This window comes from Oxyura jamaicensis, chromosome 2, assembly GCF_011077185.1.
Source record: "Oxyura jamaicensis isolate SHBP4307 breed ruddy duck chromosome 2, BPBGC_Ojam_1.0, whole genome shotgun sequence".
Lineage (NCBI taxonomy): Eukaryota > Metazoa > Chordata > Aves > Anseriformes > Anatidae > Oxyura > Oxyura jamaicensis.
In genome coordinates, this window is record NC_048894.1 from 135,422,293 (window position 1) to 135,565,946 (window position 143,654).

At 44.9% G+C, this 143,654-nt stretch overlaps 2 protein-coding genes and 1 long non-coding RNA gene across 4 annotated transcripts in view; all 3 read left to right on the forward strand.

Annotated features, from left to right (window-relative positions):
- The first annotated feature begins 19,042 nt into the window (after window positions 1–19,042).
- Window positions 19,043–19,579, forward strand: LOC118161073. Its single transcript, XR_004747836.1, has 2 exons — window positions 19,043–19,211; window positions 19,352–19,579. It is a non-coding gene; the product is annotated as an uncharacterized LOC118161073 (long non-coding RNA).
- A 21,480-nt stretch (window positions 19,580–41,059) lies between these two features.
- On the forward strand, window positions 41,060–99,097 carry SDC2 (syndecan 2). The gene is made up of 5 exons (XM_035317515.1): window positions 41,060–41,244; window positions 86,464–86,575; window positions 93,580–93,713; window positions 95,469–95,604; window positions 96,825–99,097. Exons 1-5 carry the CDS (start codon window positions 41,185–41,187, stop codon window positions 96,986–96,988), a joined length of 606 nt encoding a protein of 201 aa, XP_035173406.1. The 5' UTR covers window positions 41,060–41,184; the 3' UTR covers window positions 96,989–99,097.
- Window positions 99,098–110,466: 11,369 nt separating this feature from the next.
- CPQ (carboxypeptidase Q) overlaps window positions 110,467–143,654 on the forward strand; it is a 168,757-nt gene continuing 135,569 nt past the window's right edge. Inside the window, exons 1-3 of one of the 2 annotated variants that reach the window (XM_035318298.1) lie at window positions 110,467–110,515; window positions 110,553–110,565; window positions 134,489–134,945. In XM_035318298.1, the coding sequence (XP_035174189.1) occupies window positions 134,519–134,945 (427 nt within the window). In that variant the 5' untranslated portion in view covers window positions 110,467–110,515; window positions 110,553–110,565; window positions 134,489–134,518. The other variant, XM_035318299.1, reaches the window with a different exon arrangement.

Genomic DNA, 143,654 nt, shown 5'->3' on the forward strand with positions numbered 1-143,654 from the left:
GCCCAGCGTGTGGGGTTTCCTCTTCTCCTCTGAACCCTTGTGCAACTTCCAATAGCTGGGTGAAATGCAAATGGAAAAAGTTTTCCAAACTGCTGAGAGCAAAAGGAAGACATCTTTCAGTGAGAGGAGGAGCAGGACAGCGGTGCACACAGCCAGTGACAGAAAACGTGTTTCAAGTCTTTTTCCAGTCTCCTGGAAACAGGGAGCTGTCAGGGCTCAGGGCCGTTTTTCAAAGGTGTAGCATATTTTTTTCAGCTGCCCTCTCTGTGCCACCTTGTCTTTGCTCCGGATGTAAGGGCCTGGCATGCCAACTTCCCTAATTACCTGGAGGGATGCACCCAACCTCACTCCGCTGATGGCTGTCATCGTGACCAGCATGTCCCAGGTCCAATCCTACAATTTTGGGTAGCCTATAACAGGGATATATCAGACACATCTCTGCTCAGTTACTCAGCCAGCTTTGCCACTGCCTAACAGAGCTAACTGAAACAGCTCTGCCTGGCTCTGAAAGTCACTCCATGAAGAATTTTTCAGGGGTTTAAAATTTTAATTTATAAGAGCTCTTTACCCTCTCACCCCATTTTGTATATTTATTTTTTTCTGAATTCCCTTTTTTTCTGGAATTATCATCTCTATTCTGTGGCAATTATGAAATGACCTGAATAATTTCATCCAGACAAACTCTTATAAAAAATTCTGCTTGAGCTTTGGATATAATGGAGAAACTCTCCCCATTAATATTTTATGCTGCAATGTCAGAAAATGCATATATACATATATACATACATATGTGTGTATATAAGTGAGCATTTGCAAATCATTTCCCTCACTCTGTGAGCTGAGAAAATAATGAAGGAAAGTGATTAGATAATATTATGCTGTTGGCCACAGAGCTGTTTCAAGGTTATTATCCAGCCTGTTGCCCTCAGCACAAAAAAGCTGACTGCACATTCTGCCTGTTCCAAAACTCATCGTGCTAGACACAGGACTAAACCGCAGGCGCAGAACCGAGCAGCACGGGAGAAATGGAAAAGCTATTCCTGAAGCTGGCAGTCAACAACAGGATCTTGAAAAATGATTTGCTTGGATTTCACAGTACTTCTTCTTCCTCTGCTCCAGACAGGGCTCTGCTAGGAGATGGTTTTGGTCCTCTGTGGTTGAACCAGCTGTTGAAATCCCAGCCAGCTCCTGAATGAGCTAAAAACTCATTAGAAACTGCCTTCAGCAAGCTCTGCTTTCCCAAGCATCGCTGCCTCCTCACCTAGGCAATTTGCTGCTGCCATCAAATCAACAGGTAGCTTATTCCTGCTCGGGCTATGAGCAGCTGCCTCTGTCTCCTGGCCCCTCTTGGTCATGTAGCAGTACAGACATGCCTCCAAATGTCATTGTCCCTTAGCATGGGGATCTTCGAGTGGCTGAGAGGAGAGAGTCGAGGGACTTTGGGGGTTCTGCATCAGCACTTCAAGGCTTCAGCAGGTCAGCTATTTTCAAAAGCATGACAGAAGTGAGGGGCTAAGCTGGAAAGCCAGAGGAGAAGTCTAATCTGAGAGTGCCTCTCTGGGGGTAATTTTATTGAGCCAGAGAATCTCTCCTGGTATTGGTGTGGCTCTATTGGAAAACCTTGCTGGTATACCAGCCTAGTAATGTGAACATGACCCAAATCAGCTACATCAGGGAAAAGCTGCTGATGTTTCTTAGTTTGCCCACTGGATTTCTGCCAGCACAACACTGGGATCTAGGACTGGGGCTTTTTGCAGACCTGACCTACATCTGTGGCTGGCTGACATCTTTGACCAAGAGATCAAGGGGACGGGAGACAGAGGCACTGCTCCAGGCTTGGATTTGCTGATGGGCAGCAAATTGCTTGGGAGAGGAGGCAGCAGTGCTCAGGAAAACAGCTTCATAGAATCACAGAATCACAGAATGGTTTGGATTGGAAGGGACCTTAAAGCCCACCCAGTCCCACCCCCTGCCATGGGCAGGGACACCTCCCACCAGACCAGGTTGCCCAAAGCCCCATCCAGCCTGGCCTTGAGCACCTCCAGGGATGGGGCATGCACAGCTTCTCTGGGCAGCCTGTGCCAGCGCCTCACCACCCCCACAGTAATGAATTTCTTCCTAATATCTAATCTAAACCTGTCATCTTTTAGTTTAAAGCCACTGCTTTTCAGAAGACCCCCTTTCTACCCACTCCAGTGCTGTGGTGTGGCTACACACCAGTGAGCACTGGCACCAGCGAGGCAGCCCTGGCTTCAAAGGCAGAGTCAGAACTCATGCTCTTCCCTCCCTTTAGCAGTTTCTGGCAATCCTACCCTCATCTCTTCACCTCTACTCAGGTGGAGGACATTTCAAGACAGCATGTCCCCAGTCTTCTGTGCTGTTGCTTGCAGAACTGCTCTGGATTTAAAAGGAGCAATGTTTTCCTGGCTTGCTTCTACCTGGCTCAGCTGCCTGGGGGTGTCCCCAGTGCTGGATTGTGGCACTGGAGGGGATGCAGGTGGTCACGCAGAGCCAAGCTGAAGCTCGCCCTGCCATTTGGCTCAGCTGTGGAAACAGGCGAGGAGCCGGGGCCCGGCATGGTTTCAGCAGGTTCAGCACAAGCCCAGCTTGGGCTGACACAGTCCTGGCCCTGGCACTGCACCCGGGGTGAGGCCACCCGAGATGCTTGGGGTCTTCATGTTGCAGTTCTCCGTCGATCCTTCTCACATGCATGTGCTGCAGACCCTCCTCTGATGATTCGATAACAGGAATTGCCCATTTACTTTCATTTCAATTGTGTGTGACTCGATCAAAAGATGCACGCTCACTCTGCTTCAATTACACATTTTGGTTTAATGTAGTCCAGATGGCTATTTCATCTCAGCTTTTATATTTATTCGTGGCCTTTCTATTTATCTTCCCTAAAACAAATGCTCACTCGTAGGCGTATATTAATTCAGGGACAAGAACTGCCTCGATCAATATGTTGAGGTTAAGTTTCTACACCACAGTATGTCCTATGTACATAATTTCTATTTTTATTACCCCACTGCAAGCCTCAGATATATGAGCAATTCCTTTAAAGAGTTTACTTTGGCTTTTTCTTAAATTTAAACAAATTACATCTATCCCGATCATTAGCTTTACAATATGCAGATATTCTTTCATTGACCTTTCGGTTAAACCCCTCTGCAAACTTTGGCTGAATACTAGCAAACTTGCAAAAATACCAAGTAGCCAAAATGTTTGCCAGCATTATATTGCACTGCCTCTGACCATGGTGTGGGCGTCCAGCAGAAGATAAGATTTGTTGTCGAATTTATGTGTGACCAGTGTGAGAGCAAAAAAGAGGGGAAAAGCTTGGGAGACCAACAAGAGAAAATAACGAGACTTTTCTATTTATGTCTATGTTGTCTCTCAAGCTGAAGCTGATGGTTGGGTGCTGCGGGTTGGCTTTGGTGCTGCTGGTGGGGACCTGAAGGCAGCACCCGGCACGGAGGCGGCAAGAGCACAAGGAGCATGGGATGTGGCTGGAGATAGGGCTCGAGCCACAGGACAGCTGGTTGAATCAGGGGAGGGAGCTGAGAAGGAGCTGTTTAACCTTTCTGGCATTCGATTTGGGCTTTTGGTTCTTGTTTGGATAATGGGATTGCAATTCCTTTTGGTACACTTATTCTAAGAACATCTGAATCTCGGCCGCAGCCAGGCAACAGACTTTCATTTCGTGTAATCTGATTTTAGCTTCAGTGATTAGCCGCTCTGTTGTCAACAGCAAAATCTAATTGTCATTGTAGTTTCTCTTCTGGAGCCAATACGTGCTAACGTCTTGCAAACTGGGTTTTGTCTCACGCCTTCTCTTCTCGTGTAATGGCTCCCAAGACATTAGCAAACAGAAATCTTCAGGGCAGAAATAATTTCAGGCTGAGGCGTGAGGAAGCTGGTAGCAATCAGTAGCCAGTTTTTCTGTTGTATAAAATAGGCACAGTGAACTACCTTTTAATACTTGGGGCATTAATGATGGCCTGAAAACCTGATATCTATATGCCTTTTTTTTTAACATACCTACTATAAATGTACCTTTCATGACTAACATTGGACCAGGTGTCCCAGAACCAAATGGTCAGTATTTTAGACCTGTACTTTCATGAGTGAGAGTGACAGCTCCAAAAATCAGTCTGAAGCTGGGACTAGACAGGTTGTTCCATTCCTGACAAAGTTTCATTGTAAATTATTTTTTGTTGGTAAAATGATTTCCTATAGAGATTTTTTTGTTGTTTTACAAAGGGACGGGGGAACAATTTTCAACAGACTTTTCCCTCCCCTGCCATCCTATTAAATCGAAAAACCTGTTAGTTATCTTAAATACAAAACCTCATCCTGGGAGGAGAAGGAGATGTCATAGACAGCATGAGGCAAGTTTCCCTGGGACATCGCTGCTAATGCCATACGTGTGTGTGACAACACCAACAAAGTGCCATGTGGCAGCCTTTGGACTCTCTACCCATGGAGCTCCTGTCAGAATACCCTGCACACTTCCAGCCTAGAAGTAAGTTAAAAGTCACCCCCAGTTCATGCTTCAAATAAAAAAAAAAAAAAAGAAAAAAAAAAAAAAAAAAGAAAAAAAAAAAAAAAAAAAAAAAAAAAAAAAAAAAAAAACAACACACGTGAGAAAACATGAGCTTTCCAGTGAAATGACCTCTGACTAACTGGAAAAGCAGGAACAGTACACAGTCACACTCAACGCAGTGGCATAAAAGTTTGCCTGCACGAATTAAAGTCCATCTGTTTGTCAATATTTCTCCAGTTGTGCCCTCGGGATTTCTAGGGCACCTGTGTTTGTTTGTCCCAAGCCCCGAGCCATACCAGCCACCACGGATCAGCACACGCCGCTCTGTGCTGCCGGTGTAGGAGGGGGGTGACACCCGCTGGGCTGGCCACCATTCCCACCAGCCTGGTGAAGTTTCTAGATGGCTAAACCACTCTTTTCCCACTCAAAATGTACCTGAATCGGGCAACATCTTTGTTCATAACAGCAGGTGTAAGCATGTAACAGCATGGAGCTGGCCTCAGGCACTTCAATTTGACCTAAATTGGAGCCCTCACAGCCAGTAGACCTGGGCGGGCTTGGCCCATCCAACATTTTCACAGAATCACAGAATCATCTAGGTTGGAAGAGACCTCCAGGATCACCAAGTCCAACCTCTGACCTAACACTAACAAGTCCTCCACTAAACCATATCCCTAAGCTCTACATCTAAACGTCTTTCAAAGACCTCCAGGGATGGTGACTCAACCACTTCCCTGGGCAGCCTATTCCAGTGCCTCACAACCCTTTACGAAGTTCTTCCTAATATCCAACCTAAACCTCCCCTGGTGCAACTTTAACCCATTCCCCCTTGTCTTGTCACCAGGCATGTGGGAGAATAGACCAACCCCCACCTCGCTACAGCCTCCTTTAAGGTACTTGTAGAGTCCCCACATCCAACATTTTTTCACCCCAGTGGGTTGAAAATTTCCATGCAATGGTGGGCTTCCATGGTATGGCCCATCGCTGTAGCTTGGCTGTAGGAAAGGATGCTTGCTCCAGCACAAGGTGGCAGCTGGTTCAGGTGGTGGCATGCATGGAGATGAGGCACGAGCAGGAGCTAAAAGGGGCATGGGATTTCAAGGGTCTGTGAGGCAGCTTTTCCAAAGAAAGGATGGAAGATTGCTTCACTCCAAAATCCACACTGGCAGAGTCTCAGCTATAACTGTACGCTATAACTTGGCTTCAGAGCCATGGTATACACCCCAGGAAGAACAAATGCTTTCAGTTGCTGTGGCTATAAGAAGAACTGTTAATTTGTCGATTTTCTGGGTAAACAATAAATACACATGTTACAATAAAATCTGACCACAAATTTGCTGGTCAGAATTTCTGTTCCTTAAATATAACAACTCTGTGAGCATGTTTTCCAGATCCCTTCCCAGGCTTACCCACTGCAAACCACCCAGTACTTTGGAGGGCGTAGGCTCGCTCGGAGCCAGCCAGGCAGGAGGACAGCACAGAGGTTTTGGTTACTCTCATTAGTCCCTGCATTAACAGTTGAAACCTGCAATAGCTTGGATTATATCTACATGATACATCCTGCACACGCACCTGTAGCGATTTCATAGAAGTTTAATAACAATTCATGTTGCTGGAAGGGGAGACGGGTTTCTTATTTCTTGCTTCTTGCGCATGTTATCCTGGATTCACTTTCCTTTATTGCTGTGATTTTCCTTCCTCTGTTTGACCTCAGCCCCATAGGCCATCTTTAGCCAGATCACTGACAACTGATTTAATCGATGTTATGGGGATGAACTCTGAGAGGCTCTCGTGGAACAACGTGAGCTGCCTGGTGTTGGCAACCAGTCATAACATGCCCCACTTCATTTTCCTTTTCTATTAATTCTTGTAGTGCTGAGTGATGATGCTCCTCCTTGTAAGTGGATTGTTTTCGGACAGAAACAGGATGCTGCACAGTTCTGAGAGTGGTTTTGCTATTGCTTTTAATAAATGTCACTGCAGCACTAGATGGGAATTTAACTCGTGGTGTGCGGGGCTGGGAAGCAAGAAGCCATCGGTCCTACACCCGGCTCGGCTGGACAGGCTGTCACCCGGTCCTTTTGGGTACCTCTGTGCAATAAGGCAGTGCGAGCACAGTGCTACCAGGGCAGGTCATCTGGAGCTGCAGGGTGCTGGGCAATGGACCCCATTTGGGGCCAGTTTGTGGCTGGGGCAGGCTTGGCTCCTTTGGCAACGTGCTTTCTGGGGAGAGCAATGTGCGGGGGGTGGCTGGTGCAGAGTTAGCGGTGTCACCAGCTCTTCTGGCATGAGATCAGTATCTAGGAAGCATTAATTTTAGCAAGAGAAAGTGACCTCGTGAAAGGGCAAGTACATGGAGAGCTCTGAGTAAGAGACACATGACTACCAAGGAGCACAATTGCTTCCGAACCATGAAATAATGGAAGTGGCTTGTATATTTTCTTTCTCTGGTGTTGCTTATAGACAGCAGTTATACAGCAGCACTTGAGTTTCCTCTCTGGAAATACGCTGTAGACCACAGGAAATTGCTAAGTCTAAATAAACGGACTTATTAACTAAATAGAAAATCTACCAAGACAAGCCTCCTTGTGATCACATTTCCCATTACGTTCCAGTAACTCTTTGAAACTCATGCAGAAATCCTGAAAATCCAAGTAGCTGGGACCATATGGATCGTCCCTGACCAGCACAGCTGCGTGAGGAAGGACACGGGGGCGGATCCTGCAGGGGGACAGAAGCATTGACTCACACAGTACCACTAGCAGATATCTCCCACAGCTTTCACAGCATGGGATCTTAGGTGGTTCTCCACATTTCAAATCACAACTCTCCCACTTTTCAACATTTTCTCAGTCCCTTTACCTTGTTACCGGGGTTGGCTCCACACTGTGGAGCTAATTGCTCCCCATGCATTGGGATGTGGCACTTTCAACGTGACAGAAATTGCTGCAGCCAAGCATGCCAGCTTCTCAGAACCCACTGAAATTGCTTGACTCACCTTGGAAACACTGTAGGTAATGGCAGGATTGTATTAACTTAATACTGCCATGAGGGGAAAACGAATCCCATAGAGACAGGCACAAGAGGCTGGTAATAGCAACTGCTGCCCACAAGACATATTAGAAAAAATCTCATGCTGAAAAACCGTTGTTTTATAGCTGTTTGATTCATTGGCTTCTTCCTTGGCAATGTAAAAGAAGTTGAGAAAAATACACTAGGAATAGAACAGAAGCTGGCACTACTCAAGTTCAGGAATAAGAAGAAATCTTTTGCTGACATGGTGCAAGCAAGGACTGACTAAACGCCATCGCAAAAGGCTAATATCTGAGAACTGTAGAGCATTTCTGTAACTCTGCACAACGCTCCAGGAATCAGCTGTTCAATGCTGCCAGAGGTCCTCTGGGAACACAGCTGGGTCTGTACCAATGGATAACACGGAACCTGGGACACGCGGGTAGCTGACAAGTGGTCCAACAACTCACTGAGGTCTTTGCTAAATGGACCGAGTTCCAGCCCAAGACTCTTCAGTCCCTTTTGTCCAAACTGTCCTGGGGCAGCTGCCCCAGAGGAGGTGCCCCTGGAGCACCAAGGTGCTTGCTGGTGGTGGTTGCCCAGACCTTGCTCTGGCAGCCTGGAGGAGATGTGGGCCAGGGTGAGCATGTACACACACCGAGGGCCAGGAACAGACATCCTCTTGGCTTGGACACTCTCAATGTGTCCTGCTGCTCCTGCCCTTCCCAGACTTAGTTTATCTTTTCCAACTTCTGGTAGCCAGAATCAAAGGCAAACCTTGAGGTTATATCTTACCAGTACCTTGAAAAATAGGATCAACAATTCCCATTTCCACTGGAAATATTTCAGTACTTACTTCGTTGCTTGTCACGTTGTGTTGGTGATTTATGGCCTGCCAATAACTGAGACACCTGCAATTTTTCCTTCTGTTCTTAATTTAACTCCTGTTTTATTGTAGGAATCATCATTTTTGATCCTTAAGTGCCTGAATTCCCATTTGCCATTCCATTTCTATAATCCCCATTTGTTACCTGTGCCTTCAAATTCACCTCATTCTCCCCATCCAATATCCCAGCCCAACCTGACAATGCTCTGAGGTCTATGCCACAGGCATGCTGTTTTAAACTACAACACGATTACTCAAGATAAAAAATAAAATAAAAATAATAATAAAAAAAGTTAAATTGCTCCTCAGTCTCACCCTTCTACAAGAATTATCCTCTAATCTCATAATTCCCTATTCACGCTTTTCACCTATTTCTTTTTCTTGGCCTTTACCATTAGATCCCCTCTTCCCCATTTCAACAAATAATTTCCCCTGTGTTCTCCCATCAGTTGGTTCACTGGAGTCCAGATAGATGAGATCTGTGATCCATAAAATTTCCATCATCCACACGATCAGCTCCTTATTAAAGAAAAATCTCTACACCTACCATTTTAAGCCATTTTCCAGTTACCCCCATGCTTGTGATTACCTTTCCCTGCAAAATGCATTTTAAATCACAGAGTCTTCCAGAACCAGACTTTATGGAGGGGAGAGAAATAGTTTGGGAATTGCCTAGATCATTTTCCTCTCTGGTGCTTCATTAAATGTAGGGTTTTCATTCTCTTCATTCTTAACCCAACCAGTGCTATTCCTGACCTGAGAGACTTGCTACAACTCATCACAATCAAATCTTCACTTTCACAGAGTAGGTCTTGGAGGAAAGATTGAGCAGACAGAGCTCTCCATGCATTGCTTTCCCCCCTGATGTGGCAGGATTTGGTGACAGTACAGGTGGCCAAATGCTGCAGAAGGTGGATTGACTGGGATCAGGTCTTGGAGGGGATGTGTACACCCCTCAGGGAGAAGACAAGGAGCAAATGCCTCAGCGACTGGAAAAGGCCATGGCTCTGTCAGGTGGCTGAGCTGTCAGGAGCTGCCCAACAAGGGCAAGCCTGGCTCTGCCAGGAGGAAGAGAGTTCAGGCCTTAAAGACAGCACTGGCAGGTCGCTCATCGTCCACGGAAAGGAGCTCTGATGGACAGCTACCTCCCTGCCCAAATAAGAAGCAACACTAACGAGTGTGGTCTTGCCAGACAGCTGCTGACCACGGCCTGAAGCACAGCTCTGCGATGAACCCGACAGGACTTGGCTGGTGTTTGTGTGCAGCCCTGCAAACTCCTCCAGTATCTCCAGAAACTTTTTAAGGAGCCGGTTCTTGACACTGATTTCAAAGGGGTTTTGAAGCACTCAGCAATTTTGTATTACAGCCACGTTGGGCTTGAAGGAAGAAGTGTCCACGAGGGTTGTTCAAATGCTATTTTTACTTCTGCAAACAAAGGAACCCTTGATACCAAATGAGTGAGTATGTTTCTCAAGTATGCTGGCCTCTCTAAATATGGAGATATTAGTAAGCATTTATTTTCGTTGTCCGAAAAAGGAGGAATTACTGTTTCCTTTTTTTTTTTTTTTTTTTTTTTTTTTAATTTTAATGGAGAGGAGGAAAAAAGCCCCTTGGACAAGGACAATTTTTTATTTTCCCAAGAAAGATAATTCTTCTCTCTGTGTGCAATATTGGCCTTGCTTCTGCAACGAAAATATTCTTTCAGGATATTTTGATTATGTCCCTTGGGGGGATATCATCATCAGCTGTTGTCCAGATGTTTTAGTCTTTCTTAATCATACTTTCTCACTGGTTGTGAGATCTGATTCAAAACCAAAGCATGTCATCCCATCCGGCACAGCTCTTCTGAGTCCCCAGGAAGTGTTTATTTTTGCAGCTTACATACATGAATTTAATTGAAAGATAAAGTGAAATAAATCTATCTAGGGTGTAGTTATGCATACAATACTCTGCTGGCAGTCTAGAGCTACCAGCATTGCCACTAGGAGATAAATGTTCAGGAGGTTTTATCATCTGTTTTCTCCATCAGGTTGAACTTTACAGCTCTACTGTGGGGAAAGCTGGGTGCCTTTTTCTGTAGTCTTTGTGTTCAAAGAGTGGAGCAAGCACACATGCTACTAACCTTCCGTCCTCTCCCAGCCTCCAGCTATTTTCAGCCAGAAACCTCCTGAGCCAGCTGTGATTCCTGTGTCCCTAGCAATTCTTCAAGGCCCTCCCCCTCATTACCATGTTCAGGCTCCCTTGAGCCCTTCCAACGTGTTCCTCAGCTGGGTGTCCCACAGATGCATCCTCCGTTGCCTGAAGGACCACCTCCTTTTTCTGGTCTGCAGCATGGCTCCCGCTATCTCCACTTTGTGCCAGAAGACTCTTACAACCTCCCCAAAATGTGTCTCCTTACCATGGAGGGGAGCCGCTCCTTGCTCCTCTGATCCGGGGGAGACAGCCATGCCTCCTCTGCCGTCGCCCTTGCTTGCTTCATGGGATGCCCTCTGGTCACCCCACACCGATGCTCTCCTTGGCCATGAGGGGACAAGGGCTGCACCTGGCTGCAGTACTTGGGCAAGCGATGGAGATCTACAATGATATTTTCCATTTTGTTTCTACTTCCCTAAATTATTTTATATTTACTTTTTGAACGCTAATGAAAACTGAAAGTTTCAGAGAACTAGCTGTCATAACCACAAAGCAACCAGTTCCTCAGCAGGATGAGCCATATTTTTTTGTTAAGTTAGGATTTTTCTTCCCTTATTCATTGCTTTATGTTTACCTGCAATGCTCTCATGTTGCTGCTTACGTCCTAGTCGAGGCCATTTACAGGTATATGTCCTAGCACAAATTACAAAGTAAATTGGTGTGTTCCTCCACTGCAAACCACAGATCCCAGAGTGGCTGAGGCCGGCAGGGCCCTCTGGAGCCACCTGGTGCCACCCGTGCCCAAGCAGGGACACCCAGAGCAGGGTGCCCAGCACCACGTCCAGGCGGCTTCGGAAGGGCTCCAAGGAGGAGACCCCACAGCCTCTGGGCAGCCTGTGCCAGGGCTCCGTCACCCGCACAGCACAGAAGGGCTCCTGGTGCTCAGGGGGAGCCTCCTGGGGGCCAGGTTGTGCCCAGGGCCTCCTGTCCTGGCACTGGGCACCACTGGAAAGTCATGAAGTCATGTTTTGTTTCCTCTCTTATGCCCACATCTGTTTTCCCTAAGACCTGGTGAGGAGTTACATCAGAAGCCTTTACTCGAGGAGCCCTGGCAAGGCAAGGCAGTCTGATTCTCTGCATCTGTTGAGAGATTCTTCCACCAGCTCCATGATGCAGAAATCTGCCTCACTCCAGGCACCTGACTTTGGTTTTTAGACTGAAATTCTCCATCCAAAAGACCGTTTTCCCCATTGACTCATACTCCAAGTCATCATTTATTCCTGCATGTAATAGAGGTCAACTGCTCCTTAATCAAAACAGTACTTTCTTCATCCATTTCATAGCATATAATAATAGCTCCTTGTGTACTCATGCTCTTAAAACTACATTTCCCATGCATGTCTCAGTGGGTTTGTGCAGCACCTTGTTTGGTGGGGTCCTGGCTGTTGGTGAGCCTCTGGGATCTCGTTGGAAGCCCGAAGTGCAGATGACAGCCCTCCTGGGCAAGTCAGACCACACCCGGTGCGCACACTGCCAGCCTGGGATGTTACTTGCTGCATAACAAGAGGTATTTCCTAACCAGCAAAACAAAACGTATTTTTGAAAAAAACATAAGCTCTATATCTAAACATGTATGTGGTTTTGGGGAGGTTGTTTTTCCATTAATTGTGGTGACAGCTGAAATTATTTCTTTTCATTGTTGTTACATGAATCCTACAAGAATCTTTGTTCTAGGGCATGCTGAGTTCATTTTTTTTTTTTATTGTTTCATTCATAAAGGCACAAATCCTACAAACACCTGAACACAGCAGAGCTTTATGGGCAGACCAAGAAAAAAAAAAAAAAAGGTCCTATATGTGGATGTTGAAAATAAATATTTTTTAAATGGATGCCAAATGTTAGGCTAGCAACCTTGAGAGTTTGGGCACTCCTCCTAGAAATGCGGATGAAGGGAAAAGTCTCTAAGAAGTTCTTACATATTTTACTCTGGATTTTCCTAGTTCTCAGCACCCTTGGGATTTGCAGTTTTGGGAAGAAGGATGTGGTGTGGCCCTGTGGCTTTGCAAAGCCTGAAACTGCATGAGGTGTCCTTTGGCGAGACTGAAGACAAAACCTATTGCCTCCTTCCACTCCCCCAAATTTTCTGCTGGGCAGAAAATCACAAGCTGGGCTGGGGCCACAATGCTGCAAGCATCCCAGGATGAGCTGAGAAAACTGGCTGGGAAACTTGGTCCTGCTGAGGTGTTCTCAGTGTATGTGTCCACTAGTTTCTTTTCTTTTCCTCCTTCTTTTCCATTGCTACATCTAGACACATGCGAATGCCTTCACAAAGCTCGTCACTAGTCTGTTTTGAGCACACACATCTTCAAGGTTTTACCCTTCCCAAACTTCCCTTTGTTTCTTTCTTTTGAAATACAGGTTGCCAGCCAGCTAGGACACTGGGTCTTACTTATGTGTTACCTCAGCATTTTCATAGAATCATCTAGTTTGGAAAAGACCTTCAAGAACCTCAATCAAATCATCAGCCTCACCTACCATGTCCCTCAGTGCCACATCCACACGTGCCTTAAATACCTCCAGAGATGGGGACACCACCACTTCCCAAGGCAGCCCGTTCCAACGTTTGACACACCATGAAGAAATTCTTCCTAATGCCCAACCTAAACCTCCCCTGGCATAATGCGAGACCATTTCCTCACGTTCGTTTGCTACTGTACAAGACCTGGGTCTGACCCCATCCATTCTCACCTTCCCCAGGACAGAGCCAGAAAGGAGAAAAGAGCCCCAACATCGATATTCTCAAGAAAACAAGGCAGGATAATTATTTTCCTGGTAGGATTTGCCATGTCTGCCATTTACTTTTGATGTCAGTCTATTGCTGCTGTGGGAGGAGAAGCCCACAGATGCGGATGGTAGAAGGGGATGATACGGGAGCCTTACTTGGCTGCTTTTACACTGATCCATCTCCAGTGGCTGCAGGGTCCTGAGGGGCTGGAGATGGAAGTTTTCCTGACCTTGGTGTGCCAAAGGTCATTTGGGCACCTTCTAACCTACTGCAGTGTTACACAAGTCTCGGTTAGAGGAAGAAAGAACCATAAACCACAGGATGAAAACATACACATTGGAAAGCAATAATTGCCCATTTTTTGGCTTTTGCAAAGGAAGTGGATGCAGGTGAGTTAAGGTTGGAATGCAGTTTCTAATTTGTTGACATTTGGTACTCAAGGGCTTAAGAGATACAGCAAAACCTTACCTGCAGTTTAATGCAATTGCCATCCAATAGGAAGTTCAGACTGCTTATTTCTGTGCTATCTCTTTCTGATTTATAGCTCCCATGTAAACTCTACACAGACTTCACAGAACAGGGCTGTGACAGGTTCAAGGATTAAGGTCTTCACTGTACATTTCCATTAAAAAAAAACCCTCATATTTGCCAGAGGCAGCCTGCAGTTTGTTTTCATAAAGAGGAAGTGCAGTGAACTTCTTCACAGAGACTTCACTTACAATCTTCCTCATTTCATGTCCCCTTAATCTTAAAATAGAATTCTAGGCTGAAAGTCGATGGTTCCACTTTGTACAGGGAAAGTATAGCAGAGCAGGGTGAGATGAAACGTAGGAACTAGTCCAGGATGACGCAATGAAGAAAACTTCTTCAGCTGCAACTGCTGAACCAGCCAGGATGTGCAAATCACCTCTCTCCTTCAAGCTGAAATGAAAATGCAACTGAAAATATAATTTCTGGGAGGGATGAGTGATACTCACAGGATCAGCTGTAAAAAAGGGAAGTCGTTTAAATGTATGAAGTTTGCATTAGCAGCTGTTGGAGGGCAGATGAACAGAAATTATTTGCTGATCATGCCAAACATTTTTAGAGGTTCTCCTCATTTATTCTAGTAACATATGTGTGCGCTGATTCTTTCACTACGAAGAGCTATTTAGCCCGCAGAGAACCACATTTCACCGTGCTTGCATTGTAAAACCGCTATAGGAAGAGTTTAGTGAACAGTTAATGACTTCCGTAAAAGAATAATACAGTTAACAGTTGAGAGGATGTACAGCTAAATATGGCCCTTATAAAACTTAGCAGATTGCATTAAAAAACAGACGTGCAGGAAGTGTCTAGTTCCTATTAGAACTGATTGTACACAGTTGCATGGGAAGAAATAAATTTAGTGTACAGAATTTTACATCACATCCTTTGAAAGCAGTGAAATTCTCTGGGGTCCACGGATCTGTGCATCTGGTCCACATGCACATACATACACACACAAACAATTAACTGGCGTGCAGTTACGTTAAAGGAAAATACACAGAGCCTGCACACGCTGAAGCAAACATCAGTGTTCGTACTGACTGCAACAGTCCTGGCTTGGGTTGCACCCAAATCTGTGAGCTAGAGTCTCCTCTTCTTGATACCACTCTTGCCTGGGGGAACTCCATGTGTGTACAAACGAGGGAGAAGTACACTCCTGTGCTTTGTGTGTTAAAAAAAGTAATTCTGATCTCTTCTTTGATCTAATTTCTATTTTAGAAATAGGACCAGATCTAATTCTAAAATTTTCATCGTCAGATGGATCATTTATTACGAACAGCAGGTATGCATTATGCCTTACTCTAACTGATTTTATGGGATTCTGCATGTTTATTTTGAGGGTATTTTCCGGAAAAAGATCTGAAGCTGGAATAATCTAGCATTAAAAGGTGGCTGTTCACAGGAGCTTGAAAAACCTTTCTCAACTGTATTTGAAATGATTTTTTTATTCATTTGCAAGGACATCAAAGAATCAATTTGCCTCTAGCCACAGTCCTGACGCCGGCAGGCACAGCCAAGGAAATGACCCAGAGAGCATCAAGACAAATCTGTGATGAAATCCCAAGTAAAATTGCCTACTAGAAGCCTAAAGAACTAGACTCAGAGAATGTCCCTGGACTCAAACCCAAGGGTTTAGTTCCCAGAAGGCACACTTCCCATCACTATTTGGTGAAATTTCAAGCCTCTGCTATGAGGATGCCCCAGCTGGGTTCATGAGGAGGAGGAAGGCTTCAGGCTGCCTGCACGCAGTGTGGGCTCTCACCTCTGAGTAGTTGCTTGGGCTGCTCTGTAGTCCCCAGCAGGGACAAGAATCTTGCAGGCTTTCCTTCCTGAAAAAGAAAAAAAAATCAGAAAAAAAAGAGGAATTTTAAAACCAAGCATCCTTGAAAGCTGTTAGTCTGTAGCACCCCAGAAGGATCCCCCATCCTTTGGTGCCCAGTCCATCACAAGGAGAAAGGCTAAAATCCCAGACTGACAGAACAAAGCAGCAGCTGTAGTGCCACGGAGAAGACTTTGGCAGGTGGATAACGAGGTACCTCCTGTAGTGACATATTTTCGTATTCTAAGAAGCAAATGAAACCAGCGTGGCTGACCCATCTGCACTCACAGTACCACGAAGCAAGGCGGAAGCGAAGAGCATCACTATTGTAAAGAAGAGGGTTTAGCAAATGAAGAGGACTTTTTCATTATGGGGTCTGGGTTTTATGTTGTATTTTTATTGCTACAGATGGCATTGTGTGGAATATAGCAGCTATCCTGCTGTGTTGGAAGAATTATGTTCAGTTTAAGTGCCTGAATTTCCACTCTACAGGTTTTGTAGGAAATAAATAAACAGCTTCATGCAAGAAATGAGCAGAAGGCTGTCTGCGGTACACGGCCTTTACAAAGCATTTATTTGTCATCTGATACTTAACGGAGTACCTTGCATCAAGAATATTGAGACAAAAAGTGAAATTAAATGACTGACACCGTCCGGTACGTGTTGCCAGGGCAGAATTATTCTTTGCTCTGACCAAGGGGCCTGTTCCAGCCATGCCTTGGCAGCTCCGAGGTCGATTAGCCAGCATGCAGGGTTGTTTCCAGTGGCACCTGCCAGCTTCAAATCAAGACAGCGCAGCAAAACCTCCAGCCACAATCAGGGCATGAGCAGCATTTCATTCAAATTAGGTAACTTCTGAACTATAGGAGAACTTTATATTAAGAAAATTCAAAGCAGCAGCCGGAGGTCATTGAGCAACATGCTTAATGCATCGTTATTATTTACTGTCTGCTAGAAGTTAAATATCATTGATAAATATTATTTACTATGGATTTCAAGAGCTCATGAGAGCCAGAGGAAAATCGACAAGAGCAGAAACAAGTTCTCTCATGTTCTCCGTAACAGTAATCCTACCAAGCCTAATCACCTTTCCTGCTTAGTACTATGAAAGCAATAGAAATGTTCAACAATGGGAATAAGTGCCATTTTGTAGTGTTGCTTAGATAATTCCTCTGCTGAATTTACCTGGCAAGAATGGGAGAGTGCCATGTGAAAAGGACGACCCCACTCCATCAGCTAACCCATGTTGCTTCTTGGGACATCAGTAGACTGGAAAAAGAAATTACTTTCACCCACTAACAGCAGCATCAAGCTTTTAATGATCAAGTTTGTCATCACAAACAGCACTGACAGTCACCTTCCTGAGAGCCCGCACAAAAGGAGCGGAGTCCCCAGCATCTCGTGACACCATTTTCCAGCTCTGCTGAAGTGCTTGGGCTAACAGCCACTCTACCTGTGGCTCTGGCATAGGTCGCCCTGAGCTGGAGTGATACGTTTGTGTATTTACACATATAAATATAAGCAGAGGTGTTGCTTAGAAACGACTTACAGCAACAGAACCAGCAGAGATCTGCTTCTGTTGAGTCCTAACTACCGAGTTGGGGTAACACTAAGTGCTGCACAGCAGGGCTGTCACCACGCAGTCCTCACCTAACCAAAACACCACCAGCAGAGCAGTTAGCACACAAGTCCAAGCACACACAAAAATCTTGCAATTCACCCTGTTTGCCCAAGACGTCAACAAGGGCTCAGGAGTTTCTTGTCTCTGCCTTTATTTCTGCTGAGTCTCGGGTTCCTGGTCCATCAGAAGGGAGCAGAGGCACAAATCCTTGGCAGTGCTGCTGCCATCTGCAGTCACAGCTTGGTCCTGGGAGGGTTGCCTGGTGTCGTTGAGGAGTTCATTAGCTCAGTTCTGTGGCATCATGTCACATCAGGCTCTCAACCACAGTGGTACCAGTGGCCACAATTGTCTCTGAAGTCATCTTAAGAAGAGTGGTCATCGCAGCAGAGATTCTTCCCCCTCTTGGGGTGTGGAGAAGTTAATGCACTCACCCAAGCTGACATCCTCGTACAAGAAATTGTCATCCTGAGCAAGATCTCACAAGTGTTTTCTTCAGCTTCCAAGCAGGAGATTGTCTTTCAGCCAATGGTTCGTTGACCCTCTGTTGCACCATCTTCTGTTGCTTCAAGCCAGCAGCCCTCCGAACAGGAACACTACAGCCACTCCCCATGTCACACATTTCACAGAGCCCTTGATACGTGAAGAACCTGTTGTGTCCCTTGTGTCCTGCAGCTCCGTGTAGAACAATGTGGCTTTTCCCAGGACGTACCACTTGGTGCCATTTCTATGTGGGATCCAGCTTCAGAGTCCCCATATTTTTCTGCCTGATGCTTCTTCTCTAACAGAGCCTGTGGGGTTTTCTGCTCTGGCTGCAGGACTAGGGCAAGGCTGACCTCTGTAAGTTTCAGTCTTAAATCATTGAATTATTTCCTTTGTTTGTCACAGGTTAGACCTGGGGCTTCCTACTCCCTATTACAAATGTCTTCAAGACACAAATCCCCTAAGTAAAGACAACGAGGATCAGAAAAAAACAGGGGAGGTAGGTTTTTATCTTTATAGCAAGGACTGAAGAAAGAAATCAAAATTGTCAGAGCTGAAGAGGCATTTCCTTGCAGCCATTTTTATATCCTAGAGATGTGACGTGTTGAGACCATGTAGGTGCACAGCCACACTATTACAGTACCACCACCAAACAGCCACCAGCCCACAGCCTTCTCTGGGGGACAAAGGTGGATCAGGGGGAGGGTCAGACCTCCAGGAGATCCCTGTGTTGCCAGCAGAAGGCAACTCACATCATTTCTTAAGAAATGGGCTGCCTACCTGCATGACCCTTAGGCAAGGTTTTGGATGACCCAAGTGATGCACTCCTAGCTGTGTATCTGCAAGATATACAAGAGACTTTTTGTCTCAATATTCTTGATGCAATGTACTCCATGCAAGTACCCGGGGCACACAAGGTCATTAGGGAGCTGCTAATGACATGCATGGACAAGAAGGGCTTCCCACCAGAAATAAAAGCTGCAGCAGCGCAGGTTGGTGGTGTATCGGTCACCAAGGTGCTCCATCTGTACCTCTGACACTCATCGCCCAAACCGTGTCCCCATGGAGCACATCAGACACAGCCCTGGCTAATTGCTGGTGGCATCCAGGCTTACCAAGGGTCAGCCCTCGCCCTGCCTTTCTCAAAACGGGCTTAATAATGATTAACTTCAGGCTGGATGAGGAGAAAACAAACATTGACTGATAACCTTGCTTTCCCAGCACACACAGCTCTGATTATTTTTTTAATAATGTTGGCTCCTCTTGCCTTTCTGTTTGCCTGGGAAGCACCAATCCAATGCATTGCCCCCTTTCTGCAGCTTTATACCGAGGGAGCGGTGGAAAATCTGGGGTGATGAATCAGTGATGCAAAGCGAAGCCGTGACCTGCCAGCATCGCTAGGTATGCAGCCACCCTGATGGAGCCACGGCTCCTTTTCTTCCTCTTACCTTATGAATTAATTTGCCATCATGTCAGTTCAATTGTAACTAAACCGGCTTCTTTTCTTCCTTTTTTTTTTTTTTTTATGATGCACTCTGCAGTGCTCCGCATAGCCTGAAGGTTTCGAATGGCATGTAAATGGATATTGCCCTGCGAGCTGCATTCTGCCGTACAATCGCCACCGTCTCTTAAGTCTTAAAAGCCAGAGCATGATGTGAATTATAGGCTTTTCTTCTCCACGTGGGGCTCACAGCTTATAGTCCTAAATTACATTTTGTCAGCCTGTTAACAAAGCAAGATAGAAGATCATTAAAAATAAGCTGCAGTTATGTAAGTGTTCATGAGTGTCTAAATATTAATGTCAGGACTCTGCATAATGGAAGTGCTCTAAATAATCCTTTTTAGCCTTTGTAGTTTAATCTTTATTCATATTTTATCCATTAGTTACCTTTAAATAGCATGGTTCTTTTGATAACTAAGAGGCTGTGAATAACACTCACTGAGATTACAACATCCTTGTCTTTCACTGCCGCAGTCGAAAATGACTGTATTCCTGGGGCTGTTTTGTCTTTGGCATTTTAATTGCAAATGATCCGCGCAACCTGCAGCAGATTAAACAAAAAAGTGCAAACATCCCTTTGCCCATCTCTTGCCTCCCTCCGCTGTCTGCAGGAGTACTCGAAACCTCAGCCCACTCCCATTACCGGTGCTTAACTCATGCCACTCTAATTCCCAGTGTTATTTACTGGTTTCCAAAACTTACCAATAAAATGCTGCCTCGATGATGTCAAGGTGATAAGATAAAATGATAAAAGGCAGGAATTAAAAGCTTTCATGCTGTTCCTAACTAGCTGCCACCATCCACAACCCATCTATTGTGTTAGTGAATTGCAGGGCTTGGCTGGAGGCCACAGCGGTGCGCTCTGCATATGCTGTAATATCCAGCTGCGGGAGACGAGAGGTTCATTTATTTTATTTGCTCTCGGTATGGTGCACTCCCTGCCCTACCAGGGCTTTCATCTAGAAAACACAGGAGCAGTAGCTGAATGCAAGGGGTGTAATATTTATGCGTTAAACGAAAAGAGACCCTCAGGTAGTCATTTGTCACGTCGTGGCAGCAGGCTGTACCTCGCACACCGGCAGCTGAAACATCTGCCGGGGCCCAGAAGGTCCATCTCCTCTGGTCCTCCCTCCTGGTCATCACATCCATTTACATCTCACAGCTACTCCTCCAGGACCGGTGGCACCTGCAGGCTTCTCCCTGCTGCACGGGCAAAGCACGTGGCCACCACAGAGGGTTCCCCCTCCACCAGTGTGGACTACTCGAGGTTTTGAGATGAGAATAAATTCCATGAATATCCAAGCCTTCCATTTCTCAGCAAACGCAGTAACAAGCTCACTGCTTCACTATTTTGTAAATGCGTGCCTGTATCAGCTGGCTGTAAAGTTTTGAAATCTGTCTCCAAAACACTCAGTAATTTGTTTGTTAGTTTAGATTGCGCTAACTTATATTAAAACAGCCAAGCAAGAGGGGCTGGAAAACTGTGAGAGGGCTTCCAGCAGGACCCTGATCCAGTTTAACTCAGCCCATCATCACTATTAAGGTCATGGCCATTCTCGTGTCCCCCAGTGCCATGGGAATGCCATGCAGCAAGACGGGGAATTGCCCTCGTGAAGGGATTCCTCACCATCAGATTTATGGGCACAGATATATCCTAGGTTGAGACACAGTCCTGGGATCCTGTTGTGAAAGCTTTGCCATGACGGTCAGGTTTCTAAGGAAGCTGGGATCACGTTATGTGCTGTTGAGAAAGTTCTCCGTGCCGGTGCCAGATGATTCACGGGGTCACACTGGAGCACGTTGCAGAAATAGCTGCTGCTAACAGAGAGCATCCCAAACTGTGGCCTACAAAGCAAACCCTACAGCGTGAATCACGTGGGAGTGATATTTCTCCCCTTACTTCCAGCTGCTAAATTGCTTAAAATGTTGCTAAAAATATGACTATTGCTTAATATTACCCTTATACGTAGTCTTTCTGCAACAGAGTCTTGCAAGTTGTATGGGGAAATCCTCCCACTCATGTGACAAAAATATTTGATAACTCTTCAGCATCTAAATTTTCCAGGGGAGGCATCCGTTCTCCCTATTTTTAAGCACATTCTTCCTAAATTGGTTGAATGAATGTGGTTATTATATCATCAAAGAAGTGAAAAGGAGCCCCCAAAAGTGGCACTGCCAGCCCTCGGTGGGGAGAGCTGGAGCAGCGAGGGGGCCAGGGGACACGGTGCCTGGCTGCCCTGAACCGAGGCGGCTGGCATCAATACCCGCCGGGTTTGGAAATACCCACGGGGATGGATGCTTTTATTTTCTTTCAGGGCTTCTGTTGATGGTAATAACTTGAAATGAGAACATAAATTTTCACTCCTATTACCCATGCTCTCTAGAGCACCGCAACATCCCGAATTATCGCAGAAATAAGTAATTAGGTACCATCAGAGTGTCTAAATGTTATTTGATTTTGAACAGTGACTTTAAGGAAATCAATGACAAAAGAAAATTCAGCTCCCTGGCTTGCTATGAGTAGGATTTTTGGCTGCTAACAGAGCAATAAATCAAGTGAGCATACAGAGGTTTTGTACCATAACAGGTGACTCTAAACATTTCTTTAAGCTTTGTGGAGGGGTTGCAAAATGATATATTTTCACAATAAAAACACAGAAGCTGTTAGTGCGTGCAGAATTTGCACGAGGTTAGTCTTTTTGTGTTTGTGCATCCACGCACACCCCCACACAAACGTGCACATGTATGCACACACACAGAAGGTTGGTTAAATGGTAAAAGGAGTCTACATTTTTGATATTTTTTAATACCCTGTGTTCAGTTTGCGACAAAGTGTGGAACGATATTACTGACGTTTTGACAGTATTTGGACAACTGTTGATGCCTGCAAAAACCCAGTGGAAGTCTGATGACCTGTAGAGCAAATGTGTCTTCACAGCAGAAATGCATTGTTTTCTGCGTGCCATTCTCTCCTCTCCTCTTTAAAATACCTCAGCCCTCTAATCCGGGATCAGAAATGACACCGTGTCACTTAAATTGCCAGTCGCACAAAACAAGTAATGAACAGTGAGTAGCTGAAACAAACAACAAAAAAAAAGTTGGTGCAGAGCCCGTAATCTGAAAATCATCTTTACAAGCAATCCCATGACTGCTTAGGAACAGCAAATACATTTTAAGAAATTGGTGCAGGCTCACAAATTGATCTCCTAACCACAAACCCGGACAAAGTATTCGTAGCCCCAAGCAACAGCTCTCACATTGTTATGGCAGAAGAATGGGGTTGTGGTGCCTAGGAGGTGCTTCTAGGGGAGCCTGCTGTGATCTCTCTGTGCTGCCTGATATTTTAGATAGTGCCAGGTGCTTGTGGTCCTCTCCTGTGATGCCCTGATACTGCTCTGGCCCCGCGAGAGCCCCTACCTCTGGGGGAGCAGATGGCCATCAATCCTGTGTTTCAACACAGCTGAAAACACGGGAGGATGATGCTTTCCCTGTGCTTTTGGATGTTTCCAGCCCTGAGCCAGAAGTTTTGCTGGCAAATGCTGGCAAAAGGTGCCTGAGACCTCTGCAGGAGGCACAAGGAAGGACTGAGGGATGCGGAGAGGTTCAGTGGCACATCCATGCGAGCCAGAGTTATCGCCCAACTAAAGGCTGTGGGGCTGTAATAAGAAAACCTCCCCCTTCCTCTCCTCTTATCCACAACCTGCAAAAAGCAGACATGAAGAAGCATGAAGTAGTTATGTTTTCCGTCAGCGCTGTACGCCAGAAATGGGCTTTAGTTCTTTGTTGGCTTCCAGTTTGTGTTAACAGCATAGAGTGAAAGCGATTGCTGAGCAAAGGCAGAACTGGAGAGTGCTGCAGAGATTGTGAAAAATGAATGGCATCTCTGACCTGCTGCATGGCGTGAACGTGGGCTGCACGGCACCTCGGGGATCTTGCAAAGCACAATCACTGACCAGGCATCACATATTTTCCACCTGAAAAAAATAAAAATAAAAAAGAGCTATTTTCTCTATTTTCTATTTGAAATCCTTGGAAGCTCTGCTAGAATAAACTCTCTAATCCTGTTTGAACAAGTGTGATTTTATATTCTCAGTGTTTGCTTTGAGTTGCGTTACAAACCCCCATAGCTGCTTGCTTGGAAAAATGCTTGTGGCTCAAATACGTTGAATAGATAAAAACAAACACTGCTTGCTTTTCTGATTGAATTAAAAGCATTTTATTTAATGTGTTTACAAAATCTTCTACATGTAATGGGAATTCACTGTAAAATCCGAACAGCAATTTTAGGACTTTTTGAATTTGTTGCCCAGTAATTGCAATAATTTGATTATGTTAGAAAGACAGATTAAAAATTCAGGAAATTGGGTCTCTCTTCAGTAAAATGAAAATAGGCTGTAGGAGAGAGATACTTGGGCAGCAAATGCTACACGACTTGCTTCTGCAAACAGCCAGATGTTCCCATGCAGCGTATGGAAGGGGGTGGAAAGTTTTGATTTAGGATGGCAGCACGCTGTGCGTAGCCACCCAACCATCCTCGGGCAAGGGGACAAAACTCACCAAACCCCTTTAGGAAAGCACAGGGCAGCAAGGTCCCGTCCTTTCCTGGCTCGGTACGTGGAGGCTGCTCACAAGAATGACTCAGTGAGTGTGCTTACAGTTTGTCACTTCGGGTTTCATCAGTCCGTGCGTGTGCCTGGCAATACATAGCTGTCCTGGAGAAAGGTTCTCCTTGAAGGTTTGGTGTGCCTGAACGCCCTGTGCCTGGATTGCACCTTCTGTACCTGCCCTGCCTGAATTCAGGAGCCTACTGAAATTCAGCTGCCCTCTTGCAGGACTCAGGGTCTAGTGTTGGTACTAGAGAGAGCAAGAGAAGTCTGCCTGAGCAGGAACACCGCCGAAATCCAGACATCACTAAAAAAAAGGCCATTCTTCCCCATGGGCTGCCCGGGTCTCCTCTGAATCCTCCTTGCTGGCTCCTGTTTCCATGGGAGGCTGAACCTTTCCCCTCCCCAGGTGTACAGACCTTGGGAACCTCTGCAGGAAAACCTCCCAGTTCTGTCAGATCGGAGCAGCATCACCCTTGCCTTCCCCACAGCCGCTACGGCCTGAGGAGGCACTTCTGGCTCCCACTGACGCTCGCCCACTCTCGCTAATCTCAGTTTCTACCTGTTTATCCCTCACTTTCAGGAAATTTATTGTGAAGCTAATGCAGATGGAAACCTCCACCCACGAGGTCATAACTCTGATGGAAATCCTCTAAACCATTTATACCTCCATGGGATGTTTTTTTATTTTTTATTTTTTTAGCACTCGTGTTGTCAGCAGCACATTTGGGATTAATCTCAGATTTCCATTAAAAAGGCACACTCCCTATCTAACATGTTGTCACTCTTCAGTACGTCTTCCTGATACTTTTCAAAGAGCAGGTCTGGAGTAGAAATGTAAGTTTTGAACTATAGGAGGTAGAATATCCCTTCAGAGTTTCACCGGGGACCTGTATTGTTGCTGAGTTATTTTTCTGAATTGCTTTTTGGTGCTGTTGTGGTCATAAACCCCAACAAACTGTGGTGGGAGGTAGGAAGGCAGTGAGAGCACCCCAGAAGAGCATGCTGGCAGAGGACATGAGCCTCTTTGGTTGCTTTTTGTATTGTGGTGCAGCATGGTCCAAAAATGCCCGTGTGCCACACCATCATTTACAATTACAGAGGCAGTAAAATGGATCTTACTGTAGGGGTTTGTGAAGGCGAGCGTAGTTCAGGTTGCCATCACAGAGAGCTGGGGGTGCAAGGGCTGCTCTCGGATGTGGAGGAAAGCATCCCCATGTGGTGCTCACGGAATCACAGATCCCAGGGTGGCTGAGGCCAGCCAGTCCCTCTGGAGCCACCCGGTGCCACCCGTGCCCAAGCAGGGACACCCAGAGCAGGGTGCCCAGCACCACGTCCAGGCGGCTTCGGAAGGGCTCCAAGGAGGAGACCCCACAGCCTCTGGGCAGCCTGTGCCAGGGCTCCATCACCCGCACAGCACAGAAGGGCTCTTGTAGTTCATCCATCCCCTCTCCTGCCATTGACCCCAGATGATTAGCAGGCGGAAATTCAGGTTTGGGGGTCTCTTTAGACCCATACTAGCCTGCAGCAGAGATGGACTCCCCACAGGGGCTTGCCTGGCCCAGTGTGATCATTGCATGACAAGCCAGGTCCTCAGGCACACAGCGATGCCCACAGAGCTTCTTATTGATGTGATGCTGGAACACCGGGACAGCAAATTGAATTTAGTCTCTTAATAACTTTTATTTAGATTTCCTTTAGTAATGGATAAAAATTAAGGCCTAAAAGTCTTGGAGACCACAATCCTTTTAGACATTCAAGCTCTCAAGAAGTGAGAGGTGAATCTCCAGATATCAAGGGAAATAAATGCATGACTCGGGACTGTGCCCCAGCCATAAGAAATGCTGGAAGCTGTTTCCCTCTGAAGAAGGTGAGCAGGTGCCTCAGAGGTGTCCTCTCTCCTGGCTTTTGGGTACTCCTGGTCTTAAGAAAAGGTATCATAAAGACAGGGACTTAACTGGTGAAAATGAAATTGTCTTTCTAAATGTCTGTAACAAGCTCCCTCTCTTTTCTGACAATTTTTGAGAGACGCAAGGAATATTTTGCAAAATCCACACCATGACTATCAGGGCTTGAAGAAATGGTGCTCTAAGCTGCTGAAAAAGGATCAAAGCCTTCAGCAATGGATTTATCAAAATGCTTGAATGAACCCTTCTGAATGTGAAGTGGACTGGTATCCTTGATAATAGGGATTCTTACCTTGTTAAATAATAATATAGGATTTTTGAAGCAAATAAACTCCTGGGGCCTGCTATTGTCACTGTACTTTTCATCTCAGTAAATTCAGAGGACTATAACTGTTGAAGATTTATTTTATTGTGAATTTCTGAAGGAAAATCCATGTTAGAAAACAAGGGCTGGAGCTGTGGCAGATGGTGCTATTCTGGAGAAGAAATTAGTGTTTAATAAAGATTGTAATAGTGTGAACCAGATGTTCATCTCACATTTTATCTTTGAAAAGATTTGGGAGAGTGCCAGATAGATGCATATGTGCATCACAGACCTTGAAAAAATACACAACTGGATCCCCTGGGGCTCATTAAGGGAGGAGTCACATTTTGCAGCCATCAAACTCAACTGAAAAAAAAGCAAGATCTGTTTAAGCTGTGACTAAGTATCTCCTAGGAACTCTCCTTCACTGCTCACACGGCAGATCAGCACTTCAGCAGAATAAGGGTGGCAGTAATCATTTTTTTCCAATGAAAACAGCGAGTCTGGTTTGATCACGTCACATAGATATCTTTTGGAAAATAGGACTCAGCTCTGGAAGGCAAGCTTGTAATGAAATGTTGCTCTCCTCGGGCTCTGTCTAGCCTCACACGTGGTGCAGCTTCTCAGCCCAGAGTGAACCTTGCACACTCTCACGGGGTGACATTTTTGGCTTGGCTGCCTGCACAACTGTGCCTGCACTTCTGCTCAGGCACTGGGTCCTCCCTCCCTTCCTCTGTCCCCCAGGGCTGGCCCTGTGAGGGGCCTCCCTTCACTGCATGACTGTAAAAATTGATTATGTTTACCTCGTTCCCCCTCTGAACTTACAGTAAACAGGTCCTTGACCCAAATGATACCTCAAAGGTGCACGAGGCCTGATTATTTTCACCTAGCAAAGATGCATCCTGCTGTAGTAGAAGAGCCCTGGATGGATAACTGCATGGGCCCAAGCCAAAGGAAGCTGCCATTGGTACCTATAGGCTTAGGAAGCGATCCCTTTATTTTTAGGGGGAGGCTCATTCCCAAAACAGCATGTGCAGTAGTTACCAATGCTGGCAGCCATGATACTGCAATGAAAGCAGGCACCTTTCACAGGATGCAAAATCTATTATCAGCTCCTCTTCTTAAGGTAGAAGCCAAAAGTCCTCCATAAATCTGTAGATCCTCCGAGTCCTGCTGCCCTCCTTTAGCATCCAAACAAGCTCATGAAGCAAGGATACATGAGGCACAGCAGAGGAACACATCGGAAATTATCTTACCATAAGCCCACGGTGGATGCACTTGCCAGGATCTCTTTTTGTGCACAGTGTTTGTACTTCTGAGTGTTGCGGGGGGATTCGACATCACAGCCACTTCTGCTGTCAGAGCTCAAGGTGGACTCTCAGAACTTGTTTTGTACATGGGCAATATGTTTTTCATAAATTCAAAAACTGCATTTATTAATGGGATTATAATTAAGAGGACTAGCTATAATGTGCACACTTGCTTGAGAAATGATTCACATCAATTTCTTTGTTACTAGCCAGTTATAAATCAATAAAATATGTCCATACAGAGGATCTGACTGGTATAAAATGCAAGGCTGATTCACAGACTGCTTGTATTTACATTCCAGTTCAAGGTCTCCTCAGTGGGGTGAGGCATTGTCCTGTAAACAGCACTCTTATCTTCTGCAGTGTATTTTCTTGCGGCTCAGATGCAAAATTCAGCTACTGCCATTCAGTTGTGGAGTAAATGCTTTAGCTTAAATCTCTCCCACCAGAGTTCATGCTGAGCTGCTTTACCTTGCAATTAGAGCAGGTGAGGAGATCACAGAGATGATTACAGATGCTTATGGGAACTCAGTCGATGCAAGGTTAGTTACTTGACTCAGTTTTCCAATGAAGCCCTAGAACTAAAATAAAGGTTATTCTCAGTGACAGCATTTTTTGTGCATGTAAAAGTGCGGGAGAACTCATTAAGGACTTTATTCTCTGAAATTCTTAGCAGTCACACCAAAACCCTGTGCTGCTGAAAGTGTCCTTCCAGAGATGGAAGTTAATGAATTTAAAATGATGTTCATTACAGAAAAGAAGAGGAAAAAATTGTAAGTGTCATCATATCACATTAGTGAAGAATTTGGAAAGGAAATAAGGAGTCATCTTTTTAAATGTGAAGACATTTGCATGGTTTTCCAGCTTTTCTGTGCTACTACAGAAGCATTGCAGCTTGTACTGTCAAGCCAATCCTACTTCTGTGAAGAATTTCTTAAGAATATTAATGAGTAAAACCAGCTCAGATCTGTGAAGTGAGGACCACGCCAGGGAGAGCACACCAGCAGGCACAGCCCTCCAGCACAGCTGGGGAACATGGGCTCATTGCTGACCAAGGTGCATCCAGCACTGCACCTGGAAATCAGCGATGTCACCTGCCTGAACCATCTGCATCTGTTCCTGGAGCACCTAAACAGAGGACCTAGTGAGACAGAAAAAAAATTTCCATTGTGTCTAAAGAGCTGTTCTAACACTTCAGGCAATGTATAACCAGATAACTTTAATTTTAACTTTTTAATTGTTCATAATTTTCTTGGCCACAGAAGACTTCTTTGCCTTTGTCCCAGGTTCTGTCCTGAAGGACTCCAAAACTGTCCAGCGTCCACTGCACACCAGTGCTCTGGCCAGATCCTGCAAGCACGCATGCACGGGCAGTGACTCACAGAGCAGTCCCAGTGGCACACACGTGGGAATACTCAAGGGAGTTCTGTTGCTCATATGGGGTTATCATTAAGAAATGGGGCCTTGATAGTAATGTTTATGACTGTGCCTACTGCCCCACATAAAGAAAGGGGGAAGGAAGAAAGCACCCACTGCCTTCATCAAGGTGCAGGAGATGATTCCCACTCCAGTGCATGTTGCTCTTTTTCCTCCCTTTTGCTCGCACCCTTCTCCCTCCCTCCTGTCCTCCCATTTCCTTCCGCCACTACAAAGCCCTTCAAAGATCAAAGTCATCATTGACCATGAGTTTGCACAATGTTTCTGTTTTGACACTGGCTGGGAGCCAGCTGGCATGTGTTAAAAACTATCATCAGAATCTGTTTAATTACTGTTCCCAATGCAGTATTTTAACAAAACACTGGAACAGACACAGTTCCAGCAAGCTTGTGCCCAGTGATGGGACACTGCAGAAGTGCAGCCATGACTTTGATGTTGGCTGTTTTAATTCCTTTTTATTTCATTCTGTTAATCCACTTTTTGGCCTGCTTGAAAAGATGCTTTCGTAAATACAGTAAAAACAGATCTCTGAGATTTTCCCCAATGTGGTATGAATTTTTTAATATAAGAGATCCCATAGAGATTTGGATTGAAAGTGTACTGTTCACACAAGGATGCTCCTCCTGCTAGGTATCCCATACCTACCACCTGCTGCTGGATAAGAACGCTCTTCCAGCTAGCCTCAGAGCTGAGGGCTATCACAGTGACCGGCTGCCCCAGGCTGGGTTTGCAATTAATCCATTTGTTAACATCCAGGGGAGGTTTAGGTTAGAAATGAGGAGACATTTCTTCTCAGAAAGAGCAGTCAGGCACTGGGATGGGTTGCCCAGGGAAGTGGTGGAGACACCGTCCCTGGGGGTGTTCAAGGAAAGGCTGGATGTGGTGCTTGGGGACATGGTTCAGTGGGTGACATTGGTGGTAGGGGGATGGTTGGACCAGGTGATCTTGGAGGTCTTCCAACCTTAATGATTCTATGATTCTAAAAATCCATTGCTGCTGATTCTAAGCCTTTCCTTTGACATACGTTGTGTGTTCTGGTCTTGCCCAGATCCACTGGGTGGTTCCTCTGGCTCACGCTTTCCCTGATCTGCATATTCCTGCTGCCTGTGGGGATCACACGCGGCCTAGACCCAGGTAGCCAGCAGTACCCTGCACTGCAGGCCCCATGCCATGCTGGGCATATCATCTGCACTGCTGCCCAGAATTATACCACATGGTTGACAGCCACAAGTCTCCAACCAGCTGTATTCAAACTGTGGGAAGGCAAAGACTCCATGGGACAGAGAAGTCTGAGGTATCTGGCAGCAGAAGAGCACCCAGCCTGTGATGCTACAGCACCATCCAATGACACATGACCACGGCAGTCTCTGGCCATTGCACAAGTTGTCTCTGTTTTGAGGAGTGAGACTGTGTTATCACAACTGCTCTGACCATGGTTAGGTATCTGTTAACCTTCTTGGCACCCAGGGACCCGAGCTGCAGGTGCCCAGGGTGGATGGGGATGACAAGGCAAGTCCTGCAGCCCAGGCCATGCTGTCCTGGCAGACGCGTCCTCCAGTGAGCCAGGGAACCACTCCTGCCATTCTGCAGAGGACGGCCTCTTTGGCAGCTGGAGGGACTGTGAATAATCCATTTGAGCTCCTGCCACCAGTGCTAAAGTGTGATCAGTACGCAATGAACCAACGACACAGCCTGCACCTTCTCCTGCTTCCAAGACAAACCCAGCCACTCTAATGGTGACAGACAAATGCCGGGATGCAGGGGACCTCTGGAAGAACATTCCCCTTCACACAGATCCTGGAACAGAAAGGCGGTCCCACAGTCCGAGCACAGGACAGCGTTGCACACAGGTCATGTATTCTCCTGGTGAAGTGGGGGACATACACTCCCACCTTACCTCAGCTCATGTGACAAACATCTTCTTGCCCTACTTCCATGTCACATCATGCAGCCTGATGTGGCCCTCAGTCCCAAGAGCCCTGACTCTGATCGTCCTGCCAAAAGTGAAATACAGACAAGACAATTATCCATCCTGCTCATCTCTCCTAAATCCCAGGGAGAAGGAGTTCTTTAAGACCTCCAGGATTCTGGACTGGGAAACTCAGCAACCAGGGTGCCCCAGCAGGACCCAGGACGTGCGGTGGCTGGGGGACACAGCACTGAGTTCTGCGACGAGGCTGTGTTTTCACTCCTCACTGATAACTCCTCTACCGCTCTTTCTTGCATATTAATGAGCTTCATCTCCCCCATGGTGGATTTAATGCAGGGTGAACTTCTAGGGCCGTTTGTTCAAGAAGACATCAGAAACTTCAGATACGTGGTCACCCTATCTCAGCAACTGGGGTCTGCAAAGCCAGCCAGGGTTTATCCTGAGGATGAGGTAAAATCTTACCATTGGAGAGGTGAAATGAGAATTTTATCATTGATTTGGGACTTCCCCCAGTTTTTCAGTGAGATTTCCAGCACTTCAACTGCATGTTGAGATAAAAAGACCGCACATGATGCTGTTGCAGTGGTGTTTAGCTGTGCTGCTTCCAAGCTTGGTTTGACCTAAGACAAGAGCTGGGAGTGGAGGGGAGGAATGGGAGACAGGCTGGGCAGGAAGCAGAGTCCAGTGAACTTTTACAAACCTTAAACAACTGCTGTTGGCCTGGATTCAGTGTGTAAGATGGACCAAGGTTCAGGGTGATTTATTTCATCTGGAATTGTTTCACATCTCTGTATGTAATGTGTGGGGTTGGCTCCCTCTCCTAAAGAAAGCAGGCCTTCCGACGTAGGCTTTCAAAGTGATCAGCCATTTATCTGTAGTGCAGCATTTGCCTTCTCTGCATTCACAAATTTGGAACTAATACCCTGTACGACATAGCATTTAATGAGTTTGTCTCCCGAGTCCTGCAAAGCATTTAAAATCCTTTTGATGGCATTTTCTCTTCAGTAATTAATGTCTTATCAGTGAGTTTTGCAGAGAACAATGGCCTGATTCTCCTCCGATGCCATTTTACATCTCCGTAGCCTCACTGACTGCAAATGAGTTACTCCTGCTTTGCATAGTGTGAGGGGAGAATTAAGACCTTAAGCCTACCACTATTTAATCGCATGCTTTGAACTCATTTTCTCTCATTCAGAATTTGTCCTTTGCTTGCAGCACCACATAATTCCCATTTTACTATCATTAGGAAGCTGGTCATTACCGAGAACGTGTATACTATCCTTTGATTTCAGAAAACCCAAATGAGGAGCACTCCAGCCTCCCGTGGAAGCCAGCCAGGAGAAGCCCCACACCTCGTGGTCTCATGGTGGTAGGTGGTGGCTCTTCTCCTTCCTTGGGTGCCAGAGTGCCCTCAGGGACTGCTCTACAAGCACTGAAGGACATTGATCGTTATTTCATTTCATCCCTAATAAGCAATCTCTTATAGACACTTGATGATTTTGCAATTACAGTCGCATAAAAAATAAAAGCCCAAAACATGAAAATGAAGCTTTTTCTCTAGCATGAAAAGTCCAGCTGCATTTTCTCTTAAAAATGGTCAGGCTCTCCTTGTACTGCAGACTAATTTGTTTTGATGCTCACAGGATGTATATCCTGAGATTGGAACAATTATGCTGAAACACGCATGACCTGGACTCATCTCTATTTTATTTTTTTGGCTCCGGATCCAGTTCCATCATGAGAAGGTAAAAACAACAGCAGCAGACAGAGAAATAGAAATGCAAAGAAAAACAAATAGCTACAATAAGGCTTGACATAGACAGATGCCCACTTGTGGCTGGAATATATTTTGGTTTGGTTTGGTTTTATATATGTATTTGTATCTGAACTGCAATTTAGGTAGCAAGTACTGCATTAAGATGCTTTCATCAATTACATACAACTCTTTGCTAACTTCAGCATGCTCAGTGTGTTATATGGGCAAGTCCTGCAATACCTGTTTACTCACCTCAGCTAGGAGGTGGTAAGTGGTGCCAATTAATGTCAGTGACTATTTCATATGTGCAAGCATTACTCATGTAGGTAGGGATTTCCAGAGACAGACGGCAGAAGTCAGTTATCCAAAGAGCGACATGTTGTGCGCTGTAAGAGTAACAGTAAGAAAACCTTTGCTACAAGAGCCTTTAAGCTACAAAGCAAAGTGCTCAGAGTTGAGAAACATCCAACATTAAGGTTGTCCTTGCAGCTAGTGCCTTCTGATACCATCTTTAATTATAGTCTTCTTTGTCATTGTCTCTGTAGCTTTCAACTTCTGCAACAAAACGCTGCACGGATCTCACTGGCAGCATCACCTCTCGCAACGCAGCCTATTATTTATGCTGATCGGGCCACGCAGAGTGCTGGGGCAGACAGACATCTTCCCTTAGCTATTTGCTGACAGCAGAGGAACGTGGAGCCTTACAAGCGGAGGTGTAGTTTCGAGATCTGGAAGAGAGCACAGCTGCCCCATGACTGGCAGTTTCTGCCAGTGGGCAGAAACCAGATGGACATTCTCCATCTTCTCCTGAGTGCTGGACCACTCTGTTTTCCTTCCTTGCTGCCTCTGCGGGCAACTCCCATCATAGATCTGCTCCTCTACCTGGTGTCCCCCTCTTCCCATGCCAACACCTTCCTCTGTCCTCGCTCTTCTCCTGCTCCCACCACGCTGCTCCTGCTCCTCCTCACTCTCCAGCTCTTACAGCCACAGCCCCTCTATTCCTCTTCTCATCCCCCTTGCTGCTCAGGCACACACAGCAGACCTTGTCTCTCAAGGGCTGGGAGGAAATCTACAGCAAGCCCTTTTGTTTGGAGACCAACCGCAGAGACATTTCTGCGGCTCTCAGCTGGAACGTGCTCGGCAGAGATGGGATTTTTAGATGTCAGAATTCAACAAGTCTCTACCGAGCATGTACAAACTGCAAAGGCAGTAATGCTTACACGTGGTCCAGACTGGGGTGTCATTTGCCAAATGCGCTGAAAAGCAAATTTCTGTTGTTTGGTTGACTCCTGCCAAATGTTTGCTCTTTGCTTCCATGCATGGAGGTAAAGCATCTCCTCAAAGAAATGTTTGAAAGAATTTGGCTTACCATAGACAAAATAACATACTTTCCCCTAACCTTGCTCTTGAATGCAGATGCACTATTGTAGATAAAACTTTCAAAACAAAAATAAAACAAAACAGAAGAAGTCAGCCGGAGGCTGATACCCAGCATAGGAAATTTCAGCTCGATGCATTAAACTTTGGCAAATGTATAAGCAACTGACAACAAGATATAATAATGAAAAAGTGTTGGGCAATCTCTGCACCTATAATTCATAACTCCTACACATTTTAAGATAATGGAAATTACTCATGTTCATCAGGAATTGAATAGATGCCTCTGTTATTACTTGTATTATTCAGTTAGCAGCAGCAGCCAAATGTATGTCTAACTGACTTTCATTAACTTCAGCGGTATACCTGGCAGAATTAAAATCTACTCCAATTCAACCCTTCCGTATTTTTCCCCTGATGTACCCCATGCAAACCTTAACCATGATACGATCTTTTGGGATAATAAACTAAATCAACAATGCTTTTCATTTGCAGGGATTGTCGTGCAGGAGACGCTTCCAAGTATGCAAATTTCTCAAGGAAATATTGAGCCATGGCTCTAAATGAAACTTCCAGAGATAAAGAATTATCTCTTCCATTTTAAAGGTAGGTTTTGTTGTAATAAAAAGGAAAGCATAATAGCCTTGGCGAGAATGGCAGCATGGTAAATTTTACCCTTTTCAGGAGGCCAGCACAGGCTGACACTGAAGTCCTCACGGCAGTGAATATCTAGAGCCAAAGCTGGGAAAAAAACATTTCTTGTCAAAGTCTCCTAATTTTTGGTGACCCTAGCTGTCAGTAACGTGTCATTTGCTTGGCTCTTCTTCTTTGGTAGGCATCTCTCCCCTAAATCAGCAAGGCAATTCAGGCACGTATTTTACATTTAAAGGCTTCAGTGAGTTTCTGAATAGCAGGGACTTAGACCTCCTCTAGGAGTGTTGCCAAATCTGGGGTTTAATGCCAGGTTTTAAGGTCATCTTTGAATCTGGATGAGTGGCTGGTTCAGGTGTCCCCCTACATGGGTATCACAACTTCTGGAATGTCAATCTTCTGGAAAACCTGCTAACATCATTCCCACCATGCAGGAGATCAGCTCAGCATCTCACATGCCTCACTTGAAGCCTTTACCTGTCCAACGTTGCTCTTCCTGCAGCAATGCCTCAAAGCCTGTGTTCATTTGTACCCACTACAACTTGTTCCAAAGCAACAAACACAAAATGGCTTCATCTTCTTGCTGCTGTTGGCCTGCTTTTACCCCGCCCATCATCTCCTGCAAGACTGCTGCTTGTATTCTGCCAGCCTTTATCTTTGGTTTTTATTTTCTTTCCTTATGTAGGAGTTGAACTCACACTTTTCACCCTCCTTCTCACCCTCTATCCTTACCGATCTTCTTTTCCATGGAAAATTAACCCAAAATGTTTGGTCTGTTACAAATTTCAGTTGTTGCATGGCTCAGATGCAGGCCAAGCTCAGACCTTCCGCTGTGTTTGTACAAAGCACAGCTCTCAGTCCTGTTGTGCAGCCCCAGTGCTCCCACAGCAGACACAACAAGTGCCGGTTGCTTCACGGTGTCCTTAGCTCCTACCATGCTGCTGTTCCAGCTACTGGGGAGGGCATGGTTCTTGTAGACATATTTTGTATTTCATATCTAACCAAAATAAGACTAAGAAAAAATAAATAATCAGCATCTGTCTGTGATTCAGAAGCTGCACGGCAGAAGAGGTCTTTGAATCAAAGGGAAACAAGGATGTCCCTGGGCATTTTGAGGATGCTTGGAAGAGGTACCCATGCAACAAGAGCCTGTTGAAGAAAGTTGCCTGATCATACAATTTCAATGCTAAGAACCGACACAGAAAAGGACAGTTCAGTGGCATGTTACCTAAATTACTGCCACCTCTCCTATGGTTCAAAAGGCTGCTCTTTAAATGGTCCCATGAGCAACAGTCCTGCCCTACCACATCCCTAAATTCAGGTTATAATACAGAAATTAGCATGACTACACTAGCAAATATTTGGTGAGATATTTTTATAGAAGAGTTGGGTAGTTTTATTGTTGATAAATTATAAATACAAAATTTGGTAGTTTGGGGACGTAGTAATAAACCTCACACTGAGCTGTTGTGATGGTTTCGCTCGGGTGGGTGACCGAGCTCCACCACAACCGCTCTCTCACTCCCCCTCCTCAAAGAGGAACAGGGAGAAAATACGATGAAAGGGGCTCAAGGGTTGAGATAAGGACGAGGAGATCACGCAGTAATTATTGTGATGGGCAAAACAGACTCAGCATAGGGAGATAGTAAGATTTATTGCCTGTTACGAACAAGCTAGAGAAGTGAGAAACAAAGGAAAGAAACCAAAAGCACCTTCCCCCCCATCCACCCTCTTCCACCTCCTCCCCCCGAGCGGCGCAGGGGAACGGGGGAATGGGGGCTATGGTCAGTCTATAGAAATTCTTCTCTGCCGCTCCTTCTTGGTCACTCTCGTCCCCTGTGCTGTGGGGTCCCACCCACGGGATGCAGTCCTTGCTGAACTGATGCAGCGTGGGCTTCCCACAGGCAGCAGCTCTTCAAGAACTGCTCCAGATATGGGTCCGTACCACGGGGTCCGTCCCTCGGGAGCAAACTGCTCCAACCTGGGTCCCCCACGGGCAGCAGCTCCTGCCAGGTCACCTGCTCCTGCGTGGGCTCCTCTCCACGGGCTGCAGGTCCGGCCTGGAATCTGCTCCGGCAGGGGTCTTCCACAGGCCGCAGTCTCTGTCGGTGCAGGTCCACCTGCTCCACCGTGGTCTGCTCCACCGTGGTCTCCTCCACGGGCTGCAGTGTGGAACCCTGCTCCACCGTGGTACTCCATGGGCTGCAGGGGGACATCCTGCTTCACCATGGTCCTCACCACAGGCCGCAGGGGACTTCTGCTCCGGCGCCTGGAGCACCTCTCCCCCTCCTTCTTCACTGACCTTGGTGCCTGCAAGGCTGTTCCTCACTCCTCTCACTCTCCCAGCTGCTGTGTGGTGCAGTGTGTTTTTTTTTCCCTGTCTTAAATCTGCTCTCACAGAGGCACAAACAACATCACTTATTGGCTCAGTTCTGGTCGGCAGTGGGGCCCTTACCAAACATGGGGCAGCTTCTAGATCCTTCTCACAGAAGCCACCCCTATGGCCCCCTGCTACCAAAACCTTGTCACATAAACCCACTACACCTGTCCTACTGATATATTTGAAAACCTTTACTTCAGATTGTTGCTGACATGGGTTCAAACAGATTCAACATCAGCCGCTTTGTTTTATATATCTCATATATTCCTTTCCATGGGTTCTTCTCTTCTATGAATAAGCTATTTGGGAAAATTTGTCACCTCTCCTGACCTTTGAACATGATGCCAAAGTTACCCCATCATGGGGTCATCATACATCATTCATACAACAAAGGCCAGCTACAGCCAACGCCACCTCACCTCCCATTCACCTACAGCATGACATTTCGGATCTGCTGTGCTTGCTGATGCTTTGGGCCAAGTGTTCTCTGTCATCCCTTGTGTTTTTGGCCAAATCTTAATGGAGAAACTGAGTTATTAGAGCTCTCCTCCACCTGTGGCTCTCTCACCTTGCCCCTACTTGTGGTGCAAGTCACCTGCAGGACATGGCCATGCAGAAATGGAGGCCTGGGAATTGTTTGGGAACTTGTTAACGCACTTCTTTCCTGTGACTTGGCAGCCATAGGCTGAGGTCCTTTTCCCAAAATTTCCAGACTTGCTTTTTGCACAGCTCCTACCTCTTTCTGATCACGACTCTTCCCTAAAATGCCAGTAGCCTCATGGCACATCCCACTAAAATGGCCCTGCAAAGCCCTATCTGTGCTCTGCAGCACTCCTGGGTTAAGAAACGTGGCTCTGTGCTTTGAGCAGCCAGTGCATGTGAGCTGGAGCCAGGAACAGAGACTACAAACCCAGGAGATGAATTTCCCCCTAGGAAAGACCCTGAGCTGAATGTTCAAGTTTGGTGGACTTCTGGGTTATAGCTGCAGCTTTTCTGTGGTTGATAACCACACTGCGTGTGCTGCACTCAAGGTCCTTCCAGCAGATAACTCGTTTTGTAAAAAACTGCAGTGAAGTTTGTCCCTTTCTGCATGGGCCATCTTCATCTCTCTCCAGCCTGGTTTTCATCAGTGTCAGGGCTGTGATGGGGGAGCTGGTGCCTGTTGGAAAGCCAGGAGGACTCAGCGTGGCATGAAGAAAATGTGGTGATGTCTGCCCAACAGTCTGGACCAGAAATGCCCCAAGCCTGCAGCTTTCTCTTGGCAGCTCCATCACGTTGCCTGTCTCTGATTACCCTCTCATTGTAGTCCTTATTACGTAATTACTTTGGGTTAAAACCACTTTGTTTCAGCTTCATGCTGGGCCTCCCACTTGCTTCTGTCCCTGCGAAACCGGGTGACAAGCAGAGCAGGTGCCAGTGCCCCTGTTGTTCTCCATGGGGCCATGCATGGAAATGCTCCCTGCTGGAGGGGCAGGGGTGTGGGGAGGCAACAAGTGGTTCCCCAACCAACCTGTAGTTATTTCTGTGACCTACAGGGATTGTTTCTTTTGTTTTTTTTCCTCCTCATGTTCATTGCTATCTGTCCAAGTCATCTATCCGGCTCCTGGTCTTTGTTCCTGCTCCTTCTAGCTTTAGTGCGCGGACTTAACATCGTGCTTGGCATCAGAGGGGTTGCCCCTGCATTTAAGGCTGTGTGCAGGTGTGTGCCGGTGTTGCAGGTCTTGGCCCCAACTCTTTCATAGGCACAGCCCGTAGGGACACCTGTGGGCTGTGTGGAGCCCACTGGCCGCTGTTGCCTTTGCTCAAGGAGTGCCTTCCCTTAGCTGGTTGCAGATTACATTCTGGTCCTTGAGATATTCTGCTTAGTACTTAAATCCCTGATTATCATAGAGTGTAACATGAAGGAAAAGGTGAGCTTGGTTTATTTACTGAAGACATGTGCCTGTAAGGCTTGAATGCTAAAAAAACAAACAAACAAACAAAAAAACTTCTGTAGTAAATCACCTAGCCCTTAGTGTTTGACAAGCCTTAGGATGCTTCCTGTACTCAGCTTTTCTGTCTTCCCATTTGCTCTTTTATGTTGCTTGTTTTTAACGCTGAGTTCTGTTTTCAGGCTATGAAGGATCCTGCCAGCATAAGCGATGCTATTTCTGGTCTCTGCTTTGACTTTGGCCAAGCTGCAGCTTCTTCATGCCTGCCAGCCCTGCATGTAGGGATGCCTGTAGGACCCCAGATCCTGCACATTTGGCCCCGCCGGATCCTTCCTCCCCTTGCTTCACTGAACTTTGCTCCCTCCCATCCAACCGTACTGAAATTGTTGCTTAGTTCGTTCGGTTGCGATCCAGCCACCTGTCAAGGAAGAGGATACACAGAACCGGGCCCTAAATATTTGCAACGGACTTTGGAGGGGAAGGAATCTCTTAAACAACCCGCTCGTGTGCGGCACCCACCAGCAGCAGACCATTGGAAAGCTGGCAAGATTTCCGTGGTGAAGACAGCCTGAAAATCAATGACACGGCGTGTCTGGGAGGGGGACCAAGGACCAGCACGTGCGGGAGCTGTTGAGAGGTACCACGAACCTGGGACGGGGTCACAGGCAGCACAGCCTCCTACCCTCTGGGGACAAGTGTCCTGCCGCCCCCCAGCACAGAGGTGCACCTTCCTCTGGGAGAGGCTGGGAAGGTGGCAGCCTGCTTGTGCTAAATGAACTGTGTTTTACTGCATTACCCGCCATTCCTGTGGTGACAGGAAGGCAACCAGGGCAGGGCCTGAAGGCAGCTGGGATCTCACCACCACCTGAAGGCAGAAGCATGCAAGGCAAAGGGCAAGCAAGGTGAAGGACGTGGAGCACTGGCACTGGGGAGCCTCACCCTGCTGCTCCAGCTTCTCACCCCGCTTCTTCTGAGGGGCTCTCCTGGCTGCCTCTGGGGCAAGGGCCTGGAATAGGGAAGGGCTTGGCTAGGCCAGCAGTGACCATTATGGGCAAGGGGACCACCAAGCCAGGCTACAAGGCCCAGCCTGAGCTTTCTGAATGTAAGCAGGAATGATATACGTCGCTTTCACGTGTGTCTGATAAATACATGGACTTGTTCAGTGGTGGGACCACACTGGCAAAGGCGCCTGGCTCAGGCCGAGGCTCCTCAGCTCTGCAATACTACCATTTTCCCCAGCTGAGAAACAGCACAGACTCGTCAAAGCGAGACTTCTTGTTTTGGCTTCTTGGTGCTGTCAATTCCTGAAATATTCGGTTTGAAGGCACGGCTCCCGGATCCTCGTGACTGGGGGCGAATCGCAGCCCTCTGTCGCTCACCACCCTCTCACTCCTAAAAGTTTCCGAACCTCATTGCTGAGGGAAAAAAGCCTGAAAAATCGGGGCAGAAAGCCAAGAGGGGACCCCAACACCGTGATTTTTAACCCCCGTGTTATTATTCCGCCCCCCCCCCGACACCTGACGCTGCCTCCCAGGCTGACAGGGGAGGGCGGCAAGGGGCAGCGCGGCCGGATCCGGCGCTGCGAACACGCGGCAGCGGGCAAGCTTCCCTCGGAGAGAGAAACAAAAATAATAAAATAAAATAAAATAATAAAATTAAAGCGGAGGGAGGCTTTCCAGGTCCCCGCTTTCATACGGGGCCAGCCCCCGCTCGCTCGGCCCGCGGCGCTGCTCATGTTTTCCACTTGGGGGGGAGGAGGACGAGGGAGGGGAGGCCGGGGCGGGGGTGGAGGTTTGGGAACGGCGGACGGAGGGAGGGAAGGAGGGTGAAGGGGGGAGGAAAGTTGCTTGAATTTGCGAGAGCCGGTGGCGGCGCCGCCTCCTTCCACTGGCTGGGGGAGCTGCCAATCTGTGTTGTAATCCTGCAGGAATTTCTGCGGGGTTTAACTGGGAGCCGCGCCGCCGCCGCCGAGCACTCGGGGCGGAGGGCGGGCGGGAAGGAGGGAGGGAGGCAGCCGGAGGAGCAGCAGCAGCAGCAGCAGCACCCTCAGCACCCTCAGCACCCTCAGCAGCGCCTTCAGCAGCCTCAACAGCACCCTCAGCAGCACCCTCAGCCCCGGCTTTGGGCAGCTTTGTGCCGCCGGGCGGATCGGAGGGGGGGGCAGGGGGGGGGAGGGGTTTTGGGGCCCCCGCCCCCCCCCCCCCGCCCCCCCCCCAACCCCTGCCCGGGCGCTGCCGAGCGGCCGCGGCCCCGCTTTTATCCTTTGTGCCCGGCCCCGCGGGAATAATGCGGGGCGTGTGGCTAGCGCTAGCCCTCAGCTTCGTGGCCTGCGCCTCCGGGCAGCCGGTGAGTGAGCGGCGGGACGTGGGGGACCCGGCGGGACGGGACGGGACGGGGTGGGACGGGCTGTGCCGCGTGGGGCAGGGGTCTCGCTTTGGGGGGCGCCTGGTGCCGGCTGCTCCCCACCCCCCCCCACCCCCTGAAACCTTCCCATCCCCAGCAGGAGAAGCGGGGAGCACCCTGCTGCCTCCCAGCCAGCCTCACCCCCAAGTTTGCTATCCACTCCCCTCCCCTGCACCGATCGGCTGCTCAAAAAGGCCACCAAAAAATGAAATTCTTACAAAATCACGAATTTATTCAGCCGTCGCTGCATAAAGGACCCCCAAACCCCGTGTCCCAGAGGCTGCGGCTGCCCCTTCCCGCAGATGCTGAGGAGGATTCCAGCATCCACAAGTGGCTCCGCTGGCCGGGGAGCTCTGCTTCATGCAATTAATTCCCTTCTCGGGATTCCCACTTGCCAAAAAGCCGCTCTCCATAGAAGCGATCCCAGCCGTCAGCAGCACGGAGCCGGAGAGGGCTCGGGAAAGGTTTTCGGTCTTCTCCATCGCTGCTTTGAGGCTGTCTGGAGGGAAGGGGGCATGCGAATGACACGGTTGCAGCGTTGGGGCAGATATTGGGAAATAATAACCTGAGGTCTCAGTATGAAATGAAAATACCACGACGATTTAATCCAATTAAAAGGAGCTGGTCCGCTGAACTAAATAATGTCACCGGCACCGATGCACTTCTGAAGTTGTCTGGCTGTTGGATAAATTAGCCCGGTCGCAGCCTTTGTGAAATCTGGCTCGTTATTAGTGATTTCTTAGGACACGATTGCAAAACCCTTTTCCTAAGGACTAATTAAAAATGAGTTGTGTACAGCACCGACTCCTGCTTCCACTAAGCGTAACAGTGCTGCCCCTTGCTAATGAGGTACAATGTATTTTAATTTTATAGAAACGCCGTTCTCACGAAGTTCTCTGATGGCGTAGTAACTATTAAACTGCCGCAGCAATTAGTAAAGTATTATGTTTTATGATTTTTTTTTGCCTTAGGATGAACAGGCTCCCGCAGCAGGAGGCGGGCTGTCGGGGCGAGGGGGAGCGGGGCGAGGGGGAGCCTGGCCCTGGTGCAGAGCCCTCGCTGCTGCCAGAAAGTTGTGGAGAGACTGGAAAAGTAAAGGGAGGCTAGGTTTGGTTTGGTTTTGTTCCCCCCCCAACACACTTGTTTTTTTCTTTCGCTGTGTCTGGCAGTGGTTACGTGGTCCCTTAAGGTTGGATTTTGTAGACCGGTCTCTGGGAAAACGCGGCTGCCAAATGTGTCGTCTGTGCAGAATGCTGTCCTGGTCGGAACAGGAGTTTTATACGGATGCTTAAAAAAACCTGCTAGCTCCTGGAGGACTGTCAAGTGGTTTAGCTCCAAACTTCTCCCCCTTTGTTTGATTCTGCTGTTGTTGTCGTTATTTTGGCAGGGCGATAAGCTAAAAATTTCTCCTTCCTGATGAGGTAAATGATGCAAGAGATTTTTTTTAGCAGGGGAGGGGAGGACAGCAGGAGAGTCTCTTTTCTGAAGCCACGAATTCCTTGTGTTTGCTTCATGTAACCAACAAGCCCTGCTGTTTACTGGGGTGGGCCACATCGATGTCAGACTTGTGTGAGAAACGTACCGGAGATGCATCCTGCTGCTGAAGCGGGAGCAGCGTGCCCGTGCACCCTGGTGCGGGCTCTCACGCTGCAGATGCGCTCCGGTGCGCGATGCAGGCATTTGGGGATGGGGTGAGGGCACGGGTGAGCCCGTCCTGTCTGTGCCAGGCTGTGCCCTGTGGCGAGCGTCACCCACGGCGAAGCTGGTGGATGGCAGCTGGGGCTTGCAGGGTGGTTTGCTGGGCAAGGGGAACGTCAGGTTAGAGCAGAGTCTGGTACTGCCAGCAGGCGTGGAGGTGCTGCGGGGATTCACCCAGGCTTGGCTTGAATGGAAAAGGAAAAAAGTGCTTGTAAAAGTGCGATGTAAAACTGCTGGATAGAGAAGGCAAACTCTGTAAGTGAGAGGGCCGGTGTGCCTTTTAAGAGCTTGGGTTCAGCCCTGATGATAGCAGGAGTCAGTGCTTGCTGATTTTAATAGCAACAGAGAGCAGCGCCAAGTATCTCGCTGTCCTTGTCAGTTCCCATTCTGCAGAAGCTGATAAACCTTTCCGCTTCTTCCTGCTCCACATCAGTGGGACTAATGGTTTTCCAGAGCCTGCGTGGTGCTCTAATCCCCTCGGCGAGCCAAAGCTTTGCCGGCTGGCAGGCTGTTGCACGTACCACACCGTACGGGTGCTGCTCTTGCAACCAGGAGGAGAACTGCGGCTCTCCTCTTCCTCGGTGGTGTTTCTGGAGTCGGGGGGCTTTGCTTCACGCCAGCTCCCCCAGCACCGCACGTGTGGGTTGGTTTGCATGCATTGAGTGAAATGCAAACACTGCGGCATCGACATCGACTATGCGGTCTTTCTGTTCCTTCTGCAAGTGCCTGAGCACAGCTTTGTTGACATAAATGCAGTTACTGAAGGAGGATACCGGGGTAATATTTGGTATGTTTTTCAGAAATGTTTATGTTTCAGAAGCATGATGCTATAATTTGCCTGTGTTTGTTTCTAATGGTTACTTTGCTTTTGAAATTTGGAGAATTGATACTGTGTCAGGGAGGAGGCATGTTTGTTTTGTTTTTGAGACATGCAGCTAAACTTTGGAGGTAGCAGTTAGAGAGCTGCCGAGGAGATAGGTGCTGCTTCAGGTTTACGTGCTGCGAGTGCCTCTCCCAAGCGTGTTAAATCTTCATCGCCAACTGAGTTCCGAAGAAAGACAGGAAACTTTTTAGTCCCAATTCATTTCATTTCCACCCTTCCCCAGCTCACATGGGCTGCTTCTCACCGCAGAATTAGCGAAGACCTGCCCAGTGCTCTGTGGCATGGCAGCAGCCGGAGCCAGCCAGCGCTGTCCGACCGGCTGCTCCCCTCGCCCTGGCTGAGCATCGCGCCATCACCTGTGGGAAATCTGGGAGAGCTCCGGCTTTCGCCTCCAGCCGCGGGTTTTGCCCTTCTGGTGCTGCAGCAAAGTCGCTGCTGGAAGCCTTCCTTACCTGAATGTTCTCAGGAGCCACTTTTCTGGGAATAGGTTTCCCTCCCAGGCTAGCTTATCTTTTAAAAATTAAAGAATAGATGGTTCCTGACCCGAGATCAAACACGGAGGCAGTTTCTCTTTTTAATATCTTAGCCCCGAGGTCTGCACTGGAACTGACTTTAATATTCAGGCTTGCAGTGCAGAGATGTTTTCTTTGCATTTTTTTCTAGATCCCTATCGGGGAAGAAGATGAGAGCCTCGTCTTCAAGGGCGAGTCAGGACAAATATCTCCGAGTTTGAAGTCGGGTGCCGGGGTTGTGGTTCTTGGGCAGGTGAAGCCTCTGTGGTAGGTGTGCAGCAATTGCTGCAGCTAATGGGATAGAGATGGTGGACTCTGGCGAGTGAGCCACGAGCCCTGGGTTTATTTGAAGTTTTGATGGACCTGAGTTTCTGTGGTTGTAATCTTAAGTGCAATCTCAGGATGACCAGATGGAGGCCTGATTTCTTGGCTACTGGAGGTCAAGGCCTGATTTCTCGGCTAGCAGAGGTACAAGTTATGAAAAGCCCCACCTCAAACACACAGTCATGATCTACTGACTCTAGAGAGGATGGCGGAGAGCTATCTGCTGTCCTCACTGGGGGACATGGCCACGTTCAGGCAGGGAGTCCCAGGCTTGGGGAAGAGCTCATCCCCACGTGCAGCAGCCGAGCTCCTGGAGGAACAGCCAGTTACTTGTAGAGCTCTCTGTTTGCCTTGCTCTTCATGGCTGATTGTCTTTATAAAACGCCAAGCAGAAGCATATGGGTGGCATTTATTAATTGCATTATCTCCCCAAATTGACTTTTGCCATCGACAGTTTAAACATTTTCCTTATGGCCAAGAATTACAGGCTTTAGTGAGGCTCAGCGACTGAACAAAGGACTCTTGTCTACTTACGGAAAAGTACTCCTTTGTCATCTGAATAGATCTGACCGACCAGGATTTTTAACAGAAATGTTGTGTTTGAGAATGGAAAGCTTATTCTAGGCCCCATGTAAGACCCTGCTTGAATGTAAGTCATAAAGATGCCCTCTGTGTTGCTGCATTTGAGAGAGAATGCACAAGTAATGAGCAAGCAATTTGGTCCGCATTCAAGTTGCTTTACTTTCTGCCTTGCAGCAAGCATGAGAAAATTACTTTAGGCTCTTCTGCGAACAGATTCTTGTTTGGTTATCTTCAGTTCATGCTTACAAGGCGATAATAAACTGCTATCTGTAATCTTTTCAGGACTAGTAATTTATTCATAGGTTACATGGCACTATTTGCTGATTTGGGAACAAGATTTCTCTTCCTTACGTTGAAATATAATTTGCAATCTCTTGAGTAAAGACTGCATTAGTGTTTGACCCTGTGATAATGACAGTTCTCCGTATGTATGTTGTTTTCTTGATTAGCTCAGCCCTGAGGGATGCTTTCAAAAGCATACTAGATATTTAGGCAGAAATACAAAATACATGTAATCCTCCGGTGTATTGGAAAACTGATTGCGGTAGGAGAAAAAAAGTGTTTAACAACCGTTTGCAACAAGTATTTTTGCGTGGAACAAATGATTTTTGTCAATGCCTCAAGGAGGGGGTTCATCTAGAGTGAAATAATGACTAATAGGGTGTTGAGGAATCTGCAGGACTTGGCCTTGTCTCTAGACAGGCTATTAGCGTGTCACACAAGCCGTGCTCAACTAAAGCCTGAGCTGGACGCTCCATCTGAAATCACTACTTTTAGTTTAAATGTAAACAACTTCCTCAGAAATCTCTCTTCTAAGCTAAATTGTTGTGTTCCAAAGGTGAATTGATTTGGGGAAACTTCAAATAAAAACCTGTTTGGCTGTGTTTGAGTTGTGAGTGTGAAGATAAATACCTATTTTGTACTCTTATTAAAGGTGGGGAGACAAAGGGACTCGCAGAAGGTCAAACAGCCTGTGGTATATGCAGGAACCGAATCAAAATGTTCAGAAAGTTCCACTGTGATTAACAACCAGCATTTATTGTCTGGATTTAAATATTATGTTGTCAGATGTGTTGCTTCTGCTTGATTAACCATAATATAGCATAATTTTCTCTAGAGGTGCTTCCACATTGATGGAGGTCACTTGTCACCTTTCAAAGCAGCGTGAAGTGGCCCATCCCTATTTTCTGAACAGTATTTCACAAGTGTGAATGTAAGTGGTCTTGGAGCTGTGGGAAACACAGCTGAAGCAGTACAGCAGGGGAGGTGAAGTACTTCTTGGGGAGTGGTTGGGTGCGTGACCGCTGTGGCCTCCAGACTAAGAGTGTTTTGAAAGAAAAATTGTAATCTACTTGCTGCCACATGAACCGACAACCTAATTAGGTCTTTCATCTTTCCTGTCTTCGCCGGGATCCTCTCTGGTGTGCTCGTTGCCTGCCATTAGATAGCTCTGCAGAAGTAAGCTTTCCTCTTTCCTTGGGCTGAGCTGCATTAATCCCAGCTGTGCCCCAGTGGGTTTTGGTGACCCTGAGGTACCCGAGGGAACACCTGGCTGGACACAACAGCTGGAGGATACAGCTGCAACCAGCTAAACCCCATGCACTTGGTCTCTTCTGGCTTTAAGAGCTGAGTCTTGTTTGCTTTTCATACTGGGGTCTGCAGGGAAAGGCTGATACTGGTTTGATGCATCTTACAGGAGAGGACAGCTGTCCAGAAGACAGATTCTTTCTTTGCTGGGTTAATTATCCTTGCTCACTCTGAATGTGGAGATCCCAGAATCAGTGTGTCACTTAAACTGATTACCGGGTGAAAGCCTGCACAAAGCCTTTCCTTTCAAATCACTTTCAAGTATTGTGCAGTTCCTCATTCACATATACAGTCACGGAGGTGTGACATTGATGGTGTTCTTATTATTTAAAATGAAAACCTGCAAGGGAAGCAAAGCAGAAGGGTGAAGCTAGTTCAAAGTAATGGAAATGTGCCATCACTGGGACATGCAAAAATCAGGCTTTCATTGAATTTAAATTTATCACGTTGCATAAATAAAAATAGGTATGGCTTAGCCCTATAAATAGCAATAGTTCCTGCAGCAAGGATGTGCATAAAGTAATATTGCTGAGAAACAGGATTCTGAGCTGTCTGGGTTGCAGAGCATCCCATCCCCATCCTGGCTGTGGGGCTGTGTCTCCTTCCAGCCAGGAGCTCACGGGTGCTCGGTACTTGCACAAGCCACTGGTGGCAGTGCAAGCTTGGCTAATGTGAGAGTTTGTGCAGCAAGGAGATGGAGTGTCCATGAACAGAGGGTGTGAAATCGGTTATGTTAGCAACTGGCTTGTGTAAGTCTCATTGTGAGAAGGTGAGAACTTCTCAAGCACTGCTGGGGCAGCAGACAGTGTTAGAAGATTAATACTTTAGGATTATTAGTGACTTAAGCATCTGTAGCACGTGGAACTCGCTCTTTCTCCATGGCAGAACAATAAAGATAGAAGTGGAGATAGAAATGAAAAGTTACCAAGGTGCCATACATATCTCCTAAATTCTTGTCTTGTGGTATGAAATGAAGCTTCCTGGAGTGTGTTTGAAATTAAGCGTAGAGGCTGTACTGCACAGAGCATTTAGCACCGACTTCTCTGTAGGTGTTGCAATTCTACCTTGGAAGTTCTCTGAAACTTTGTGTGTGTGTATTTTATGTAGATCTTTATGCTATGTAGGTCTCAATTCTACATATATCTTTACTTTGTGTACTTTTGTGTGTGTGTGCCTTCTTTTATGAAAGGCTGTGTGCCTTTCAAGCGTCAGGAAAAGAAATACCCCGCAGAACACAAGAACTGACAGTTAAATAAACAGAACAAGATCATGCTCAGAGTTTTCTCAGTAGTTCTCCTGGCCTAGAATCAGGGTGGGAAAGAACAGCTTCGCTGACCTTATTTGCCAGGAAAAAAGCCTTAAACACAAGGTGGTCTTTACGTATATTTTTCCTCTTGTTTCTTTACTTGTAATTTAATGCGACAGTTTTGCAACAGTTTTCCTCCCTAAATAGGATTTGATCCTCCATGGCACTAACAGGTGCTTTTGATTTTATTCTCCAGCAAAGCCTTCCCTCTGTCCTCAGACCCTTGGTAAGGGGACAGGAATGTGTTTGTCACTGTGAAAAATGAGCGAGCTGGAAAAAAATCTTTCTAAATAGGAAAAAAAAAAAAAAAAGTGGGAAAAGTAGCAAGGGAGTGAATGCATAAATCCGTACCTGACCTGTCCTGGCTGGGAGATGGCACCAGCACTGTTGTGGCACCAGTGGTCTCCCGGCTCGGCTGAAATCATATATCCATGTTGCAGCTTGAGTTGACTGAATTTGTCAGACCTTCTTCATCTTTTCCTCGCTTTTGACCAAACCACTCTGCTGGATACGTCTGTCTGCTGCGTGAAAACATGGCTGCTTCCAGAAGTTTCCAGATACCTTGGCAGTGAGCGGGAGGTGGCCGAGGAAGGCCTGTGGCAAGCCAGGAGGTTGTTTCTGCTCTTCTGGCAGCAGCTGGGGTCCTTCTGACGGAGCATCCCTTGGGATGTGAAGGGGAGGGATATTAAAAAGATAAATTGATACCATTTAACAGCCTTATATCTAGCCTGTTGAATAACGTTTGGAAACCCCACTGCGGCTTGATGGCCTGAGTGTGCAGGCCTTCAGGGTGGGGAAGGTGGGTCCCATGGGCACCGGTCACAGCCGACGTGTTTCCTCAAGGTGCCCAGGTGCAGTAGTCACTGGAGATCATAGAATCATTAGGGTTGGAAAAGACCTTCAAGATCACCTGGTCCAACCATCTCCCTACCACCAATGTCACCCACTAAAACACGTCCCCAAGCGCCAGGCCCAACCTTTCCTTGAACCACCCCAAAAAGGAGGCAGGATGTTAGGGTCAGCGATGACTGCATCTGCACGTGCTGCATATCAGAAATGCTTTTCTTGCTGGTGGCGTTTAGACCAAGCAGCCACGAGTAGTCAAAGAGCAGGGCCATGCTTGGGCGCTACAAGGGAAGCTCTCTGTGGGGCCTGGTGGGCCTCCAGTCCCTGTCCCAAGCAGTGTTTCTGCTGGGGTGGGGAGGCAGGGGTATGCCCTTGACACTGCTCTGAGCCTCACTGGATGGGGAGAAATTCAGAGCTGCTGAAAACACCAGAGCGTTGGGTACTCGTAATAGTATTGCTGTGCTGGAAATGTCATTTCTTGTCTGCTTTGTTCCTGTAGGGCATTAGAAAGGGGAAATGACCTTTCTTTCTTTTTGTTCCTGTTCTTACTGTGATTCAAAACCTTGAAAAGCGTATTCTACCCTTGAATGGCTTGGGGTTTTGTCATTTCACTAATGCTACTTTCCTGACCGCATCTCTCCCGCTTAACTGAGAGTTAGTGACCTGGTACCTTGATGTAGGTCTCTTTAGGTGGGTATCTGCAACTGGCCTACTGCCCGGTGGCATAAATTGTCATACACCAAAAGCCAGATAAACTTAATAGTGACAAAGGTTTTCTGAGACTTTTTTGGGAATCGTGTATTCTGTCTATGGGTTAAAGAAGTCTTCTAGGCTTGTGAATATTTAGTAGTACTAGTGTGGTTATGGTTCTATCACTTTATTTTTTGTTTTTCTCATCTTCTCCATAGGCACTGGAAGAATTAGGCAGCTTTGATGGGAATAGGTTTATGATAGGAAAAAACTTTGTCTGGGGAAGAAATTTATTTATTTATTTATTTATCTATAATACACAGATATGAGTCTCTGTAATACTTCTTCACCATGTACTTTTTGTTGTTTCACATAAAATCTGAGGACCTTATGACTGATTTAAACATGTAAAGGAAGACTGTTTTCTCAGGAAGACTGAGAAAAATTCTTCCAATAAATGATGCCAGTCTCAACCTAAGTATGTGGGATCCCTCTTCATGAAGATTGTGGCTGTATTGTGGTTGGAGCTGGCACAATTCCTGTGTAGTGGGGTAGCTCACGTGGCATTTATGCATTTGTTTGTGATCAGAGATGAAGGCATCCTAAGAGAGGATTAGCAATATATATTTTTTTAAGTTTTCTCTGTGGCTTTCTGTAGGTGCACAGAAAAAGCTAATCTCTCCCTCTCTTGTTATTTAATATAGCTCATATAATTGGAAGAGTCTGGGGCAGACAGCTGTGCCAGCTGTGCAATTAGTAGTGTCACCTAATGGGAGTGGAGCGGAGTGGAAAACAAAATAAGGAGCAATAGGATGTTTCTGTGCATCTTTCCAACATTCCCTACAGCTCAGCTTGCTAGAGTGAACTCAGCTGTGAATCTGAAGAGCAGAAAGAAATATTTCCTTACCACCAGTGTTGTTACACTGTTAGGCTCCACAAAGGGTGTATTTGACCCTAAAGTTACTGCTCTGGCTAAATAGCACTCTTTACTTCCTGAAGCATGCAGTCTTTGGGTTTGGGCATCGTTGCAGATAATTTGCAGATTAGTTTATTAATGAAAGTTTACCTGACTGGTAGTGAGCGTGCTCTGTTGCCTGTTCCTTAGAGGGTGAACAGCAAAGCTGAGTTGTATGATTCCCTGATTTGTATTTCCAGGGACAGTTCTTTGGTCTTTGCCTTCCCAGCTTGGCTACTGGAGAATGCGGTACTTGGGGGTAGCCCTGAAGCCCTTAAAGGCAGGAGATGACACTGAGCTTGGCATGTGGATCTCCAGCTTGGTGCTTCCATCATTCGTTACTGTGATGCTAATCACCTAGCCATACATGCATATTCAGGGAGTGTTTAGTTAAGGGTGTGTGTGGGGAAATCCTAATTCCCCAAACTGTGCGGAGTTACATGGTCGTCATATTTGAAGTGTGTGACCAATGGTTACAAAGGATATTTTTTGTAAATGCTGTTGATCTGGTGGCATATGTCAGAGACTGGAAAATGTAGGCTATTTATAATTATCCACAGGTGAAGAGAGAGGCAGCACTGCACAGTATTAGTAATAATTATCAGCAGTGTAGAAAGTTCATCTCTTAAGCCATTGGTTCTAACACACTAAAAAGTATTTGATCTGGAATCTGGCACAGCCTTCAAATGGAGCCGTTCAAAGGAGTCCTGACCTAATTTTGCCAAGGAAGTGTTCAAGCCTTCCTCGTTCTGCTAATTTCTTGCAGAAGGTTTCAATGATAGTCTTCCTACCCTACATGTGCATATATTTTACTGCAGAGCGTTTTCAATAAAAGCAGCCATTACCAGCCAGGTGGTAAATATAGCATGCAGCTTAGCAGAAATGACCTTCAATTAAGCAGAGGCGGTCCCTTCTCCTGCACCGTGCAGTTGTCAATTACTTCTTTTTTTTTTTTTTAAGACTATTTTTGCTGGGTCTTTTTGTGAATAACTGCAAAGCCTGAAGCACAGTGCTGGCTCTGTGCATGAGAGTAGACTTCGTGCTTATGCTGAACTCCTCTTTCAGTGAACACCTCAAAAATTTGGAGTGTCTAACAAATAGAAGTTTGCTTTCTTTTCCAGGGAAATACATCATTAATTATGAAACATTGTCCACTGAGCTATTTAATTTTTCTGTTACAGGATATAGCATGAGTTCTTTGACTTTCCTTGGGATAAATCAAAGCAGAAGCGATGACATTATGTCTTAATGGGCTTTCATCTTCAAAAGAAAATTGGGGTGGGGGGGAATCCTATTTTTCAACAGTGGTACAACACCGCATACTGCAACAGAGCTTAGGTTTTCCTTGTTATTGGCTGTGTAGGTGTAGGCTGTTTTTATCTTAAGATAAAAACAAACAAAGCAACCTGAACTGAGGGCTTTTAAATTGTCTCACCTGTCACTCACGCATTTTCTCATGCCATTATCACTGCAGTGTTGTTGTAAGACTACTGGTTTCCTAGCAGAAACTCAGCCTTTTATTCAGTATGGTTATTTGACTCGTGGCAGTGGTATTTCTGAGCAGCACTGCTCAGAACACAGTAACTGTAGTGCGCTTAATAGTAATTTGTGTCTTAAGTTCTTTATTTGCTCTTTTCCTCTACAATCTCTTGTGCTACCAGCCTCATTAGGCTGATTTATTTATTTTATTTTATTCCTCCCTGCTGCTTTTGTGCTGTCAAGTAAGCCAGGTATCTGCTAGTATTGGCGCTGCTCTCTGGTCTCAGGTTGCAAGCACGGGATCCAAGAGCAGAAAACGAGGTAGATGAAAAATTGGGTCTGCTCTGGTCGTTCGCCCACCGCCAGGAATCCTTCTGCTGGCTCGGCCGAGGGTGACTGCTGGTGATAAAGGGAGAGCAAGGAGGGGACAGAGGGTGACAGAGGTGCCTGTGGGGAGCAATACGGAGTGGCTGGTGCGTCCCAGCCAGACCATGATGCAAGGAAAAGCTGGAGGTGGCTGGTGTGGGGCAGAGGAGCCGCTGTGCTGCTCCACCTCTGGCCAGCCAGCTGTGTCTGGCAGCACGCGAGTCAAGCATTTAAGCAGACGTGGATGATTTGAGTACCGTATCCCTCATCCCCTCTGCTTTTTGGAAAGTGAGCGTGTGGAGCTAAACGTTGTGCATGGTGGTCTTTGCTGCCTTTGGGTTTTCTTGGAAGCCGCGTTGTGCTCCAGCGGGCACGGGGCAGGATGGGGCGGCAGGCACAGCGAGCCTGTGCTCTTCTGGGACCTCAGCATCCCTGTGTGCAAGCGCCTTGGCTTTTGAAGCCGTCAGTAACTGCTCGCCCAAACAGCGGGGAGCCCGCAGGAGCTGGGATTAGTTTGAGAAGTGTCCGGTTACGAGGGGACTCTAATCAAGGTGGCAGCTGCTTTCCCCATGCTTCATTGAAACAAAATATCCCAAACCCTTAGACAAAGCCTCACCAAAGATGTTAACCTCAGCGCTCTTATTCTTTCCACGAGTTGCTGGAACACTTAGGGCCGTTCATTAATGAAATACTGGAGGGGTAATCTCTTTCCGTGGATGCCAGAGGGGAAAGCCGAGCATCGCTATCCCTGCACCACGAGTGCAGGCATACGTGTGCTCTTTTTACGCTTGCCCTTAAGTATTTACGCCAGAGTTTCCTAATCATGGGGTTCCTCTCCCAGCATCACAAAACATAAACCCTGCTCTGCTTGGCATGCCAACCTATTATCTTAAATAAGTGTCTAGGCCTGTCCTTAAGTAACCATTTATTTCTTTGGCTACTTAAGCTGCCATGCTTTATCAGCAATCCAGGGGTGAAGAATGGGAGGTGCTACCTGAAATAGCATCGGTGTGCTGCTGCTGGGGAGAAACATGTTCAAGGAACGGGCTGTAAGAGCCCTCCCTAGGCTCTATTTATACCTCCCGTCTAAAAAAATAAGGGGGGGCGGGGGGGGGCAGGTATTAATAAGTCTCCCATAGGCATTTTACCCACAGGAAAAAACAAAAATACCTTCCCAGGTTTTGGGGTCAGTTTGCTTCCAGTAATGAAGGGTAAGCTTGTGGGGAAGAGCTTTATGCGAAAGAGTGAAATAAATGAAGACCATGAGAAATTACTAGTTTGGGGTTGTGACTAAAGTTTTAGGAATCATCCTCTGATACAGAGCCTTTCTTAGTAGGGTCCTCCTCAAAGAAAACTAGTCTTAGGCTTTATTTTTTGAGGGGTGGGGTGGTGGTGGTGCTAGAGCAGCAGTAAGCTGGATTTCCTTCAAGGCAACCGGGTGATAAAATGCCGTGGGAGTTTCACAGGGCACATTTAAGAGGTGGTTCAACAGTAACTAGAAAGCCTGAGGAAGGTGGAGCTGGCGGATGGGGGCAGGCAGGCAGGTCCCAGCTGCGGAGTTGTGCAGGAGGCCCCAGCCCCACCACCAGTGCCCTCTGCATGGCTGCCCCATTCCCCTGGCCTCCAGCCGTGACTGGAAACCTCGCCTTTCCCTGGCCACAGAGCCTTCTGCAGCCGGCGTATGGAAAAGCACATCTGTATCACTTCATCTGTGGTCGAGGATGTGAAATGTTTCCAGAGCTGAGAGTACGCGCTGAGTAGTGCTGGTAGGTCCCAAAGAAATGGGACGAGAATTACGGTACTGGCAGAACATGAGCTCTGTATTTCCCAGGTGTCAGCTGTTTGGTTATTTCGAAGCATTTGCTTTATCCTTTTATCGTTCCTAAGTTGCACCTAGCTTGGACTTGCTGTGCAGAGACTGTGTTGGGAGATGCACTTGTTGAAGCGAAGAAACTGTTTGGCAGTGAGGAAGCATGAACAACTAAGAGCTTTTTGTACCTAATGATTTTTATTCTGCCAGTGTCTGGAGAAATAAGTACCCCCATAACAAGTATCCCTCGAGCAGAAGACTAAGCGGTGTAGGCCACAACAGCTATGGTTGCACCCAGGCTTTGATAGTGGGGCTGCTTAGGCAGAACAGCGGGGACAGAGGAGGTGTGCCAAGTGCCTGCTCCTGCAGCAGATATCCCACACGTTTCCTCTTCAAAAATTCCTGTTGTCGTTTATTTCTAAAATTTATTTATTTTCCTTACAACACAAGTAGCTGCTGAAACAGTAAGGCAGGCCTCATGCTTGAGGTGACAGCTTCCTCCAAGGGAACAGGAACAAACACCAGGGAAATTAAAGGGAGAGGCATTCATACAATAATTTTTCAGGCCTGTTTTGTTTTCTTTTTCCATATGTATTTTTAATCCTCTCACGCTGGCGGAGAAAGAGGCATCAGAAGGCAGCGTGTTCATTAGGTGTGGTGTGGGACTTGTGAAGCCTGACCAAAATGAATATGCTTTGCTGGGTGGTCATTGAGTATGTGCTCTGGAAATAACTCCTTCATTTTCTCTTGAGGTTTGGGAGATGAAGGGGGACTTTCATTCAGCATTCCTACTTATTTAAAATAATAGGTTGGCATGCCAGGCAGCGCAGGATTTATTTTTTCTGATGCTGGGAGAAGAACCCCGTGATTAGGAAACTGGTGGTTTGTGAATCCCAGTCTGTTTTCTTGTATTTTAGATGCTTGTGTTTGTTGTACGGTAAGGTGTTCACAAAAGTAAAAGAAAGTGTATTTTGGGCAAAGTTGTGAAATAGGTGATCTTTTCTGAAAGAACAGTGTGTCTCTTCTGGCAGCATCATGGTCAAACAAGTAAATACGTATTTTGGTATGGAGCCCAATTTTGAAAACATCCATGGATCTGTCCCTTCGTACCCTCCTTAGTGTGCTTGTGATTACAGCCAGCCTCTGAAAATACCACAGACAGCACGTCAAGTATTCTTGTAATTTTTTTCATATTTCATGAACTTAAAATTACTTTTTAGTTCTGTGATAAAGGTCTGGATTGCTCCACTGTAAATACACTGTGTTTCTAGTATAATGAGCACAAGTTACGGCTGAAGTAGCCCAGAACTTCAGTGGTGGTTTCCTGGCACTTTCTATGGAAGAAAATGTAGCTGAGTGCTGACTTCTGTTTATTTGTGACCTCAGCTGAAACTGTTGCTAACAGAATTTATTTGGGCATTTGTATTTTCAGCACAGAGGGATCTGTCCTGAGCTAACAAACAAACAAAAATAACCCTAACCATTTCCCTGCTGAGAATTTAGGAGATGGAGTACTGCTGAATTGTTGCTGCTAATCTCCTGTGGGTATGGAGGACATTGAGGAAGTCAGGCTGTGAGACACAGGGAGAGAGGAGAGCCACAGCATGACTTCATGTGCTGAAAATCTTTCATCTGGTGACTGCTCACAACCAAGTGGTACCACTCCAGGAAAGTTACTCACGTGTTGGAAGTGGCTGCCGCAATGGACGGGAGAGAGGCAGCTTTCCCTGGAAGGATGGAAAAAAATGAAGAAAAACTGCTGTACCCATAAATTTTTATTCCTTTTACTTCTGTTTTTATTCTTTTGTTGTTGTTGTCTTTTGGTATGTGGAGGGTGTTGATGCAGCCATGCAAAGCACTGATGGGGAACAAGTGGGTACCTGGCACCCTCGGGTACCGTGGGCATGTGTGGGAGCTGGAGGTGAGGGAATTGCCTCCTCGTACTCAAACCTGAGCTGCTCACCTCCTCTGAAATGATGCTTGGTCTGAGGAGCATGGCAACATTGCAAGTAACCTCGTCAAAGATGAGTGTGAAGGCAATGGTGGATTTATCTGCGGTGCTCCGGGAAGTGGAGGTGTGTCTGCTGCCGCGGCTGCTCTTGAGAAAGCAGACGGCCACCTTCTCTAGGAGAACTGGGGCAGGGTGGTAGGTCATAGCAGACTGTTTGTGGAGGAAGCAAACCAGAAATACTACTTGGAGTATCTGAACTGATGTGGAAATACATAGATAAGGCTGCTCTGTTAATACTTCAGCACGATGTAAGAGCTCTCTAGCTCTTACAGGAACAACAACCAATAAGTTACTGCCTTGTTAGATTCACGTATGCTTCTAGTAAAGTGCCTGCATTTTATCAGTTTGTCTTTGGAAATCTATGTGATTCATGCCTTTCTGTATATGAATTAGCCAAGTTTAAGGCAATGCATCACAGTGCATATGGTTATAATGTTCCTGCTTATATGATGAAAATTAGGTAATATTTTGTAATTATACGAGCTATTAAAACTTATTTAGCTTTCGCCTAATAAATATTTATTAGCTGCTAAATATCAGTCATTAATGCCTGATAAACGAGGTTCTCCAGGAGGCAGCTTCAGCTAGGAAGGCATCTCTCCCCTTCCTTCCCTGCACAGCTCTGCATTAAGCAAGGTCCTCCCCACCTGCTGCTTTTTGCCTGAGGTTGGAATTTCCCCTTTTCAGTGCTCATCACTGAGCCTGGGTGGAGATACGGGGATCTTGCACTCTCCCAGCACTCAGAAAGGGGGTATTTCTTTGGGACAAATCCTCTTAGAGATGTGAATTCATTTGCTTCGCAGGGAGGATTGAAATGGAGCATCTATTCAAGCTGCTCTGTGATTTCTTCGCTGGAATTCAGATGGACATTATGCATGTCACAGGGCTCAGTTCCCAAACACATTTTTTACTCGTTAAAGTCTGCTTTTAAATGTCAATATACTCACCTCTTAAGCTTAAGCATCCAGAATTGACAGGTGTTTTTTCAGAACTAGACTTTGTGGAGGAGAAAGGAGGAAGGCAGTATTAAAATAAAGCTCTGTGGGGCTGCTGGTTCAGCTTTAGCATCAGTGGATGGCAAGCTTGGGAGTACTACAGATGCCATTTTCCAGGACAGCATAGGCCATGCAAATATGTGTAGAGATGTTGGTTACTTTTGGGGTGGGCAGGATTTTCTACAGAGCCAGCAAAACAGTAATTCAGCCATGTGCATTATGACTGATGGGAATGGCAAAACTCCGTTTATATCCAGAAGGGGGAAAAGGCAGGACAATGTGGAGCTGAAAAAAAAGTGGCCAGAATGCTGTTTTGTTTGTTAAGAAACAGCAAACAAGGTAACAACTTACCAAATGAAAAGATTCACCTCAAAGTCTAACGGATTATGTTCTGCGTGCTCAGTTACGGTTTAGCAGTCTAGCCTCCAGCTACAGCTTGGGGTGTGCTGCTGGGTCCTTAAAAAATAAATGATTCTTCAGGGGTGTTTTGCTGATGCATTAGGTGGTGGCTTGCTGCAGAATTGCTTTTCAGAAGTTAGGGACTTCACATTTTCAAATGTGAAGTTTCTAGTGCATAGCAGTTTAAGGATTTCCATGCATCAGCATGATCCATACAGATAATGGAGCCAGATTTAGTTATATGTTTTTGTCATTTAAAAGGCCAACCATTCCGTGCAGTTTTGCAGAAGGAACTATATTAATTTCCTTTCACAGTCATTGTGTTCTGTGCGAGGCTTTATTTTTCTTAAGAAACCACAGCATATGAAACTTTGAGGATTAAGAGTAACTTTGAAGAGTGTAATTACAACTCGGTTCTCTGCTGCATTGCACTTGTTTTGTAAACTGTAACCGTGCAGCTGAACTTCTCCTTTGAGTGAAGCCTTATGCACCACGAGGGTTAATATTTAAACCAAACCACCTGCTTAAAATTGGCTACCCATTACCCCAGTTCCATTAAATTAGGGACTCCGGTAACAAAGTGAAAAGGTTCTTGCTTTATAGCCTGAGCCACTTTCCCACCCTCAGGCATCGGACTTATTTTAAGTCTCTTGCTCGGAAGAAAATAGAATTCAGTTCTTCAGCTGCACATGACTGTCTCAGCGTGGCGAAAATAGAAACCGGTGCTATCCCAGATGCATAATTCATCCCGTAGCTAGCAGGCATTCATGCAATACAGTAAATTGCAAGGGCCGCTTCCAGCACGCTGCGCGTGCGGGCGAGCAACGGAGCGGGGCTCTGGTGCCTGTGCTCGGTGCCCTTCCCATCGTGTGCTCAGGGCAGATCGGCCACTTCTTTCCTTCTCCATTGGGACAGGTGCTGGGAGAATATGGACTGGGGCCTGGGGAGCCTGGTTTTGTTGAAGCAAACATTCACCTGGCATCCACTTCAGTTACAGGGAAGCTTAATGTGCTCTTGGTGGAATGCAAAGGGAAGCGACGTGTAAATGAACAGGCTGCAGCTTTGCTGGCAGCCCTTCGATGAAAAGATGTAGCTTAAGGCTTTACAGAAAACGTCTGAATTTATATATAAAAAAGTCATCTTGTAAGCTATATCACTGCTGCATGATGTATTTTTCTTCCTTCTGTGTTTCCCCCAGACGGTGTTCTTTGCCTCTTCCCCTCCACCACATCGATATTACTAGTTACTGCCACCAAAATTGGAGAGCTGGGATTCAGGCTGTTTGCTGTTGAGCATTCAAGAAGTGCAGCAGAATGTACATCATGTAAATAGCAAAAATCTTTGCTTCTGAGCAAAAGAGAATTTCCTAATTTCCATAAAAAAATATAGAAGCTTTTGCTCTTGGATGTATCTGAGCAAATGCCATCGACTGGAGTCAAGTTGGTGTTGCAGCAGTCAGAGATCGTACAAACACCATAGTTTGGAGACACTGAAGGATGAAATAACCTCAGGTATAAAGAGGAATACAGAAAGGTTTTGCTGTTTATCTCAGAGTGAAAACATGACAAACAGAGCTAACCTGTTACTTGTTTTAATAATAGATACATACACATCTTTTTCTCTCCTACTTTCATTTTAGAGGAATGAACACTGAACGATGAAAAGAAATATGGCATGTCAGGGACAGGCAGAAGTTCAGGTGGCTTCTCAGCAGAGAGAGGAAATGCTTTGAAGTGTGTCCTGTACAGTTACACAGCAACAAGCAAGCAAAACTTTTCATTCATTAGGATGCATTTTGAAAGAGATTTGTTAATACGCTTCTGCATGTGGGCCAGGGCCACAGGTTGGCCACATGACCTCAGTTCCTAAAGCTCACCTAGACCAGGAGAGTTGAGGATTTTCCTCATCAAGGGAGCAAGGTTTCACTCACAGTGGGTCCTGGTTGCAGGAGCCAAGGTCTGTCAGTGTGTGTGCATGACGTGAGGTGTGGGTGAGGGCATCAGATAGAGGTCCAAGCTCAGAGTTATAGGCTGTGGGCAGGTCCGAATCCAAAAGTGCCAGGCAGTAGCCAAAGCTGACCCACTGTGTTCCTTGCAGGGTTTGCTGACTGCATAAAAATGCTCCGTGAAGTTGCTGCGTGGCTTTGGGTGGCTCCAGCAATGGCCAAAGCACGCTCTCGACTGCTGGCTATGTACTTATTTCTTTATGAACAAAATAATGTAGGCAACTTTATTGCTCCAGAGAGGACAGAATGGTACAAAATTCAGCACCAGATGACACAAGCACTCAACAGTGCTGCACCGGCTGCTTTATCCAAACCATATTTCATTGAAAAAGCTGGGAAAGAAGCAAATCCCAGCAAGGGCTGTGCCTGCCTCACCCAGGCTGAGCAGGAGGAGCTGACAAACACAGGGAAGAGGCAGCTGGCAGCCTCATAGGTTCATCCTAGGAGCTGCCGCTTCTTAAAAATAAATAAAAAAATAAAGTGAATCAAATTATGTAAACCAAAGGCAATTTACGTGCTGCGTTTGGCAGTGAAAGTTATGAATGCAGCTCCGAGGGGGGAAGCAGATCGCTGGCGACAAACGGGGTTGTCTCGGTGGAACAGATGAGTAACTCCAGAAGAGATTTCTGCACGAGCTGCTCGCTTGGTTTGGCCAGCCCTTCAGAGGGGGAACTCAAGTGGCAGAGGTTGGTGAGTCTTGACATGTTTTCACCGCGCTGACTGGAAGAAAGGGTGTTTCTTCTGGGCCTCAGGTGAAAGTTGTTAGCTGCTGGAATTATATCACCTGGCAATGCTCATGTGTAGGTAACTGGTCTAGGGGTGCAGAGGCTGCGCAGTGAACTCCGGTGGTGTCAAAGGGTTGCGTCTCCCAGTGTTGATGCTGCACATGATGCCTGGACTGAGGCCTCTGCCTTAATTTTGGTCTTACTACTCACCATCAAACAGCTTGCTAAAATCAATTACATAGACTGCCTCAAATACTTCAGGAATTGAGGGCAACACCAAGCTGGGTACCTCGAGGAAGCCCGGGGCAACCTGACCCCTCTTTACTCATCATTCTCTGCCCTGCAGTGTGTGTCATGACCAGTTTTGGGTCATCCCCTTCCCTCTCACACCTTTTTCCTTGTGGTTATCAGCTGAAATGAGAAGCCAGCATTTTGAAGCCTGCTGGGCTCTGGATGGCATGTCAATGGTTAGCCTAGAGCAGCATTCGCCTTTCCAGCCTGGGCGGCTGTGCTGTGTGCTCCCCATGTGCTGCAAGCCATGGATGGGGAGAATTTTCTCACTCCTTGTCCTCTCCAAAGCTGTTTGCTCTGCCCCTGGACTGGGACACCAGCATGATTCTGGGGTACGTACCCCATGACTGCAGCAAGGCTGTGCCTCTGAAGCCCATGGTAAGTTCTGCTCCATTCCAGAGGGTTTGCAGAACCACCTTGGGCTTTGCCAAATCCTTCTCTCTCTGCCGTTCGGGCTGGCAGACGAGCGTGATTAAAAATAGATCTGGCTGCTAACTGTTTGAATCCCCAGGTGGCTGAATTTCCATGTAATAGGACTTTCACCATAATTTATTCGCTTGGGGTATATCAGTGATGAAAAGCTGCCTTTCTGCAATCACAGTTTTATTCATCGCATTTTGTTTCTGCAGTTGCTCAGCTTTTATGTCACTCATCTTTGCTAGTAGGTGGCTTTTGCTACTGTAAAAATCGAGGAACTCTGTTGAAGAGAAGCTATGCTCCTTTATTGCACCTGCTCTAGTATGTCTTTTCCTTCCTTTCTTCCTCTTTTGCTTTCCTTGTACTTAAGCCTTTTGAGGAAGCTGATTTCCAGCTCACACTGGTGTGGTGACTTGGCTGATATGACCCGTGTTTGTCCCTCGAAGTGTGTGACATCTGCTTGTGTAATGTTTACAAAGCCAGGATACGCAGGGGAACTTTTTTCCTCTCCCCTTCTTCAAGTAAAGTGTCAGCCTTGGACCTCTCTCCTCTCAGATACACCAAGGTGTAGTGTGAGCTTGAAAACAAAATATAATGTGTGTGTAGGATTTCTGCCGGTGTGCCAGCTCACCCTGCTTCACCAGCCTTTTGCAGAACATGACAGGGGAAGTGTAAAATTGTTAATGAAATATTTGTATGGAAACTACAAGCATTTCACCATAGATCCATGTTTTTTCCTATAACTTAGCTGTTCACTTTTAGGAAGTGCATATGTTATAAAGCTCTGTTATTCTGTTTTTATTATCCTTTATGTAATTTTTATATGAAGTTTTTATACAAATACACCTTTTTAATGCAGTTAACTTCCTGTGTAACTTTCTTGGGAGCTGTGAGATACTGAATGAAATTCCTCCTGTTTCGTGAAGCATCTTGCCTTTGTTAGCATATAATGTTTCTGCAATTCATTAAGCTTTATAAGAGTTTCTTCATCGTGAATGAAAAGAATTGCAGGTATTTCAGGAATCTATGAATAGCTATTTCATAAGAAGGGGCTAATAAGAGAGGAGCATTTTTTCCTGGTAATCTGAGTTTCAAGAGCTGCGAGCACTAAGAGCTCAGTGTTACGGTCTCATTGCTAAAACTTGATACTTCAGCTGCATAAAAGAAAGCTGTAGTCTTCAATGAGGCTGTGGAGAGAGAAAAATACGGACCTGTGCAGTGTCAGAATATTCCTTGGCACAGCAGTGAGCAAGCACCTAATTCTCATTATCTGATCCAGAAGTGACAGCAGCGTAATGTTCAGTGTGGCCAAGAGCTAGAGTAGAAGGAGGGTGGCTGGATAATAAGTCTCATTCGAGTGCCTGTAAAAAGCAAATAAGTAAATTACTTGCAAATCCTATCGTGTGCTACAAGTCTGTCTCTGGTAAGGAGCGTTAAATAATTCTGCTTTGGAAAAGGCATCTTGGAATGATCATTTTGCCTCTTAGGAAAGTAATTCTGCACAATTTGCTGTTCTCTGTGTAGCGAATTGCGGGAGCTGCTGTGAGAGCCCTTCAACCTTAATGCTTTCCTTTTAGGAAGTGGTATTGCTAATGGGAAGTTGTACAGATTAGGTTGTATCAGTGCCTGGTTTCTATCAAACAGCTTGGCAGGAATTGCGGCATACTCTGCTAATAGATTAGGTTCTCTAATGGTGTATCTTTACAAGCACAATCTCAAATGAGATACTGTAGGATGACTTCTGTTTCATGACTGTACTTAAGAGTATTGCCTTTAAATCATGGGCGCTTATTGTGCTTCAGTTTACTTATGTTTAATTTTTAAGCAAGGATTCCCTTGAGCCATGTACTCAGTTTTACTTAAGCCCCATAATAAGGTAAGTATCAGATGAGGATGATTGTTTAACAGCCATGGATTTTCACAGTATAATTAAGGTTAATGTTTTCCTAAACTTATTTAGTTTTCTATCTTTTTCAATTAGTGTCCAATATAAAAGATAGGTTTTTAGGCTATCCCTATTCTAATATTTTGTTTTTCCTAATGTGATTTAATTATTTCTCGGGGGGAAGAGCTGTCTGCTTTGGCTTCAATATTTCAGCAACATATAAACTTACAGGAATATGCAGAGCCCTGTGCTCTGGTGTGCTTGGGGGTTTCATTTGAGGTGCCAAAGAGGCAGGAGTGCCAATAAAACAAAGCTCTTTTTTACTTGTCAGTGGCCTTAGGCTTTTGCTGTTGGGGAATATCACCACAAAATAAGTAAGTCTAAACTTACACTCTGTGCTTATCCTATATCAGTTTTTAAAATAACATTCATTCCTTCCCAAAGTAAGAGAGATTCAATTTAATGCTACTGGTTCAAGGTACATTGGCTTTATCAGCAAGACACAGGCACATCCTTCCCATGTATTTGAAAGTAGAAACATTTAGATGATGTCTCACTTCACACGGGAGAAATTGTAGGTCCAGAAAATAGAGTGCATTGAGCAAGTTTAAACTGAGAATGCGTTTTCTGCCATAAAACGACAGAATGTGCAGAGTGTGCTCCTTGCTAATGCCTTCTAGTTATCTGTTACTGTTGTTGTTGTAGCAACTACATGTGAAAATCAAGGAAATTTGGCAGTATATGAAAGCTTTCTAAACCAGATAAAGATAACAAAAACTCTGTCCCCCCCCCACAGCCCCTGTTCTGTCCTTAAGGTGTCGTGAGGAGTCTGTGTATTGTTTTCTGTTCCTTACAAGAAGTACTTGTATTAAAAAGAAATCAAAAGCCCTTTGGGAATGCCTGTTCTGTAGGAAGCTGTCAAACCTTTCTAGTTGTATATGCAGGAAAGCTTACGTGCTACTTGCACAAAATATAATTGCTCCAATGTTTTACTTAATCACAGACCTCAGGAGTAAACAGGAATTAAAATCAGGGACTTGTCCTTCCTTGGTGGCGGTTGGATTTTGGGAGGGCTTGGGTTTTTTTTGGTGTATAGAGCTTTATTTTTTCTAAAGTTGTCCTTTTATCCCCTTAGAATTACTGCAGTAAAGCAAAATGCCTGCTTTCAGTAGAAGTGAGTGCAGGATGGAGTACAGTCATGCATCTTTTCCCTTTTTTTTTTTTACTGCGTGTACAAATTGCATTCTACATGTCATGCTGTGGTGTATTAGTAGGCAGACTGATTTATACTTGAAGAAAAATACCATTGCGAGTGTTTTTGAGAACCCGGGAAGGAAGGAAATAGGTAGTCTTTCTTGTTAGCTTTCAGGGGAGTGCTCTGAAATGGTTGCCCTACAGTCAGCAGAACAAAAGCCCTCTTGTTGGTTTGAGTTTTGGGGTGTGCCTACACCCTAAAAGTGTCTTAATAACATTTATCTTGGAAGGTTTATTTGGAGCTTTCATCAGCACCATGTTGAGGAGGGGAGAGCTATCATCAGTCCCCCTGCCTGTCCAAAATGTGACTTAATCCAGCTGAGAGGGAAACCTCAGCTGTAATGTATCATCCTGTGCAACTCCAGCCTGGGCCTGTCTTTCTGGCCTTGAAGAAAAAAGTGAATAGTTCACCGAGATTTTCCATTAATCTCTGCAAAGATATTGCTGGTGAGCTGGATGATGAGGAACTCTGGAAGTAGAAGGTCTATAGGAGTTTTAATACGACCAGCAGGCAGCTGGTAGTGCTTCACTTGGCTGAGGATTCAGCTCGGGGCTGCAGCCTCCAAGACATTTCTCTAGGCCTCTGAAGCCTGGTAAGGACGCCCTCCTCTCTTCCACCATTAGCCTCTCATTGTGGCAAAAGGGAGGAGGATTGTCCCTTCCAGAAGAAGCTGTCCCTGCTGTGCTCCCACAGCCTCCAACATGGATGGACGTGTCATGGAGGCAGGGGATGAGGAGCTGGTGGCTGCTCTTGTGAGGAATGACATTTTTGGCCCAGACCTCGTTGTGCTGACCGTGTGAAGAGCTTCCAAGTGGTGGAGTCAGGCTCTGGAAGATCTTTGGGGTGACATCCTGGAGTGCTCACCAAAACTTTGTCCCGCTGTGCTGTCACTGACAGGTGATAAACTGACCTTTGCTCTTGTTATATTCAGTATCTGTGTTGAGGGAGCGTGTGCTGAGGTTACAAAGCTGAGTGAGTTGACCTTGCTGCCACAAACACCAATGAGTTTTGGTCTTTTGAGAGTGAGATGTGCAATTTATTTGCCTCTGTGTGCTTAAACAGTGGTACCTTCACCCTTCTATTAGCCTAGACCAAAACAGACTTAAAGCGCTTCTGGGAAAGCTGACCTTGAGCGAGTACTTTGTCATATAGGAGTTGGACTCGATGATCCTTGTGGGTCCCTTCCAACTTGGGACATTCTGTGATTCTATATAAACTTGTTTATTTTACCATGAAGCTTGTGATTGTCTTGTGCTGGAGGTTTTCCTGTGTGAAGCTGATGCTTGTACTTAGGCACCTGTTTGCAGATGCCCATGTGTGGGCTTCACGTTTGAGCTCGCACTTCAGCTAGCAGGTCTGGGCACTGCTTCTGCTTGGTTTCAGTGCCCTGATATTCACTTTTTGTGCCATTTGGGATACCTTCAGGCACTGGGGAGGTCTGCACAGCCCTGCAGGGTGTGATGGGACCAGCAGGAGGTGCATGTCCTGGAGCAGGAGCTGTAGGCAAGGCGGAACACCTAGGCATCCCAAGTAGGACTGCGTGGCTGTGATTAGGAAGCTGAATTGGACCCTGGGCTCCACTGGCTGGAGTGACTAGAGCTCCAGCAATTAAAACAGGATTTTAGACACTGACCAAATGTGCGTGTCTTTGCCTGGAGGTGGATCCCCCACTTCGTGCCTGGCCCTCTGGGCAGTGGGGACTCCCCAGGAAGGGGTTTGGGGTTCTCCATGCTTGTTTATGTCTTTTTCTTTTCCTTTTCCCCTATCACTGAAGAACAGTGATGGTGCTTCAGTTTGGGGCCAGGAAGCACGCCGATATCCTGTAATTGCCTCTCAGACATTAGCTGGGAAGTGGCTTTTGTATAATTGTCTTGTTTTGTTCTCAGCTTGTTTGTTCCCACAGCCTCCTATTACATTAGGACAATATGTTCCTCTCGGAAGGTTTTCTAAGCCACTGTAAGGTAATTTCATCTTGCTGACCAGGACACCATTGTTTGTAAATGCATTATATGCAGGTATCCTTAGGGGGCTTCATACTGCGTGGGCATTTATCAATAGCCTGACTCAAAAGAGAAGAAGGTGGCACAGGAACAGGAGCAGGAGTGCTGTCTTACACTGAAGGAACAGGTCCTTGTTGTCCGTAGGCAGAATAGGTGCATAATTACCAGAAAATGTGAGCACTTTTTGACACAAGTGCATTTCACATTTACAGGTTGGCCATAGGTCAATTTTTCTACAATTCTGTAATTGATAGGTACACACAGCTCTTACCGAAGAGCATTACATATATTTATGGTCCATGAAGGATTTAGTAGGTAAATGTCTCTAAAATGGTAATCAGCATGTTTAACTGCAGCAGTTTTCCTGCGATGCAATTCTGGTTTGATTCTTTTCACCACTAGCAAACTCCATTAGTTTCTCATTTCACACCTGGGAGGCTTCTGATGCTAACTGTTGCAGAATTTCAAGGAGTCTCGCTTGCATTTGAATGCCAGTCTTACTGCCTTTGTTGATATTTTTAATTTTTTTTTAGAGTGAAGCCAAATTTACATAGTGAAGAACTATGAATTTTGAACAATTGACTGGTTTCTGTCTCTTTGCATGAAAGATACGGGATGTTTAATTTTAAGCCTTAATAGATTACACTTCATTCTCATTGTGCATGAGAAAGCAAAATATGTTTATGCAGTCTCTGGGTTTTATATAGCATTACATCCTTCCGAGATAAAGCAAGTCTAAATAGTCACGTATCTTGTGGATTTTGATTACTGTAACACTCTTTAGCTACTCCTTTGGTTTTGATTCTTCTTTTTATTTTCAAAGTGGCACATGGAGAATCTTATTTCAAAAGTAATACATTCACTGTGCTCTCCCCTGTACACTGTGGATGGTATTGAGGAAGAATCTGATATGTTACCATTTGTTTAATGGCTATACAGAGTGGAATTAACAACTGGAAGAGAGTCGTAGTGCTCCAAGTGTGAAACAATAGCAGTCATCAAAAGACTATAAACAGCATTAGACGGGTAAAAAGTTTAAAATTTTGCTGGCTAATTAGCACAGTACTCTGTGCCAGAAGAGTTGGTTTTCTATACAGCCAGGTCTGCACATTTCGTTGCAGAACAGCAGTGTCTGGGTGCTTGTGTAGCACAGAGCTGCAATAGCTGCTGTTGCGCATGGCCAGAGAAATACAGCCTTTCCTCGCTGAAAGAAGCCTGCAGTCAGGAATTATGCTGCGCTTGCTTTTTCTTCCTTCCTCAGACAGCATCCAGAGAAATGAGCACCCGCTCGCTGTCCAAGCCCAGGGACCAGTCACCTACTGGGTTGGGTTAGAAAGTGTCATTACCAATAAACAGAGATCTCTTCTTGGAACCATCAGTTGCAAAAGTATGGGGCTGTGCTCTGAAGTCGTAGGGTTTGGGTTTTTTTTTTCAGTGCAGCTTATGGCAGCGCTGAGATCCTGAGGTTTCTTTCCAAGCCTCGTAAATGCCCTGTTGTCACAGTAATTGTGCCCTTGGAAAATGCAGAAGATTTGCTGGCTTTGCAAAGTGCGTCTCCGCTGTGTTATTTCAAAACTCATCCGGACCAACTGGAACCTGACTTTATAGGTGCCATTTCATTTCAGTCAGATTGGCACCCGAGTTTAACTTGTGTTCAGCTCTAAACTGTTGGTTTGCATCTTGTATACAACAGGAATTTTGTTAGCTGTGCCCTGTGGCTCCAGGGGTTATACCTCTTATTTTTTTCCTCCTGAAAGTCAGATTAAGCACTTCCTGAAGATGATAAAAGCTTGAGAAGGCACACATTCTCTCTGGATGTTTTCATTAATAGGTTGGTTTTGGTTGGAAGAGAGGTGTCTGAGTTCAGACATCTAAAACCAGGACTGTGGGCAGCCATTGATCTGTAGAAGGAGCTTTTGGTCCTAAATTTAGCTGCTCTGAAGATGCGTGCCTGAAATACACAGTGACTGTCTCCCCATCTTCTCGGTCTCACCTGAGAGTGCTGCTCCATTAAAGTCCTGAAATGGATAACCTTGCACGAGGCCTGTGGCTTCAAAATGAGAGGTAAAGTCTGTCTGTAGTGATTATGCTAATTGTGTAAGTGATACCGAGAGGGAAAGAAATGGTCTCCAGTGTTGATTTTGTGTTGTCAGCTGACAGGCAATGCCTTCAGGGCACTCTGCAGCCCTGCAGCCCCAGAAGCTCACTCCGTGTCTCTCACTTCACCTCTCAGGTACCAGCTGTGCTCATGCGAGTGGCCATGGGCTTTCAGTAAAGCTGATGGACTTACGGTAATGACTTTATGAAATGCCTTTGCTTACAAAATCCAGTTATCCAAGTCCATTGCCAGTGTGTGCTTGCCGTGGCACACCACAGGACATGTGGCAGCTCCCCCTCGGGTCGCCACTTTGATCCTTCACCTCCCTGTGCCAAGCAGAAAGTGGCACTGTGAGGAGGAGCAGATGCAGTTGAGAGGTTTGAAAAACTCCTTAGGTTTCATCCAAGGCTGTCTCTTAGGCCAAGGCACTTTCCACCGGGCCTGCTGAAAGCCCCAACCCATGCAGGAGCCACAATCGAGCTCGGGTGGCTGCCGAGCAGCAGGTGCTGGGCTCCCCATCCAGACCAGCCGCGATGCTGGGCACTTGCCAGAGGCTCAGGGTTTATTGGTGAGTAAATATGTGGGGCAGGAGCTGCCTTTAAATTAGCTGTCAGCTGAGATGTGTGAAACCCGCTGTCAATGTCCCAGTTAGAGAGAACTGGTTTCACCTTCGCTGCATCTCAATTAAATGGCATAACTCATGCGTCTGTGGGACAGCCTGTCTGCCCCAGCCAAATGGTGCAAGAGGCTCTGCCACATGAAATCCTTGTTTCGGGGTGAGGATGAAGGGCTGGACAGGTGGCAGATGCTGGTCATGTGCTTTGTATACCAACGAGAACACTGTGCAACACAATAAAGGAATATTTAAAGGCCGCGCATTAATCCGCACAGCCCCAGAAGTAGGGTAATCCAGGTGTGACCTGCCACAAGGTACGGCGAGTCCCTGGGGCTGCCTGTCATCAGCCTTACTGCAACCCCAGTCCCGTGTCTCAGCCAGAGGGCCCACGTCCTCTTCTTGGCCTTGGCTTCCCTGCCAGGGAAACTGCGCTTGTTCCCTTGGGCACGGCCATCAGCCGTGTGCCCGCGGAGCTGTTGCAAGCCAGGTCTGCGTAGCTCTGTGAGTGAGGGATGCTTACATCTTAACAAAAACGTGTCAGCACGGATTAGGTTGTTAAAAGGAATGAAGTAAGCCTTTGAATCCCCAACATGACAGTCTTAATCCCAGAGTCATTACAACATCAAGCAACAAGTCTGGAAAAGCCGTGGAGTTGGAGGCTGCTGCCCGGGATGGCTGCAGCCGGAGCAGCCCAGCTCTTCGGGGCTGCCGCCGCCTCCTCCTGCAGTGCTGGGGTTTCAAAAGGAGGGAAAATGAGGCAAAGCCACTGTGCTTTTATTACAATAGTGCATCCAGAAGGGAAATAATGTGGCAAATGGCTGCCATAACTGGGGGGTTTATGGTATCTTCTGTGCTTTGCTTTGAGAATACAAGCCTGAGACTTGACGTGTTCTGGGATCGCTGTGAATGCTGACTGGATCTGTGATTAATTCATCTTTAGCTTTGGGGTATAAAAAAGGAGTATGTGCCCTGGAAATTTTTCCAGCTGCTTACAGGGAAGCAATAATGAAAGTTCAGCGTTGAGATTGATTGATTACTCGCAGATTATAGAGCAGTAATTGCAGACAGTTTTACTGTTAAATGCTGCTTGGTATTAAACCACTTTTTTATAGCAGACTAGGAAGGCAGATGTCCATTTAATCTGTTTGGCTCCTTCAGCGCTGCATAATGTCATGAATGACAACCTTCTCCAGCAAAATGGAAACCTTCGGCTGCGTGTTCCAGTGGAGCACGCCTGGGAGCAAGTGAGCAGCTTGTTCCGCCGAGTGAGTCATGGCTGAACGTGAGCTTTACTTCGAGATGATCGAGCTGACTATCAGTCAGTAGCAGGATGTTAAAGGGATTTCCTAAGGTGGCATAAGGTGGAGAACTGGTGTGAGATATCCTAAACTATCCCTTTTGTTTGCATGAATCTTCCATATTGGTTTTAAAAAAGAAAGCAGTACAGACTGTACTGAGATGATAAAATTTATAAGTGACGCTTTTATATTTTGCTTCAGCAAATACTGAAAGAACACTTCCCATTTTTTGTTACCTTTGGATTGCAGCTGTAATGAGCACAAAGAGTGGAATAACAGAACCCCCTTGGTCTCCACAAAATGGGATTTCTGAAAATCAGGTCCCGTTCACTAGACCGCGCTTGCGGGACTTGCCGCAGAGCTGGCCCAGGCTGGGCGCGGAGAAGTTAACTTCCTGCGTGTGCATGCCCAGGCACAGCTCGATGGAAACTTCTCATCAGCTTTCTAATGACAATCTGGGCTTTTCACTGTGCATGCAAATTGTGTGCAACTCCAGACCGGCTCTAGTGGGAAAGCAATAAAGAAAAAGCATTGTTTGTCCCCATAAAGGCCACCGGCGGCTTGCCCGGAGGAGTGTGTTGGGCTCCCAGCGCCGTTTGCCTCCTGCTTGAAGCTGGTGGCTGCTGACACAGTGTGTGTGACGAGTGGCAGTGGGGCAGGTTGGATGTACCTGTCTGGGACGTAGCAGGTTGGAGGTACCTGTCCTTTTCCCTGCTGTTTGGTCTCTATTGGAGGCTGCAAGAACATCCATAGCAGACTTCAAACCGAGAAGAGAGTTAGGCTTGCTAAACATTGCCTCTTCCTTCTTGTTAAAATTGCAAACACCCTAATGAAGAAAGTGGTATTTGGGTAGGAAATAGGGTGAGCTCTTGCTTCACAGCAGACCGAGGAGCGTCCGAGCAGATGGGGCTGTCGACAGCGCCTTGTGACTCTTGCCTCACTCTGGGAATTGAAAACCAAAGCATTATACTGCAGCTTGTTTTCTTCCGCCCGCGCTATTTTCTTGGATTTATGTCACTTTTTGGTGTTCTTCCCCATAACTGTTCATTTTTTCCCCTTCAAACTAATTTTACAAGAGTGGAATAGAGGCTTGTTAAGCCTTTTGGTTGCATAACCTGCTGTATTTGAGCCATAAGCCAGTAATCTGCTCTTTGAGACCATCACACATTTCCCGTGGGGATTGCAGCATGAGTGTGTGTGTGCACACGTAATTAATGGAGGAAGGAAAATCACTGCCAGGAGTTGAACGAGGGCCTTTATTCTCCAGAAGGGGCAGTGCTCTGTCAGTCTGGGAACAGCTTCAGCACAGCAAATTCTTGGGGTGTCAGTGCAGCTTGATAAGCCAATTTCTCCGTAAGTGAAGTGTAGCCATGTATTTCACTGGATGATATTACTTGTTTTTGTGGGATGAGTCCAGTGTGGACTCATTTTTTTTAAAGAAATGGAGTGAGCTGATGACTCCACTTTATCAAAACGCTGGTAGCTGTTCCATTCTTCTGCCTAATGATTGTTGTTTATTGTATCATTAGGAAGTCGGATGAACTTCTGAGTGACTTTTAAGAAAAAACATCAGTGACAAACATGAATAGAGCTGCCAGCAGAAATGCTCTTCAGCTTCTCAGTTCTCAAGTGGTTCCTGGTCATCTTCTGTCCTCATTCAATTCCTGTCCTTGAAAATGGCATATGAAAGTATCTTTCTAATCTCTTCTGTCTGTCCAAAGTGCGTGAAGAAGTGCTGCTTGCCATGATGTAACATGTTGCAATTGCCTCCTCACGATTTTCTTCCCCCGTAGATCATATAAATCTGTCTCCATTTATGTTATTTGCAGAATGGTGTTTATCAGCAGGTTCTTAATCTAATTTGCTGATGTCTGGTTGTCAGAAAACCTGAGTTACACACTTCATGCTCTGCCCTGCATGGAGAGGTTTACTCTTGATTGAAGTCCAAGTGTCTAACCTGAAAAGAAGTTAAATTATTATTGTAAGAGGAAAAAAAATATCTCTACAGTTTACAATAAAACCATGTTACAGGAATATTCTTCCATCTCTCTGTGTAGATGTATATGCTAAAAATGCAGCTTTGCTTTGCATTGCTCTCATATAAAGCAGTCCTTGACTATTCTGTTTTCTTAGATACACAGATGCAAGCGTACTAGTCGTGTTGTGGCAGTGCAAAACTTGTGGCCTTGCTGTGGCAGATGTGCAAGTTTGGCCGTATGGTCTCTCTAAGCAGGGTCTTTACCCTTCCCCTGTTTGTCCTCAGATTTGTTTTTAAGCTTCCAGAACTCAGGGAAGCGAACAGGTTTGTGTGAGGTCAGGTCTATTAAGCAGCCAACATCCTTACTGCTTAGGCTGATGAAACCCCTTTTTGTTTTTTTGTTTTTTTTTTTTTCCATTTCAGAGTGCTGAGTGACCCTTTTTACTGAAGCAAACAAAAACAGGAACTAAGAAGCTTTCTAATCCCGTCAGTGTAGCAACCTTTTTTATTGTTTGCAGAGGAAAAGCAGTGTTTTGAATTAAACTTCTGTTATTAATCTGGGGATAGCCTTGTAAAGTACAATTGCTTTGGACATATCTACAATGAATCCTTAAGAGAACGTGTTTGTTTGATTGACAGCTACATAGAGCAGATTATGTGCTGCATTTCTGAAGCAGAACTGTTGGAAAGAAAAGAAGGTGCTGATAATAGGAATACATTTGTGCTGTACCTAAAATAACTCAAGGTTGGCAGGTTACTTACCCATTATGTTCATTATTTTTGCCAACACCTAGCTATGTTAAGGAAAATAAAGATGCCAGCACTGAATTAGTTGCTTCCATAAAACATTAGTTAAAAGGTGTTCTCCTGGTACTTGCAAACTTTACTGAACTGGCGACTTAAAAAAACATTTCTTCTTTCCCTTTGCTCAGCAAGGTACCGATTTAACATGGGAATACCAGTTCTGATGACACGAAGGGTCGCTGGCCACACCAGCTTTCAAGTTAGGAAACTTAGAAGTGAAAGGATCAGTTTTTGTAGATTGCATGTGGACTCTTAGGCAAATAGCCATGGCAGCTAAAACCGTCCTTGTTGCAGCCATTTCCCTGCTTTTGCATTAGCTAGAGGATATTGCTGTCGAAGAGCAGAAAGTTTTCCTCAGCCGGCACGATCTACATGATTATTCCGCGCCGTGAAGTGCTGCTGATATGAAACCCAAGAGCCCTGCTGATGCAGCAACGCACAGAGCACAGCTCCAGGGCAGCGGGCGCACGTTGAGCTCAGCGGTCTCAGCTGTGGGTTGTGACCTTGGCGGGCAGACCCACGGGAAGAGCATTGACTCGACCCCAAGCCCAGAGTTGCTCACCATATAAGTATTTCTGTTGAGTAGGAAGGCAGAGGAAGCATGGATGTGCCTTGATAATTTGGGAGGGGAGGAGAGAGAGGGAAGCTCTCAAGGCATGTCCAATGAGGAGAATAGGCTGCTCGCCTGTGCCTATCCATGGGTTATAATTCGGGGAAGACTGCTGTGCTGGCACTTGGCTTCTAGGTTGATACCTTCAGGCAGGAGCCTGCAGAAGACTAAGATTGCTTTGTGATGTCTGCTGATGTGTGGAGGGTTGAGATTTGCTTTTCCTACCGTGCCACAGAAATACGACCCTTAAACTGGCGACCTTTATCTGACAAGGGATTTAAGAGTAATGCTTAGTGTTTGTTTTTTGAGTTCGAAGCATGAGAAATTTGCCTTTCTTTTTCCTCTTCACTTGTTCACCTCCCAAGCCAGGTACTGTTTTCTTACTGAGTAGGTAAATACATTTGCTAGCTTCTGTTTCTTTACAATAGGTACTGAAAAAAAAAAAAAGGGTACAAACTAAATTGCATGGTCTAGAAAAGACGTGGATTTGGTCTGTTTCTTCTGCCTTGTGTTCATGTTGCCCCCTCACAGGAGGCTGCTTAAGTGGTTAGCCAGACTCCTGGCAGCAGTGCAGTGATCTGTTGGATATTAGAAGTGTATCATGAAAATAAGGAAAAATAAAAATTAAAATGGAAGTTGACAGACCCCGTTCTGGTTTCTGCTTGGTACCTCCCCGTTTTGTGCTGTATTGTAAGCAGGGCTTTAGCAATAATACAGGCAAAGCCTAACAAAGAGACTTGCTTGCTGGCAGAAAGTTGCTTAAAATAACTTACAGAGGATAAAGAGGCTGCCCAGGTCAATAATGCTGTGAAATCCTCAATGTGCAGCAGCTCCAGGAGGCTTTGTAGGCATATGGATTTTTAAAAGCTTTAGGCTGTTGATCAGGCAGTAGAGATTGCAGAGTGCTGCTAACCTCATATCGATGGTGTTGGGACATCTTTATGAAGGGTCAGGGTTTGGCTGCAGAAATAGCGAAATCCTTGTTCCCTTCAGCAGATCTCTGATTTCAGGTATGAATGCTAGGAGAAAAAAAGAGTTGTTTAGTGCTTTGTTGACAAATACTAAATATAATTAAGAGTCTTTGTTGTGTTTTACTCTTCAGTCAGGTCTATGACTGTCAAAAATGCTGTCAGACAACTTACCTGGCTTACTTTCCTTTAAATCAAGGGAAGCAAATTTCCCTTCATTATGGCAGGGAATATATTCTTTTTGTTTTCTAGTTGTATATAGGATTATTTTTACAGCACCATCTGAAGGTAATCAATATAAAGAAAGCTTATTTTAGCCATTTTTCATTGAAGATAGGCATGCATGATAACTGGGAGGAACTTTGTTATCATTTCCGTGGTCCTCCAGGACAAGCAGCTTTCTTGCCCGTGCTTTAAAATGAAAAATTATAACTCACTGAAGGGTGGCCCTTTGTGTAATTCCAGCTGAAACTTTTAATTTGAGCAATTCCTATCTATTCGCAGCAGACTACCTGATTCATTTTCTCTTCCTCTCCCCAACCGCCTGGCTGGGAAGCTGGCTGGGGCTGCAGGCAGGGAGCCCACCCCCTCTGTCGTCCCGGGCTGGGGAGCCAGGCGGGCTTGTCGGGGTGTCCCAGCCTTTTCTTCTCCCTGGTGGAAGCAGGGGAGCCGTGCCTGAAGGGCTGCATACCAGACAGAAGACTACTCCTGATGCCGTGCCGCCTGTGCAAGCTGCCGTATCTCTGATTTCACTCAACCACTTTTATAGAAGTTATTAGAGTGATGTTTTATCCCATCTGAAGTAAATTCATCTCTTATCTTTGTACACATCAAAGGAAATATGAACACCGAGCCTTTGTAGCAGAAATTCAGTGAAGTAAGACGGGATCAGAGCGCCGAATCCAACAACTTAATCTTGTAGACCAGTGAGATGAGTGGGTGTTAGACTGGTTGGCACCTGGAAACACAATAAAGTTGTTTGTTGTCTTACGGCTTGGGGATCTGGGATACAAAGTGGTATCTCACAAGGATGAACCTGGTCTGCTTCGTGTCTTCTGCTTGCTGTTTCTGTCCAAGAAACAGAAAGTAGCAGCGATACCATTTGTCTGCTTGGCTTCTCCTGACTAAATTTAACCCAATTTCGGATTTACCAGTTCTGCCAGAGGACAAACTGGTCCCTTAGCTCTGCACTTCCAGCCACCACCTGACCAGGTGGAAATAGTTACCTGAACACATGCAGTCATGATCACTTCCATGGACCCAACAAAGAAGACAGCATATGCAGTCTGCTCTGCTGGTTTACACAAAGTTCACGTTACACTGCAGTTCAATTTGCATTTCATATCATTAGGCAGTACCATTTTTTGGTGGAAAACCTTCACTGTTTGGTAGCACCCAAAGTAATATAAAAGATGATGACTTATGCGATATTTTTCTAAATATACTTATTCAAAGGGTGATTCTTCTGTCATATTGAGGGCGCAGCCTGTATATCTTGTTGAAACAAAACCGAGAGTATAGCATTTCATCTAAGTATTCTTAAAGCTTACTAGAGCTTTACTTTCCTTGAGTAAGAGTCTAGTGAGCCTGGGATATTGATGTGTTACCACCAGCATCCATCTCTGTTTTAAATGGTCCAGGGTTTCTCTTAGTTTTGAGCAGCTTATGACCATCTTCTGAAATGTGTTGCACGTTTGTTGGAGGGAGGGAAGTTCCTTCAGGCCGTTACTAAGATAGCACACAATTTCAGAAAGATCAAACAGATTTCAGATCTACCAGTGGCTGTTTTCCGCCTGCGGAGAGCTTTGGTGGAACGTCACCAGAGTCTACTGGCTATATCTGGCAAACAGAAGTGCCCGCTGAGGTCCGTGGACCTTGTTGTTCAAAGACTAATTGTCTGTTGAATAACAGGTTATGCTTGCTCACCGTGCTGCATTCAAGAAGGGCAAATAATCAGTCTTTAAACTGTGAAGCCTGATTCCTCATCACCTTTGACAAGCTTCAGGTGCAATGCATAATCTTTACTGGTAATATTTAATTGGCGTTCAATGTAACCTGAATAATGTATTTGTTTTATATGCAATCTGTCTGTTCATTCTAAAGGAATGTAATTGATTGAGATAGCTTATTGCAAAATTGATGCTACTAGTGGCAAAATATCTTAATTTAAACGATTTCATGTTAGTTGATTGTGGACTCCTCACATGGGGTTATTTTGTTGAAATCCATGGACTGGAAAGGAATCGATATGGGGCTTTTGAAACTGGTGGAGGTTTGCAGTGCTCCCACTACGATTGATTACAGCTGCTTTTGTAGGGCTCGAAAAAGAACAATCTGTATTAAAAACATCATTCTTTGGTATGAGCTTGAACAGTTCCAAATAGGTTTCCATGGGGGCTGCCCTGCAATTTGACCACTTCAAGGGATTGCAGTAATCACCAGTGGGCCAGGGCAGTGAGGCAGAGGAAAGGCTATTAGGTGGGAAGTTATTGGCATGCATGCCAGGGAGGTTGCCCTGGCAGCTTTAATCATTCATCCACATTCTCAAGAGGAGGGAGGAAAATATGTGTTTGTTCCTCTGATTGATTAGGAAAAAGGATCGGTAAAGCATAAAAGGAGAGGGGAGGTGTGGATGGAAAAGCCAACGCACATCAAAAGCACTGACTGGAACAGGTATGTGTAGTTAGGACCTGGATTGCAAAAGTTACCTGCATCTCCCATTAGGGTCAGGCTGGTGATGAGCGATTCGAAGATATCCTAACCTCTTCATTCTGTGCTTTCAAAAGAACACATTTAGCTTCTCGGTCACGGCTGTGCCTTAAATTTAACCTGTCTGAACATGGGCTGATGTGTCCTGAAGAAACTGATTAGCGTTTTGAGCCATGACAACGATTTGCATGGTGTTTTTGATCCTATTTTTGGTGAAACTGATCAGTGCTTTTTGGGAAACGTGCAGAAAATTGCTATGCTAATTGAGATAAATCAATCCGTGATGCACAGTGCTGGCTGCTAGCTGCTGATGCCGGTTTGCCTGCACACTGCCCTTTCATATTTCAGTCTGGAGTAGCACTTTGGAAGCTGATTCAGCTGTAGCCCATCTAAAATAGTTTCCCTGTTATACTGTGCCTACGTCAAAGGCAGAGTTGAAGAATAAACTGTTCTTTGTACTGATTGATGGCTTGGCATGAAAGCTGCAAGAGCTTTGAATCTTTTAATTTTGGGATTCCCAGAGAAACTTTGGCGTTAAACTTTCACTTTTACGTGGGAAGCTAGAATTGCTTCACACTCTACCCTGACTGTTAAGCAGTCTTGAGGTTTTCAACGTAAAGGAGACAACTGAACTGCAGTGTTTGGTTCTGGGTTTAACAGAGAATGGCCTGCTGGTGCAGAGTCAGGGAATGCCGAAATCATATAAAATCAGGGGCTTCGTGTAAACAGCACAGCAGCACTGTTTGTTTGTAGTTTTGTTTGTATCAGACTTGTCATATGCTCCATCATTCCTAAGTAATGGTTGGAGTAAATCTATATGGTAATTGGATTAAGAGGGTTTCCTGGTTCTAACCTGCAGCCTCTGCGGAGTGGGTCTGACCACATAGCTTCTGTTCCCCTCTGGGGCCTAGAACAGCAAGAAGTTTTGAGTGCTGCAGAAAGAAAATAAAATGCTGCCGTTTCAGGATTTTCATCGTATCTGTTATCTAGGTAACTTTTTCCTGCTGAGTTGTGGGTTAAGGCTATGGGACAGCTGAGAAGACTGCCTTGGTGAGGAGCTGCTCTTGACTGGTGTCTAGCAATGGCAGAGGTCCAGAGACGCAGCGCTTGGTTGTTTCAGGAGATTCTGCCTAACCAAAGGAAGATATAGGTATCTTCTTCAGGGTAGGTGATGAAGGCATCTCCTGTAGAGGCAGACCCACCTCTGGTCTTGCACAGCTAGTGGTCCTTTAATACATCTTCACGTGGGCTAAAGCCTGACTGAATAGCCTAGGAGGGCTGTTCGATAACCAGAGTTTTCTCTGTTACTCATCTCCTAAATATCTGTTGCAGCTGGAGTGCAAGTTCTTTGTTCTGTTCTTTGTCCCAAATTGGTACTCATGGTAAAAATGAAAGCTCTATCCTTACCTGCTGCAGTGCTTGCCTCCCTCCTGCAACTTTGTACAACAACCTCTGTCCCACCCTGGGCAGCACAGTTCCTGGGCAAGGAAATGGATTAATAGAGAAGTTTGATCTAGTGGATAAATGATGCACAGCTGGAAGTCAGATGCTGTGAGAAGTGGAAAGGTAGAAGGTTTTTCCATTGGAATTTACCTCAGTCAGGCCAGAATGTTAGAGGACATTTATCATTCTCCTCAAGGCAGGATAAGCCTTAGCTCCAAAACTGTAAGCAGGCCAAAGACTCGCTATAGAGATCTGTGAGCCTTTCTAATGGGAAGAAAACCAATTCCAATTAAGCTTCAACAAGTGCTCCTGTTATCATTTTAAGTTCTGTTGTCACATAATGTACCATACGGCATGCAATTGCACATTTGGGAATATTTCTGAAGGCACAGATGATTGTTAGAAAACAGACACACACGTTTCTGTGACTTTGTTAGAGTGCGAAGCGCAATCTATAGACTGCAACATTGCTGTGGTACGTGGCCATCAGCAAAGGGTGGCTGAGATGGTGGTGGCTTGTTCGTGTCCCCTCACCCTGGGGTGCTCTTTGCCTTCAGGTATTGCCCCGTGAGCACCATGGCTGTGGTGTTGTCTTCTTCAGCACGAACCACGAGGCTGCCGAAATGTCTGCCACCAGAGAAAGTTGTTTTTATTAATTCTGTCGCTGTCAAATACGCCTCTGTTTTGGTAATTAGCCTGGCGTAACAGACTGTGTGCATCTTAAAAGCACACATATTTTGACTCTTGGCTCCGACGTCAGGCAATCTCTGTACATCAGATCGTTGGGTAGACTCCCGCTGCTGAGCGCTTGCGGTAGCGAGGCGCTTTTCACTACTCGTGTTTATTTTGGGCTCGATGCTTTTCCTCAGCCACCACGAACGGTCAAACGCTGTCTTCATCCATCAGGGGAGGTTCGAAGGCCGGAGCTTCGGCTTTGTGCAGCATCAGGAAGTTCTCCCACACGAGGCCCAAGCAGCGTGAATAATCTTCCTGGCACGTGGTGCCGGTGCCACACCAGGCCGCACCAGGCCGGGCTGCTGGTGGTGCTGGATTTAGTAGGGACACTCGTACAGAGCCGACGTGCTGTTTCACCCTTACCTGAGGAAGGGCAGTGAACGTCCTCTATGCTTTTAAAAACCCCTTTTGGAAATCAGCTGTACCGGAATGAGTCACTGAAATCCAACCTTGTTGTTTCCTTGGCCAAAAACGACGGTGGGGGAGGCAGGGGGCCAGAGCATTGCAGTACAGGCAGTTCCCGGTGCGAGGCTGGTTTTCACATCGTGTCTGCGGACGAGCAGGACTGGCACTGAAAGTCAGCGGCCCTGGGGAGTGCTTACGGGGTTTCGTGCAGTGCCGAGGTAGAGCTGGGAGATGGCTACCGTGTCAGAAATGATTCAGGGGAAATGAGCAAAGCAGATGGTTGTGTCCCTACGAAACACTGACTCTGGAACTAGCAAAATTCAGTCTGATGCCTGTTGTTATGGAAAGAAGGCTTCTGCTATGATTGCAATTGCCCTAACTGTTGTGTAGGACAGCTTTCCTGTGTCCAGTACCTACCCCGCTAACATCACCCTTGTGCAGGCAGCATGGTGTCTCCAAGGAAGAAAACGGGGACCCCTCAGAGTGTTGTGCATAAATTACATTGCCAATTATTAGCATTCTAATTTTTATTATTTTTTTAAAATCCCATAGCAGTCCACCACTGTAACCCACATCACCACCGTTTCTGCCTAAGGTCCCATTACAGTTGGCTTTTGTTGAGAAGAATTTGGCCTGTGAGTGCTTAAAAGTGGCCACCACAACCCTGAAAGGAAATAGTAGGGGCTACCTTGATAGTAGTACTTCTTTCCTCCCCTTTTCTTTTGTGCCCAGCTGTAGGACATGTCATTGAATGGAAAGAAAGGCATCTGTAGTAAGACTGTCAGTGGAAAATACTTCTGGAGAGTCCAATCTCATAATGTACTATCCTCCTACAAAATCATGTATTGGTAGCAGGGTGCAGGCAGGCCACACAGGGGTGCCCAGGCTGAAGGAGGGGGGTGAGCACTGTCGGAGCCATCAGCAGCTTGTCCCTGGGAACAGTAACATGATGGAAATGGCAGGAGGAGCTCTGGGTACCACATTTCTCTGGGAAAAAGCAGAGTTTCTTGTTTCACATAGAATCACAGAATGGTTTGGATTGGAAGGGACCTTAAAGCCCGTCCAGTTCCAGTCCCGTGCCATGGGCAGGGACACCTCCCACCAGACCTTTGGTTGCCCAAAGCCCCATCCAGCCTGGCCTTGAGCACCTCCAGGGATGGGGCATCCACAGCATCTCTGGGCAATCATGACTTTTATTCCTGGACCAAGTTAACAAATTCTGTAGGGGACGGTCTCACCAGTGTTTCTGGTGTAATGAGGAAAGACAAACAGCGAGCAGCATTATCAAGATACCTGCTGGCTTTGGGATCAGCAGCGCTGTGGCTGAGGTTTGTGAGGGCACAGATCATAGTCCTTTTTCAGGAAGCCTACAAGGAAGTACAGTTTCTCCTTCTCCTGTTCTCCAGCTTTCTGTGGGAGTCTGTGGAGTGGCCCTCAGGCTTTAGATGAGTATATTCACGTATTTAGCTTTCCAAAAAGGTATTATATGTGGACACTAACTCACTTTGATGAACTCAGAATCACCAGCTGAACATACTTTTATACTTGCGCTAATTGAACAGCACAATCTGTTAATAGAAGAGTAAAATGTGTTTTCCTTTCTCCCCCTTACATATGAAATTCTGACTAATCAACAGCTGTAATGCTTGCAAATTTTTAGAGCCTTCTGGCTTAGAGATTTGTGATATAACATCACTTTAAAAATATTAGTCTGGTTCTGTGCATACTAAACGGGTTACATCTAAAAGATTTCCATCTGGGGGAAAAGGGAGGCAATGTACCATTAATAACCCTGCTGCAAACCTCAAATTCCCTATCCCACAGATATACCAAAAAAGGGAGAGAGAGAAATTTGAGTGCATCTGTAAGTAATAAAATGTTTCCTTCCATATGTCAGTTATTCATTGCTGTTTCAAACAGCCACGACATGCGTGGTAGACATGACTTCCTCCTCTTTCTTCTCCACTGCTCCTCACACCAGCTTTCTTGGCTTTATCCTTATGGCATACATGTCTTTAATGTCTTGCTCCTAAATCATGCCCACATAATGGGAGGACTGACTGTAACAACAGGCCTGTAAAAGGGAATGGCTAATACAGGGTAATATTTACTTTTTTTTTTTTTTTTTTTAAATACATAAATGTGTGCCATCCATTTCCAGCCCTACAGCTGCCTGAAGATTGTTTTTAATTTTTGCCGTCACAATTTTGATTAATGATTTATGCCTTTCATAAGAAGATGAGTCAGAGGTTTTTTTTGTTTCCTCTCATTTTGTGCCAGAATCTGAGGTGTTTTTTTTGTTGTTGTTTTTTTTATTTTTAGGATGTCCTGGATGATCCTGAATCTATTAACCTAGAAATCATTACAAATTTAAGCTTTGCTAAAATAAAGATTTTGAGATTTCAAATTCAACATGAAACTGGTATGGGGGTATCTTCTGTCTCGTACTTGATGGGTGCTAATCTGCACTACACCCACGAGATTTAGCTTTATGCCAGTATAGTCAATAACCAGGCAGGAATCAGTGATCATTGGCATGTAGTATGTGAAGTATTCAGGTCACAGGATTTTGCAGCATTATATTCTTGGAATAAAAAAGTAAGTGGGATAACAATGATGGACGAGAATGCAATCTCTGTCAAGAGGTAATGAGCAGTTTTTATGGCTTCAGGGCCAGATTAAAGGACTGATAACATAGACATCCTTGCCTGGTGTTCCTGCCATTTTAATAGAACTGAAAATAATGCTGTTACATAAAAGTGACATGAGGGCCATCAATTCAATTGTTAGCCATGGGAAATAGCCCCTTAAATATTTGGCCTTTGCAGTAATTTACAGAAGATTCATGGAGTTAGAATTTGCAAAGTTATTTTTCTCCTAAATGCATTAAAGTGCTAGTACAGACCTTTCTCCGTGCAAGCATGCTGACAATAGGCTCATTTTTCCAACTTATCTTTTCTGGACACCCTGGAATTGGTCCATGGGCTCCCATGGATTCCCAGCTGACAAGCAAGAAAACATTTGTCAAGCAACTATTAAATCAAATTTATTTTACATAGCATAAAATCGTGAAGCTTAGCTTAAGTGCTTGATACTCACTTGAGCACCGTGAAGTATTCTTTTATTTCTATTAACCGGCTCTCATTTTTCTAAGCTTAATCTCCACGGAATTATTTTTAATGGCTGTGCAGAAATGTTAACTCTGTGTTTTTTTTCTTATTATTATTATTTCTTAAGACAATTTCTGTTCCAAGTGGACTAAAGCAGTTGTGTGCTGCTGAGCAGCTGGGAAAAGAGACACAAGCTGTGGGTGTAGAGGGGATGCTCCCATCCTAACTCTAGCTACATGGGTACAGTGCAGTGCTTTTGTCTGTGCCAATGCCTGGGGATTTTTAAACCAGGGATTGCTTCTTTGGGCCTCTGCTTTGAGAGGGGCCTTGTGTCCTGCCCAGGTTCCACAGGGGAGAATTGTTTAAACTGGAAATGGGCTGAAACAAGGGGCCTTCTGTCCAGAGAAGCTGCAAAACGTGTTCCTCAGATGGAGCTTGAGGTCTAAGCTGAGTGCACTTGGGGTTCACTCTAACATTTATTTCTCCATATAGTAAATAGTGGACTAAATCTCTAAGAGTCTGTGGGAAACAGCTTTCTCATTCTGATGGAGTCTTGCCACCCACAACACTAGATATTCAATAATTTTTCACATCGTATGTCCTTTGCATCCCCAGGATAAAAGACAATGGATGCTAAAATTACTGCTGAAAACCACCCAGGCTTTTTCTTCCATTTCTGTTCCTCTGTTTTCAGCTGATGTAAATCTTACGAACATCTCGGCATAGCTAGAAATGAAAGCTTTTGGCAGCCAAAAAGCCATAATTCATTGAAAGAAATTGAGTGAATATGATGGTAGGGAGCCTGGCTGACTAGGGCACTCAAAGCTTGGGCTGTGCTGGGTTGGCTGCTCAGCTGTCTTTCAGAAACTGAGTCTTTGGAAGAACTTGTCAGGGGTCTTTTCAGACTTCGCCGACTCCTGTGAGGCTGGGAAGAGCAACAAAACAGGGTTGTTTGTTTTGGAGGAGGGGCATCTGCTTGTTGTTGTTGTTTGATTTGTTTTTTCTCTCTTTTTGTTATTGTTGTTTGTTCAGTTCTGCTAAGTTTGCTTCTGATACAGACAGAATTGGGAAATGGCCTGGGGAATAAGCTGATTGTTAAGTCTGTATTTTTATTCAATAGTAAAAATCCCGGGCATGGAGTTGGGATGCCTCTGTTCTCACTCAGACCTATTTTCATTCATTAGCATTTGCAAACCCAGGCGGCTTCTAAGCCGTTGCCAATTTCTGTTGGCAATTTCCATTGTTAGGAAATTTCTACAGGTAGATCTTTTTTTTTCCCAGCTTGGAGTTGGTAATATTTATTATCCTTGCTACCTTTTGAATACTCTGTGTCTTTTCAGCGCTCATTGCCAGCCACCTGCATTTCCGTTTAATAACGTTTTGTTTTTTCCTGCCTGATACTGAGGAGTGGGCTGTTTTTACTGGGATGGTGGCTGAAAGTAAAATGGGGTGAAGTGGCTTGTGCCATTGTCGCAGCGATCAACAGCAGGATATTTGTCCTGCACCGGGGAGTTGTTTTCCTATACGGAAGCAGTCCCAGCTGAGTCTTAATTACAATACCACCTTTGCACCTACCGAGGCACTCGAAGGCTTCCTTTGGAGACATCTTTTAAAGGAATTAAAGTCACTTGATGGTGACCAGACATCGTCTTGAATTTCTGCTTTGGACTGCAGCCAGCTCCAGGCAGACCGTGCGAACTAGAAGCAGCAGCTGAGAGCAGGCCTTTTGTAAACCTATCTTAAAAACAGTCCTCGTCCGTCCGTCCGTACATCCGTCACCCCACCCCATATCCCACAGGTGAAAGCTGCGGTACCAAGAGCAGACTTTGACCATTTTATTATTTTTTTTTCTCTTTAGAAGAAAAACAGGGTAATACTGTTCTAGTTCAGAGCTGGTAGAAGAGCCGTAGGTACTGCCAGTGCAAAGGTCTGTCACTCCGAAATACTCTATTTTTTTGACCTGAAGGGAAAAAATTACCTTGGAAACACAGATTTGGGTCATCTTATACGTGAGTTACCCCTTTCACAGTTTTGTACCTCTTCAGGAAAGCTGTAGTGGATATTTTGTTGAATAAAATGGTCAATCAATGCCATGTAGTAAAAAGCAATCACAGTTGGAAACTCAGAATGGAGTTTTGGGTGATTTCATGAGATGCATGTTGGTGTAATATTGCACTTTGCCTTAAAACTCACAGACTCCCAGGGTGGCTGAGGCCGGCAGGGCCCTCTGGAGCCACCTGGTGCCACCCGTGCCCAAGCAGGGACACCCAGAGCAGGGTGCCCAGCACCACGTCCAGGCGGCTTCTGAAGGGCTCCCAGGAGGAGACCCCACAGCCTCTGGGCAGCCTGTGCCAGGGCTCCGTCACCCGCACAGCACAGGAGTGCTTTCTGAAAAAACTCTATTGGCAGCTGCCAAACTCCTTTTTTTCAACAAGTTGTGGCAAACACGTTCACAAAAATGATGGTGAAATTACCGGCAGTCATAGAGGCAGGTACCTTTTTGGTAATCAAAGCCACATAGCTGCTGTAGGGTAGTTTATGCTCTGAGGAATCACAAGCTGCTATGGAGGAAGACAATTTCTAATCTTTCAAAGCCTGAATTCTCAGTCTAAAGTGATTATTGACACCTTGTTTTATTGGTGGCTCATTGCAGCAGAATCTGTCTTTTGTGGGGAAATAACTTGTAGACTTGTGGTGCAAGTCACAAGAAGCCAATTTTATAGCCTGTTGAAGCTAAAGATAAATTTTAGGAGAGATGCCCCGATTTAGAAATTAAGGTAGCTTGCCTAACCAGAATTTGGTAAGTCTGCTATCGATTCAGCTAGAAATGTCATAATCCTTAATCAATAGCGTTGTCTTTTAAATATTTGTATTTTGTAGACCCCATTGTTCATTCTAACTTGTAAAGAGTTTAGTGAGGTTTGGCTCAATGTGCATCAGAGATGTTTTCTGAGCTTATTGCTTCCCATTTGAGATCAAATGACTGACTTCAGATGACAGCCCTTAGATTTGTATACTTGAGGTCTTGACAGAGGGTTTCGGTCCTGGGATTTGCTTCTTTCTTTTTACAGAAGTGCTTCAGAGTGTATTGCAAATCCTGTTTATTCATTCATGCATTTAGTGAGATGAAGTGTGATCTGAAGGAGACTTGCTTCCCACAGATTGGGTAGTTTCTTAGTTTTCATTGTGTAGCCTTGGATATTTTTTATGCTATGACTTTTTACAAATTTCTTTAACATCTTCAACAAATGTGTTGCATTTACTGTTCAGGATAGCGACATCAACCTTGGAAATAGGAGAGAAAATTAAGCCTGCTATGCTAGAGAACTGTTATCTTTCTAACCATTCACTTTTATCTGTTTTTCAGAGAGCAGATTTGACGTCTGATAAGGATTTATACCTGGACAACAGCTCTGTTGAAGAAGCATCAGGCGTCTATCCAATTGATGATGATGATTATTCTTCTGGGTCAGGTTCAGGTAAGATTGCATGTCACAATTTGATTTTTAAAATGTGCAAGAAATAATACAGTTATTTAAGGAAAAGCTATGCAGTTTTCCTGTATGAGCTGGATATCCTTTCAGTATCATCATCAGTGCTCTATTTACAGAGCACTGAGCGCCCCTGAGGCCTGGGTTTTAAATATTAACTTTCTGCTCTTACTCCTTAGTTGCATCATTTCACTCCTCCCCCCTGCATGTTATTTTCTCTCTGCTCTCCCTCCTTGTTTCTGTGTGGATCTCTCTGGAGTTTAGAAGTAAGGATTAGAGAAAGCTTACTTCTCCCTTGGCATAATGCTAATTTAGCAATCTGTATGAAAACATAGCAGCAGCGATCTTGTTTTCTCTTACATGCTTTCAGGTTCACGTAAACACAGCGTCCATTTATTTGTTGTTGTTCTTTTAAATTTAGAAATCTGGAAACTGCCAAAGACACGACAGTTTTCTCTGAGTTAATTACATCCATATAGTGGATAAAGAAATTCATAAACATAACACACTGAGTTCCCAGACTTAAACACTCATTAGAGGCGTGTAGCTAGCTCATCATTCTTCAAAAAACTGTCAGTGAAACCTCATTAATCATTTCTCTTAGAAAGCCTCTTTAGGAAATGTCTTCTAGACTGGCTGGGATACTCCAGCTTTTAAAAGCTAGGTGCAGGGTTGTATGGTAGTTCTGGCAGAGACGTTTCCTTGTTGCTGTTGGTATTTGCTGTGCTGTTGTGGAAGTCCCATGTATTTTCCAAGTTTGTTACTTGTTTGTTTGGTGTTTCACTTTTTGTAATCTGTCTTTCGATGTTTATATGTACTTGTGAATCTTTAAAGGTCGAGCCCTTCTTTTGTAGCACCTTGTCTTTGCTGCTGTTGTAAGCCTCAGCTGAGGTTTTTCAGAGGGATTTTTGTTTTTCCTTTCTTTTGGAGGTTCAAAGATTTGTTAAAATGTGGTCTGCAAAAGTCTGATTTTGCTGTCAGGCAAATTCAGGCTCATTGGCCGCTGTCACCTGAGTGATACCCAGCATTTTAAAGCCCTCCACAAGGTGAATCTTACGTTCCAGTGTGATCAGAGGCTTCATCAGACCTCCTTGCTGCAGACTTCTTTGAGGGAAAATTTCATCGGGGGGGGGGGGCTGCGGGGCGGGGGGGGGGGGCGGGGAGAGGGAAGAGAATGTGCAATTCAGTGATTTCATACACTCTAAGTAAAGTTTTGATCTTTGAGAAAATTGCCATCCCATTCTGTCATGTCTTCAGGTGCTGGTGACTTCGTAAGCCTCAGGAAAGGAGATAGATTGAGCATGAACAGTTATGGAGAAGGGTCTATTTTCTTTTGTTTTCTTCTGTCTGTGACGTTTTAGCAGTTTCTTATATGGAAGATTCGAAACGCATCCCTTCTTTTGAAGTGGAAAGACTTCAAAAGTGGCTTCAGACTTCCTTAACCCATCCATGTAGAAGAAGTGGATCCTGAAGGACAGAAAGTACCTCTAGACATCACCAACAGTAATGCCTTTATTTTCTCTTCTCTCCTTTCCTGTGCTCAGCCTTGAGCTATGGATGGGAGATGGAGTGTATAATGCACCAAGAAAATTGAGAGCTCTGCCACCTCATGCGACCTCTGGAAATCTCTCTTTCTTTCCTGTAAGAAAGTCGAAGAAGTCTCATTATAAGCTGAGACTATATGGATACCCCTCCAGAAAGCACATGTGACAGTACCAAAATCTAATCCTTTTGAACAAAGGAAGGGGTCTAAGTGCAAACACTCTTCTGAGCAATGTTCTATCCTTAAGAAAAAAAAATCTCAAAAGGGAAGGAAATCATCATCCCCTTTCCCCTGCTTAACCTCGCAGCCTACACCTATGAGAGTGAGTCTAGATATATTTACTGCTATCTCCATTTCGTGAGGTAGAAAGTGTCCAGGGGATGTACCAAAGATGAATTTTCCTCATACTATGTTGAATGTGGCTTCCTCTACTTGATACTCAGTGAGGTAGTGTTCCTAGCTGCAAGAGGCTTCCTACGCAAGTCTGGTTTTCTTGCTATGTAATTCCACTCCGAGCAAACAGATCCAAGATGACAATGTGCTGACTCCTTTCCTTGGTATGAAAATTGCTAGCTGCCACCAGGCCTATGGAGATAGACAGAAATTGTCAGCACCACTGTTAATGTCCTTGCAGGTTTGTAAGTGGCATTAACATGGGCAAATGCCACTGTAAGTATGACACATTTCAAACTAAAATTTGGCTGAGGGCTTTTTCTAAGGAGATCAGAAAAGGTGATGGTGGCCTGTTTTTTTTTCCCACTTTTCTTTCATAGGTTATTTATTCTTCATGTACATTCAGTTTCATTTACCTAACTGTTCAGTCTGAATCCTTTGGTCAACAGTTTTTGAAGGAGCTATGCCTGCTTCCCTGTGGACCTGTATCAACAGCAGAGAGGCTGTAGTGAATTAATTAGTGTATTGTTTCCTCCTTGCAGTCTCCTTATCTGAGGAGATGCCTCTTCCATCATCACTTGTTTTAGTGTAGGTGCTCATATATAGCATAATAATAAAAGCATAAAATCATACAGTATCACAAGTTGGAAGGGACCCCAATGGACCATCAAGTCCAACTCCTGGCTCCATGCAGCACCACCCCAAAATCAGACCACGTCTGGGAGCATTGTCCAAATGTTCTTCAGCTCCAGCAGGCTCAGTGCCATGACCACTGCCCTGGGGAGCCTGTCCCAGTGCCCGACCACCCTCTGGGTGCAGAACCTTTCCCTAACCCCCAGCCTGACCCTCCCCTGTCCCAGCTCCATGCCGTTCCCTCGGGTCCTGTCGCTGTCCCCAGAGAGCAGAGCTCAGCGCCTGCCCCTCCGCTCCCCTCGTGAGGGAGCTGCAGGCCACCATGAGGCCTCCCCTCAGCCTGCTCTGCTCTGGGCTGAGCAAACCAAGGGACCTGAGCCGCTCCTCACATGTATTCCTCTCTAGACCCTTCACCATCTTTGTAGTGCTCCTTTGGACACTGTTTAATAGTTTTAAAGTTTTCCTGCCTATACACAACTTGAAATGTTATTAACTACTGGTATTTTTAGCTATGGCATGAAAGATCTTAACTGAGCTGGTCTTGCCTGGCAGTAGCTGCTAAGCACCATGCCTACCCTTACGTCCAGGAAAGGCACCGTCTCTACTAGGTTTGTCTGCAAGCTCTTCAGAAAAGTATCTGATTCTTCGGTCTTTTAAGCTGTTCCTGGTCTGTGCAGTACATATTAGAATCTGGTTCAGATTTTTGCTTCCCCTTCTCCTGCCCTAATAATTCTTGGTAAGTAGCAGCCTGAATTGAGAATGTTTTGGTTACCTTGGAATGAGCTGGGTCTACACTGACATCGTGACTGGGGACTGTTCTTGGAGGCAAGTTATGGTGGTGGGGCTGGAGCTCCTCCAAGAAACCCAGAAACAGGTCTGCTTTGGCTCGTGGACTAACAGAAAGCTGGACTCCTTCTCCATGGCTGGACAGCAGTTTTGGAGCCTGGTGGTGGTGGTGGGGCTACGGTGATCTATCCTGTTTGAAAGCATGTTTTTATTGTGCTGGACAGAATCTTGTACTTCAGCGTAGCTAGTTAGGACTCTTTTTATTCTTCCTTCAGGTCTTGGATTTTATTTTTTTCCTCCTCATGTGAGAATTAACAGAGACAGGACATGCATGCACACTGTTTCTTTCAGCTGCAGCTCCCTGATAGGGCACTAGTGTTATGGTCACTGTGTCGTCCCTGGCTGTCTAATGCTGTATTGATTAAGGGTTGAGCTGGAGGCTTGTCGTGGGAATCAGAGTGAGATAAGCCTGCTAAAAAAGTGCCAGTCAGGTATGTGTCACAATGATGATAGAGATGGAAGGTGTGAAATAGATGTTGGGTCTGTGTGTGCCCACCTTATGCCAGGCTTGCTCATGGTGGCAGTAATCCCAGAGGGAAATGTGCAACAGCAAACAGTCGTGATGCCAAAAGACAGTGTGAAATGCTTGGATTGTTTGGTAGGAAGAGTTAATCACTGGCTGCTTGGCAAGTAAGAGTGCTAACTACCATCAGCTTTTTGTACTGTACAACAACTGAAGCTGGCAGAGTCTTGATTTGCTGACAAGTTTTCTCAAGCAGCAAGAGGGTTAAGGAGCATTTGTGTTCCTGCTATCCAAGGGGCAGCTAATAGTAGGCACTGAGGGCCGTATTAGCTATTTCCTACAGCACAATCTAGAGCCATTTTGTCCACTGTGAAGGTAGTTGGGAATCCTGAAGAAGCTGCAGTGGATAAAAGATGGTAGAGAGCTCTCAACTCTTTACTGGAGTTGAGAGAGATGGATATGGATTAAATTACATCAGGGTTCTTGTGGTGCTGTCACTAAGGGGGCTCTATCTACTTGTAGAGGACCTCAAGGCAGTTAATGCCCAGCACTGTCTCCAAGCTGGCTAGTTCCAGAAACCTTCTAAAGAGAGAGTTTACTTCTTCCTCTTGAAAATCACTCTTACACCCTGACTGTTTCCCAGTATTGCTCTTAACAGCCTAGTATGAAGCTATGTTCATGACACTCTGTGTGATTTTTCTTTTCTACTTGGATTTAGAGAGGGGGACTGATCTGTTTTGTTGTTGCCTTTTTCACTTTTAGAGAACATGATACTGTATAAAATTCTACTCCTGTGTTGTGGAGAGCGTTAGAGAGGTTTTCTCTGTGTTCCGTTTTGATCTCCCAGTCCTATTTACGGGTGATTCTGACTATGTTTTGGTCTGCTTAGGAAAGGAAATGCCTGCCTCTTGTTTAGACCTACTCCATGCCAAGCATAGACCTGTCTAGATAAAACTAATTAGAAAGCAGGAGCTACGGGGATGTGTCTGAGCCAGTACCTGAGTCGGGCCTAGAGGACAGCAGCCTCAGTGTTTTGGGGATTGTCAGGACTTCCCTGAGGCCATACAGAGGAGGGGTTTGGTCCCCATGGTGCAAGTCTAGAGACCAGTCCAGAGGTTAGATTAGTTACCCGGTTGTTGAGAGACCTGAGACCTGTATCCTCCTTTCAGACATGTAACTCTCACCATTTTATCTGGTAGATAGAACTATTGCCTGAAGCAAAGGTGGCATTTAAGAATTTGGAGGAGCAGTTGTGATTTAAATAGGATTTATCATTTCATAGAGGAAAAAAAAAAGTTCTGTACTCTCAAAGTCTGTTTTTATCAGATCTCTAATCTGATCATAAATTTTAATTTCCTTGACTGTGAAAGTCTTGTATAATTTGGAGGAACTTGGAAGGTAAAGCAGGCTGAACTATCCATTAGGCTCTTATTTCTCAAAGAAAACTCTTGAGGCAACGACAGAAAAATGTTCCTGTTGGATGCCTTTCTTCACCTTTGTTTTGCAGCAGGATGTTGGTTTTTGATCTTTGAGTAGCATTTCAGGAAAGCACCTGATTCTTGTTGTGAGGTCTTTATTCTGAAGGTTGCATTATAATTTTGGTATTTCTGAATAGTTTTTCGGTGATTCTGTGATGGCAGCTTTCATATACTACTTTTTTAATTATTTCACATTTTCTTTTCTACTGTACAAGAGTTGTCTGAGTTACTGTCTTGTTAACACCCTTTCTTTCAAAGCTTGAATGTACGTAATTCAAACTTCTGCTTTTGTGCTGGAATTTTCAGCCTTTCTCTAGAAAAATAAGATAAAAGTCAGTTTGGAACAAGTGAGTCATACTATTCTGTTGTAAGTGGTTATATTTGTATTTGTTAGATACTACTCTTACAAACATTTGCTGGACACATTACCCAATAGTTATTTGGGTAACCGGCGTCTGTAATGAGCAGAACACATATTGAGATTCCTAAGGAGTGGTCCAAGAATAGATCTATTCTTTTCCTCTTTCAGCCCTAGCAATAATTTAGGCTATTGTCTGTGTCTTCTCCCTTCCAGTATCACTGAAGGATATTTATTAGACCTGTCCATTATCTTATTCTAAAGGAGCCTTCATACTCCAGCAGGGCTTTGAATGTTGAGGAAATGAAATATAAGGTCATCTTTAGGTAATTTTTTGTCCTCTTAGCCTTTATGTCAAAAGAAAAAGGCTTTTGCATTATGTGGAGCTGAGAAATATGTGAATTCCTAGTGACTGAAATATAAACTAGTAATAATATTTTTGTAGACAGAAGCTACTCCCTTTTTATAGTTAAGGGTTTAACAGGCCTGCTATAGAGGAGGGCTTTTTTTGTTGTCAAAGCAGTGCATCACAGGGAAAAACTGTCATGTAGCTTAAGTCAAGTCTGTATTGAAGTAGTGTATCAACGGATTTATGGCACGTAATTAACTGCCAGTCACGGAACTATACCTTCAGGATCAGTATCAGTGACACAATGGATAACCACTATATTAGCCACTTGCAAAATGGTAACATGCAACTACAAATGTCCAAGCCCATGCTACAGCTGATCCCAACACCTCCCACGTGCACTCAGCCTTTGTTGTGCACTCGTGTCCCCCTTGTAGGCTAAGAGGTGTGCAAGCTCCCCTCATTTGGGCATGCAGAACTGCCTGCCCACACACCCCTGCCCAGGGTGTGTATTCCAGTGGGAGACCTTGAGGTGCTACATGGCCATCTTGGACAAGGTTTCACCAGTTCTAATGGCTGCTGCTTCCACTGCAGGGTTCCTCCCGCTGTTAAAAGTATTTATGCATTTTTTGGGCTTCCTTTCAGGTTGGTTTCTTCTGTTTCAAAAGCATCATTGTAATTTCCTGGTTACTGTTTAATCCAGCTGATGGTCCCTTTCTTCTTTAATTGGATCAGCTGTAGCAAACACCACCCTGATGTTTTCTGGCACACTGGTTACACTCACATTTTTATCTTAACAGGCATTGTTTTCCAAGGTATTTGACGAGGTTTGGCTGGATGAGCACACCTACCCTCAAAGTTGTAATAAAAATGGAATAGGACTGGAAGAATTTCACGAGTCATTGAAATGTCACCTCTTTTGTCTTCAGGTGCAGAAGAAGATGAGGATAGCACAGCGATAACAACATCCAGAACAGTTCCAAAGTTACCAACAACTAGTGATGCATCTAGAGCTGAGACCACCACGGTGAAAACGCAGACCAAGATGCCTGCACAAACAAAGGTGCGTGGGTAAAGACAGCACCATTTAAAGTGGTTCTGCTATACCCCATGGATGCCTTGATGTTAACTTTGTTTGATTTATATCAATTGAAAAGAGAAAAAAAAAACTAGGTTGAATAATAGGAGAAATTTCTTTACTGAAAGAGTTGTGCCATGTTGGAACAGGCTGCCCAGGTTGAGTCACCATCCCTGGAAGTCTTCAAGAAACCTGTAGATGTAGAACTTAGTAGCATGGTTTAGTGGGAGGCTTGTCAGTACTACGTTGAATGTTGGACTAGATGATCTTAGAGGACTTTTCCAACCTGAATGGTTCTATAATTCTATAATTTAGAGGAATACAGAGCTGCTCAGTTTCATTCCTGCTAGGAAGGCTGTATAATAACAGCTGGAATTCTCATAAAGGAAGAGAGATTAAAAAAAATAATTATGATACACAAAACACAATTTTTCATGATACCTTTGAATCTAAGCTCTAACTGTTTTACAACTTTCGAAGAGTTATTCCAAAATTCAGCATGAAACTTCCCTTCTCAAAGGAAAACTTCGTGTGGTTTGACCGTGATTTGAATACTTTCCAGGTTCCATTTAGTATTTAATTGTTTTATTCTATCACCATAGGTAATATTTTCTAAGTTACCATCAAAGGTGTTTTGAGTATAACATCTGATGCGTTAATTTCAGAATTGTTATTTTGAGTGTGAGGTCCTGTATCTGGGCTGGGGCAATCCCAAGCACAAATACAGGCTGGGCGGAGGATGGGCTGAGAGCAGTCCTGAGGAGAAGGACCTTGGGGGTGGTGATTGACAAAAGGCTTGACATGAGCCAGCAGTGTGTGCTGGCAGCCTGGAAAGCCAACAGTGTCCTGGGCTGCATCAACAGAGGAGTGGCCAGCAGGGCAAGGGAGGTGATTGTCCCCCTTTGCTCTGCTCTCGTGAGACCCCACCTGGAGCCCTGCGTTCAGCTCTGGGGCTCCAACACAAGAAGGACATGGACCTGTTAGAGCAAGTCCAGAGGAGGCCATGATCAACGGGCTGGAGCACCTCTCCTATGAGGACAGGCTGAGGGAGCTGGGGTTGTTCAGCCTGGAGAAGAGAAGGCCCCGGGCAGACCTTACAGCAGCCTTCCAGTGCCTGAAGGGGGCTACAGGAAAGCTGGGGAGGGACTCTGTGTCAGGGGGTGTAGGGATAGGGCAAGGGGGGATGGCTTTAAACTAAAAGAGGGGAGATTTAGATTAAATATTAGGAAGAAATTCTTCACTCAGAGGGCAGTGAGCGCTGGCCCAGGTTGCCCAGAGAAGCTGTGGGTGCCCCATCCCTGGAGGTGCTCAAGGCCTGGCTGGATGGGGCTTTGGGCAACCTGGTCTGGTGGGAGGTGTCCCTGCCCATGGCAGGGGCTGGAACTGGGTGGACTTTAAGGTCCCTTACAACACAAACCATTCTATGATTTCATTCAGAGGCCAAAATTCCTATAAATACAGACAATGTTTAACAGCTGTATGCTAAAGATATTTTTGGAGGTTTTAAAATTCTGGATAGTGTTTTTCATTCCAACATCATGACAACGATTAGATCCGCTTTCAGTGTCTAGAACAGCTTTCTGTGGTCAGAAAACAACCCGTGTGCTGTGACTGTCAGTACTGTGGTACACATGAGTGGGGCCGATGAAGTTTTGTGGCTGCCTGTGGCCAGCAGCGACTGTGCAGACTTGCAGTGTTCCTGTCTGTAAGGGCTGCTCTGTTTTCTTTTCTGTGCTACAGTCACCTGAAGAAATCGATAAAGAGGAAAGACCTGAGGTGGATGCCAAGAAAAAGAGTGATGAGCCAGGGGATGACACTGACGTGTTCACCGAAAAGCATTCAGAAAACCTATTCCAGAGAACAGAAGTTCTGGCAGGTAAGGTGTAGTTTTGTCAAGGTCCACCTCACCAAAAATAGCAGAAAATAAAGGGCATCCATATCAAATAACGCAAACTTGGCATGTTTTCTTGGTAGATTCTGGAACATATTCGCATGGGTAGCCAGGGTTTGATTTGATGAGAATGAGATGGGCATCTTCTGGAGTTATTCAATAGCAGAGGCTGTTGCTAATTGATTTGACACCACAAGTTAATGTTGCCTACTCAGTATCTGGAGCTTCCACAGCTTGGAAAAGGAGTTGTGATTTGGATTGATGCTTACGGTGCAGAAATACGTTTCTCACCAGTGCTCTTAGGAGCACGGTGCTGTCTGGTACAGATGGGCACTGCCTGGGAGGAGCTCACTGCAGGGATGGATGGATAAGTGGTTGGATGGAGAGGAATGGATGAGCACCATCCTCAGGATATAGAGGGTCCATTTCTATGTTTTCCAGTGGCTTTTCTACATGTAATTTTTTTTTTGGCATAAGATCTGTGTTTATAAATACATTTTCCTCCCATGTCCCAGAAGGGGATATTGAAAGGGAGTGTTAAGTCACACAGTTTTGTACCTCACTTGCTTCTAAGCACTGAAATGTGAAACAGCAGTAATATCCATGTCAGTGAAAGCATGTGGGTTTGCTCTTGAAGTCCAGCTGGAATTGTTGCTTTCTACTCTCTAGCAAGTACATGATGAATGTAATGCCTCTATTCCTACAGCTCCATGAAATGTAGTCTCCTATTATTCATCAATAGGAAATTCATCCCAGTCAAGGGCCACCAAGTGAACACAGGGAGAAAAGGAATAACCCATTTTTTAGCGAGTGTAACAAAGTAGTTCTTTTAAGGCTGAAAACGGCAACTGTTGGAAAAGCAGTTTGAAAGGAACTTACATTTTATTATTATAAATGAAGACAACTTTATGCTCCGGCAGTATTGGTAGCTTTGTTCGTTGAGCTTTTGATAATTTATTTAGAAATATGGGTTGTTGGATCACTCGCTTGCAGGTGGAATGCCCTTTTAAATTATTTCCTTCATTAAAATAAACAGGCTTTCTCAGAATGTATTTCAGGCTGCTAATAATCGAGACGGTTTCAGAATGGGAGCCCTTTTCTGCAATTTGAAAATAATGGCAAATTCATTGCGTGAGATGAAAAAGAAAGATGGTGCTAAACCTGTTCTTCCAGCACATTGTGAATCTCTTTTTCTTTGATTACAGCTGTTATTGCTGGCGGAGTTATCGGTTTTCTTTTCGCAATCTTCCTTATCCTGCTGCTGGTATATCGCATGAGAAAGAAGGATGAAGGCAGTTACGACCTTGGTGAACGTAAACCATCCAGTGCTGCCTATCAAAAGGCACCTACTAAGGAGTTTTATGCATAAAATTCCTATTAGTGTCTCTATTTATGAGATCACTGAACTTTTTTAAATAAAGCTTTTGCATAGAATAATGAAGATCTTTTTTTTTTTTTTTTCATTAAAGAGCCATTACGGCACCTTTATGATAAAATCCCATTGTATTTAAAACTTTTCATGTATTCCTTTAAAAAAAATGTAAAATTAAAACTTAACATTTGCAGTGTTCTGTGAATAACAGTGGCAAAGCATTATTTTATAAAACCATTGATGTTCACTGAATCATTTTTAAAACTTTATGCATAAATATAAAATAATGAAAATGATTGTTTTATCCTATGGTTCAATGAAAGTTGTTTAATTTTTGTCAGCATGTCTCAGATTGATCTTACAAGTTAGTTTTTATTTCATTAATTTATCTGTTTCCAAAAAAATGCCTTTTTGTAGTTGTCATGGTGCAATTTGTCTTCAGATAATTCAGATAAACAGTAACTTTTAGTGTAAATGTAATTTTTCAGCTATGTAAACTTTAACCTCCACTTTGTATAAATTTAAGTGTCAGAATATCAATTTTACACTTTGCATTGTTTCTCAGCGTACCTGTAGCTTCAGTGAGATTTGTAACAGCAAATTAATGTGTAAAATTGGATTATTACTACAAACTGTATAGTCGTATTCTTACTAAACAAATCTCCTGTGAGGAAGATTTGAGGTAAGCTACTGACAAACCTAAGCAAACCCAAAGACTCTAACAGTATTTTGAGAAGTTGCTGCAGATTTCTATGGCCACTGTATTTGTTAATTATTTGCAATTTGAAGGTACAAGTAGGGGTTTAAATTTTTGTTCTTTAAAAATGCATTTAAGTTGTAAACGTCTTTTAAAGCCTTTGAAGTGCCTATGATTATATGTAACTTGTCGCAGACTGGTGTTAATGAGTATATAACAGTAAAAGAAAATGTTGGTATTTTATAAGCACAGACAATTCTAATGGTAACTTTTGTAGTCTTACATGGATAGACATAATTGTAATTCGGGAACATAAACACTACTGAATAAATCATGTGGCCTAATACTGAAAATTCCATTGTGATATACTTTTGTACGTTATTCGTTTTATGTCTGGTTGGTTATGTTTTAATGTCACAAAGTACATCCAGGATCTTCAAAAAAGACCAAAAAAAAGGCAAAATAACAAAAAAAAAGGCTGCTGATTAGGCTGATCCTTGGACCAGATTTACTGCTGAAATGGCAGAGAAAGCCTGGAATGTTTAAGTGTTTCATCTGGTGCATGAGTTCTAAGTCTTTCAGCCTCTGCGTTATATTTAATGGCAGTATTGACACAGACCTGTTCTTCCTGCAAATGCTGTTTTCAGTACTGTAAAATTCACAGGAGTACCCAGTTTCATTTATTATGTATATCAGCTTCTGATTTGTTGTTCAGGTTTGTTTTTTACCCTGGCCTTTTGGAGAAATTTGTTTTATTCTGCTCGGACTCCAGCAGAAGAGTTGAGACAAGTGAAATATCTTCATAAGAGAAGAAAGAAATATTCCAAGTAGAAGAGAAAAGGCTCTGTTGCTTAGACCACAGATAGGTGTTGGATAGAGGGACGAGTGGAGAAGACGATAGTCTGCCTCCCTATATTATGCTTTGTAACAGACAAATGGCTTCGTCTTCTGCTCTGTTAGCCTCTGCTCTTTTGATTTTGAAATTTCCAAAATAGGCGTTCAGGATGTCAAGCTGAACCGCTTCTCAGAAATGGCAATGTATTGTAAATAAGATCTGGTAGCTCGTCAGATAAGAGTTGCGTCACTTGTATTTGTCGCTGTCCCAGGTTCAGTGGTCATTTAGGAACAAACGAATGCTATCCTGTGCTAAAATATTTAATATATTGCTTTTAAAGTTACTTATACTTACTGGCAAGTTTTTCAAAGCCATACAAGTTCAACAAGTAAAAACAGGGTAAGAATTTAACAGGTATATCTTATTGTGCAATATTTAGTGAAATTCAATTAGTGAAATAACTGCTTGAAATAACTGTGCCAAGAAAAGAAAATTTCTGGCAAATGCTGTGCCACTGCTGTAAAATAAAGCATTTGTTAAAGTGCCAAAATAAAGTCTACCATGCCTAAACTAATACTTTATTTGTACAGTCTGACATCCAGTTTTTTGAAGCCCACTTTGCTTAAGGTAGTAGATCTGAATTTTCTTCAAGGGTCTCACTTCAAGGGTCTTTAACGAATCTCACTGTAAGTATAGACATGAATATAAAACACCAGATAAATTGTCTCCTCCTCCATAAGCAAACCGATATGAAGAAACCCTTTTCTTTTTATTTATACATTTTAGATTCCGCCTCTATACCTAACACCGAGGATACTTTATCCGATGTAGACATCTGTTGCAATTACGCAGGCTGTCAAGCATCACGCTCGTGTGGTTCCTTCTGCTAACAAGCAGAGGCAATGTTAAAGTTTCGGATCTATTTCACCTCCCGTCTTTTCTTCTACACATCCCTTTCCCTCTTTCCCTCTCTGTCACGTTACAATCTCAGCCATAACCATCGGTTTGTTTTCCATCAGCCTAAGAGCCCGGCTGCGGCAGCTCTCCGTCTTCCAGCACCGCTATTCATAAGGGACGGGCAGCTGAATGCGCTTCTCTTACACCGAGACTTCCTAGCATTAGCTGGTCTCCAGTTTTGCTTCCCTTTTGTTCTCCCCTTCCTGGATGTGTTTCTAGCAATACTCTGGCTCTGAGTGGATGTTGCTGGGCAGCTGCAAGCCCCGGTGCCAAGCCGCGGGTGCTGCACGGCCTGCGGGCAGCCAGCAGTGGCAGCCGGGGCTCAGAGGTGGCTTTTCCTAAAGCCCCCCTGGCTCCTCTCTGCTGGAGCTGCTGTGGCAACTCGGAAAGTCCTCAGCCACCTGATGCAGCACCTCCTTGGGAGCGATGGGCTTTAATATTGATCAAAATGCCATTTTGCTTTGATTTATTCCGGGCTATTCGTGGTTACCTCCTTTAAGATTCTTTGCTAATGAGGCCCAGTGCAAGTAGCCTAAAGCTTACGTTAAAAGGAGTCTCTTTACACTAGAAGGAGTCTCTCGTTTTTGTTTTATTTGTGGAAATGTAAATTCAGAAGTTGACATCCTGGTTCCTCTGCTTTCTGACTTTAAAAGTGAATTTTAACTCATGTTTTCCAGCTGCATTGCATTTTTTTTTTCTGTGAGCATTACAATTCGTCTGAACTTCAGAAATTAAAACCAAAGTTGTCCTCTTGTCAATAACTGATCTGCATATCAAGAGAATTGCATATTGCATATCCGTGACTTTGGCTACATGTTGCTTATTTTCCCTTGGATTTGGGTATTGAAATGATTACAGAGTGTGGTCTTAAGTGACAGATACTATTTTTAAGCAACTTAACAATACAGGAGATTTTTGTTAGTGAAGAATTATCCAGATTTTCAAAGATTAAAACCATAGGTTTTAATTAATTTTAATAGGGTTTATTACAGTATGCTTAGTATTGTTTGCTCAAGTAAGTGAATGAGATGTGAAAAAGAATCTGTTGGGGAACAGATCTCTAAGAAAACTATTATTTTGATGGATGGAAATAATATAGCAATTATTTTTATATATGTGTGCGTATCACACTGCTCTGAGTCTTGGTGCGGAAACATAGGGCTGTGAACTTTCATATCCCTGCCCGTCCCTAACTTTCTTCTGGTTCAGGAAGCTCAACTGACGCACAGCTTGTCTGAGAAAAGATAGAGCAAAGTGTCCCTCCTCCTGGCACGTCCTCTGGCCCTGGGATTGCTCGTGGCTGTAGCAGAAGGACTTTGCTAAGGAGCTGGAACAGGAGCGGGGCTGCTGACATGTGCATTTCATTTCCTCCTGCCTCTTCCGATGGCCCGGCGCTGGGTTCAGCTGTGTGGGTGGGACGTGGAGGAGCTGTAACCCAACCCCGCCGGTGGAAAAGATGCTTTGCAGAGCTTTCTTCCTCTCTCAAGTCAAGCGAGTTGTATGTTTTTGCTTTAAAAGCAAACAAACGATAAAACTTAGGCTCAGTGTAGCTGGAAATGGAAACGTGGTCTCCTGGCCTGGCTCCTGTGAAGCGATTTCTCACGTGCATCAGATGTGCAGAATAGCCACTCATGTGGGTGGAAATGCTGAAAAAACCCTCTGTGTGCCTGCAGTATCCGAGCTTAGTTTTAGGAGGGGGTGAGGGGCATGTGTGGAGGAGACAGGGTCCATGCGGAACCACAGACGTTAGTTTGGGGTGAGTGGTCAGAAGGCAAGAAGAGAAACTGTCCTGACAGCGCATGCTTTCTGCTGCAAGTCACAAGGCTCTTTGTTTCCTCGAGTTGTTGCCGTCACACTGAATTTGCTCTTTGGAGAGAATCCGTGGGCAGGAGCGGGGGCAGATGGTGGTGTCGCTGCCTGAGAGACTCCCTGGTTGCATACAGGGCCCCCAGTCTGTGCTACCTGCTGCTGCTGTTGGTGCCTCAGCTTCTGCAGGCTACTTGCCCCCCGGATTTACAGAGGAATTACAACGTCAAAACACATGGAGGGTCTGCAGGCGTGACCCCTGCACCTCCTGCTGTACCAGGAGGTCAGGGTGATGCATTGCACCTGGGACAGTCTCATCCAGTTGCCCAGGCAAGGTGGGATGTAGAGGATGAGACGCAACTGGGGCCTTCCAGTTGGGACGTGCTGTTGAGCATTGAGGTGAATTTCCATTTATTTTTCATGCCTGGGAGATGTTGCTCTTGCACTACCCCCAACTCTTTTGGAATCAGGTGTATTTATGGTTGGGTTCTTTAATTCATATTGCAGCTTAAAAACTGTGCTGGAGTTGGGCTGGGGCTGAGGCGCGCTCTCTCATGGCTGCAGGTCAGGCCCAAACAGTTCTTCCCGCATGGCAGTTCAGCACGGAGTGAGAGGAAGTAGGAAGGCTCGTGGAAAAAAAAAAAATCCAGAAAAAATATTACAAAACCTGTAACAGTTTGTTTAAAATAAACAGAGACTAAGCTCTCCATAGGAGGTGACTTCATTTATCTTTCTTCTGGGGCATTATGCAATTTTTCTCATGGAACTTTTGTTGATTTGTTGAATGCAGAGGAAGCTTCTGATTTTTTATTTTTTTATTTATTCTGTTTTTAATCCTAAAATGAACCCGGCACTGACGTATACGAAACAGTAACTCCACCAGGCATGGCAGCTATTTGAAGCTTATCTGGTGGTGGGAAACTCAGCTCTGCAGAGGAAAAATGTGTGTCCTAGTTACTCACCCCCTTCGTACGGCCATACGTGGTCCTCGAGTCCAAACAAAGTTTGGTGCCCATTTTCCTGAACTCCTGTGGTGGAACTGGAGCTTTCTGTAAACACTGCAGTTCTCCAGAGGACACCGAAGAGAAATGGGAACAGACTTACTTTTGATGTTTTTGTGTCATAGCCCATAATACTAACGCTCATCTCCCTCCTACACCCCTTTCTAAATATAGCAGCCAGGGAGAAGTCAACAACCACCAGGCTAAATACTACTGAAAGAATGTAAAACAGCCCAAAGTTCAGTTTTCCTCATTCATCCCTGTAATTTTCAACACCGCAGAACTAACCGAGGAGTCTCTTGTCACAGAAGGAGCAGTGGAACGTGTGCTTCCTCCGGGACCAGCCCACGGTGCCAGCCGGTTAATGCTGACGGGGGAAGAAAAGCTTCTTGTGGAGGAACAGCTCTTGGGGCCGAGGCTCAGGCTGCTGATGGCACGGTTTAATTTCTGCCCAGGCTGGAAAGCTTGAAGGGAGGGCTGTGCTCGGACCTGGTGCCTCGCTTCTGGGCCAGGGGCTCTGATATTCATGCTGTTGATGCAAGGCCTGAGGAATAGTTCTAGAAAATCTTTATCATCTGAGTGAGCTCCATCTTGGAGGAAAACCCTCCCTGAGGATCACAGTCAGTTGAAGTTATTGATTATAACTAAAGCAGCAGCAAGAAACCTTGCTTTAAAGGATCAGCTTTTACCTTGCTTTGCATATGCTCAGTTATTTTCCTGAAGAAAATCAGTTTTCGTAGGTTTACTTGTAACAAAACATAAACTTTATAATCAATGTTGTCCTTTCTGCTCTGCAGGCGCACACACTATTTACATATTCATGTTACTACATAACTTAACTTACACTCTTTAATTCTAGTTTTGCCTTTCTGTTATGCTAAAAATGGTAAATAAATATTTATTTAAATATTTAATACATTTATTTAAATATTTATTTACCAGCTGACTCAGTTTATAGTTGTTATTTATTTGTCTTTATTGACTGAGCAATTCCGATCGCAGTGTCTTTTAAGACTTGGAAACCAGTAGGTTTCAATCTTTCATTTTCATTTTCTATAGGATGGAAGAGTACCAGCTTCTTTTATTTTTTATTATATTTTTTTTAGGTTCTAAGTGATTTTATCAAAAAAGGACTGAAAATGAAGAAAAAAAAAAAAAAGAGAGAGAGATTTTTATACCTTCAGAAGAGCTGTCAGAGAGTCTAAAGTTTTCTTTTATCCTCTCAAACTGGTTAGCGGTGCTCAGCCATGTGATTTCTCCCAATTCATAGTTTGATTTTTCTAACAGCCCTGGCAGTGGGAATCATCATTTTTCTCTGCCAGTCTTTTTTATAATGCATTCAGCCACTAAAAGCTAAGTGGAATTTTTCTTCAGCCTTTCCTGGTATGACTTTTAATGTTGATTCTGAAACTCCGTAGACTTGTTCAGGTCTGGTTTTTCTGGATTCTAAGAAATACCATACCTGGTCTTAAAAAAGCAATATATTCCATACACAAGCTCTTGGTATCTTTGCAACGTGTGTATCAAACCTTTCAAACTGAGGTCAGACAGACATTTACAAATTTGAGTAAGAACCATGCCATCTTGTAAATATTTACCGTGGGCGTTAAGAAGAGGTGAACAAACTTTTCCATTTTACCCTGCAGATGGATGCCACATAAATATTTGTTTATTTTTTAATTGTAACACATTGACTCTCTTACAGAATCACCGTTTTTCTGAATTTAAATTAATTTAAATTAATGATATACCAGCTCTTCTTGACTTGAGTGGCCAGTTTGGCTTATCTTGTAGATAAACCTAGAACAACATATTACTGAAGCATGCCGCGTTGCACAGAGTTGGGGGTTTTATCTGTTTGCATTCAAAACCCACCAAAACCAACAAAACCAAAATCCTCTCACTTTTAGGCATTTCCAGGTGGTAACAACCTATTTTGGCACTCAGTTTCTGTCCACCTGTCTCCTATCTGCCACTCCAGGAACGCTCTCTCTCCCAGTCCAGCACCATTACCTAGGGAAGTCAAACTCCTGTTCAGCCTTCCATCCCCCTCTAGCAGACAGATATGTTATTGGCTCACCCTTTATAAAGACAGCCCCTACCATGTTCAACACAGTTCAACCCAGTCCCCAGCCCGGGGAGTAACTCCGTTTTCAGGTAGGGCACTGGGGTTGCAATGAACGTCCTTTGAACTCGGAACTCACTGTTGCAATTAAGGTGTCATGAAAAAAATACTGCTTTGGTACGTGGCAAGACAGAGAACACCATCTACTCTATGTTCATATAACCAGAAAGAAAATATGTATTTTATTTGCATTTTTAGAAGAATCAATGGATTTAAACACATTTAAGGCAGTTATATGTTGCATAAGTTGAACCTGGATTTTATAATCATGCAAATATTGAGATGAATAAAGGTCCATAGCTTTAGTGGAGAGAGTTCCTGAGAAAAAGTGCTTATAATTGAATTCCTTCATAAGGGAAGTTATTTATAGCAGTATTATTTAATGTATATTTAATGCAAATATATGGTAATTGGTGTTATATATCCATATGCCGTTTTTTTGTAAACACAGGAGTGAAGGAGGACTCATGTATTACTGACCCAACTACTACTTGAAGACCGGAGATCCACGGGAATGAACAGAGCAGGCTCCTGGAATCTGTGGTTTTGCACTAGGTGTCCTTGCCCTCCATCAGTGGCAGCACAAGTCACCCAGGTTATAAGGAGATTCAAATGGAAACACATTCTATCAGTGCTTAACAAAAACCTTTCTGTAGTATGGCCACCAAAAATAGTCTTCTAGTAATCTAGAGGAGAACGTGCATTGCCAGGCCATATCTTACTAGCAGGTTTTGCTGCCAGAACTTTTGTCAGGTCATGAGTTACTGATATTTTTATGTCCCTGGAGCATGTGTGTTCATCACTGCTTCCTCGAGGTGCCGTGTGCCCCTACTGCAAGAGGCTGCTGCACACGGGGTGAGAACCCAAGGCTTGCAGCTGACAGCTTTGCTATGTCCTTGGAGGATGCACACAGTGGCATGTTGCTGATAGCTATATGTTGCCTTGTGTTGTTCAGAGAGGAAATATAAGGAAGAGAGGCTGGATTTTGTTGGCTTGTGTGGTGGTTTTACTTAGGTGGGCGGCCGAGCTCCACCACAACCGCTCTCTCACTCTCCCTCCTCAAAGAGGAGCGGGGAGAAAATACGACGAAAGGGGCTCAAGGGTTGAGATAAGGAAGAGGAGATCGCACAATAATTATCGTGATGGGCAAAACAGACTCAGCATAGGGAGATAGTAAGATTTATTGCCTATTACGAACAAGCTAGAGAAGTGAGAAACAAAGGAAAGAAACCAAAAGCACCTCCCCCACTCCTTCCCCATCCACCCTCTTCCACCTCCTCCCCCCGAGCGGTGCAGGATAACGGGGCAATGGGGGTTATGGTCAGTCTATAGAAATTCTTCTCTGCTGCTCCTTCTTGGTCACTCTCGTCCCCTGTGCTGTGGGGTCCCTCCCACGGGATGCAGTCCTTGCTGAACTGATGCAGCGTGGGCTGCCCACAGGCAGCAGCTCTTCAAGAACTGCTCCAGATATGGGTCCGTACCATGGGGTCCATCCCTCGGGAGCAAAGTGCTCCAACCTGGGTCCCCCACGGGCAGCAGCTCCTGCCAGGTCACCTGCTCCTGCGTGGGCTCCTCTCCACGGGCTGCAGGTCCAGCCCGGAATCTGCTCCGGCAGGGGTCTTCCACAGGCCGCAGTCTCCATCGGTGCAGGTCCACCTGCTCCACTGTGGTCTCCTCCACGGGCTGCAGCGTGGAACCCTGCTCCACCATGGTACTCCATGGGCTGCAGGGGGACATCCTGCTTCACCATGGGCCTCACCACAGGCTGCAGGGGACTTCTGCTCCGGCACCTGGAGCACCTCTCCCCCTCCTTCTTCACTGACCTTGGCGCCTGCAAGGCTGTTCCTCACTCCTCTCACTCTCCCAGCTGCTGTGTGGCGCAGTGTTTTTTTTCCCTGTCTTAAATCTGCTCTCACAGAGGCACAAACAACATCACTTACTGGCTCAGCTCTAGTCAGCAGTGGGGCCCTTACCTAACATGGGGCAGCTTCTAGATCCTTCTCACAGAAGCCACCCCTATGCCCCCCTGCTATCAAAACCTTGCCACATAAACCCACTGCAGCTTGTAAATCAAATTAGTATGAGAATGCATAGAAACTTGGGGCAGCTAATGCCAACTTGTGGCAGTAAGCCTGGATAGCACATCTCAGCTGGGATGTCTCCCAGGCAAGCATGCCCCCACCAACCCACTGCCTTCAGGTGTTCTGCTCTTCTGCTCTCTGCTGATCTTCCCAATATATGACAAAAAGTCTCCAACACAGCAGCAGAAAAGCTAGAAAAAATGAAGAACTGTGTAGAAAGATAGATGCCAGAAGGTGCTTGCTGTTTTTTTTTTTTTTTTTAAAAAAAAACTTTTTTCTTTAATGGTGTCCCTACCTTTTTCTCCATTATATGCACTATTAGGATATATTCATTTGCTGCCAGGCTACACATGTAGAAAGACATACAAGTCAGGGTTAAACTTGAACACTTTTTTTTCCTAGGCAGAACTGAAAAACAACACTTATTGGGAACTTAAGAATATTTCTTTTCAGCTCCTTTAACTGAAAAAGGAAATAAAAGGTGAAGTTTGCATTCGTTAGCAGTCCATACTTATCTGCCTACAGTAGCAAGCAAAACAACCACCACCACCACCACCAAAAAACTTTAAATGAACAAAACATCTTCTCGTGGTACTGAAATACAAGGTGGACCTAGAAGAGACTTTTGGGAGAGTGTCAAAAAATGGAAAATACTTCAACAAAGTAAACAAATGTCATAAAATGAAAGTAGAGAGCACGCTTATAAACACAGGGAGCTGGTATATTGGTAATTCCTTCAGGCTGATACAGTGTGCTCCCACTTCAAACACCTTTTGTGTTTGTACCTGCGCTGGCAGCTTTTCAAAGGAATCTCATACTTTCCTCTCTTCCCACCCCCCCACTTTACATAATAATTAGTATGTGAATATGCTTGTGATTTCTTCATATTATTATAATATAGTCACAATGTAGAGACTTCAGTGAAGTTTGGAATGCCACGGAAGCAGCCCTTGCTCCAGAAAATATGCAGCCTCAACAGACTGGAAAAACAAAGCACAGAGAAATAACATCATACAAATTCCATGTGGGGAGAAGCATAGTACCAAGCAGCTGTCATTTCAGAAGAGATTCAAGATATTTTCAGCCAGTATCCTGTGCCTAACAGCATACTGCACCAGTTGCTTCACATACTGTGTAATAGAAGGTGAAAAAATCCGGCAGGAAGAAGTGTCATCCTTCCTCACATTTGGTTTCATTCCCCTTTCTAGGAGCTAGATACTGGCTTATTCCCTGAAGCATGAAGTTACAATCAGATAATTCTGATTATTTTTGACATTCATATATATCCAATCCCTTTCTTGAATATTAAGTAAGTTCTTTATTCTGACACTGTTCCTACCGGTGTCATCATAGCAGCCCTGTAAAGATACATCCATGTGGATGACTTCAAGCACTTGAATTGTCTAAATCAGTTCAAATTTATGCAAGATGGATCACATTGGTGATTTGGAGATTTCAGGAGAGGGGTGGGGAGCTACACTTCTGCCCAGCAGAGCTTATAAAGTCTGGGAAAATGAATGCAGAACTCCTCAGCTCCAGCCTCTCCCTGATTTGCAATTACAATCCCTAGGAGGGAAGAACAGTAATCTGAAAGTCCTAAAGCTGCTAAGTGAAGGAAAACAAAATTATGCATTTAGTGAATAATGCAAAATATGAGAAAACAATGTAAGAGATGGGTGTGATGAAAATACCTTTCCTGAGGCTAAGTGGGTATTGATGTGTTTCAAACCCATAAACAGATTTGTGCATGTTCCTGGCTGAAGAGGAGTGGGGTGGAGTTCTAGGTTGTGTTATTACCTCTCTTTACGTGCTCTTATTTATTGCTTCACAAGCAAAGACAGCAGCAGACATGAGCAGTGTGCTTTTTTTTCATTCTGATCTGGGATCAGTGACAGCCATGGCAAGATTTCTCCATCCATCTGACTATTTGATGACAGGGAAAAAAGATGGCTCATTATCATCACTCATTCTTCTAACTCCTTGGCTGGAGAAGCATTAATAAAGGAAGCTAATTCAGGAAAAAATAATTGGAAACCACGTTTGGGAAGTAATTTGATCGAAAAGGGGGAAAACAGAGAGAGAAGGAATCACTCTCAGGAATCAACCCAGATTCTAAATTCAAATACAAGTGCATTTTTATGTGAGCTCCTTCATGCAGATCTGTCCTATGTTCTGTCTCTCATTGGAAGCAAAAAGGAAATTCATACATTGATAGTTAAGTTTCAGATGTTTTGGTGGCAACTCCCAGCCTCTGAGGATAGGTGGTATATTTTCTTGCAGGACTTAGAGCAACTCATTTATAACTACTCATTCACTGTGTATAATCTCTTTACAAAGTCCCTGACTCTGATGCTTACAGCCTGTAAGGCAGAGTATGTAAAGAATATACATAACCCACAGGGAAGAGACAGAAGGACAGGCAGATCTCTAATAACAATTTATATGTGTAACAGTTTCATTTAAACAGTTATTTTGCCACCCTCAGTGGAAAAGGGCTCTCAAGGACTGTGGCAGTTTGAGTGGAACATATTACTGTGTCCCACTGGAGCGCTCTGTGATCTATGTAGAAGAGGACACAGCCACTGCAGCAAAAAAAAAAAAAAAAGTCTTATCTAGATTGTCCACTGAAAAACACAAGTGAAGAAATACAAATGACTCACGTCAAATAAATGCGTGGAAGAGCCAGGCTAGCAGGGGCAGCCATTTCTTATAATAATGTCTCTTCCAAATCCCTCACCAAGGTACATACTGTTGAAACTTACTAGTATTACAGCCTTTTCACTTAGGGAGAACACTGTGTTGAACATTAGAGGGAAATTCTTCACCGTCTTCCTGCTAAAGCAGCTTTTTGGAAACATACCCAGGGCTTTGATCCTAGAAACACTTACCTGTAAGCACTTGGGTAGTCCCATTGACTTAAATGGAACTAATCAAGTGCTTAAATTCAAGTGTTTGCAGATTAAGACTTATGTTTGAATTTCAAGATCTTATCTACAGAAGAAATTGCACCCATTTACTTAAGTGTTTTCATAAACACACCTTTATTTAAATGAATGCAATGTTACTCGTGGATGAGGCCCTAACGTGAAGAGTGGTGGCCCTACATCAGGTCTCAGCAGCATGGAGACAAGTGACAGCTCTCAGTGCTGGAAGCCATCAGCAGGCGATGTGATGCTGTTACGCTCCGAAATACCCACCGAGAAGGCACTTGCCACTGTGCAGGAAGCATGAAAGCCTCCCTGCCCCTTGTCCCTTTGCCGCACACCCTCACACAACAGGCACAACGAGCCATCTACAGCCATCCTGAAGCTGGTGAGGGGCCTGGAGCACAAGTCCTGTGAGGAGCAGCTGAGGAAACTGGGGTTGGTTGTTCAGTCTGGAGGAGGCTCAGGGGAGGCCTTATTGCTCTCTGCAGGTACCTGAAAGGAAGGTGTGGGGAGCTGGGGGTCGGCCTCTTCTCACAGGTAACTGGTGGTAGGACTAGAGGGAATGGCCTCAAGTTGTGCCAGGGGAGGTTTAGGTTAGAAATGAGGAGACATTTCTTCTCAGAAAGAGCAGTCAGGCACTGGGACGGGCTGCCCAGGGAGGTGGTGGTGTCACCGTCCCTGGGGGTGTTCAAGGAAAGGCTGGACGTGGTGCTTGGGGACATGGTTCAGTGGGTAACATTGGTGGTAGGGGGATGGTTGGACCAGGTGACCTTGAAAGGCTTTTCCAACCTTAATGATTCTATGATATAGAACCGCAGACCCGCACAGCAGGGTAAATACTGCGGTGGGCTCAGCAGGAAGGGCTTCTGAAACTGCTGGGTCAGGGAATTTCTGGACCCGAGCGGGTTCCTCCCCGAGGCCCTGCCTGACCCAGCTTCTCTTCAGCGGGACCTGCGAGGCTCCACGCCCCGACACACGAAGCCCCGGGGTCACCTTCACCCCCCGGGCACAGCCGTGCCCGTCCCCGTCCCGTGCCGTCTCCCGCCCCGCGGGCGCTCCTCCTCCTCCGCCCCCTGCGGCCCCAGCCGGCCCGGCGGAGGTGGGGGCCGTGCTGGCGCCGCGGCGGCCCGGTGTGCTCGGGGAAGGTGCGTGTTCGCTCCCCTCCTTCTCCTCCTCTTCCTCCTCCTCCTCCTCGCAGGGAGCCGGGCGGGGCGGGGGTTCGGGGGGCATCCTGCGGGGAGGCTGCCCGGGTACCCCCGGCGCTCTGCGGGGGCCGCCATCTTGTCCCGGAGCCGGCTCCCCCCCGACATGGCGCCCTTGGGTGCTGCCATGCCCTGCCCTGCCCGGCCGGGGGGCGGTGGGTCGGAGGGGGCGGCCGTCGGCCCTTCCTCCCCACACGCAGCCAGAAACACGTTCCTGCCGCCTCCTTCCTCTCAAAGGAAATTAAATATATATATATATATATACATATATATATCGGCGCCAAGATAAAGCTGGCAGTACACGCGTGGTCAGCGCCCCTGCAAAGAGCCGGGCACGGTGCTGCCTCCACAGCAATGCCAGTGGAAACGAGGGCATAAATTAGATGTTATATTTCATGGCACATCGTAACAGAAAAGTGCAAGTGTGCAAAGTGGTTTCGTGCTTCTGAGCAGGAAGCTTCAGTAACTAGTACCGTTTAGGTTTGTTTTGACAGGAATTTATTCTTCAAAGATTACCTTTTCCAAGTTGATGCAGAATAGAAAAGTATAGAAGAAGAGAGGCAGTTTTACATAAGTATATACAATTTTATGTACGTATATACATATTTTATAGGACTACTACATATATGAAAGAAAAGTGAGATATAAAAACCTGTCAATTCTGCAAGCTGAATCAGATTTTTCTAAGGAACTATTAGATAAAGAGCAGCCTTTTGAATCTCATGGTTGTGTCTGACAAGCTGCAAGTCTACTTTGAGTACTACAGAAGAGACAGTACAAAATACAAGCACTGGATTTGTATTTGATTGTTGATTACCAGTTTTTGCCTTCAAGCTGGAGAATTCTTGGGACCTGACTTTTCCAGGTGCTGAATGAGTACCCCAAAGGCCTGTTCAGAAAGGGCCGTGCACGTTCAGCACCTGGAATCCTGATTTTTGTGTGTTTTTTTTTTTTAGGCCTCAGTTTTAAAAAATCTGTCTGTCTGGTTTTCATTCAGTTCAAAATCAGATTAATTTTTACTGTTTCTGGAAACTGTTCCACATCTGCTTTCCTTTTTATATCAAAACACTGCGAGGGTGTATTAATCTGTCGATGAAAGGGGCGTGCGTGGGTGTTTTCTCTTATAAAGCAATCTTTGGTAGGACTGTAGAACAGATTCCCTGTGAGGGAATTGGAAGGACTGCTTACGTCTACGTCTTTATCTTGAATGTATCTTTCTCTTTTAGCTTGAGACATTTGTAAGATTTAAGCTACGATGACAAAGGTTGGCCTTGAGTTTGCTTTGGTTATTTGTCTGCAAGGATGAAGCCATTCTCATGCTTACCTACTATCACTCTGTAAAAACACATTTTATAGTCTTGTGTGGTGTTTTTTTTCTCTGTTAGATTATCATTTTGAATAAAATCTACAATGCTTCTGTCCCCAAGAAAACCCTGCAAAACCTACCATATCTGTGAGAGTTTGTAAGTCTCTTGTTTTCTTGTAAATTTTGACTCAGTTCTTCAGACATACCCGCTCTATCTTAATAGAACATATGAGTTGCGCCTTGCTGTCGGTGTTCCTTTACCCAAACTTCAGTCTTTTTGATGTAGTACATACAGATAAACTTGGATCAGAGCTGATGTAGCTTTACAGATTCATACTAAGCCTTTGTCTTACCTGATCTTGTTTCTTGGTGTTTAAAATACGCATAATTCTACTGAACCGCAGAACAATAAGATACTAAATCAGATAAGAGCAGATTCCAAATCTGGGCTGAGGAAGAACAACCTGGCATTGACCCCTATTGGGAGACATCTGTCAGTAAAAGCTCATATAAATTCTTACTTGTTTTATAACATGGTTTTGCAAATGTCTGTGTGTCTTTAACACCAAATCGAGAAAGGAAGCAACTTAATCTCTCATTGTTGATGTAATTGCACAAACTCATAATGCTCACAGGATTCATTTTTCTGTTCCTGCTATACATATAAACTTTCTTGTTTTAAGCTTGAAAACTTTGTCATGTCATTTCTTCCTTTCCAGTGGGAGGATGAAGATGAAGGATGGCAGTACATCTAAGAGATAGCAGCTGCAGGGGTGAAATATTTTGCTTAAAAAAGTACTTTGTGCGTAGAAATGTACAAAACGATTACAATCTTGAAGCTCTACAGTTCTTTCTGTTCTGTCTCGACAGGAAATATTATCTGTCAAAAACTGCATTGCAGCAATCTTTCACGTTTTTGTTACCAAATGTCTACAATAATCTCAAAGCAATGAAATAAATGTAAGCTCTTTCTTCATTTGACCCCCAGTCACTTACATTTTTCACTCTGATGGCAGTAGTGAATTTTTAGCTCTGATTTGTAATCTCCTAAATGCCAATTTCTCGATTAAGTCAGAATTTCAGACAGAATCTGTGGAGAATGTTCCACTCCTTTTTGTTTCGGTTTTACAATAGAAGACAAAACTGTACGTCAGCTTGAGAAAAATGTTAATCTTGTAGTCTTGTTAGCCCGCAGTTTTAAAAATGGTGCTTTGGGTACCTTGATTTTACAAGAGGCATGATTTTTGAGACAGAGAGAATGGGCCAGTGTTTTCATTGTTGTGGTGGTTTTTGTTTTTAGCAGAGAGCATTGAGACATTTGGATTTCTTAATTCCCATTTGGATTTCTCATTTCTCATTTGGATTTCTTATTTCTTACTGTATGGGTATTAAGAATAGCAGTCTTTTAGTGTCTTTTAAATCTAATTAACATAGATCTGTTTGAAGAATATTCTCCACAGTGGGTGTGAGCGAAAAAAGTGAAAATCCTTTTGGTACTGTTGCTGCCAAGGAGGGATTCAGCTGAAGTCTCTAATGAACAGGCATTTGAATTAAAACATCTCTCCCAGAGGCTGTTTGTATGTTTTGTCAAAATGTTTCTCTGTACTACCCACTGCAGTGAGAGGTGTGGTAAAAGATCTGTGATCTTTAAACATGACTTGAAGAGATGCAAAATTTGTTTTAGAAAATAAAAATTCTCGTGAAATTCTTCTCAGTTCTTAATCTCTGAAGATGAATTCTAAATCAGGAACCGATATGTTATAGTGAGAGCATGTAGGTAATGTATCATAGACATTTCTTACATCATAGGAAATACAAGCAGCTAGGAAGATTTACTTTAAACTTTTCCAAGTGGCCGTTGTGCCTTCAGCAGAACAGTGACACGTGTGAAATTTGCTACCACTTCAAGATTTGCCCAAACTTGTTTTTCGACCCCACTGATTTAGCATTGTGCAACTGAGAATTGTTGTTACCCTCGTGAAGTCCATTTCAGTACCGATGTGAGGAAACGGTTCTGGTTTTTAGTCTGTTTGATTTTTCTTTTATTTTTTTTTTCAGTTGCCCATTCTGGTGTCTGATCTTTTACTCAAACATAGCAGTAGTACATTTCCTGCTAGAGCGCTGTGTATGAAAGGGAATGAGATCACTCTTCTGCCCTCCCCCACTTTTTCTAGCTTTCATCTGTTACATGTATATTGATATCCTGTGTCTTTAATTTTTGTTAGTTTTTTTTTTTTTTTTCAGAGGAGGCACTTGACTGGGAATTTACATAAGACAAGTGAGTCGAAAGTAATTCTGTGTTTCAAGTAGCCCCACAAAAGGGCCTTATGTAATAAAGTGCATGCGCCAATAGACATTTGAGAAAGCACTGTGCTTTTTCGAGGCCTTGAAGTGAGATCTGAGGCAGTCGACTCAGCTGGGAGAGCGGGCACTTTTTTATCTGTAGCTGTCAAAAACCAAAACATAAATTTGATTTATCTGTAATGGTTTCCCCTTCCACTCTCCCCAGGTTTTGAGATTAGCATTTCTGGTCTTGCTGATTCTTACTGTTCTGAATCGCAGGGCTCACCTTCCAGGGCTCTCTGTAGTTGTGCTCTCCCATACAAAACATGAGTGTCCTACCATGGCAGACTGCAAAAACACACCTTGGAGTTCTAGTTTGTTGAAATTCTGTATTGCTTGGGAAGCAGAAAGAATTTTAAGTTACTAATTTCTTTAAGATTGATCATGTAGTGTGGTGGGTTGTTAATATTTCCTCTTAGGACAACTAGATAAGCCAGAAAGGCGTACGACTCATCTCAGGTAATGTATTCAGCACTGCCAAAAAAATACCCAGAGCAGACAATTTCTACCTTGCTGATGTACTCTGAGATACCCTAGAAGGAGAAGTCAACTTGATTTTAATTACTTCTTCAGTTTGGTTGTCTTGAAAGAGCTGTTAGGTGAGGAATCAAAAAAAGAAGCAAAAAGAAGTCTCAGGAACAGGGTGGAAAAATTTTGTGCCTAGGCCCTGAGTTACTGCCCCTGTCAAATTTGGCTGCAGTTACTGCAGGGGTTTCCACCCCTGTACCAGAGGATGTAGAAGGAGCAGAGTTTTCAGGATGCTTTTTAGGATCCAGGCACTGCCACAGCCCAACGAACCTTCCTTTGAGTAGCACACCCCATTTTCTCCTCGGCAGTCACCCGCTGGTACTAATGCCCATGCTTAATTTCTGCAAACAGAGAATCAAGGTGTTTTTCACGGGATTGGTTCCCAGGACCAACTTGTTGCCTGACCACATGGGCAAGCTTCTGGTGCAAGTGTGTGGCAGGCAAAGCCACAGCAGCGCTGACCTAGATGGACTTAAGCCACCACTGATCCAAACTTTGTTGCGCCATCCACAGACCATTAAAATACACCTGCGGTGATTTTAATACATTACTACTGCAGCTAAGAACCCAACACATCTAGTGCAGGTGGATCATACGGGGCTGTTGGGTGGTTGTCCAGGTTTGGACTGCTGCAGGACTGCTGAGCACCTCTGGGTTCTTCCAGCAAGCCTGGTGGGGATGGAGGAGAAAGTAGCTGACCTGGAAGAAATTTGGAGGGAGCAGCTTACCCTGGAGGTTGAAACAGATCTTAAAGGTCTGCTGTGCTTATAGCAGGTGGCAACAGTGTCTTCAGCCTCACATCTGAATTTGGCTGGGACAAGATGTGGGCAGAATAAAATGATTGTCTTTCTGTGTTTACATATGGCTCTAGCTGAGCTGAAAACTCATTAGCAAGTCTTTTCCCCTAGAGGAAAAGGTATTTCTCAGGGTTTTTTTCTATTGGCGGTCTTCTCATTGCTCAAAGTAGGTCTATTTTTTTTTTTTTTTTGGCCCAGAATATTGCTTTTGAGTAAAGGTAATCCTATTGACACAACAGCATGAGTTATTTTGTGTTCGTAAGTGAGCAAGACTTCACGCTTTCCCTAGAATGGGAATTCTGGCACGGCTAGAAATGCTGATATTTTTTTTCCATGTCATACTCTCCTGTCTAATGTTGGTTGTGCTCTAACAATCTGTGAAAATTGCTTTATGGCTTAAGCTGTTAGGCTGAAAGAAGTTTATGTGTGTGTTAGGCTTTATTTGAAGAGGTATCGGTTATCAGTGGTCGTAGATCCCACGTTTCTTTGATCCAAATCATCAGACAAATTTTATTTAAAGTAGAAGGGAAAAAACTAAGCCTACAAAGTGGGTCCTTTATTCATGACCCTAATATTAAGTCAGAAGGTGAACCCGGCAGTTAAAAACCATTTGGGCTGCGATATGTGTGCCCGTCAAGCAGATCTGGAGTTTATGTGCTTGTTTGTTTTTCTGAAACCGGATCCGTTTCCTTGGGATTACGGCGCAGCCCTCCCCGCTGGCTTAGCACTGCGCTCTGTACCGCACTCGTGTCTGACCTGCCAGCGTGCTTCTGCAGCTCTCGAGTGTTTACCAAAGCCAGAGCAGTTATTTGTGCGTGTGCGATAGTAAATAGGCATTTGATTTTCCAGCTCTTTTTTCTTTCCTTTCACATGCTGCATCTTTTCTCAGTGCGTTGGTCTTAGGATTCAATGTAGGCAGGCGCCTGCTCTCCGAAACCCGAGCACGCAGCCCAGTTGAGTAGCATGCAAATGGGAGTGGGAGCATGGGAAAGTTCCTTTGAAGAATGCCATGTAAAAATAACTATTGCAAGCTTATCAGTATGTGAACTGTATATAAAAAAACAGATGCACGCGGGATAAATAATAATAACTAGAGTAGGCATCCAGTGCAACCTTCCCAAACTATCAGAATGAAGCATGCTGTCTAACATCTGTCCCCACAGAGAAGCAGCACGGGAAGGATGGCAGTCAGCTAACAGGAGCCTTTTTTCCTGGAAAACATTTTCGGCTGTGGTGAGGCAACAGCTGGGCTGTGAGCTGCAAGCATCTCTGCAGCTGTGGGTGGTGGGCTGCGCAAGCTCAGCTGCTCTTGGAAAAGCAGCAGGTAACTTCACTGCAGCAAAAGCTTTCATCCAGGAATTAAATGCGACAGGAAGTTTAAGAAATGCAGGCTTTTTGCTGACCTTGCCTCTCTCCACGTGCACCTATCAAAGTACTTTGTATTCAGCGAGTAGGGCTGTGGTAAGCGTGGAGTAAGGGGTGTAGGATTAGCGTTGCCTTAAGACCTTTGCCCTGGCTAACTGGGAAGTTGTCAGAGTTGTCAGACTGCTACGTACTGCATTGACCAAAGCACTGCACGGGGCCCGGCCCAGCTTCCAGGTGGTTTCAAAGACGAGCTTTCTGAGGACCCTAATAGGAAATCGTGGAGACGTGGGGAAATGCGGTGAGCTTGTCATCCTGCATGGAATGTCGCTTTACTTTGATGTGAGCTCTACCTGATCAACTGACCCTGCTTGCAGGCTAATATATGTGATAAAATCTAAACCACAATTTATGTAAGTGATTTCTAAGTGGTAATTTATGTATCCCCCAATATCAGTTGCATTTTAATTTGGACTTGCGTTTCGGTTCATGAAGGGACTGACATTTACATCATCTGGGTTCGCTGAAGGAGGCAGAGGCTGTGTTTTTCCTCCCACTAATAACACCAGACCCCCAATGTTAAATAGTCCCCCTGTTCATGCTGTGGACAAAGCCCCCTGAATTTTATGCGATGTGTGACAAGGCAAATGAGTGGTTTTGAAGATCGCTGGTCATTTATAACTCAATCAAAGTGCTCTGAGTGGGTTGATTCTGCAAGCTTTTGTCTCCTTAATGGTTGGCCTTGTGACTAGAAGCACTTAAAGGTGGCGTTCCCAAAGCTGTGTTTGCAGAGAACTACTTAGCATGTAGGGTAAAAGCCAGGGGTGTCCCAGTACGAGGGGACCCTGCCCAGTTTGATAGCACCATGGCTAAAAGCAATTTAAAGAGGAACTGGCCTCGCTTTTTAGTGTGTTCCAGGCCACTTTACATTTCTGTGGGAAAATCACAACCATAAGCAAACCTACAGCAGGCCCAGCAGGAGCTTTGGGCTGACCCGTGTGAGAGCAGAAGGACAGGGTGAGCAATCTGGGGTCTGGCCGTGGAGCTGTGTGCCCTCAGGGCTCTGTGGGCTGATGTCCCTGCGTGCTTCCTGAGCTCGAGTGCGTCCCTTCACCTGGCCCTGCCGTGTTCGTGGCAGCAGCTGGGAGCTGGCTTTCACTAAAACAACCAGTGTAAAAACTTCCTTCGGAGTATGGGAGCTGACACCTGCCTGTCACCTTTCTCTTACGGAGTCTGAATGATGCAGCAGCGTTTAAGGCCTGGGAGGAAACCTTTAGCTGTTTAGTTTCCTCCTGTATTTCCTTGGCATCATTTAATCCGTGAGTATTACCAGTCAGGCGCAGCGTTAAAGTCATGTCAGCGTGAAGACAGAGAGATGTCTTACCATAATATTTGCAGAAAGAGGGCTGATCGCCCTGTCTTTATTAGTGCTTCAGATGCTGTACAACGTGTGCCAGATGCTGTACAACGCGTGCCAGACAATGACACATCTGTATGCCTCGTCAGCTCCAGCCTGCTACGATCAGTATCTTCCCTTCACATGATGCTCTGTACCAGCTTTGGTACAGTCACATTCAAAACCGTGGTAAATATCTGGGTCACAGAAGCGTCCAACAGCTAGTTGGACAGCTGGAACAAAGCCAGAACAAAGAACCTGTATTTTAAATGGATCTCTCCTTCTTTTTCCAATACCATGGAACTCAAACAAGATCTGTGTTGAGAAAAGGCAGTTTCATGGTTCATTAAACTACCTTCCTTCTCACAAATGTTTTTTGCCATTTTGGAAAGCTGTTTCCAGTGTAGCTCATAAACATCTTTTGGCATTTGTACTTTTTTCATGCATTTTGAAGCTCCTGTCGGTATTTGTGTGTGTGTGTTGTGTTATCTCTGCAGGTATACCTATGCAAGAACAAGGCATGTATTTTTGCTTGGAGAGTTACTTGTGCTAGCAACATTATCTAAATTATATTACATTGCCTTTGATCATTTTTTTCTAAAGACCTTTTGATGAAACTGAAAAGAAAAAAACAGAAACATTTCTGGAAACCAGTGCCTTCAGGTCTCTTGAGAAATGCTACTCAAGGGCAGTGGCTAATGATCCTGAACCTGAAAACTTTATTGTACACATACTGTGCATTTAGCTTTAGAGACACTTCTTCGTGTAAGCACCTTACTAAACAGCAAATGTGGTTTGTAGTAAGTGATAGCATTAGTCCAGTGCTGCTATACTGAAATACTTTAATTTGAGCACATGGGTGGGATTTAAACATATAAATTGCTAATACGACTACTTCTCCTGGTGATACTTCTGTGGACTGAGAAATAAGCATAGTCCTCCAAAAGAAGTTTAGACTCTTGATTCCACTTTGGACATGGGCTCAGGCTTGTGCCGTAACTTTTGGCTACTTTAGAGAGAAGTTTATTCTGTTTTCAGCCTTCTGCTGAGTGGCAATTCATCAAAAGCTGTTAAGAAATTGGTGTTCATTCAGGTGTCAGTTGTTTCTTGGTTCTGAGCAGTGTGCTCCTGCCTTTCTCATTAAAAAACAGAGGACCTATAGCATACACCTTGCTCCTTACAGCCACACTATCTCTGAGAACTAAATATTCAAAACTAACTTCAAATTCTGCACTGATGTGCTTTCACATGAAAATTTTATACATCTAGGCTTTCTGGTATGTATTTTCCCACCTTAAAATCTTGTTTACGCATAAAATGTTTAACACTTACAGGAGTTTTTCTAACCTGTAACAGCTCAGTGTAAGATCTTCCACAGATCGCCTGCCTGATGAATCCTTGGAGTCCCTGCATAAGAATTCTGGATAGAAACATGCCAGCTGTGTTAGTGCATGAACAAAAATAAGTGGAGAGCAGGCTTTTCGGGTATTAACAGCATACTCGAAACTGTAAGTGTTTACCTTTAGAAATATTGTGCTCTGCTCCATAAAAAAAAAACATCTTTAAAAAATACATCTTTAAAAATTCATTTTTGGAAATAGAATTGCTTGACTCAGAAAAGCATGAATTGCCATACCCAGACTCACTTGTGTCAGCAGTTGTTACTGTTATCTTTGTGTAATTGGCGTGCTTACTCCATGGTACCTTCTTTTATTCTCTCTCTCTTTTTTTTCTTTGATTTCCAGTTGACTCTTTGTACTCCCACCATATGTCTCACTGCAGCAGGCTTTTGATCGGCTCCTCTTGGTGGTGTCAGCAGAAAGGGCTTGAGTGGCCAGGCTAATTGAAACGTCTTTCATGTTGCTACTGAGGAACTCGGGAGATGTCACTTTTGGGCTCCTCCTCCTCCCGTCGTTTATCCATTTTGTCTGTCTGTGGTGGTATGTTCGTAATGGCATGCTCATCTCTGTGCGTCTGCAGTGGCTGGCACTGTGAAGTTAATCTGAACTGGGACTGTTGGATGCCACTTAAAAAAAAAAAAATGTAAAAGAATATTTACAGTGATAGATATCCCCTCTAAAACCTGACTTAGTTGTTGGTGGTGTTCTGCAATAACAAAGTTGTTGAATAACTTTTGTCTGTTAAACGGCAGTGAGAAATAGAAGTTAAATCTGGAATCAGAACCTCCTCCTGCATAGTAGCTGTACTGAGCAGAGTAAGCAAACGTGTGCTGCACTGGGGAGTTGCTTTGGCTTAGAAATGATGATGGAGCTTTCCTCAGCATCAGAAAGAGTTCTGGCTTTGCAGTTTGCTTCTCAGAATTGGCCAAACCCCAGCTCTGTGTCAAGCTCTTGGAGGAAAGTATATTTATCTTGTTTACAGTCGGTTCTTTTCCTTGGCTCTTTACATTTAAACATGTTAAGCTTTCTTTTGTTTGTCCATTGCAATGCAGTCTGCTCTGGCATGGTGGCCCCAACTGTACATCGCGGCTGAGCTGTAGCAATTTATGTCTGGTGTTGATACGCTGGACTACGGTCAGATATTTGAGCACCCTATATTATGCCCTTGTGAGCATGACAAAATCATAAACGACATACTTCATGGCATGCCTCATTGAAATTAATATCCTTTTCCACCCTTAATACGGGTAAAGAAATGTCTACATCGTAAAAATCATTTTTCTGTCAAGTGTAGTGAGCAGTTCTTGATGCTGCCCCCTTTCCTATGGTTAGTTGTATTTATAATTTGCCCTCTGTTGCTCTGGAAAGCGAAGGCTTGGTAGAGGTATCTCACAGTGAGGAGGCAAAAGACTAGAATGTCAGTTTCCTTAGCAAGCCTAGCAATATGTTACCACATTTATCAGCTTCACAAAACCACCTGAATGTCAGTATTGTTCCATGAGGAACACAGCTTTCCTTGTGACTACAAAGACTATGAAAAAACTTCAAGATACTTAGACAAGTCACCGTTACTTTAAACTGGAAATTTTATGTATTAATTTGGAATGATGGTGCTACCTATACCTGTAAAATGCGATTGTGGGTGTATGGAGTAAAGTAGCTGAAGCGGTTGGATGCTTTTGAATATGTTGGTCTTTTTTGTCCTTTTCTTCAAAGCATTTACAATGTGCATAACTTGTTGACTTACAATTAATATTTTTTTCATATTCTTTGTAGGTATGTACTCATAGAGGGATGCTGTGTCATATATGGAAAAGCAGGGAGTTTAGTGGAAGCGTTTACCAGTCCAGAGTGATGTATTATAAATACAGTTGAGACTATCAGCTGGCATAACTTTCAGTACGGCCAGACAGGTCACTTCATCAGAAAACTTGGCCAGTTACACTCCATTACATAATTACTAACTCAGGTTACCTATTTTGGTGCTTCATTTTGGCAAAAAACAACAACAAACCCCAACCTTGGTAGCGTACAGTCACCCTAAAAACTCAGGCTTAATTGTCAGGAGGCACCGAAAGTATTTGTGTTTTCTGGCCAAACTGTGGAGCAACATGAAGCACACACACGTGTTCCCTAGGACTGAGCAGCCTTTTGCTGGCCTGCTGCTTGGAGGAGCGCCAAGAGGCCCCTGCGGGTGCCAGATACTTGGCATTTTGATTGCTTTTGGCTTTCACAGGGGTCGCAGACCAACTTGTGATGGTGACAGCCCTGTGCTGGCTGCTGGTAGAAAAACTCGCTTTGCTCCTGTTACAGCTTCGACCCATCCACTTCAGCAGCTTAAGCTATCCAGTGATAGGGTCTGCCCAGTTGCTCAGAGGTCTTGCCTTCTTCATTTAGGTTTTGCCCTGGTATGAAGATAGATTTAATCTTTTGGCCAGATGCAATCTGCTTGTCTTTTAGTAAAAATTCAGAAGGAAAATATTCAGCATCAGAATTACTGGAATTATCAGTAAATGAAGCATAGAAGATGTTTTGCTGAACGTGTTTTCAAAAAGAAGCTTGGTTTAGGGTGTTGGCTGATAGGTATTGATGTATGAGACCATATGGGCTATTTTTGTCTTTGCAGACCCTTAATTCATAGCCTCTTGTTTCTCTTGGTCCCTTCATTCTTTTACTTAGCCTAATTCATCTTCTCAGATAAGAAAATAAGAAGAGATTGTGAGAGAAGATTCCTGTGCTTACATTGTCTCAAGAAAAAGGGCGTGTTTTTCTCCTGTAGGAAAAGCTGAAGGAACAATATGCAGCTCTGAAGAGTTTGTGTCTCAGTTATATAGGAATTTTGTGAAAAGGTACAAGATGTGCATATGTCCAGAGGACCTTCACAATCAAGAAAGGCTCACTGAATTAGTAAGAGGCCACTAAGGTTTAGCTTTGGAAGGGGTGTGCATGAATGTACTTCTTTTTTTGCGTGTGTTTCTGTGTCTGAAGACAACATCTCTTGTTTTTTACATTGGAACAATACTGACGAGCTTGAAGGAAATGTCACCTAAGTTGAGCATCAAAATACCAGATAAATCTAATTACATCCCTGTTCTGTTACGTTATGATTTAATTGTCCAAAATCTGCCCCCCTCATTGTCTTTTAATGCCATCAGCTGGCGTTGGCTCCATACTTTGGCATTCATTGGAGTATGAACAACATTGTGTACTTGTGTATTGTTGCTTCCTTGCTGTCTTACTTTCATTGAATGTTTCTGCTCTATTCAGTTATTCTCATCTAACAATCCTACTGAATTCTTGTCTTTTGCCTCTGAAAAGATAATGTTCTCCCTTTTGTGAACTGTTTGTATTTTCAATGCTCATTAAGAATTACATCAGCTGCTACATGGCCTAGGCATTGTTCTGTGCTTATTTCTTTCTTTTCTTTTTTAAAATTTTAAGTCTTGGCTGCCTCTGCTTCTTAGGGAAGTTGCAGAGTGATTGTTTCTGGAGCTTTGCTGAGAGGGGGCTCTGCACATGGCTTGCAGTGTGATTCTTTGGGGTTCCTCTCTTCCATTTTAGTTAGCAGCATCTGCTGAGTGTATCAAGGTACCTGCTGCTATTCTGAGGCTTGGAGGTGCAGAATGAATTAAGTGCAGTTCCTTTTACTGCTTCCTTCCTATGTTAAGCTGGAGGACTTCCCACACAGAGTATAAATATGGTTTGCCTGTTTTCTTTTGCCAGATGGGGAGCTACATCTATGGTGTCTCTGAGCAGATTTGGACCTTCTCTGTTTTGATCCTGAGACCCCTTTAAACATTTTATTTCCTATTGTGTTCACGGAAGTCAGTATCACTACTTGGTCGTACATGGTCTTGCACAACTAGGCCATGCTTACCCTTTAAAGGATTTCAGGATGTATCTTGAGTTGCAGTAAATCTGGATAGTTCTTCTGGAGTTAGCAAAGATAAAACAGCTCAGGATCTGGTGTTCTCTGTGGACTTTATGGTCAAGTATAATAACATTTGGTAATGTTTTCAAAGTCTTGTACCCATATTGTGTTATACTCTTTCTTTAGCTTTAGGTGTAAAAAGGCTGATTTTAAGGACTTAGTAACATAAAAGGGAGCTTTGACTGTGTCTGTTTCCTAAGCCAAGATTTTCTAACTGATTTGTGAATAAAATGTGCTCCCAGATGAGGAGTCTTCACAGTTCTGGAAGAGCAATCTTTGAGGAATGTCCGCTTTCCTGCTTCCCTCTTCAAGATCATAAACTTTTTTTTTTTTTTTTTTTTTCTTGTCTTTCTAAGTGATGGAAGAGCTCTGTGGCTTTATTTTTAGGCAGAAATCTCCTCCTCACTTTGCAAGTCCACCTAGCCTTCCAGCCATCCTACGCCACGGCTGTCACAACAAACTTCCTTTCAGATGCTGTTAAGTGCATGAGACGTCGCTGTGCAGCATGCGAGTTTGTTACCCTGGGGCTTCTCAGTCTATTCTAATGTTATCAAAACTACTGTGTGCTTTCAAGGTTTCCTACATTCCGTGGAGGAAAATCAAATGGTACGTGGTTGGGAAACTGATAGATACTTCACAGATTTAGCAGATTTTCCAGATTTTCTAAAGAGAAATTAAGTGGTTAATAGCCTCAATTTAATGTTTTCTTTCCTTGTTTCCCAAAGTCATGATTCTTGTGAACTCTCTGTATCCTTTTGTCTGTATTTTCAGTTGGGATTTGGGGAAAACTTTGCCCCACTGGAGCAGAAGCATTGCTCTAGCTTTGTTTATCTTATATCTGTTCCCTCTGCCCCTCTTTCAGTTATCTGGTTGCTGGAGATGGAGTTCTCAGCTGAGATTTTTCTTTTTTATCCTTTCTGTTGCGCTTTTCTATCTGTTACATTTAAGTAATTTGTATTACAATGATGATAATGGAGGTAACGTAGCTAGTCTGTTTACAGATCAGTTGTGCTAAAGCTCTTTTGTATAAGGAAAAGAAAACCACAAAAGATGAAGATTCCAATGATCTTGCCCTTTAACATCAAAGACAGCAGTTTGCTGTGGACAAATGGATCAGTCGATAGGTGGAAGCATCTTTAAAGTAGCTGCTTAGCTTCTGGTAAATGCACCTGTTACACTCCCTGCACAAAGAAGGTAACATTGTGCTGTACGTTTTATTCTCTCATACTACTCATTTGAGCTTAATTCCTGCCTTTTATTTCTCTTTTACTTCTCTAACCTTTTCCCCCTGATATTTCAGTCCTTTTGGCTTGTGGTTATGGGTTCATCTCATGCTCTGAATCGCAGATTTAGGCTGAACGAGCCTTGAGCTCAAGTAGTCCAAACCCACCTACTTAAGTGGGGTTATAACCTCACCTACCTGGTGAGGTTATGGCGACTATTCCCAGTCACCTTCTTGTCCTTCATATGTTTGGAAATGGTTTCCAGGAGGATCTTCCCTCCTCGCCTTGCCAGGGATCGACTGGCCTGTGCTTGGCCACATCTTAAATCTTGCACTTCTCGGAGGTAGGACTGGCATGACCTTTCAAAGACAGCTGAGGTTGGCCTCACAGTGACATCAGCCAGCTCTCTCAGCAGCAGGGGGTGCAGCCCATCAGGCCCTATGGGTTTACAGATGTCCAGGTTGTTTTCACTGAGTGGGTCTTCCTCCACTGAGGGTAAGCCTTCCTTGCTCTGGGCTTTCTCACTGAAATGTTTCCCAGCTTTTTCTCGTTGTCTTTTGCTTTCTTCCCCCCTTGTTTTGATTAGGATTTTGCAGGGAGAAATCTCTGTACTCAGGCTATATTCAGAACGCATCCTTCCCTCTGCATATGGGTTCCAGGTACTCCTGCCTTGGCTGGATGCCCACTGTCTACTCCACCTGAAGCTAACAGAACTGGAACCCTTTTACCTTACTGCCTTTCAGCTTTGCCCCTCATTTTGACCCACAGAGTTGCCGTGGTGGCTAAGCATGCTCCTCTACCCTGGAAAGCTAGGAGCATGTATAACGCTTTGAGCTGGAGCTGATTAAGCCCTGAGCTGTGCTGAAGTCAGAAAACCGAGTTCATCTGGCAGAAACCTGCAGTGCCTAATAAGCGAACGACTCTCAGTTCTGCTCAAAACGGCAGGAAGAGCAGTGGTGGCTCCCACTTTTTGCTTCACATGCCAGCGATCAGAAGTCCATCTCAAGCAGTGAAAGGTGGGAGCTGTAGGTTTCACACCTTGAGAGCTTCACTTTTCAGAACACCCTAAACACGAGCGTGGGCATGGCTGGAACGGGACCCTTGCCATGCTTGCAGGGTTTGCAAGGTCAGGGAAATAGAGCAGAAGAAGCTTAACAGTAACACTCTGTTGAGCATCCTTGCCTGCTAGAAGGGCAAGGGGAATCCCAGATGCTTAGCCCTGATTTAGAAAATTATTTTGCACTGAAGACCCACAGAATGAGTTGCATTGGTAGGGCTGCAAGAAAGGACAGTATTTCCTGAAAATGCGTTTTCCTCCTGTCTCATTTTGCTCTAAAGTTTTACTGGAGACATTCAATGAATGATTAAATGCATCAACAATTTGTGCCTGTCCTATTATTAATTCATTGAATATGGCTGGCACGGTGATGTTCATTTGCTAGTGAAATGTGCAAAAATCAGTACTCTTTTCCCAGCTGACTCACAGGGGTGACAAACTTGATGCTGCATAAACAACAGATGTAATGTTCTCTCTCCGAATTAGCAGTGGGGTGATTCCTGTATTGCAGTCTGAGAGTATGACACTACCTAGCAAGGAATTAAATAGCAATAAATTACACTCCTGTGCTTGTTCCTTTGCCCAGGGTTTGAGACCAGGTATGTGCCCTACCACGGGGCAGTGGCAGGGTGCTTGTGGTGAGTGTGTTCATCCTCAAAAGCCATGGAAACACATCAGTTCTCAGTGCTCAGGAGGAAATTCCTGGAAGAAGAGTGGCTCTTAAATGCAGCTCCTCTGGGGCAGCCTTCGGAGTGAGGACGCTGCTGGTTTTGAACGAGGCCAGGAAGAGCAAAGGAAACATTTCTTAGTTAAGGAGAATATGATAACTGTGTTTTCATTTCTCCATTGAAAAAAAAGCTCATGAAGTTGGTAGCTTGGGGCTCTTTGAGGTTTTAAATGCTAATTAAAAAAGCCCCCAGTGTTTTCCGTTTAACAACCTAAGTGCATCAGCATTGTTGAGTAGACTTTCGAATCCTTAAACAAACAAAAGCCCAAATTTAAAATTTTGGAAACTAATTCTACAAAATTATTGTCTTACTCCACTCAGCAAGAATTTGTCTTTCGGCAAAAATCAGATTATCTTGCTTACTTCTTTGTGGATGATGAGTCTGGCAAAAATCAGGGAAGGAGCATGGTCATCCTGAGAAAATTACTGATGTCTCTTGCAGAGGATGTCTGCGAGCATGTAATTAACTGGTCCGAAGGGAAGGAGCATGGGGAAAGTACAGAGCTTAGCAATAAAAATACACCAATGCTCCCTCTGTGTAGTGTAACCACAAATAAGCAGTAACTCAGACTGTCACAGGCTTTTTACAGTTCTCTGTCAGTGTCCTGAGATAGCCCTGGAGCTTTCTGCTCCTGCTAGTCTAAGACCTTTGCCCTGTCTTCTCGCAGTGAGGGAGGAGATCTGTGCTTTCTCATTCATGAGTAAAACCTCAGGTGACTTCAGAGAATCACAGACCCACAGACTGGTTTGGGTTGGAAGGGACCTTAAAGCCCACCTAGTCCCACCCCCTGCCATGGGCAGGGACACCTCCCACCAGCCCAGGCTGCCCAAAGCCCCATCCAGCCTGGCCTTGAGCACCTCCAGGGATGGGGCATGCACAGCTTCTCTGGGCAGCCTGTGCCAGGGCCTCACCACCTTCATAATTTCTGTTCCTTTAGAAAAACAGCTCTTCACTCTGAAGAATCATTCCCTGCCTCCATCTCAAGTTTAGGAGACACCTGACTAGTTGAGGAGAATAGCTTAATATTATATTGCTCAAGCTACTTAACTTGGTACGCTAGAATCAGAGGGGCTGTGTGCCAGTGGGGTCCTTTGGTCAGATTCACAAGGTGCTGAGTGTAAGGAGACGCACCTGAAGTGCTTTCACACAAACGCACGCAGTATGAGGAATAAAATAGATGAGCTAGAAGTCCTGGCCCAGTCCCGCAACTACGACATCATCGGCATAAGCGAAACCTGGTGGGATGAGTCCTGTGACTGGGGTGTTGCGATAGATGGTTACAGGCTCTTCAGGAGGGACAGGCAGGGTAGGCGAGGTGGTGGGGTGGCGATGTATGTGAAGCAGGGGCTGGACTGTGTGGAACTTCAGGTTGGCGATGGCAAAGTTGAGAGCCTCTGGGTAAGGATCAAGGGACGAACGAATAAAGGGGATGTAGTTGTGGGAGTCTATTACAGACCGCCTGGCCAGGATGATAGCGCCGATAAATTATTCTTTACAGAACTAAGAGAGGCCTCGAGATTAACTCCCCTTGTCCTTATGGGGGACTTCAACTTGCCGGACGTTAACTGGGAGTGCCACACGGCTGACACGAGCAAGTCCAGGAGGTTCATGAAGCACCTAGATGATAACTTCTTGGTACAGGTGCTAACGGAGCCAACTAGGAAAGGTGCCCTCCTAGACCTGTTGCTAGAAAACAGAGAGGGTCTGGTGGGAGATGTGGTGATTGGTGGCCGCCTCGGTCATAGCGACCATGAAGTGGTTGAGTTCAACATTTATGGTGACAGAAGGAAAAGCGCCACCAAAACCTCATCCCTAGATATGGGGAAAGCGGACTTCAGGCTGCTCAGGGAACTAGTCAGCAAGGTCCCCTGGGAAACTGCTCTTGAAGGCCTCGATGTCCACCAGTGCTGGTCACTCTTTAAGCGATGCCTCCTAGAAGCACAAGATAAGGCAATTCCAAAATATCGCAAGTCAGGCAGGCGGGGCAGGAAGCCGGCGTGGCTGACCAGGAACATTCTAATGGAGATTAGGCGGAAACAGAGAGTGTTTCTCTACTGGAAGGAGGGCCAGGCGTCATGGAAAGAATACAGGGATGCTGTTCGTGTTTGTAGGGAGAAAGTTCGAGTGGCCAAAGCACAGCTAGAGTTGAAGCTGGCTGTGTCTGTGAGAGAAAATAAAAAGGGTTTTTTTAGATATGTAAATGGAAAAAGGAGAACTAAAGAAAACATAGGGCCGCTCCTTGATAGGGAAGGTCTCCTCACAGACGATGACGTAGGCAAAGCAGAGACGCTTAACGCCTTCTTTGCCTCTGTCTTCAATGCCGATGATGGGCTTCGGGACCCAGGGTGCCCTGAGCTGGAGGACCGGGACGGTGGGGATGACAAACTCCCAACTGACCCTGAACGTGTGCGGGATTTGCTACTCCACCTGGATCCCTACAAGTCCATGGGTCCGGATGGGATTCATCCCCGGGTGCTGAAAGAGCTGGCGGATGTCATCGCGGAACCTCTATCAATTATTTTTCAACGATCCTGGGAATTTGGAGAGGTCCCGGTAGACTGGAAGCTGGCAAATGTTGTGCCAATTTTCAAGAAGGGTCAGAAAGAAGACCCTAGCAATTACAGGCCTGTCAGTCTCACGTCAGTGCCTGGTAAAATCATGGAGAAGTTGGTTCTCGGACTTATTGAGGCGCACCTGGGGGACAAAGCAGTCATTGGTCCCAGCCAGCATGGGTTTGTGAAGGGTAGGTCCTGCCTAACTAACCTGATTTCCTTTTATGATAAGATCACCCGTATGGTGGACCAAGGGAAACCAGCTGATGTGATTTTTTTGGACTTCAGCAAGGCTTTTGACACGGTTTCCCATACGATCCTACTGGACAAAATGTCCACCATACAGCTAAATAAAAACATCATACAATGGGTGAGCAATTGGCTAACGGGCAGGGCCCAAAGGGTTATGGTAAATGGAGCTGCGTCAGGCTGGCGGGCGGTCACCAGTGGGGTCCCTCAAGGCTCCATTTTAGGGCCGGTACTTTTCAATATTTTTATAAATGATCTGGATGTAGGAATAGAGGGTATTTTGAGCAAGTTTGCTGATGACACCAAACTTGGAGGAGTTGTGGACTCAAATGAGGGCGTAAAGGCCTTGCAGAGGGATCTGGACAGGTTGGAGAGCTGGGCGATCACCAACCGCATGAAGTTCAATAAGAGCAAGTGCCGGGTCCTGCACCTGGGACGGGGAAACCCTGGCTGCATGTACAGACTGGGCGATGAGACGCTGGAGAGCAGCCTAGAAGAGAGGGATCTGGGGGTTGTGGTAGACAGCAAGTTGAATATGAGCCAGCAGTGTGCCCTGGCAGCCAGGAGGGCCAACCGTGTCCTGGGGTGCATCAAGCACGGCATCGCTAGTAGGTCAAGGGAGGTGATTGTCCCGCTCTACTCTGCGCTGGTGCGGCCTCACCTCGAGTACTGTGTGCAGTTCTGGGCACCACAGTATAAAAAGGACATGAAACTGTTGGAGAGTGTCCAGAGGAGGGCTACGAAGATGGTGAAAGGCCTGGAGGGGAAGACGTACGAGGAACGGCTGAGGTCACTGGGCCTGTTCAGCCTGGAGAAGAGGAGGCTGAGGGGAGACCTCATCGCAGTCTACAACTTCCTCGTAAGGGGTTGTCAAGAGGCAGGAGACCTTTTCTCCATTAACACCAGTGACAGGACCCGCGGGAACGGGGTTAAGCTGAGGCAGGGGAAATTTAGGCTGGACGTCAGGAGGGGGTTCTTCACAGAGAGGGTGGTTGCACACTGGAACAGGCTCCCCAGGGAAGTGGTCACTGCACCGAGCCTGTCTGAATTTAAGAAGAGATTGGACTGTGCACTTAGTCACATGGTCTGAACTTTTGGGTAGACCTGTGCGGTGTCAAGAGTTGGACTTGATGATCCTTAAGGGTCCCTTCCAACTCAGGATATTCTATGATTCTATGATTCTATGATAACTTGCCTGACGTAACTTATTTAACTTGCTCTTTGTGAAAAGGCCCATAAAGGCTTCTGAAAGGCTGGCAGTTTGTGCTGATTATCACATGAACTAGGCCTGGTGGCTCCAAAAGTCTTGTGTACATTTTTATTTTATTATTATTTCTTTGTTTGTTTCCCATGATTTCCTGGATTCTGATGAACCTGAATTTCCATGATTTTGATGAATCCTGGAAATGTGATTTAATCTTTTTATTCTTTCTGTGTTTTAATTCTACAGAATTCTTATTGTACCAGCCGGCCTTTGAGATAGTGTCTTATGAGTGCATGCTTGGTGGGTCTGCCCCGTTTCTTGGGAGCTGATCAGAGCTCTCAGAAAGGTCTTGTGGGTGGCCTCTTCTGTTTCCATTGATGAAGCTGTGCTTCCAAGTGCACTAAGACACGCAGCATGGGCAATACACCCAAGGAATTGGCGATCTGTGAGCAGGTGCAGGGCTATCGTCCTGTCAGGATCATGGAGATGTGGTGAGCTAGCTCATGTGCCTGGAATGCTGCGGTGGATGGATATCAACTCTTTGGGTTTGTCAGATGAGATGGCCTCCAGGGGTCCCTTCCAATGTCACCATCCCGTCATTCTATGATTCTTTCCTCACTTTCAAGAAGTTACGCTCTAAAGTTACAAGTGGTTTCTTATAGCGACACGATGTGGTGGTTTTACCGTGCTAGGCAGTTGAACACCACAACCGCTCTCTCACTCCCCCTCCTCAGATGAGGAGGGGAAGAAGTAAAGGAAAGAACAACTCACGGGTTGAGATAAGGATGATTTAATTAAAGAGGGAAAATATATATATATATATATATATATATATAATTAAGGAAATATTATTATTAATTAAACAATTCAACTAAAGGGAAAAAAAGGGAAAGGGGAAGAGAAAGGGGGAAAGGGAATAACTAAACAAAACAAGTAAAGGCGATGTGGAAGTGCAGAGGAAAGAAATTACTCTCTACTTCCCACAAATGAGCGATGCTTGACCACGTCCTTGAAGCAGGGCCTCAACGCACGTAGCCGGTGTTTGGGAGGAGGACAGACGTTTTCGCAATGAGAGCCCACCCCTCCCCTCTTCTTCCTTTTTCCACCTTTTATTGCTGAGTGTGACATCACATGGTATGGAATATCCCTTTGGTTGGTTCAGGTCAGCTGCCCTGCTGATGTTTCTTTCTCACTTTTTTGCCCACCCCCTAGAGGGTTAGAGAGCGTCCTGATGCTGTGCCAGCACTGCTCAGCAGCAGACACAACACTGGTGTGATACCAGTTCTGTCCTAGCTACAAGTGCAGAGCGCAGCACTGTATGGGCTGCTGCAGGGAAATTAACATCCCAGCCAGACCCAGTACACACGAAGAGACTAGTACCAACGAGACTCTTCACCTCAGTTGGTAATTCAGCCATTCCTGGCATGCTCTGTCACTGTTAAGGTGAAGCTTCTTTTGAAAGACAAGGTGAGTACAAAAATGAGAAAAATCAGAAGTGGCAACTGGACAAACTACCAAACTTACATCTGCATTTCCTAGATTCTTGTTTATCTCATAAGTTTTCTGGAAAGGGGAAGACAAAGGAGTAGCTCCTTAAAGTGACACCGAGACAAAGATTTCTGGGTGGAAATACAAATACACTGAAGCTAAGGGAGGACAGGGGAGGAAATGGGACATGACATATATTAGCTGCGATGTCAGAATTCATTGTATGTTGAGATCATTTCATTGTTTCAAAGGCTTCTTTTTATTCATTTGTTTATAGCAAACGCTGGAAAATGGTCCAGAATAAACTTCTTGAGAAACTGAGTTCAGCTATTCGTGTTTCGTTGTAACACCCGTAGACAGAGGGGTAGTTTCTTAGCTTAGATTGTTCAGTGCAGAGCTTGCAGAAGCTCCGAACACAATTGTGGTGTGCTCTCCCTGGGGTACGAAACTGGTGTGCTCATTTCTGCTCTCTCAAGAATCGGCTTGGCTGCTGGCTTGCTCTGTGGCTTTTGTGGGAGCCGAGTCAAGAATATCGTGCCATCAGTGTTCTGTGGTGGTCGAACGAGACAAACACTCCGCTCCTTTCTGACATTTTGATTTACAAAGATCTTTGTGAAATCTGCCTGCTCTGTGAAATGGCTGGGAATGGATGCTCTCAGTTAAAGCTCCCGTGGTGTGGAATGCTCTGAAAGTAAAGAACAGTTTTCTTTGTGCAACGCATGGGAATCTCATAGGTGGGTATAATATGTGCGGATACATGGATATATGCTTACACACTCACAGCCTTCACCCTGCTTTGGTACTGGATGCCTGTAACATCATGAACCAAAACTGCAAGTTGAGTATATTATCATAATGCCTCAGGTCAGTGTTTATAAAACGAAGGGTGTAACTCTCCAGAAATACTAACTAAATACAAATAGGAAAGAAGGATACCTTGGAAATCTAACACTGAAAGGTTTTAGCAGTACTTCTGCTGTACGTGTCTGCTTTATCTGTATTTTATCCACATTAAGCCAACTCAAGAGTCCTTGGCTATTGGCAGAAAAATTGTTTCGAAATAAAGTATCATTTGTAGAGTAGAGGTTAACATTATAGCCTTTAGTGTTACTATATTTCAGGGGCAGATTTCATTCTTTTTGAAAAATACTACTGTGTTCATGAAAATGGCAACAGTGCTGAATCCAAATCTCTGCCTACTAGTAGCTGTCACTTCCTTAAAAAATAGTCACTATTTTTAAAGTTTCTTAGTAGCTGCAGGTATAGGACTGATTGATATAAGGGCCTTATTTCTTAGGGTTTGGTTTTAGGTGTTTAGTGTTGAAGACTAATATTTAACGTGCAGATTTCAGCCTGATGTAAATTCAAAGGAAAATGAGACAATTGCATTTCCTTTTGTGTATATCAGTAAAGACCTTTATAGTTTGGGTTTAGGAGGTCATGTTGTAAAATAGCTTTGCATCTACTCCAGCTGATCCAGAGGCTTCTTTGTCAGTTCAGTTACCACGGATGAAGTGCAGATAAACTTTCCTTTTTTCACAGGATTGAAACTTTTTAAAAAAATCTTAAAAACGAGGACTTTTAATGATAAAATGGATACACTATAAAGTTAACAAAGCTTACTTTTGGCATTCAACCACGGAATCAATGCCTCTGGCACTGCACCTCTCTGCAGTGCTGCTGGCATCAGTCCTGAAGAGATACACCAGATAATACGAAATTTTGTTTCTTTCATAATTATTTCTGCACTGGAGAAATGAATACTTTCTTCAGGGGGAGCACTGGGCCTAAATTCCTTCGACATCTTTCTAGAACAAGAGAAAGTGCTTTCCTGATCGTGAAGATAGAGATTAAGAAGGAGTTTTATTCATGAATGATGTAAGAAATGTTTGTGTCCAGATGTTTTGTGCGAAGGCATCCAGTTCAGCACTTCTGGCCAATCCTGCTGCTAGCAGAAGGGGCTCACAAGGCTCCTGTTGGATGGAAGCAGCACTGGGTTTTTATTCGGTGGAGGGTATGATTATTTAAAGAGATGCTGCATTCCACAGGCATTTCTGAAGACCACAACAAAGGTTGTGTCCAGTTGTCTTAAGTATCTTTTTCATTTGCTTTCAATAATTGTGTCCTCTATTTGATTCTACTTTTCTGCCAGTTCTGATCAAAGCGTTTTCATGATAAACTGATTTCATTTTGCTTTGTCTGCCAGTCCAAATAACATGAAAAGAATATTGCTGATAACTGTGTTGGTTTTATTTTTTGGTGTGTGTGTGTTTTTTAATATTCTTTTTCTCTCTTCCAGCAGGCCATCTGTGGAAAAGAAAAGAGGGAAAAAATGAAATACCTATCCTTAATATTTTTCATGAGTTTATTACCACAATATGCTGGCAAGTCTCTGAGCGGAGATGGCAGCCACCCAAAAACATTTGAAGATATTAAAAATGAGATAGCTGGCTATTCTGATATTGCTAAAGCTATTATTGATCTCGCCATTCACGGAAAAGCTCAGAACAGATCCTATGAAAGGTTAGCGGTTTTTGCTGATACTGTAGGACCTAGACTCAGCGGTTCGAAAAATCTAGATGCAGCCATCAAGTATATGTTCAGTGCCCTGCAGAAAGACGGGCTGGAAAATGTGCACCTGGAGCCTGTGACAGTGCCTCACTGGGAAAGAGGAGAAGAGTTTGCCATGATGCTGGAACCCAGGAATCACAGCATCGCTATTCTGGGACTTGGGAGCAGTGTTGCAACTCCTCCAGAAGGTGATATTTCTTTTTGGAATTAAGCATCACTTGTTTTTTAACACCGAACTGTATCATGCCCCTAACAAACTGAAGTTTTCTTCCAGCTATAATTTCTTCCAGCTTGTCTGTAAGACAAGGCAAAGTTTTTCCAGGACTTTTATGTCTGACATGGTTGTGAATGATGCAGTTTGGTGGAGTTCAGTTTGGCTGAACTGTAAAATTCCGGTTGATTCCTGAACCCTCATTAAATCTATAACCTTTGCTTTAATGCTGCTGAACCTTGCTCACAAACACTCTGCTCCTCTGCTGAGGAGGGTGGGCAGTTTGTTTTGTGATCTGGGCTTCTCTGGCCCTTTTTCTTGGCCAGAGAAAGTCCCTCTCTCCATGGGGTGCTGAGCTGACGAGTGATTTCTGCTCTTCTTGCCATGCTCTGCCCTGCCAAGCTCAGCGCTCAGCTCTGGCAGCAAACAAGACAGCAGGAAGAGGAGGGGAATCTCATGCTGAGCTTGGGAAGTGCTAGCCCCTTGCTAAGTGTGGCGATCGGTATCTGTTTGTCCTTTCCTTCCCCCCACCTCCTCCCTCTTATTTCCACTCACTGTCGTATGGAGACATCTTTGGCACCTGCCGCAGAAAGGTGTGCTGCCTTTTAGTAGATCATACATGACGTGTCACAATGACCTTTAGGGCTCAGCAAAACTCAGGTATTTTGAGCCCCAAAATCTCATCTTCCTTGCTAACGAACCAATTTGTAAGATTCTCTTTTTGTGCATATCAGTGGGGGGCCTGCTCAGGGTTGCTGCATAGAGGCTGGATGGCAGCCTTCTTCTGGGACTGCTCTGCATAAATAACTATAGCCTTATTCCTAGATGGCTTCAGAAGCAGTCATATTCCTTTATGAGAAAATAAATGTAGTTTAGGACATAGAAGGTAACATCATGCTCATATTTTGTTAGAAGTGGTAAATGTTTCTGATAGTGAGCTTTCTGTCTGAGATGAAACAAATCGTATATCAGCTGTTTGGTTTAGAAAAAATGCATAGCCCTTCAAAATACAACAAATTCTAATATATTTAGACTAAACCTTGCTGGCTCTGAGAAGCTGCTCCTTTAAGTTTTGTCAGAGGTACTTCTGCGTGTTGAGGTAAATGTGCCTAAAATGCAAACCAACTAAAACATTGAACAGTATCTGCTTACCCCACGATATGTCGAAGGCTTAGTGCTTTGGCAGGAGAGTATTTACAGCAAAGGTTAAATCCACAGCTTATTTTGTATCCATTTCACTCCTATTCTAAGCTTTCTAAAACAGAAGCTAAAATTAAAATGGGGTTCTGGTGTTGTGCAAGTGGTACTGAACCTGCAAAGAGAACCTGCCATTAAATCGTGGTGAACGTCTTTGCATCCTGCAGACTCTGTGCTGCTGCTCTTCCTCAGCTGCGTGGTCGTTTGCACTTGCCTCCTCTTACTCCTCGGTTTGCCGTGTAGAGAGATGCCAAATTTACATGCTAAAAAATGCTCTCAGTGGCTAACCTTGTCCTTCGTTTTTGTCTGTGATCTTATATTGATGACTGAGATCGACCATGGCTCTGAAGAGGCGTGTGCAGATGTGAGAGAACTGCACGGTGGTAAGCTCCCTGATGAAGAGCAGGCAGCTTCTCATACCTGGTAGAATCATCTTGCCTGAATTACTTCTCTTTTACTTACCATCTACCCTTCTGTTTGTGGCTGGTGAGATTTCTTCTGGGCTCATCTTGCTCTGCCCGAGCTGTGACAGGTTTTGGTGCAGGAGGAGGGCACGCAAGGTTGCCAGTCCCCAGTGAGCTCTTGGCTCTCACTCCTCCTGCCGAGCCGGATGGAAAGGCCTGGGCAGAGACCTGGGAGGTGTGCTGCTCAGAAGGCCCCTTCGGCTCACGCTCATCCCAGACACAGAATAAAATCCTTGTGCTTTGACTTTTTAAAATGGCCTCTTCATCGCTTCTGAGGAATTTATTCCCAGGTCCGTTCCTTCCGCTCTAACCAGTGATTGTCACTCTGCCCTGTTCTTGACAAAAAGGGCTGCTGTAAATTGCATTTGAAATATTTGAACCATTTCCCTCAGTCAGGGAATATCATCAGTTCTGATTTCTCTTTGTTTTAGCCAAGAAGTTGTGGGAATGTGAGTCATCCTGTAATCAAAATAATGCAACTTGATACAAGATGTTTAACGCTGACTGTCCTGGCTTTGCACTGCTGTTGCTGCACAGAATCCGATTGCGGAGATCCACTGCTGCTGTGCTGAGCTGTGCCAGAGGGATGCTGTAAAGGCCGAGGGTTAGCTGTTAGATCTGGCCATTAGTGCCTGGGCTCTGCCCAGGGGAGCAGACACCATCAGAGCTGCACCCAGAGCGGGCTCTACAGGTAATCCCGAAGGTGTTTGTTACTAGCTTGGTGGTTGTTGTGCTTTTTTAACCACGTTACTCCAACTGGGATGTGTTTCAGACCCCTCAGTTTACAAAGCACTGTCTGTGGAGCCTTCACAGATGCCTTCTGTGACACTACTGATCCCTGCTGGCACCCAGAGGACAGCACTGGCCAGACTTTCTGTCCTTCAGGGTCTGGGGATGGGGTTAAAGCAAAGCAAGGGACCCAGTGGTTGGCACAGGAGACCATTTCTTGCTTTCTCAACCTCTCAGCCATGTTCTGAATTCCTCCCTTCCCATTATGTGCCACCGGTCTTGAGAGCCGATGAGCTAAGATAGTAGGAAACATTGGCAGATGTTTTAAAAGCTGCTTCTCCCTGGTTGTGATGAGTGCTTCATGCTGGATTCTGTGGCCCCACTGTGCCTGCAGAGCTCTGAGTGGAGCTCTGCTCCTACAGCTAGCAGTCTGAAGAGCTCTTTATTAAAATGGCAGTAGCGTAACAGTGGTTAGAAACCTGGCTTTGGATGCTGGAAATTCAGGGTTTATTTTATTTTCTATGGAAATTCAAGCCCATCTTTCCTAAGAGTGACCCAATGGCCAGAGCACACGCTAGGTCTGCTCACTTTCCATTTTGGCATACGTTGTGAGCATGTGGAAAAAAATCCATGATAGTTTGGGGAGAAACAGGAAGCCCTTAATAGTAGCAGTATTTTAGGATCCTAAGGCAGTGTTGACTCTGGGATACACAGAGTGTCTCTCTTCCTTCAGGTTTTTTATCTAACTCATCCCTGTGAGGTTGAAAACCTTATGGGATGTGGACAAAGCTTCGCCAGTTTCTTGGATTTGCCCACTTTGGCCCAGATACGAGTTTGGCACGCATCTGTTTGGCTGGCTCAACGTTGGAACGGTTCTGATGATGTGCAGGAGGCTTTTTGGTACCTTGTGAACTTGTGGATATAATCCACACTTCCCTATTGTCTTCTTTGGGACTGGGTGACATGCCAGGATGACAAGTTTCCAGATTTGGTCTGATTTCCAGAGCAAAAAGGGCAGGACAGAAAAGATAAGAATTTTTATTTAAGAGGAAAAACCATATTCCCTTTTAGTGTATCCCAGGATTTGAAGGTGTTGGGTCAAAGAGAAAGCTTTCTCTTTGTTTGATCTCATTACAAGGAGGGAGTAACTTTCATGGCTGCCTCAGTGACAGGGAGAAGAGAAACGTGAAGTGCAGAGTGACCTGGATTTGCAGAATCAGAGATTGAAAATGGTCACCGCCTCGAAGAAATGGATTCCTAGGTAACAAACAGGATTAAATGTTAGAAAGTGCTCAGTTTAGGGAGCTGAGAAACTAGAGGTTTACCATATTTAGTCAAAGTCCTTGTGTCATTTCCAATGTTTCAACACTGGCAAAGCATACAGATATATATAGAGAGGCTGTGTTGATTTCTGGTAGTTCTGATTATATCCCCCAAATTCTGAGGAAAACAGATATAATTGTTGCTTTGAGTATCCCATAATTGAGGAAAACTAGTAGTTCAGCAGATGTTTGACCATAAAGTATCAAAGAATTCATATTTTTTGCATGTGTTTTAAAATGCACATTATTTTTCCTGATGGATGTCTGCCTCTGACATTTCATTTCAAAGAAATACTGACAAGGAGTATAAACCCCAGAGTGCAGCCTGCCCTAAGCACCTCCCCTAGAAAGGAACATCCTTCTATGTACTGTTTGTTGCAGTGAAACTGAAGTAACACGAATATAAAAATGATGTATTGGCAGACTTTTTCCTAGTTTATTTGTTAGAGTCGTGGGGTTTTTTTGTTTAACTATCAACAACATTTGGCCCAGTCTTGCTCTTACAGAAGGTGGTGGGAGTTCTGCCACTTACATAATAAGAATATAATTCCATCCTGTTACTTATGAAATAGGGATGGCAATGTGTCAGGAAGCTGTTGAAAGAGCGTGGTGTTGCCGTAGGCTTCACAGTCTTTTTAAGCCAGGGATGCTGCTGAAAGAAGTGGTCCAGCCCCAGTCCTGTCTGATGTATTTTTCCCTAGTGCCGACCCTCCTTTTCTGTTTCTCAGTGGTGATGTGGATTAGGGAATCCAGCTGAATTAACAAAAGGCCAACAAAAAAAAGTTAGTATGTAACAGAGGAATTAACCTTGTGATGCCAACATCTTAGGTGACCACTGACCTACTGGGAGAGGACATTCTTCTGGAGGAAGGGTAGAATCGTAGACTGATTTAGGTTGGAAAAGACCTCTAAGATCATCAAGTCCAACCATTAACCTAGCATGGTACCCACTTTGATGAGGGCTTCAGTGCCTACAAGCACAGGGTGGAAAGAGTCATAAAGAGGAGAGAACAGTGCAAGGCAAAGCTCTCCTTCCATGTTCAGTGGATCCCTGTTTTTCTGTGCGTAGGATTGACATTTCATTTTGAGACCATGAACCTAAATATTGGATGCCTGGATTGTTTATTATTATTATTATTATTACTTAGAGCAATGCTATTTCCAGAATGATAATTACACTGCTATTTTTCTTGGAATGTAAAAGATCATGTCCATTAAAGACCTTAGACGCTGTGGTGTTCGGTGGCCTGGCATCTGGGCTGAAAGCTATTCCAGAGGCATTTTAGGGAGTGGGAGTACTCTGTGGTTTTGAGGTGAGCATGCTGTCTGGGAAGGATGTGGCTTCCAGTCCCTGCTCTAATGAATATTCAAATGAACCATATAGACCAGCAGCAGCAGAAAATTGGATTTTTAGGTCTTGGCCCTTTGCAGTGTTGCTGAATTTAGGGTGATTATCTCCAAGCTGGGAAGCCCAGGCTGAAGCTTCTGCCTCACACTAATGGTGTATGATTTTCCGAGTGCACGGGGAAACACACACACAGCGGGGTGCTGCCACCTTCCCTCCCATGTGTTTCCTGTGCATTTGGAAAATCCTACACCAGTAGTGTGAGGCATCCAGGAACAGGATCCAGACTCCCCACAGGTTGTGTGGCAAGCCCATGTCCCTTTCAGGGCTGCTCCTGGGAGTAGCAGATGCTGCAGTGCTACCGTACAGCCCTCCCTGCATCTACTGCCCTGCTCGGCTGGCTTCCACGGTGTCGTGCTGGGGGTCGGATCCAGCGCCCTGGCTGCTTGGATTTACTGCCGCACAGTAAGCTACATGTTATTGAAACCAAACTCCTGTAATGAGATCCAGTACTTGCTGGAAATTGTAACTCATATTTGTCAAAAATGTAACTATTATGTAGTGTTTATTTTTCTCTGTGTTCTTCTTAAAGAACTGAGTAGTATATTTAGTCTCTGTGCCGTGCATCAGAGCTGCATAGCCTCATATCCTTTTGGATAACTCTCCTATGTAATTTTAGTTTCATGAAGTAATTCTCTTTGCTGTTCCACAGAGTAGGTGAGGTCACATTTTCCAATAGTATATTCAGATTTTACAAAATCTTTCTTCCTGATAAAAGCCCTCCTCTTCATTTCACAGTTTCCCTTAAAATGTTTGCTCTTCATATTATAATTGTTTTCAACACATTGATACGTGTTGATAGAGCAAAGATGTTCCTAGATGCTAAGAGTATCTTAATTTTTCAGTAGATGCTAACAGTTTTTGAGGGAGGAGAAAATGTGATGACACGAATCTTTCATTTGCATCACCTTGACACCAAACCTTTGGTTGATGAGTTCACTGTGAACACAGAATTTGGGTTAGTTTTTCTGAAAATCTTGCTGTGTGGGACTTTTGGAGAAAGCAGAACTAATTCCTGGAGAAAGCTGAAAAGCAGCATGCCTTTAAGAATGCATAAAAAAATGACAGTTGTTCCGTCACCTCACCAGGGGTGGAGATGAGGCTGACCGGTCTATAGTTACCCAGATCCTCTTTCTTGCCCTTTTTGAAGACCGGAGTGATATTTGCTTTCCTCCAGTCCTCAGGCACCTCTCCCAATGCCCACGACTTATCAAAGATGATGGAGAGTGGTCTAGCAATGACTTCTGCCAGCTCCCTCAGCACCCGCGGATGCATCCCATCAAGACCCATGGACCTGTGGATGTCCAGCTTGGCGAATTGGCCCTTAACACAGCCCTCATCAACTAAGGCAAACTCCTCCTTTATTCTGACTTCATCTGGGGCCTCAGGGGTATGGAGCTCCTCAGGAGAGCCTCTGGCATTATAGCCATAGACAAAGAAGGGCACCCACCTCATTCATTAGTGGGCCTACATTGCCTCTAGTGTTAGTTTTATCCGCAATGTATTTGAAGAAGCCCTTCCTGTTGTCCCTGACCCCTCTTGTAAGGTTTAATTCTAAGGAGGCCTTAGCTTTCCTAGTTGCCTCCCTACATCCTCTGACAACAGCCTTATATTCCTCCCAGGTGGCCAGCCCCTCCTTCCATGATCTGTAGACTCCTCTTCCACTTGAGTTTGCCTGGCAATTCCGTTTCACCATGCAGGTCTCCTGGCTCTCTTTCCTGACTTCATGTCTGTTGGGATGCTCTGCTCTTGAGCTCGGAAGAAGCAGTCCTTGAATGCCAACCAGCTATCTTGGGCCCCTTGTCTTTCAAGTACCTTGTCCCATGAGATTTCCCCTAGCAAATGCTTGAAAAGGCCAAAGTTGGCCCTACTGAAGTCCAGGGTTGCAATTCTTCTCAGTTGCCTGCTTGTTCCCACCATTAACACTTTTTCTGTACCTTAATTCTCAGAAACGGCATGGTGCAATGCACTGTTTAATGCGAGAAACGAGAGGAAAGCCACAGTACTGCCTGGATTCTTCATCTCCCTGGCCCAACCCAACAGCATCCATACTGTCTGACGTGGCGAGAACAACTAAACAGGCTTCAGCTTCATACAGTCAGCCAAGCCATGCTCCTAATTCTGTCCTCTAGGCTTCGGGCCCTTTACTTTGCTAATTCACCAAATGTTATTAATCTCTTGGACAGTGCAAGTTGTAATCTCTGTATCTTGCCTAAGTAAACAGGCAGTTCAGCTCCTTCCTTAAATGGATTTTCTGGACACTTCTGTTCAATAGCACGCAGCCAAGCTCTGGAACAGGTACTGATAAGAGTAAGGAAGGAATAGAACAGCGTTGGACATGGGAAGCAGAGCCATGAGGCACTGAATTGATGGGAGATGCTAGGAGAAGAGTTTGGCTAGTTTGGTTAAAGGCTCAGCAAGGTGAGGCACTGCTCTTTTTTAAAAGCAATAACTCGCTCTCCTTTGAGAGAAGCTGTTGGGCTTTTTCTTTCATTTCTGCCTTTCCACTGGAGGTCTTAGGGTGGTTTGTGTGTGTTCATGTATTTATTTAAAACAAACATTGTTCTTGTCACTTTAATAGATGAGACTGAAATGGTATGAAATGGGACCCAAATGCAAATGAGACATTGAATTAGTCAGGAGTTACACAAGAGTGAACTTCTGTTTTGTTATGGAAAGCACCGTAATTGATGCTTTATGTATAGCATGCTGCCATTTAAGTTAAACTTGCAGAGAGACCCTTTGTTCTGCTTTGTCAAAGGATAGCTTTATTTAGCTGCTTTGGGAACACTGAGAAGGAGAGATTCTGGGCTGGAGTTTGCAGCTCTGCACTCTCTTCCTCAGCTTTAGCTCCCACAAGGCTCCCTGCATGAATTCCTAATGTCTGCCTTCTAGGGAGGGCCGTAAATGAACCGGTCCGTGACATTTCATAGGGATTATAGATAGTTGCTAGCTGTCTGTGGCATTCTTTAAAAACCATCCAGAGTGGGTGTTTGTTCATTAATGCAGTAAAGCACTGCCAAGAACAGTTACACTCCTTGCTTCCCTTGACAAGCAGTCAGGAACACGACGTCTGCCCCTCCAGCGCGTGCTGCACAACCCAACGGGAGCGTTGGGGTGAGCGACTCTCATCTGCTACGAGAGCTGCTGTGAAATGCGGATTGCAGCATCAGCCTACTGAGACCTTGACTTTTCTTGTGGAAAATGAAATTTTGCAGCTACCTGGCTTTATTTCCAATAGCACGGTTCCATACGCAGAATGATCCCGTCACTGGGATGCTCCTTGGGTAGGTGGTTGAACCTCTAGTTCATTAGTCAGCTGGAGTCTGAGGTTTGAACTGAGGGTCGAAGGTGAGTCTTGGTTTGGCTTTCTGCACCTCTTTTTATAAAGCTAAGAATCTGAATAGCTATTCGCTTAATATTTTTACACCTCTCACGCTAGCTTAGTTCTGTAGCTAAAATCCACTGGCCTTTCTTGTAGCAGTAGATGTCTCATGCCCTCTTAGTGGTGCACTCTTAAGAAACCAGACTTTTTGTGTGAAACAGTTTCTTTAAGTTTTTGAAGTATT

Coding starts and splice junctions, on each gene's coding strand:
- SDC2 (XM_035317515.1), top strand. CDS start 41,185: ATGCGGGGCGTGTGGCTAGCGCTAGCCCTCAGCTTCGTGGCCTGCGCC. Junction 41,245..86,463: donor CCTGCGCCTCCGGGCAGCCG/GTGAGTGAGCGG, acceptor TCTGTTTTTCAG/AGAGCAGATTTGACGTCTGA. Junction 95,605..96,824: donor GAGAACAGAAGTTCTGGCAG/GTAAGGTGTAGT, acceptor CTTTGATTACAG/CTGTTATTGCTGGCGGAGTT.